The sequence below is a fragment of the Chamaea fasciata genome, unplaced genomic scaffold, assembly GCF_029207755.1.
Source record: "Chamaea fasciata isolate MVZ Bird 193981 ecotype frontalis unplaced genomic scaffold, bChaFas1.0.hap1 SCAF_2, whole genome shotgun sequence".
In the NCBI taxonomy this organism is placed as follows: Eukaryota; Metazoa; Chordata; class Aves; order Passeriformes; family Sylviidae; genus Chamaea; species Chamaea fasciata.
Window position 1 is genome coordinate 15,670,083 of NW_027094087.1, and position 144,179 is coordinate 15,814,261.

At 41.2% G+C, this 144,179-nt stretch overlaps 2 protein-coding genes across 16 annotated transcripts; one reads left to right on the forward strand and one right to left on the reverse strand.

The window, feature by feature from the left end:
• Positions 1-21,488: 21,488 nt before the first annotated feature.
• THAP12 (THAP domain containing 12) lies at positions 21,489-40,945 on the reverse strand. 2 transcript variants are annotated; one of them, XM_066208773.1, is made up of 5 exons: positions 40,736-40,945; positions 27,158-27,278; positions 25,582-25,689; positions 24,607-24,643; positions 21,489-24,344 (listed from the first exon to the last, which is right to left on the reverse strand). In XM_066208773.1, the coding sequence occupies exons 1-5, from the start codon at positions 40,822-40,824 to the stop codon at positions 22,399-22,401; spliced, it is 2,301 nt and encodes a 766-aa protein (XP_066064870.1). In that variant the 5' UTR covers positions 40,825-40,945; the 3' UTR covers positions 21,489-22,398. The 2 variants fall into 2 exon arrangements, with proteins under 2 accessions (XP_066064870.1, XP_066064860.1); XM_066208763.1 differs by lacking the exon at positions 40,736-40,945 and adding an exon at positions 34,657-34,810.
• Positions 40,946-61,048: 20,103 nt separating this feature from the next.
• On the forward strand, positions 61,049-102,380 carry EMSY (EMSY transcriptional repressor, BRCA2 interacting). Of its 14 annotated transcripts, none has more exons than XM_066208783.1 (21): positions 61,049-61,159; positions 62,083-62,191; positions 65,610-65,709; positions 66,344-66,418; positions 68,566-68,741; positions 69,992-70,144; positions 74,260-74,519; positions 78,958-79,222; positions 81,251-81,520; positions 83,666-83,815; positions 85,550-85,723; positions 88,073-88,209; positions 89,729-89,902; positions 90,800-90,998; positions 92,348-92,512; positions 92,776-92,934; positions 94,611-94,670; positions 95,717-95,868; positions 97,315-97,878; positions 98,841-99,209; positions 100,754-102,380. In XM_066208783.1, exons 2-21 carry the CDS (start codon positions 62,122-62,124, stop codon positions 100,949-100,951), a joined length of 3,870 nt encoding a protein of 1,289 aa, XP_066064880.1. In that variant the 5' UTR covers positions 61,049-61,159; positions 62,083-62,121; the 3' UTR covers positions 100,952-102,380. The 14 variants fall into 14 exon arrangements, with proteins under 14 accessions (XP_066064880.1, XP_066064950.1, XP_066064904.1 ...); XM_066208853.1 differs by having other exon boundaries at positions 99,045-99,209; XM_066208807.1 differs by having other exon boundaries at positions 92,779-92,934.
• The last annotated feature ends 41,799 nt before the right edge of the window (positions 102,381-144,179 follow it).

Sequence of the window (144,179 nt, forward strand, 5' to 3'; positions counted from 1 at the left end):
TGAAGATAAGGCAGAGAAGCTCCCAGTCCTCACCGTTCTTTCCTTATCTCACCTTATCTCCCGCTGCTATTTGCCTTAACAATATTTCTCTACACTCCCCTTGGAGCAATCCTTTCCCAAAGCAACACCTTATTGCCCCCTCTGGGCGTCCACATCCTAAACTACCTCTGGGAGAATGTGCAAACCACCTCAACATTCTCCCAAAGGTCCCATTGGAGGTATTTTGGGATCAGCATCCCTATAGTCAAGACCCTTTTTCAACTTCCCTTTGTTGCCCACCCTGGGCATATCCTGCTACGTTCAACTCAAAGTTGCACTCATCGGTGAGAGTTGCTGGGATCCTTCCTGACTTTCCCTTAGTGCCTCCTCTGGGCAGCCACGTCCAGTGATTCTTCAGGGATCCCCCTGGTCCTCCTCTCATCAGTCTCCAGGAAGCTTGAGGGAGTATGGAAAAAGACAAGGAAATCATTTGAGGGCTAGAGAAATTATTCTTTGTTTAGTTTCTGAAGCAAATCCAGCTACATTGTGATGTGATTACAGTTCTGAAAGCATACAAGAACAAATGCCTGGAACTGGAATCCAGAGAATGTCCTCCACCATTGCAGGCAGAGTAAAAGAAACTCCATCCAGCCTGGCTGTTTTGGGGGCTATGGATTCAAAACAACAAGATTCAAAGGCAAAACCCCACAGGACATGAACATATAAGCTAGAAAATATCACTGAAGATAAATTTCATTTAGCATCACACAGATCAAAATGTTGAACAGTATGGTCATGGTCCAGAGGCACAATTATCTGTTAACATCAGGTCTATCGCCTTCCAAATTATATATATATATATTTTTTTTTTTCCTTTGAAAGAACCCTATTAAAGGAATATGCAAATTCCAGATGGCAACCATAGTTTCTAGTGGAATTGTGAAAGTTTTAATTTTGAAATTATGATGAAAACCTTTCAGACACCACGTATTAACTTTAAACGGTGACTAATATTTTTTTGGAAGGAACATTGTTTTGAGTATGGAGAAAACTAGTATTTGTTGCCTTTTTTGTGTGTGTGTGTGTGTGTGTGTTTATGTCAGTGCTGGAAATGATGCCTATTGAGTGACATCTAGTGGATGTGAAGATGCTTAGTGCCAGCTTTTCAGAGGTACAAAACCTTCTGAAATACATCAGAGTTGAAGTGCTCACACAGGGACTACATAATTAAAATGTTGTGCATTGTAGGTAACAAGCCAGAGAGACAGATTTCAGGTCTTCAAGGAAACAGAAACTTAACAAACCAAAAAGTGTCAGATTTCTCTTTTTTACATCCTTCCAATTATAACGTAAAGAAATATCCCCATACTATAGCCTGCTTGTTGTCCTGCTTCCAGTTGTACTTTATATATCTCTGTACAGAGACCATTTACCAGCACACTTCCTGAAAACCACAATCTGTCACACAGTAGCCCTGGTATGGTGGTCAGGGCCTTCTGATATGTTTTGGTTGAGGATTTATTTTTCCTTTTTCATTTCCTTTTCACATTTCACAGGTTATTATGTACTTATCCTTGAGGCTTACTGGCCACAGCAAGTCCAGAGTTACTTTTTAGTCAGTCAATGACAGAAAAATTGTAGTTTTTTATGAGAGATTATTGAAGAAGAATACCTGAATTGCTTACCTGCCTTAACTCTCTTTTTGGGAAAATGTGTTTCTGAGAAGACCACATTTCAGAAACTGACATACCGAGACTTCAAATTTTGAAGCTGAAGGGAAAAAATGTCAACAGAGAGCTTTTATATTCCAAGGGCATGATTCATCAGGTGTCTTACAGTACGCTTAAATTTATTGATCTCGAAGCATGTAATTGTGGACTCTGGATTTTTCACCTTGTCCACAGAACCTTCACAGGGCTCTGTAGGAACTATTAAGCTCCCACTTATTAACTTTGTTTCTCAAGTTCATGAATGTAAATTCTTTTTTTCTTTCATTTTTATCAGATACAATTTAAACAAGCCCCTGGATACAAAGAACTCCACTGATATTCTATTGATAAGCTAAATCCCAAAATCTGCCCAGAGCAGAGCCAGAAGGGCTCAGCCTTGCAGCAGGTGGTTTGCAAAGCTGCAGCCACCTGGAAGCAACATTTCCAATGGCTGCTCCCAATTGCCAGTTCTGAGTGTGTCATTCTGCTTCATTCAGAAAGGCCTGCTGGGCTGGGGAAATCAATACCACACTCCCAGAACAACTGGAGGAGGGAACTCCAGGCCACAAGGAGGGATTTAGAAGTGGTTCACATTTTAATGCTCTTCATTCTGCTCCTCATCCACCCCCTCCCCAGAAGAACTGCAGTGGCAGTTGGTTTTTTAAATGGCTTTTATTTGATTTACTTCTGTCTTTCCACATAACCTGCACTATATTTGCATGCAGATACAGCTTTTCATAATACCTGCTTGTCTTTCTGTGACATCGTATACTTTAGTGTAAGTCTGAGCTATGCTTTTAAATTTAGAAGAAATAACATTTTTAAGATTCAAAACTGCTTTCTCTTTCATTGTATATTATGTTCAGTTCACTAAATAACTAAATTCAGGCAATAAAGAATAATTTAAATTGGAAAATTCTTCTAAAATCATCAACAACATTTGACCAGTTGGCAGCTAGACCACAGCACCTCCAGCCCCTCCTTGTGCACTGACGTGGGTGTATGCAGAGCTGTTCCTCTCATGTGTTCTCATCCTGCTCTTCTCTGGCCACAATTCCATCTGATGAACGCAGCAACTTTTTTCTTCTCTTTAGATCTATTATCACAGAAGCATTCCCACCATTCCAGCTGGGCATAGCCTCGGCCAGCAGCACTCCCATCTTTGGAGCCATCAGGGATTGGCTCTGCTGGAAATGGAGGAAGGTTTTGGCAGCTTCTCACAGAAGACACCAATACAGCCCCATCGCTACCAAAACCTGCCGTGCAAAGCCTCCTGGTTCCTGTTGCTGCTGCAGCTGAAATGCTTCTGCAGCCTTTTAATGAAATAAACCTGGGAGAACCAATTGAGCCTTTCAACTCAACTACATGGTATGTGCCTCTCAGATTACTGGGAATTATAGGCAATTTCATTCATTCTTTCTTTCTCTTTCTCTTTCTCTTTTTTCCATCCCAACCCTGGTCTCTGGTCTGAGAACTGACAGATGTGTGGAGACATTTCTGCACATCTGGAGATGTGCTTGGAGTTTGCTGAGCCCTTGGGGGCAGGTATGGAGCAGCACTGAGCTCTGCAGAGCTGAGGGCGGCTGTGACCTGCAGGGCTGTTGGCTCAAGGGTTTCAAATCAGTGCTGCTGCTGATTCCAAATCACTGCTTAGCTGCAAGCTGAGTTATTGCACACAAACTCTGCATGAACAGTGGGGTCCTACCGAGGCATTAAAAAAGTGCTGATAAAAATGTTGCTGCCATGAGCCAGGGCTGCCAGATGCCAACAGCTCCTCTTGAGTTTTATAGCCTGAGAACATGGAGCGTGGTCTGAGGCACAAAATGCAGCTGAAAGGTAAAGGACACCAGCTTAGGGCTTGAGCACAGGTTTGTGGGCTGGAACTGATTCCCAGCTGGAGAACACAGAGTGTGCAGCACTGCTCAGAGCTGCTGTCAGCGTGAAAACATCTCCTTACTGCTCGCATCAAGTGCATGCCACCAAATTAACAGTATTTAGTTCCCAGGAACTAGGGTTGATAAGATTCCCAGAGAAAGGGTTGATACTCCAGCCTGAGTGAGATTTCCTGGAGGTTTGGGATTTTTGTTTATTTGCTGTTGTTGCTGTTTTAGTAGCCAGTCTGGACACTGACTGTATATTTTTTAACATTTTTCCTTATCAAATTGATCTGACCTGGACCACAAAGTCCAGGAACTACTCCTGAGGTTGTACACTTTTTCTCCAGTCATGGATGCTGTTGTCCTCTGAAAGGAAAAGTGAGAGAAATCCTTTTCCATAGCAATTGTATAGAAAGGACTTTTTTTGTTATCAGTTTTCTAAGTGTGACATTGTTAACTTTGCAAATACTGTTGAAGTTTAAAATGGTTGGGAATTTGAATTTATTTCTTTCTTTTGGAGAATCAATCTCTCATCTACTTCAAATACTGTTAGACTCATAGTTGTCAAAAAACTTTCCCCTCCAAATCTATTTTTTTCTCTGCATGTATGTAAAAAATTTCTACTTTCAGCTATTCAGAGTAATTTTTTTTTTTTCTAACTGCTACTAAGCCTGAAAAACCTGTGGTTTTAAGTGCTTTCTCAAATAGTGTACATGAATCAGTAGCCCGATTCTCAATATCCCAGGTTTGTAATGGGAAGAAGACTGTTAATGTTACAAATTCCAGTTTTCAGAATGGGAATAATGAATGATGAGTTTGGGAAATAGAAATAGATGTGCTATAAAATAATTTCCTCAAAGTTTTTTCTTTTTTTTCCCTTTGGTCAGAAAACTATGATCCTATAAAAGATGCATTGCAGAAGAATTCCCCTTGCTGTGCCAGATCCTGCTATCATTAAAACCAGACAATCATCAAGGTGTTTGCCACCCTTTTTCAATTTTAGCAAACCTACCTTTAGCTGCCAATGCTTTGTTAAAAGCAACTTTGCTAAAGCTCAGGAACCCCTTGGCATTGCTGTGCTGGGCTTTGTGGATATCCAAGCACACACAGAAGGGCCCCACTGAGAAAAATATTGCCCACCAAAAATGCCCTGGGGTAGCTGATGCAGGGTTTGATTGTTCTGCAGTGCTGCTTTCTTTATTAACATAATCTTGAGCCACATCCACCATTTCAACAAATCACCTAGAGGAAGGGGTTGCTCTTGAAAACCTGACTAATCCCTTGTTTGGTGTCAAACACCTCCTCTCCATCACTCTCAGTGACTGGGAGGATTCTAATCTTGTAAAGGATGGAGAGTTCTTGGAGAAGTTTGATACCTAAAGCCAAGCAAAAGCCACACTTAACCAGCACAAAGGAATATTTTAAAAAGCATTAATATTATTCTCCCCGTGAAAGTCAGAAACATTTTCGTTATTAGTCAATGAAAGGTATCTTCTAGTGAATACATTTATGTTTTATGGTACATTTTGTCTTTCAGTGGTCACCAGAGTGAAATCTTCCCATTTAACTATGTTTTACAATAATCTAGTGGCCATTTTTATTTAGCAAAGGTACGTGTAAAGCAAGACAGGCCTGTAAGACCTGCAAATGAGACAGATAGAAGTTAGCAATGCTTATTTTCTTTGGTACAAAAGCTTTGGAGAATGCTTCTTTCTTTCATTTCAATATACTTCATAAGGTCATAATTCAAATACCCCCCAAAAAAGAAAGCTGGACTTTTTTGTTTTGTTTTGTTTGTTTGTAGACCCCTTGCCCTCTTTCAAAATTATATCAGAACTGCATTTCAGGCAGGCTCAGACCCTCAGCTTTCTCAATTATTAATATAAATAGTTTGCAAATCTTTAAAAATGCATGCCATATGGAAAAGTAGAATTAGAAACTTTTGAGCTGAGCGCAGTCAAACTGGTCCCAGGTGGCACAGCCTTGTGCACGTGAATTTACTTACATGATTTACTTGTGTGGGCACAGCTGCTCACAGAGAAAGAGCATTTGCACTTCTGGAGCCATAGTTCTTCCCTGCAGAGGGAAATAGAAAAAGGTTGGTAACTGTAACTGCAGTAGATGTAGTGCATAAATTCGCATATAAAATATTGTACATGATAAATTTGAAATTGTCACTGTAAGTTTGGATACCCAAAAGCTGCTCAAGGCGTCTCCAAAATTCCAAGGCCCATTGCACAACTGTGAAATGGCAGAATTTGCAACAGAAATGGCAAGGCTGAGTGGGAGATGGCCCATTCATCACGGGTGGACCTCCACTTCACGGTTGATCAACATCTGATATCAATCTTGGTGGAGGACATCTGGAGATTGATCAGATCAGCACCCCAATGCAAGATTCCCGGAACGCCTTTCAGGAAAGGAAATTCTTTCAAAACCCAACACTGAAATAAAGAAATATATGACTATGCGGACTCTCAATAGACATTGCCTCCAGGCAGAAAAACTGTGTAAAATCCGTGCGCCAAAAACCAGCATTTGTTGGCAAGGTTGGACAGCACCATTGCTGCTGCTCCTCTGTCCACCCAGCACTCGATCGATGTCGTCCAATTTTATTGTGGCTGTTTTTAAATTGATTTTAGAAATTGCTAAATAAATTCTTTGATATTGGACTGGCTATTGATCATTTATAACAGTAACTGTGTGTCTTTTTTGGAGTGCAGCTACGGCCTTTCTGTACCCCGGTCAGCCTCTCTGTAGAGAAACTGCTTGAGAAGCATTCAGGCACCAATTCAAGCTCACACAACCACACACACTACCAGCCAGCTCAGCAAGAGAGGCAGAAGGCTCCCAGCCCCAAATCGATTTCCAGCAAGTGTTTATTCCAATGTGCCAGAGGTGAATCCAGAGCCAAAGAGAGCGACCATGTGGTTTTCCTCTGTTATATAGGGTCTTAGATTCGTGGGTGGTACAAAAGGGGGCAGGGCAGGGGGAAGGTGACCATAGGGAAGAGAGGAACTGGACACTAGGCCCCATAGCCAATGGGGATTCAGAGAAAGGGGACATCATGGGAGGAGTGATGGACTTGCGAAACCCAAAGAGAAGATTGCACAATATTTGCCAGAAGTCTTGGGGGAGAAGCCTTCTTTACACCTGGGGTATCTTTAATCTTCGCTTTTCCAGGGCAGGGCAGTTGGAGGTAACTTTAGCTATGGCTATATAAAGTGCCAAAAGCAAAAATGTGTTCTTTGCACTCTGATCAATGATAATGATAATAAATCATCACAAGAAAATCAATTCCTTCTTTGAATCAGTGTTAAGAGTAGCTAGGAGTACTTGCAAAAGTGCCACAAGCAGGCAAGAAATACCAGTAGCATAAGCAGATGAACAAATTAACATCAACTACTGTAACATCAGTAAAAAAAAGTTAAAAAAAAAAAAAAGCAGTAGGCCCCAAGGGAGCAGAGCCTGAGGCCACAGGATAAACAACTGCAACTGCATGTCGTTTTATTCCAAACCACAAAACTGCACTTGCTATCAGGCAAAGCTATTTACTCCTGTGCAATTGGAAGGAAACAGGTGGGAGTTGCAATGTTTCACAGCTTTGTTTAAATGAGGCTTTTTCTGAGTTACCTAGGGACTCCGAGCAAAACAGAGTTTTCACAAACAAGTACAGAAATGGTTTTTTACCAAAAAAAAAAAAAAGAAAAGGAAAAAAAAAAAAAAAGAAAAAAAAAGGCATGTAGCAAGGAAAGAGTAAAAATCAATGGCTTGACTTTGCTATAATTCCTTTGTCACTACACTGCAAGGTTGGGAAGAACAGTTAACAATGTGAAAATCATGTAAAAATAATTATCAATTGAGCCCAAGTCTGAGATGAAGGAAATAACTGAGTGAAAACTCTTTCCAGTGCAGCAGCTGTTCATTGCATTCATCAGTCCAGTGAATGTTAGGGAAAATTAAATGACCTCCTGTCCAATGACTCTTTGAAGAATTTCTTTCTTCCATTCTCATTCATTGTGCTGTTCCTGGTGCCTGAGCTGAAATTACATGTTTGGTTCAGGCTCTGAGTCTTTAATATTTTAAAGCACTACTTTTTGGACCTGCATAATTTTTTCACCACTTCTTTCTGCAGGATTTGTGACAAGAGAAATTCAATCCAGCACTAAGGCTGGATTGTGTCTCTTAAAATCAATGCCTCATCCCTGAGAACAGAGAGAGTGCTCCAGGAGCTGAGGCCAACACAACTCACAGAGTCTCTGTGCTGGTGCTGAAGGAAATAACTCAATCCCATACCTTTCTGTATTCAGATGGAGGCAGCACAGAGGAGACACACAGATAATATAACAAATGTCGAGAGACAGTGAGGTTTTGTAGCAAGCCCCATTCCCCAGATGCCATTACCTTTTTCTTCAAAAAACCATTTTCCCTCAGCAAAATTCCTCTATTGTTGTTTCTGATGTGCGGTTCCCATACAAAGGTTTTCTTTCTTTTTTTCCCCCCCCCTTATTTCCTATTTATCTTTAATCTTTGTGGCATGAGGACTTTATAATCTTATAATCAGCACAGAGGTGAAGCCATTCAAACCCAGAATAAGAGAATCTGAAACCCTGTCTTCAGTGACTGCCACAAGGCTTCTATCAAGACAAGACAGCTACCACCACCTGGGGGCCCTGAATTCCACCAGGATGTTCCCTGTGCAAGGGATGGACCCAGACATCCCAGCTCTCCTGGCCAGGTGACAACAGCAGGCACACACAGACAAGCTCTTCCCAGCTCCAGACACCAGAGAGGGAAGACACTTCCCAAAAGAATTGCAGATGTGATTTCTCAGGACAGCCTTCTTTCCCACCTCCCACCTCCTTTGGAGAAGTGTGGCATAGCCACACTGTGTGAGAGAAGAATTTGACAGGGGAAAGCATCTCAGACCAGAGAGACTTCTTCATCTGTGCTTATCTTAGGTAGTTGTTTCTAATCTTAAAGGCTGTAATAGCAGAGCATCAAATTTCCTGTTGTTTTCAGAGCAGTCAGAGAGGAGAAAAATTAATCACAAATTCAAACATAGAACTGTCCCTAAAAGCTTTAAGAGGAAGGACATCAGCCTCTAAATTACCTCAAAACCTACAATAATTACACAAAAGGGATCAGAATATGATGAAAACCTGAATTGTCTTCTTAAGAACTACAAAATTGATTATAAAGGAGATACAGTCAAAAGGAATACTCTGTTAAAAGGTAAGTCTTTCTTTTGAAAGGCAACAGGTTGGTGAGCACAAAATCAAAGCAGCTTTTAAGGAGCACCCTGAAACTCTTACCCTGCTGAGCCTTGTACAAAGGCAACAGAGATCCATGCAATAAGGAGTGCTTGATTCTAGCTAAAGTATTCAAAGGACAGTTCTAAAATTTAGATTTACAGATGATTTCATTAGTTGCTCACTGAGCAAGGTATCTATTCTGCCTTGGCTAGATACATCTGTGAATCCACCCTTTGCACTGGAGATTAAATAAACTCCCTGGACAGCTGAGAGGAATTAAAGTATGACCTGATAGTTTCTCTGCTTGACAATAATATTGTCTGTCAGTTTGTGCTGTATCCAAGATACTGTTCTCTAGTCCATGATCAGAAAACAGATATTGGTGGGTTTAGCTGATGAACATCTCTATATCATTTGGCCTTTCAGTCTCAAAATACATTTTACAAGATGTTGCAGCAGGTGTTTTCTAGACTATGCACAGTGGTGCTAAATGCAAATATTTCCATGTATCCCCTCGCTAAAGCCTTGAAACTTTTTTTCTGTCTTAAATAAACAGCAGTGCTGTCAAGTTTGGCCACTGGAGCCCAACATTTTGGCTGAGACAGGGTTTGCACCTTGTAAGAAGATCTGGGAAGGCTGTCTGACCATTCCAAGCCTCTCTCACAGGACACAACATCAGCCTCTAGCTGGTCTAAATGCAGATATGCTGATACCCCAGTAATTTTGGATAAGACATCTGGACAGGTAATAACAAAGGGAAGGAACCCTTTGCTACATGCTTTGAAGCATATTGATGCTTCTTAAAAATAACCATGGTCCTACCTGTCACCCAAGTGGAATACCCAAATTTAATTTAGTGTTCATCAAGTTGTGAGAAGGGAGAGGCTGTGAGCGTCCCTTTGGAAAAGGATAGAGGAAGGCTGGACACGGGGTTGCTCATGGGCTACAGCCTGCTCCTTGCCCTGAGATGCCTATGAGAAAATGTTTGCTCACACATTGTTTATTTAGAAAAACCTTCAGATCTTTCATTTATTTAAGCTTTACACCAAAATCATAGGGAATTTCTTTAAAAACCAGTATTTTGTCAGTAAGTGAAAGGAGGTAACTGTGATGTGTCCCACAGGAACCATCACTCACCTCCAAGACTGGTGAGGAAACAAGGGGGATGCAGTTTTGGGGAAACCAAGCAGCTTCTGAGGAGAGATCACAGATGGATTCAACATCCATCACCTTTCTTATCATAATCAGGTGGCCCAATCCCAAAAGTAAGGGAGTGCATCAGTTTTCAGAATTAGGATCTGTGTGCCAAAAGTAAAATTCACACTTCCCATGAAAAAAAAAACTAGTGATAGCATCCTCAGAGACTTCCCCTCCTCAACCAGTTTATGGAAAATGGATGGAAATTCTAGGAAATAGGATATAGGCAGCAGGAATAGTTAACTCCCTCCAGACCTCTGGATGGAGCGGAGCTGAAAAGCTGAGCATCAGCCACTGATAACAACTCAGACTCGCCCTGCAGGAACTGAGGATGAAAGGCACAGCCATGAAATGCCCAGGTCCTGCACTGAACACAGGACAGCTGGGGAGTGATTTGGGCACTGCTGAGATCCCTCCCAACAGCAGTACTTGGCCCCAGACCTCCAGAGAGAGCTAGGGCAGAGGGTGAGGGAGGAGGTAGCTATGGTGTTCTGGCTCCTGCTTGTTTTCAGTTTATGACCAGGATGTTCCAGCTTCCTGGAGCCTGCTGTGCCATGCAGATGGAACCTGCATGGAAAGCAGTGACAAGAGGATAAAGTAGCCACAAAGTGTGTGGTGGCATAACAGAGAGGATGAAATATCATCATGGTTGCATAAAAATGGTATATGTTCTAGTAGGTATGACAGTGGATTTAGGCTGGAATGAAAATACATAAATTCTCCTCTTTTTAATTTTTTTAAAATTTTATTTTCATTAACTTCTGCTGGCTTGGGAACCATTCCTGTACACACTTCCAAATGCCATAAAGTCATTCATGCACCACTGGCAATTATTTTAGATATTCAGGCCCATGTTACTACAGACTGCAAATTGATGACCAAACTGTAGCTTTGGAATCCAATTTCAATTGGCCATTTTAGCACAAAGCTACACACTTCTGTTATTGCAAATGGATAGAGGAATTGTTCTCCATTGTAAAACAAATTGTATTTTGTTTATCTAGCATTTAAATCTCCAGTGTTAAGGGAATAAAGAAAAACAGCAAAAAAACACCCCTGAGATAACAAATTAAGTAACAACATAGATTGGTATTTTCCTCCAGTGTTATCATTTTATAGCACTTTTTTTCCCTCCATTTTCAGACACATTCTAACCTTTCATTGCAAACTGCTCATATTTGAATTGATCTTTCTTAGCTATGGCTGATGAAAACTGAAGACAGTATTGCAGATGAGGTCTAAGTAGTACCCGGTTAAATGGCATGAACTCTCCCTCATCCTTACTGACAGTAACCTGTCAGAGGCATTTTTGGATTGCCATTGCCTTTTCACAGCAATGTTGGCTCTCAGTTGTGCCATGGCCAATACCCCCAGATCCTTCTCAGCATCAGTCACCCCTGACTAATGAGCCCCCACTAGAGAGCAAAAGTGATCATTGTCCCCCAGCCCATTTGCCCTCTGTACTATGGTGTGGGGAGACGGAGACAGTGCTGAAGGCAATCTTGCCTCGATATAGTACAGCTGTGTTAATTACCAAAGAGTGGGAACAGCCCTGCCCTCCCAGCTCTGGGGATGATAAAAGAGTGAGCTGGGAGGGAGTCACTTGGAGTTTGCTGGTCCTGCTGTGAGAAGGAAGGGACAGGAGGTTGTGCTGGGGGTAGGAAGGAGTGAGCTGGAACTGCAGAAGGAAGAAAGAAGAAGGAGAGAAAGAGTCAGAGCTGTGTGGAGCTGCCCATGGGAGGCTACATAGAAAATGTATGAAGGACTTTTAGATAACATGGTGTTGATGCTTGAAGCCTTCTGAAGCACTTTGAGTGCTGCATCAAGGGAAATACAGGTTGACTATTAGGAAAAAGATTTTCATGGAAAGAGTGATAAATGGAATGGTCTGCTCGGGGAGATGGTGGAGTCACCATCCCTGGATGTGTTTAAAAAGAAGACTGGATGTGGCACTTCATACCATGATCTAGTTGAGGTGTTAGGGCATGGGCTGGACACGATGATCTTGAAGGTCTCTTTTAAACTAGAAATTCTGTGATTCTGTGGGTGCTGTGGCCATCTCAACTATGACATTGTATTATGAAATTTAATTCCACTTCTATTACTTTTTCCCCTGAAGATGTGCAGTTCTCCCTCCTGTGGCAGCCTGATGCACTTTACACTGGTGCCTCCTCCTGGTGTCATCAGTGAACTTCATTTGTGCCCTTTGTGGTGGTCATCCTCATGCCAATGCCCCTGAAATCAATATTGAAATAAATATTACATATATATATATTAAATAAAACCAGACCTGCTCTCCATTGCACTGCTTTATTAACAGCGCCAAAACCAAAGTGAGTCCATTCCTTTAACAAGGATGTTGAAGAAGAAAAGAGCTGAGCCAAGTACAGACATCCCTACAAGCCCACCCCCCCCCCCCCCCCCCCGCCATTCCAGATCCAACCAGGGAAATATCACCAGTTCTGGGAGGGCCCAGCAGCATCAATGCCACCTGGCTGCCAAGAGCAGGGCCAGCCCCCAGCAGCCACAGGGCACATGGGAGGAATCAGAGAAGGAACCAGAGGAAGGGCATAGGTCCTCCAGGGGGTGAACACAACAGTTGTCTCAGTTTTTCATCCGGATGATCTTCAACTCATCTTGCCCCTGGCTTGAAATACCCACATGCAGGCGAAACATCTTCATCCCCAGCTTTCTCCCTGGTCGTGTAATACACACACTTGAATCTGAAGGAAGCCCAATTAAGTGAAACTCTTATGGCCTTGGCTTTCATTCTGAGCCCCCCATGCAGGTTTTCTGAGAAAGGACCGTTATAAAGATTTCTCCTAGAAATTGGGGTCACCTGCTGCAGTGAACTGAACAGAATTGGGAAATACTGTAGATCTGGTCTGTTTGGAAATGCATTGCGTGTGGATATGGCTGGGTCAGTTTGATGTGTGCTTCTGGCTTCCCAGGCTATTTTTAAGAGCTATAAATGGAGCAGGTCCTGTCCCCTTCCTTCTACCCTCTCCTCCTACTTACTGATTTCTCATTTTAAATTGAATTGGGTACAAACAATTTTCTCTCTACATTAGAAGAAGATAGGCATAGACAGAAATTCAGAAAACACACATCATGTAGCATCTTTACAAGATAAGATCTGCACTATGGCTTTCTGTCACAGGGTTTGCCTTTAAAAATTGTAATCATCAGCTTGGAATGTTTATCATCCTGTGAGAGGGATACTTGTACCTCTGCCTATGAAGAGAGATGTCTGTTATAAAAGATTGTCTTGATGTTTATCAGAATCTTTTAATTGCTCACAGCAGGTAATCCTTGAGGATCTAAACGGTGGTCCTTACAAGCATTTACACCAAGAAAGAAAGATGTCACTCTCATTTGAGAATATGTACATGTTAAAAAGGATGCATTTCCTCCAACCTAACTTTAAAAGTGGAACTAAGAGGCTGCTGGCTTCCCCAGCTTGCTTTGTCCTCATAGGAGAGAGGAGCCAGAAAGTAAATATCCCTGCCCTGCTGGCTTTTGCTATTTTCTGCTTTTTGCACTACTGAGGCAGGTGCAGTAGTGCTGGTTTGTTGGATCAGGAGACTGATGACAGCAGAGCAGACAACCCTCTTGTCTCCTCCAGCCTTTCACAAGTGTCAGCCCCAAAACAATTGGCAGAAGCTGACCGTTCCACTTGCTGATTTAGCCCAAACTCAAGTCTTTCTAACTTGTGCCAGATATTGCCTGTTTTGCAGAGCCAGATGCCAGCTGGAAATGGGATGTCCCAAACTCCACAAGTAAATATTCTCCTTGTGCCATTTCAAACAGAAAAAAAGCACTGCACGGAAGATCTTCCTTTGAGATGCAGAGAGTGCCCCAGGTGCCTTTAGAGCACAGGTTGAGGTGGTTGGATATTATTGCTGTAAATCAGACCTTCCAAGCAGCTGCCATTTCTTTATAGCTCTCCCCTGAATTCTTGGCTCTTTTTCTTCCATTTATCACAGGTCTCAGGACCATTTCCTTGCTAGGTCCAAGTGGTCAAGCAAAAGATTCAGGATGAAACAGATTACAGTCTGTTTCATGCAGGAGAAGAAATTAATGAGGGCATCAGATAACTTGGAGATAACCGTGCACCTTCTCAAGGAAAGGTCAAGTCCCCTTTTCTACCACTTTAGGGGAATTGAAAAATGTACACTCAAATCTTTCTGAAAGGGCCTCCCAGGGCCTTCCCTTGGGCCAGACTGACTTTACACACCTGGGCAGTGCTGGTGCAATAATCACTGACTGCCTATGGTGTCTGTTTGTCACCTAAACACTCCAGCTCTCTCCAGAACTGAAATGTGAGTCCACTCTTCTAGCCAGTGGGGTTCCAGTTGCACACATCTCTGGACTGAACAGGAATGAGGCTCCTTCCTGGCCTTTGGAGATGGCCATGAACCCAGCTGCCTGCTTTAGGGTGCTCTAGAACTTATTGCAGCCAAAGACAAGGATTTTTCCCACCATTTTGACCCAATCTGCATCAATGCCTGTGGTGCATGTCCCCCAAAGCCTAGTGGATGGCAATCCCTGGCTCTGTAACTTGCAGCCAGCTTGCAAGACACAATTTAGCAGCTGGGCTGTCTACTTCCTAAAAAATGTAGTCTGATCCCAGGTAACAGGGAGACCATTCTGGATCTAAACCATTTATCTGCTGCTTTCCTGAGGAATAACTGAACAATTTGAATTCAATACAAAGGTTCTTGGCAGCTTTTACTGCGTTCAGCTCCGCAAAATACAGGTGCAACTACAGCAGATGGTGGCATATCCCAGCAAGCTTCATCTAACAGAGGCAACTTTAAGGGCACCTACTTCAGGAAAAGCAGATTTTTGCTCAAGAGATAGAATATGAAAGGGTCTAGATCCCAAGGGTTATGAATCCAGCAATAACATAGCTCTGCTGATAATGACAATGTTTTGAATAATTTTTATTTGAATGGATCTGCCTGCATTACCAATATCTGTGGCATTGCTTGCTAACTATTTCCTGATACAAGGAGACTGAAAAACACTTTTTCCAAACTAAATTACAATTCTGCTATTAAATTTCACATTGTAGTGGTTTCAGTCTGTCCTCTGTATGGCTGTCTAGCCACAGCAATACTCCCTCATTTTTTATATTATCCACTATTTAAAAAAAAATTCTTTCCTTTCCAAAAGGTGGCAAGTGAGGTTACAAGCAAATATTTCATACTCCTCCCTTGGAAATATGTTGATATTTTAGGAAGAGTTGGTAAAACTGCAAAGTGAGAATACAGGTGATCTCAGCTGCAAGTTGCATAATTCAGGATAAGCTTCAAAATTCAAGTAGAAAGCATTTCTAAATTATCAGTGGATGGAAATAAGATTTTCACATAAAATAGTAAAGCAATTGATATTAAATTCTTGCATGGAAAATAGGTGAATATGTTTAAATATTGGTATATTCTCTGTATTTATTTTGCTGGTGGTGTTGTGCCAGCATTCACTTATTTTCCAAATGCTGCATTGTGTGGTCATGAAGATAAAGGAAAATAACAGTAGTAATAATAATAATAACAAATGTAGCACTGTTGATAGGATCATAATTCCATAATGCATAAAACACCACAATGCTCTACTAAATTACTTGTTAATATTTACCTCAGAAAATTAAAAACGTCCTTAAAAAGAGGAAGAACAAACCCCACTATGCTGCAGTTTTAAAAGTGTATCCGCTGATAGCCTCATGTTGCAAATTTTAGTTACAAAGTCATTCCTTCCCGATTTTCTGAGGGTTAACAGTCACTTCTGCCTTCTCTGTTAATGAGGACGGCACCACAGAAGGTAGTAGGATGCCTGTAAATGTCAGGGCCTTGTTGGTTTGTGTGTACTTCTGTGACTGAAGGAATGGAGCAGTTGTGCGAGATGACCCCTAATATCTCTTCTGCTCTCTGACAATGCCAGATTGTGCAGGGAGCTGTGCTTGAAAATTCAATTCCCACCTCCCCAAATACATGTGCAGTGACTTTCTGAAATGTGATTTTCACACCAAGTACCCACACCTTGTTCACTTGCTTTCTCAATGGCCTCTTTTGACTGAAGGCTTGAAACTGGCAGTTCAGAGCTGTAGAAGGTCAGAAGAAAGCAAAGAACATTTGTTTAACAGCTACTGGTAGTAACAAAATTTTAGCTTTAAGGGGGTCCCTTCTAACCCAAACTAGTCTGGGATTCAATGATTCAGCTGCAGGTTCCTGGTTTCCAGTCTCCTTGGACCATGAGCTGAGCACAGGGTGAAGTGCCCACAAAGACCAGAGAACTTTATGACATCAAAGCAGGCCATGCTCAGCAAGATTTACCATTCACACAGAATAGTAGGGAGAGGCACATAATGATACAAATCTACATTTTAAAAGCTGAGGGCCAAAGCAGAGAAGATAAAGAGACATGTCAGTGTAAGGCATAGAACATTTTTTCATCATTTTGAGATGTATAAGGTCACCTTTTCCCCAGAGTGTGGCTCCCTGCACAGGCAAGGTTGCAGGAGGAAAGCACAAATCTTTATTTAATATTTGAAGAATATTGGTGTTTGAAGAGAAATGAAGAGGAACTTGCCACTTATCTGCATTTGGGTTCCGTAAAAGCATCATTTTAGGATGAGGGGAAAACCAGAATGCTAGGTGAGAAAAATTATGGGTTTGTTTATTTGAACAGTAGATCTAACCCAACATATCTTGCAAATATATCCTGGTCCGAACAGAAAAAGTGTTGTAAAGATCAGATGCAATGACTGATCAACATGTGAACTGAAACTGAGTAACAAAGGTTACTTTGTAGACAAACAAAATGGAGGACTGTTGGCCTGAATTTGGGAAGTGGGAATGAAAAGGTGTAAAGTAGGAAAAAAACCAGCATGTGTAATATTTAATAGCTGAAATGTAGTACAGTCTGATTTTTCTATTCTCCAAACCACCATTAAAATAAGTGGCTATATCAAAAAGGCAAGTTCTGAAATTGTTTAGAGAGATTAAAGTTTCCCAGTATCTACAGAAAGCCACCTGGGGAATGAAATGAAATACCAAGGTAACTAAACAAGGACAGCTCAACTGCTGTATTGAGATGCTGAATTTTGTTCCTGAGTGGAGATTTTCAAAGTTTGTGCTTTTTCCTGCCTTTGACTGTGCATGCCCAGCTTGACACCACTTTCAAACTCCTTTCCACAGAGAGGGGGTAGTGCTAAACTATTTCTAAAACCCACAGCCTTTCAATACGTCTCCAAATGGGAAAAGTAAACCACAGGCAACCAAGAACACTGACCTTCAAAACATGACCTTAGAGGGAAGCAAATTGGACACAGAACTATGATGCACGCAGGCAGAGAAAAATAGCACCTAGATCTGGAAAAAGACTTGTCCTCCTTGCAGCTCTTCATATATCGGTCAGTTCTGGAAGAAAGGAAGACCACTGAGACTTGAAGGACCATAGCAGCAAGGTGTTCAGGAGCTTATGCATACCTTGGAGAAGCAAATAGGAAAGAAAATTGCTGTGTCTGCATTTTCAGCACTTTTTTTTCCCTTGAAGTTTCCCAGGAGGAATGTTGTACTCTCAGATAGGAAACTGCATCCTGGTTCTACTGTATTGTCCTGCCTGAAGGGCGCAAAGAATCAGGACTGACACCACTGCAGGTGGAGATGGAGAAGACCAGGATTCCATTTGGGTTTAGTTCTGATGCAAAATTTACACAGCTGCCAGCATCACACTACCAATGAAATGGTGCCCTTGATCTCTCTCACGTATCTCCCCACCCCTCTCCCACTTCCCTAATGCCCCAAATCCATTTTCAATAGTTCCCAAGTATCTTTCCTTCACCATGACAGCAAGTGCTTATTGTACAGAAGTGTCTGTGTACACTACGAGCTTCCAGGAAACGCTTCACTAGGAAACAGCTATGAAGACTGAAGTGGTGTTCCAGGAGTAAGACAGAACAAAAAAACCCAAGGTTCTGGTGAGTTCTTCTCCTCAATCTCCGTGTCCTGGTGACAATAGATGCTGGAGATGTCTGGCTGCCAGAATCTACTTGCTAAGAAATCACCCTGAGGTTTGGGGGCCATGCAAAAGGTATTCTCTTGCTGATCTCCTAGAGGTTCTTCCAGGAGCAAGGAAAGACACTCCTCTGCCAAGATTCTCAGACGTTTGCTGCCTGAAGAGGTGACAAGCTGAATTTTCACTCTAACAGAGGTGTGTGTGGTACCAGCTCCAACTGTAGACTGCCACAGATGATGAGACACTCAGCAGTCCTCTCTCAGTGAAAGATAACCATAAGACACCTGAAACTATTAGCAGATATGCTGAGCTGCCTCCAGCACTGGCTTTCACAGGGATCTCAATTTTTAAATGTAAAATCAGTGTTTCTTAGTACGTTTTAATAAAGGTGGAGCTGCCACAGGCCCCTCTCTTGGTTGCTCTAAGGGAAGCTTGGGCTTTAGTTGGGACTCCATGTGCCAAGCTCAGAGCATGGTATTGTAGCAAGAAGGCACTCAAGGAGGTGCCTATATAAAACAACTATTTTTTAAAAAGCACCTTTTTATTATAGTGCTGCTCTTTGGAGCCTGTGGCAATGAGGGCTTGAGGAAGGTCTGTAGATTACTTGGGTGGCCTTTGGGGATGGCAGCAGCCATCATCTACTCTGCACCTCAAATTCTACAACTAGAAAACAAACTTCTTCCAAGGTATTTATGTCAGCTAATGTGCGGGGGGGGGGGGGGGGGGGGCTGCTTTTGGGAGCCTTATGCAACACAGGAGTATCCTTTACTCTAAGATCACATGAGCAGTCACATTGCCAGTTTACTCACTGATATATTTAACTTTGGGACACTACAAAACAGAGGAATAGGGGATTACAGGGACGTATGTGCTGTCATTTCTGCTTCTCAACCTCCCTAGTACTGCACTAGCAGTCACATTGACTGCAAAGACACTTCCAGGGATAACTCTTTCCAGCTAAAACAGAAGACCCACAGGCATGGTTTTAAGAAAAAAGCAAGCTTGCTGCAGGAAAATAAATAATTAGAAGCACTGCACAATATGGCAATAATAAAATGAATTATTACTGTGTTATGGAACATGCACATTGAATTCTATTTGATTAACAGTGTTATTCTTCAAAGTAAAGAACACTTAAAAAGAATATGCACATGTTTTGAAACTGCTGTAAATGTTTAAAACTTCCAACTCCATTTTTTTTTGCTGATGTCTCACTAATTACATTTAGGCAGATGTTGGGATATTCCTATTCCTTGTTGGAACTGTTTTCCTTAGGGAAAGCAGGGAGCACTACACATCTGGAAATGACAGAATGTTAAGTTTCTTTGGGATAACACCTATTGTTATTCTAGGTTAGTGGCTGTTTCTTGAAATAGATACAATAAAGATATTTATTTTGCCTCTGCTTAACAGCAATTGAGATGTTTCTAGCTACTCTGAGATTTTACACTATTGCACAGAAAGTGAGTATGCAAGACAGAATTGCTGCACCTAGAATCCTTAAGTGGTTCTGCTCCTCCACTTCTTTACAGCCTAACTTTGGTACCCAAACAAGTGGATACAGGATTTCTGAAGACGACAGAAATAACACTACAAGAGATAAAATGATACATGCTCCTTTTCCAAGTATCAATACTGGTTTCTAGCAGGAATTCTCTGCACGGGAACAGGAAATACACTTTGCGTATTAAAACAAGCATTGCGTTCGAGAGCATGATAGGCTGAGCAGTTATGGAAATCTACCTTCACTAAAAATGATATCTGAGTAGCAATACTTACACAAATTTTAACAGACCAATTACTTCATTACATAGAATGTGGCAAAATGCCAGGTCAAACCAAGGTAAATACCTCACATATACCTTGGAAATACACGCTGTCCTGAATTGACAGAATATTTAAAAACTGTAATTCTCTGTCTCCAGAATCTGTTCAACAAAACAGAATCCAAGTTTATCTTCAGTGATGGTTTCATCTTTAGACACATTTATATCTGTCTCAGACCTGCTCTAGCAGAATTGTATAACTGGATTACACTACAGTTGCATTCTTTCTGTGCACCCCTAGAAATCAAATGGGAAACGTTGTAGTCTTTTTCCTGTGGAGGAAAACAGTCAATTGTTCTCCTCCACAAAAACCTCTCTTGTTGAAGAGGCATCTTTCATTGCAGCCTGCCCACTGTCATGGGCAGGGACGCCTTCCACTAGACCAGATTGCTCCAAGCCATGTCCAGCCTGGCCTTGGACACTTCCAGGGATAGGGCAGCCATAGCTTCTCTGGGCAACCTGTGCCAGTATTTCACCACCTGCACAGACAAGAATTTTGCCCAGCATCTAATCTTAATCTCCCTTCTTTAAGTTTTCACTATACTACCAAATCATCGCTATTCAGACTAACTCCTATAGGTGTAAAAAAATCAAGAGATTCCCCACCAACAGGACAAATTGTAGGAGCTCCTGATTTGTTTGACAAGCTAAATATCTCCGTGAAAGGCAGTGCAAAACCAAAAGATTGAGCCAGCTAATTAGCAACACTTACCACAAGTGTGTGTCTTCAGCTGAGCTCCAGCAGAAACTTAGTAACTTAAGCAGAGTTTTACTGCACTTCCCTTCTTCTATTTCTCTCAGTACATTGGCTAGAAAGACCCCATTTAAACAGTCAGCACTCTTCAGCTCCTTTGGCCAATTCTGTGGTACTGGATATCAATTTTCCTTTTCTGATTGTACCTGTAAGTCCAGGCTCATCCAACCTGACTTTACTGATGCAGGACTCATGACCTCTAAGGTCACGGGCACCACGTTGCTGTATTTAGCAGGGGAACTCACAGAACACAAGATGGGAAACTCTGCATCAGGAGCTGTAGTGAAAGGACAACAGGGAATGGCTTTTACCTAAAAGAGGGGAAAATTACATTAGAGATGCAGAGGAAATCCTTGGCTTTGAGGGTGGTGAGGCCCTGGCATAAGTTGCCCAAAGAAGCTGTGGCTGCCCCATTCCTGGAAGTGCTCAGTGCCAGGCTGCACGAGGCTTAGAGCAACCTGGTCTAGTAGAATGTGTCCCTGCCCATGGTAGGGAGTGGAACTGTATGAGCTTTAAGGTTCCTTCTAACCCAAACCATTCGATTTTTGATGTTGAATTTGATAAATAAGTTATAAAATTGTCATGCATCAGGATAGCTGCAAAACTTTAGTTTTGAACCATTTCAAATTTAATCTTTCTGCCCAATTGTCAGAACTTCCATCAGTAAAAGCACTGTAGTTAGTGCTATCTCAAAATACTTTAAAACCTTGCAGAACATGCAAATCAGCAGTACTACAGCAGTTTCTTCTGTCTTCAGAAAATGCCGCTCACTAGAATTGCAAAAACAATGAAGAAAAAATTGCTAAAATAAAAGGCACCTTTACAGAACACAGTCCCAAAGACACAGCTTTACTAAGAAATCCAATGCTATGTAAAAAGCAATTAATATTTTATTTTAAATTTCCATAAACTGTACAAAAATGTTTCATTCTTGCCAAAAATAACAGCAATATTTTCAGTCTTACTTCTAGACAAACAGCAAACTCTTATTTTAATCTTTCCAGAGTGAGTTTACAAATAAACATACTATAAGATGCATGGGTTTGCGTCAGAGTCTGGGCAGAACAAACAGACTTAAATGTTGTGCAGTAAAGTTTAAGTTTTTAGTGTCATTTAGGAATTTAAATACTCCTACCATGCCTGTTAAACCTAAAGAAAACAAGTTTTGTGTCTGACACAAAGGAATGTAAACAGTCATCAAGAGATTAAAGAGGCTGACTCTTCCAACAAAACCATAAAAGTACCCCTATATCACTGACATTCACTTTACACCAAGACCTGTCCACAGCACCAGGATCGGGCAATAGCTGAATCCACTCTCCAAAATGCCACTTAAATATACATCAAAGACTTTCTTCAAAGTTTGGGTTTAAAAAAAAATCCTAAGTAACAGAACTGAAACAGATTATATTCTTTTTAATAGTTTGAGTTTCTTTCTTATCCTAATTAATCAGTGAATATGTAACAGCCCCATCAGATCTACAATCATAATGTACTTTTTCCATGATGCAATAAAGGAGCACCTAGTTAAACCAATCAGATGTAGAAAGCACCTCTGTCAAGAGCATGGGCTTGTGTCAGGCTTGATTTTGTTTGCCAAACACATTTAGTATGGACTAACAACACATAATTTAAGTCACTGACCACAACTTGTTCAGTCCAAGGCCTACAATGGAAACACAGCTGCAATGATTTTTTTAAGATTTCAAAAGTTTTTCCTACCCAGCTTTGAAACTTAATTAAGAACAAGCTGTGTCAACAGATTGGTAAGAACTTAAAAAGTTAGGCATCATCTGTTACTTCAGCATTGTTAGAACGAATACAGTCTTGAAATTCCACTTTATCTGGATAGAGTTTAATGTAAGTGTCCACCATCAAATCCAAGTCATGTTTTATGTCAAAATTTATGTTCAGCAAAGCAAGGTTGCTTGACCTTTGCCCCGTCAAGGTGTTTTTCAGGTATGCCCTTAAGCGCTTTCGTCCTATTCCGTATTTTTCATTCTCCACCTTCATCACTGGAAGTAAGCACAAGACTTTAAGCAATGCATAAACATTGGGGAAAAACTTTATGTCGGGCAAGTGAAGTGCTTCATAAATAGTAGCTGGAAGTTCAATATCTTTTCCTCTGTGCTTCCACTTGATTCTCCAACAATGAAGCTCAGCAGAAAGTGTGTCTGGATTGGGCAAGTCATTTTTGAACATGTCAGCATGATGCTCCTCAGACGTATTAAATTTCAGCTGTCCCATGACTGAGGGCACTAACGATAAACATTTAAGAGCTTTTAAATGTTGTTCTGAGAAAATATCTTTTAATTCTTGAATAATATGCTCTACTGTTGGGACACTTAGGATTTCTTTGTAGTAATTTTCTGATGTCATTTCAGGGTTGAAGTTCCCCTGTTGTGCCCTGCGAAATTTTCCTGGGAGTTTAATTTGTACATCCAGTTTTGTAGCCAAATTTGTGGCTTCCTCAAACCAAAATTCATGGTAAACTTCAATATTCTCCATCACTTCATTTAGAGAGTGCAATACTGCTGTTAAGCTGCCAGCTGCAAAGAACACATCTGATGTTTGTCCCTGGAGATTTTTTCCAAATGCTCTTGTAAAAGACAGAACATTTTTCATAATTACAATAGTGACAATGAAATCAAAATCTGTTAATGCACTTGAAAGTACAAATGCTCGACCAACAATGAAGTTGTTCCACCTGACAGACAAGTCACTGCTCACAGCATCCAAGCACAGTACCAGTGCTTGCAGGAGGTCCACTAAAACCTCGAAAGCATCATGCCTGCCTGTCCACTGAGAACGGCAGATCTTCTTCAACTCATTACCCTTCTTATCGTTGTCCTGAAAAAGAGCAGAAATTGTATTGTCCAGTTCTACTAGTAATTGTGGAGACTGGTTAAAAAGACAGCAAACTTCTTCAATTGTTCCTAATGCAATGGAAACACCAACAACAGGAACAGATTTTGCCAGCCAAACATTTAAGGCACATGAGGAACACAGCGTATACACAGCTTGTGGATACTTTTCCAAGAGTCTTGTAGCCACAACTTTCATTTTAGAAGCAAATCCACTGGAGACAATGTAGGCTTGACCTCGACAGTACTCCATGTTTAGACCCCACTTTTCAGTAATAGTTGCATGGAACTTAACAGCTAAAATTTCAGGATCAGCCTCATATGGTAAAAACCCTATGAATTCTTCTCTTAGATTGTGAGAATCATCAACGAACCTCACCAACACTGGCAAATGTTCCTCTCCTGCTATGTCTACTACTTCATCAGTGACAATTGAAAAGAAGTGTGAGTCTCTTACTTCCCTCAGTGTCTCCTCTCTAACACAATTTTCACAGATTTCAAGCATTTGTTTCTGCTGAGTTTTTGAACAATACTCAAGGTTGACTGCAGTCATCTCAAATCGTTTCCTCAGAACTTCATCGCCACCATTTATTCTATATTCCAGTAGAGCCTGAAAGTTATCTGAAGTAAAAATACCTTCTGGAAGTTCATCAACATTATGGCCATCCAATGGAATATTTTGTTTACCCATTAGGATCAAAATTTCAAATAATGATTTAAGGTAATCCTTGTTTTCTCTTTCTTCCAGTGTTAAGGGGACAGCTTTTTCCTCTTGCTCTTCCCCTCCTTCCTCTGAGGCAGTATTTTGTTCATTGTTTTCATTCAGTTCTTGGGTTGCCTGTTTCCGTTCAAAAGCTTCATCAACTACAAAATGAAAAATAGTGTAAGTGTCAAAAATAAAACATAACACTTACTTGCCCATTACCTTTAAGTTACCAGAGTCCAGAGAAGAATGTTTCCAGTTTAAAAGTGAATGAGTATTTTGGAAACAATTTAGACTGGCTGGGTGAATCAAGAAGGAACTCAATTATCCTCCATCTATATATAAACTAATAGCTATGAGTCCTGCATTACCTTGTCAGCCGTAGCAAATAAAGTTATTATCTCAATTACTTTGACCACTTACTCTTTTGCTGCTTCAATGTTCTTATTTCATCTTCACTCTTAAAAAAACAAACAAAAAGAACTTATATTGACAACAATGTCTAACAAGTGACCTTAAAATATTAACACATCAAGATCAGACACAAATACTATAGATGAGACCAGTTAACATTTGCCAAACAGTGCTAGAAATTCTAAGACTAGGAGGTTTCTTGAGGTAGTTTATTACTGCCATGACATGTATCTACTAACTATAAGAGAAGAGTTGTATTAGGAGGTTCTTCAATATGTATAACTATTACTAAATAGATTCTATTGCAATTTGATAATGTACTACCAGTAGATAGAACTATCTTGGACTCCATTTTCAGTCAACAAATGCAACCAAACTCACAAAGAAGTATTTAGAAATTGTCTGTAATTTTTCAAGTGTAAACAGAGATTAGGAGTGGAATTCCTCTTAATTGTCAGTATAATTATAACCACAGAGACACTTTCTCCCTAAATGACACACAAGACACAATCCCACAAAAAAATTTCTCAATCTTCATTTTATCCACAGATCATTTTTTTTAGAACAATAAGCTAAAACAAGCATGTCTGGATTAATTAAGATTTCAGAAGTTAAATGGGCGAACCAAAGATCACAGTCAATATGCAGCAAGAATTTTGGGATATCATGCTTCAGTTGTGTTCAGCTGGCACAGTAGTAACAAGGAAAAGAAAACTATACATTTGATTTGGATGAAAGAATCAGCTCTGGATCAACACATTTAATTTTCCAGATTATTTCTTGAAGACTTCCTTGGTAGACAAAATCCTTATCATGCATTTAACCTATAATCAACAAAAAAGGTACAGGAGTAGGCAGCAAAGAAAATACAAACACTCAAGTGCTAAATATTTCTATTTGACATTTATGTGTAACAATTTCACATTAACTTACTTGACTGTTTTTCTTCTAAGAATAAACCAAAAATTTTACATAAAAACTTACCAGCTCTTTTATCCTTTTCCTATGTCTGCTGTGGGGATTGTTCAGGTGACTTGTAAGATCAAATATAGTTGGCACAGCATTATCTCGTAAAACTGTTCTGTATGGGCTCTGTAAGAAAACAGACATGTAGACCAGGGAAAATTTGAGAAATTTCAGACACTGTACCCTTTTTTTCTCTCCTTTTTTGTTTATGTTTTTATTCTAAAGTACTTTGACTTTTTGATGTTACCAAAGAGAAAGCTAAGCTATGCAATTTACATCTCAGGGATATCAGAAGAACACTGAAAATATGAAGATACATACTACAGGAAACTCCAATCCAAACTGCAAATCCAGTTTTTGGCCCCATTATCTTCATAGCAAAGTTCATGGATGCAATAATTTTAATTTACTGCAATATTATAGTTTTTTAAAGAATAAACATTCTGGATAAAAAGACACTTATGCATCAGAAAGGAAACATTTTGTTACTGTTGTGTTTTGGGTTTTACCATTTATTTCAAAATTCTAGAAACATTTAATTGTGAAAATGTTCAATTCCTTCTTTTTGTAGAAGTATGAAGTCTACCAAGCACTACAGTGAAAGATTATATTGGGGGGTGGGGGGGGAAATAAAGAAAAGATTTCTAGATAATCACATAAGTGCTCCTAGTTAAAAAAAAAATAGTAAAATTGTATACTTGGATACACCATAAACCTGTGTTGTCTATACTGGCCAATTTCCACTAAGTACAAAATTGTAACTGATGGCATCTGTCATTTGACTGAAATACATTTCAAACAAATGCAGTTTCATAGTTTCATTTCAGAGTCATAATTATTTCCAATTTTCATTTGTTTCTGGGATGCTGGCTAATTAGAGACCTCATGGGTAACACCATCAGGATTTCAGTTTGACCTGTATTTCAATTATCCTTCATAGCTAAAAGATTGGTTTTGCTTATGTACCAGAGTGAAATTCAGTCTGGAAATTAAAACCAGATGCAAAGTCTCAAGTCCACCCTTTCCTATTCTTATGCAAGCTGTTAAAATCATATTGTTGACAAAAAGAACTGAAAGCCATTACTTCATTAACAGAAAACAGTACCTTGATTATAGCTGGATGAAAATCTAAGAGGAAATAAAAGCTTGACAGATGTAAAGAGTATTTAAATCTTGTGGCCATAACAGAGTGTAATTTAACCAAATCACACCATGTAAACATTTCAGAAACAGGACATTAATAAGTTTAAATAATTAGATATATGCAAATGTACGCTAAATAAACTTATATAATATTTTAATCTCTAGTGAATCAAAATAAGCAGGAGGAAAGCACTGCAGTGAGGGCCAGTGTTCAACAAACACATTAAATTGGCAGGAGCACCCCTTTTTCTATCTCCTCTGACTGTTCATTTTCAAAGGCTGTGAGCCTGTGTGGAGCCCTAGACAATGCAGTGATCCCAATTAAGACTAAGAAATTAATTTTCCTAGGGACCAGTTACCCAGGAGCTGAAAGATTAAAAGGCAGAATTCTGGTGAAAAATGTCAGTCACATTTTGCAAGATGCAGAAAACAAATGCTTGCTTTTACTTACACTTCTGCATATCATAGAAGTCTCAAAATGTTTAGCACACAATCTATAATGCTTGTTGAGTTGATCAGGAGTTTTATCTTCTAAATCTGCCCTTCGACAGTTCTCTACCCATCTCTGACATCTGCATGTAAGGAGAAGAATTAGATAGTTTTAGGATCAAACAAAATCCCTTATAATTTCAAGCCATACTCAAAATTGGAGTGCAAGGGAGTACAAGTGACCTTGATGGAAGGATCAGGAAAGTTCTGTACAACTTCCTTTGGAACATCCCATCAAATCTTTGTAAAAACTACTTTTTCTGCTTTTGCTCACCATGCAACATCATCCCAGCAAATCCCGGAGTCTTTTCCCTTAATTTATACATTCTTGCCCTTGTCATACACGCACACAGAGAGCAGATTGTAGCACAGTTGCTCATAAAACCTTACTATTTAATTCTAAAGAATTCGCTCTTAAAAAGAAAAATTAAAAAACAATGAGATGTGCATGTAGTCTAAAGTCATAATATTTTCTAGGCCGCTTTTAAGATAGTTATCTTCTCCACCTCCCTTCAAAATATAGTATTCTTCTTATTTATTGTGGTTACTGGGGAGTTTAGAGTAGATTTATGAAAGTGAAATAATAACAATAGAAAAGCAACTATTCTATAGACAGTGCTTCCACGCTCAAAGAAAGTTCTCCTTAGATATGTATTTTTACATGTATTTACTTCTGTTCTGGATTACTTCTCCAAGATACACCACAAAGATAAGGAAATATTTCCCTTACAGATAGGACTCCATTTAGGTATGCAAGGGACTGTTTCCTCTGGCGAGCAGACCACTTGCAGTAATTGATGCAAATGCAGTAGTCAGCTTTGACTTCTGCTAATGGGGTGTATGCCATCACTCTCTGAGCAACAAAATCACTTGTTGTGTTGCTAGAAGTTAGGAGAAAGCAATTTCACTATTACTTTTGACTGCAAACATGAAATTATTGTTTATGGCAGTAAGGAGGGAGAAAAACTAGTGATTACTCAACAATAGAGGAACAAAGGCTGCTTTGTCAGATGTTTTGGTGTACAGGTCAGATGAGGAAATCACAGGTCTGAGTGGATTCACCTCTGTTTTAGCTCAGAAAAGGGCAATTGTGCACAGGAAAGAGGGGAATATTTGATTCTGATCTCTGCTGGCTGAACCATTTGCAAATCTCCATTTTTTGCTCAGGCAAAATATCAAAACAACAGTGACAGCAAATGCCTCAAGTCAGGAATCATTTCTAATACTGATGTCAGAGATCCATACAGCGTATGCTTAGTAACTACTTAAAATAAGGAAAGAAAAACAATGTTTTAAAAAAATCAGGGTTTTTTGCACAACAAACCTTGCACTGTTATCTGGGCACTGCAATCACCCCAAAAAGAGAACAGAGGAACTTTCTTCACTTAATCAAATTATATAAACACTCTTTTAAAGTGGGAGACCTGTAGCATGTAAATTATATTGACTCTAGCTCTCAGACTTTCTCAGTGGGTGTCGACTACTAAACAACTCATTAAATGTGATCACAAAGGCTGATCAGCCTCCTCTATAGTTAGTGGGGAGGGTTTCAGTCCAGAGAATGGGCCTGACTCCATGGTCTCTATCTGCTTCCCAGTGATTCAGGGAAGCTGACAAACACAGAGAGCAAAGCCAGAGCTCCTTATGTTAACTCCCCTGAATCACCTCCAGACAATCACAGGGAGATAAATTGGTGGCAGGAATGGTGCATTCAGAACAGGCACACAGTTGTCAAGGGTAGGCAAATATCAGCCTGAATTCCTTGCCCTCTGTAGTGGTTTCATGTTCACCTGTTTCTGTTTACCAAATTTAGTGTAGTGGTCTTAGTGTTTACTCTCTTCCCCTCCCCCCCTCCCCCCACCTCCCCCCCCATGAGATAGGATCAGGAGAAGCAAAGCAGGCCTAAGCTTAAAAGTAAACAGTTTCATTTACACACACAAAGAAGAAGAAAAGAATGAAATGAAACTTTCAAAACACTCTTCCTTCCCCCCACAAACTGTTCACTTTCCCACAAACAAGATAAAGAGACAAAACCTGTGATTTCCAGTCAGTTTCACCATCTGAATATAATCTTTCATCAATTCTTTAGGAGAGGAGTCTCTCTTAGTTTACTATGGAATTTTCCCCCACTGACAACCTAGAACAGTTCTCTTGTGGGTCTGAACTCTTACAAAAACAGCCGCCCAGGGAAAACCCACTTCTGTGAAGTCGCCTCCCATTAGCAGTTTCCCAGGCTGCACATGGGTCACTCAGGCATTTGGGGTGTCACCTTTTAAAGATGAACAACTCCAAAGGCAAAGGATTCTTCATCTCAGGGAACAGAGATGTCTTCTCACTTCTTCATTGGCACAGGGGCTTCTCATCTCTCTCTGTTCAAGCATCTCATATAATCACAAGATCACAGCTACTAATTCAATTCACTCAGTCAATCACAGATACCTTCGCTCAAATCTACAAATCTAAACAATTACCTCCCCAAATGCATATGTTTTCCACGATTTAAAGGGAATACCAATATATTACAGTTCATTACCATAGCTCATAAGAGGAGTCCAGTCTAAAATGACAACTCCTCAATCCTTTCTCCCAATTAGCCTTTTCGCTCTCCCTTCACTGACTCCATGCTGTGTCTCCTTATAGTTCAACCACTTTGTCTGTTCTCACTCAGGGAAGGGCCAGAGCTTTGAAGTTCCATCTAGTATTAGGAAAGAGTTAAATCTTGCTCAGGTCTACAGAGGGCATGATGATGTATGCTCACCCTCTCCCCAGGCTTGGGGAATCACTGGGCCAGGCGGGCCTCCTGTGAAAAAAACCGGGCCCGGGCAGGCTGGGCTGGCCAGGCCTCCCTGCAAGGAGAGAGCAGGGACTGCCTTATCTCCTCTGGGGACAGAAGGAAAAGGGCAAAGTCTCAGCTTTATTTGGGTATTACAAAAAGTTGCACTCAGCCTTCTCAGTGGTCAAACCATTTGCCAGTAGCTAAGAACTGGCTTCTGATAGGTCCCTGTCCTTTCCAAAACAATTCCAAGGTCCTGAGAGGGCAATATTTCATATTCCTCTTTAACTAAAAATTAAACTGTGTAAACCCATAACACCCTCCCCCATGTTAATGCCAACCAGAGAACCTAAGTAGGTACTAGTAATAGTCAAGGATCAGCTCAATGAGTGACAGCAAGAGATACCACCAGCTCTTCAAAGGGGGCTTACTCAAAAATGAGTCTCACAGAGATTTCAATAACTACCCAATACTCCCTTCCTAATGCCTTAAGCTTTTTGCTTTCATATTATCCAGATTCTGTACTGCATTTGTATATAATTCTCAACTTCATATAAAGTGTTAGCAAGTTCTCCTCATAGTTTAGTAAGACAAACCAATCCTTTTCCAGCCCGAGAACCAAGGACACCGTTTGCAGCTTCAGGCCCAAAAAGTATAAACAACAATGAATTGAGGAGAGCAATCTGGGATGACAGGACTTCATAACCTGGAGCTGTAATTGGATAATTAACCCTAAGATGCAAATGGACCAAAACTTCTAAAAGTGTGAAAAAATGTGACCCATTGTCCATCTTGCGTGTAGCCTCAGCCAGGCTCTTGTACTGCCTAAGGTGTATTCTTTGAAGGACTTTATAATAAACACCTAGTTTATTCCTTAAGACTGTCTAGCCTCTGTTCTAGGTAGCCTCTCAAGGCATCATTCCCTTATGAAGTTCTTTGACAGTTACACAAAAACTGGCTGCGGTTGCTGCCTTTTGTCCTAAAGTAAACACCGCCTTTGATCCCAAATGATTTTTGCCTTTTTTCTTTTATATATTCCCTGTATTCTTACACATATATTTGTAGCTTTGTAGCCTATTGCTGCATCTGACTTGTTTTCCCAGTACTTTACCCTACCTTTTCCCTAGGCAGAAAAACAAAACACATTCCCAGGCCCCCTATCCTATCTTGGCTCTGTCCGGAAACCAAGGTCAGAAAACAGCTCTTCAAGATACATTTTCACAAACAACGTCTAGTTCCCATCTAAGTGGGGGGGACGATTCAGAGAAGGTTGAACAAGGGGAAATGGCATCACCTCTTATGTCTCTAATTGGTGATTTTTGTCAATTATGCTAATTTGTAAACTTTTAAAACTGCATTCACCCCATGGGGGGTGGGCATTTTGTGGACATTTTTCTGTATCTGCCCTGGAGGCCTCCAACGAAGACCAGCCTTCGTGTTACCTCTGATACTAACATTATCTCAGGAGTATGTTATTTCTAGGTTCTTCAAGGCATCCCCCTAAGCACATAATCCAAAAGAAGTCCTTGGTGTCCAGAGCTCCAGCGTGAGGATCCTAACCACACAATCCTAGAGCGGTTTGTGTTGGAAAGCACCTTACAGCCCATCTCGTTCCAGGCCCTGCCATAGGCAGGGACACCTTCCACTAGACCTGGCTGCTCCAAGCCCCGTCCAGCCTGGCCTTGAACACTTCCAGGGATGGGACAGCCACAGCTTCTCTGGACAACCTGTGCAAGGGCTTCACCATCCTCACAGCCAAGAATTTCTTCCCAATACCTAATCTAAATTTGCTCTTTTTCATATCATGGATCAGACATGGGCACCAAGCTTCTCAACCCACTGGAACAGCAGATCAGCAACCAGAGTTCTAGAAATTTAGGAAGCTCTACTGGCAAAGGACGAAATGTTGACATTTTCTCAGGTAGCTATAGAACTAAAAGGAAATGCCAGGTTATATGACTGAGCTCAAACCTGAAAACTCCATCTGAGCCTGAATTCAGCCCTTCAGTCTCACTGTGAGTTTGGTTCCAAATAGAACATTCTCTGAGGAATGGAATAATAAAGAAAAAGGAAGTCAGACCCCTGAGATCTCCCACTATCTCGCTCTGCATGGTATTATCCAAGCAGCAACTAGAAAGATCTTAGAATAAAATAAAGTTTTAACTTTTATCAAATCTTTCAGTATTCAACTAATGCATACCATATACTGTTACACAAGCCCTTCAGTTGAAATGTTTTTGGCACAAATTAAAAGCTATCTCAATGCAAGATATTACACCACTGTTGTTGAGGAATACACCTAATGCAAGTAGCTTTAGTGTTTGCAGGCTGTGAAGTGGCACTGACCTTGTGCCTAACCAAGTCCTAGAAGTAGTGTGGCACTGGCTGGCTGGGGGTGGCTGGTCCTGCCTCGAGTCACCACAACCCTACACAGAGGTACAGGCTTAGAGCAGAGTGGCTGAAAAGCTGCCTGTTAGAAAGGCCCTGGAGGTACTGGTCAACAGTGGCTGAACACGAGCTCAGGTGTGCCCAGATGAACAAGAAGGCCAATGGCACCTGGCCTGTACCAGCAATGGTGTGGCCACGGGTGACTGTCTCTCTGTGCTGGGCACTGGTGAGGCACCTCCAATCCTGGGGTCAGTTTTGGGGTCCTGGAAACCTTGATATAGGTGTACAGAGAAGGGAATGGAGCTGGGGAAGGGTTTGGAGCACCAGGAGCAGCTGAGGGAGCTGCAGGGGCTCAACCTGGAGAAAAGGAGGTTCAGGGGGGACCTTTTCACTCTCCACAACTCCCTAACAAGAGGGTACAGCCAGGTGGGGGTCAGGTTCTGCTCCCAGAGAACAAGGGACAGGACAAGAGGAAACAGCCTCAAGTTGTGCCAGAGGAGGTTTAGGTTGGCTGAATTTCCTCACTGAAAGGCGGTCAGGTACTGGAACAGGCTGCCTACAAAAGTGGTGGAATCACCATACCTGGTAGTCCTCAAAAGGCATGTGGATGTGGCAACAGAGGACATGGTTCAGTGGTGAACATAGTGGTGCTGGCTTAAGAGAAGGACTTGATGATTTTAGAGGGCTTTTCTAACCTTAAAGACTCTGTGACTCTATTCTATTACTTTATTTTGTGAATATTGGAGGATAATTTAAAGGCTTAGCTAAAACTGGTTCAGAAAGCAAGACTGATGGCAAAGTTGTTTATATTAAAAAAATCCTCAAAAACCAAAATGCAACAACCTAAACTCTTACAGTAATGATTCATGCCACTACATGCACATTTCAAAGATTATGTGGGAAATCATTAAAAATCATTATACATAGCATTTTAACATATGGTGATTTTTTCAAGATATTTTAACCTAAGAGTTCATTTACTATCTTTTTTTAGTTGTAAAAGTGTTTTCTTCTTTTGCAAGTAAATAGGCAATTGGTTTGCAAACAAAACATTTCTGGAGAACACAGAAAACACCATCTGAAGTAATTGCTCACTCTGATGAATTTATGTGCCTATGGATTCCCTTCAAAAAGGGAGATTCAGAGAGATCTGCTTGTAGAGGATAGCTCATCTTCAAAATATGTGCTATTTGTGTCCTTTTTTTATGGAAAAGTTATCCTTTTTGTGAATTCAGATTTAGTTGTAGCTATTTGGATGGATTATCAGGGTGTCAATCTGATACACCCTGCTAAAAGCAGGTTCTGCAGCAGGGGCACATCAGGTAAAACACTGATTTTTGTACAAAAATTGTATTTTCTGTGGACTAGTACTTGCTTATAATGGTAATAATTTTGTGTATGGTCTTAAAGCACATTTTTTAACTTAGACACATTTATTATTTTAGACATGTACATTTATATAGGTAGAGGATGGTAAATTACTTTCTCTAGAATAAAGAGAACTGCTGTTGTCTCAAGAAGATATGGTGTTTTTCATAAATGGCAAGAATCACCTGTGACCCAGTTTAGCAGCACAGTCACAGAAGCATGAAATCTTTCTAATTTTCAAAACAATGTTATTTATATTAACTTATAGAACGCAGTTTCATTTTCATCCAGGACAAAGATTTGTACCGGGACCTGTCTGAGCAGGAAACTGGGGGTTTGTTGCCTAAGACTTTATATTGCCTCTTTAGCAAAAAGAAAAAAACTTCAGTTAATTAAAAAAAAAAAAAAAAAAAAAAAAAAAAAAAAAAAAAAAGTAGATGTAAGAAAATGCTTTTAAAGTTCTGTTATGGTCTTCAGGAGGTAGAGGATTAGTTCCATTAAACATGCAGAGAATTTTGACACCTACTGCAATGCAATAAAGTATAAAACTACCATGTGAATTGATACCTGTAGAATATGTAGATGATTTGTTACTTGCCAGCGAGGCATATGAAGATTGAAAGATACTACTTGTCTGTGCACTGCTTTAGCAGGAAAAGGCCACTGTACATCTCTTTTTAAGCTTCATCTGTGTTCTCAGGAAATAAAATATTTAGGATTTATATTAACAAAGGGACAAAGATTAGCAGACCCAGAAAAAGTCGAGGCTATGGTAACCAGGCTGTGGTTCCTCAACCAGTAACAAAAAAAAAAAAAAAAAAAACACCTATTGCAAGGATTTCTTTGAGATAGAAAGATATGGCAGACTGGATATACCAGGGGTAAAGCAGTTCAGTAAATCATTTGCAGAGGGTACTGTTAAGGAAACTTACCTGTTGGGCCACCCAGGAGCCACTCTGGCAGTAGCATTTGCACCACTTGAGGCCCCTTGGCACCTCCATGCTCCACCCTCCAACAGTCAGACAGGATTTCCTTAGTGGCTTGACGCCAGGTTTCTCATAGCACAGTCCCAGTCATATCAATCCTTAAAATAACTGTAAGCACAGTGCAGTAACAAAATCACAGCTCAAGATGGTGCCTCCAAGGAAGAAACCCAAAAAAGTGTAAGTCTTCTCACTGGTCAAAGTATAGGAAAGTTGGGTGTTGTCAGCTCCTGCAGTGTCCATGTGCCCAGCTGTGCCACAGGTCCCTGTGCCCTTTTGTTGTGCAAAGGGTAGGCAGTTGCCTCTTGCAACCGGAGCTCCATCTACAGCTGGCACTGCAGTTTTCCTTGAGCTGCCAGTACTGAATGGATTCCTTAACACTACCAAGACAGAGGATGTGGAGCCTGTGCAGTGGGGTCCAGAAACAGAAAAAGCTTTCCAAGCTATAAAAGGAGTTTAAGCTTTGGCTCTGGCATTGGGATTGCCAGATCACTCCAAGGCCTTTTGAATTATTTCTGCATGAGACGACCAGCTTATGGAGCTTGTGAAGTCCTTATGCAAAACCTACATCCACAAGACTGCCCTGAGTCTTACTACTTAACTCAACTGGATGCTGTAGCAGCAAGGAATAATTTCCATGTTAAAAGCAATAGGAACAACAGCAATTGCCATGAAAAGGAGCAGACTTAGGTCTGAGTCACCCAACAACAATGTATACATCAAGTGGACACAATTCTTAAAATATGCTTCACAAGTATCATCCCCACAAAGAGCATACAGTTGTGAATAAATTATTTTAAATACACGTACTTGTGGTGGTGTGTTTTTCTGCACTATATGTTTTAAGTGGTTTGTTCCAGTTTCCCCCCATGCTGCTAGGTTCTTCCCAGTTACTCCTCCCTTCCCCAGTTGTCTGTCACTCCCCAAACCCTGCCCCTTGTTCCAGAATGTCCCATGAAACCACCTATCTGGTTGGCAATCTGTGTTTGTCCCTGCCTTTAGGTCTGGAAAGTTCTGTAGTGTTTAAAGCACCACTGATTTGCTCAAACTGTATCCTCCCATTATGTTCCACCATTAGTCATTGTTCTGTAAGTCCCTCATTGAGCTCCTCCCCTGTTTGTCTCTGATTGGTTTCTGTATTGCACCCTCCCCTTGTTCCACCCCTGCTTAACAGTCAGTGTAAGGGCTGTAAATTGGCTCATCCAAGGCTGTGGGGAACAGAAGCAGCCTGTCCCATACAGTCACCTGGACTCCTTGTGGTCTGGGGGTGGCCGCTCATGGCACTGACCAGAGCAAGGGGCTAGCCAGGGATTTCCCCAGTCACATCACACATTATTTTGAGATTTTTTTTTAATCCAGAACTTTATTTTCTGTTCCCTTCAACAGTGAGCTGCATGATGATGTGCTCAGGTAGTGTCTCACTCTAGCCACCTATAGGGATATATGTATGATCTCTAGAGAACTTGGATCTAATCTCATTCTCCAATGGATCTTCATTCCTGAATGGAAGATGAAACACAGGCTACACAGGAATGAGAAACCTAGAGGTACTTGAAGCAGAACCTCTATAACCCTTGGTGAATGCCAAAGGGACTCAATTAACTTGCATTAGGAAGAGCAGCCTGGTGGGCATGTAATTAGTGACTATACTAATTCTAATTATGTTTTTGGAGAGTGCCATATGTCTATGCTACAGAAAGAACCATCGTTTTTTACATCAGCAGAAAAGAACACGGAACTGAAATATAAGTGTTGCTGAAGCTACCAAGCTTAGAAGAGAAGTTGCTTTAGTACACTGTCCAACACATACCAAAGGCTCCTGTGAAACAAAGATATAATAAAACTGCTCAAACTTGTAGTGAAGTAGATTTAAAATGGCCTGGAGTTTGGGCGTAGTACTGTGGGATTGCAAGATATTGGAAATAACTCTCACCAACCTCTAGAGTGCCCATCAACAGAAGTGTTTGGCAGAGAATTATATACAGAACCAGCCTCTTAGAAAATAAATGGTTGGAGACCACACAACATAATAAATGATAAATAAAACAAAATACAGCCACATGACATACAACTGGAGATGAAGGATTAATTAAGGTATTTTCAGTAAAATCCAAATTGGAAGTTAAATAGGAAGGACCATATACTGCAAATATACTATTTGCTGTAAGTTTAAGGTAAGGAAACTGGATGCACCATTCTCATATCAAATGAGTAGTGGATGGTAAACCAGTTGATTGTGATTTTTTTATTGGTAATTGTTTAATTATTTGTGCACAGGAATCTATAATGTTGTACTCTACCCTATGATAATCCTGTTAGCTTTTTTACATTTGTACTTGGAATAATGCTGTACATAAGGCAGCAGTTACAGAATGGGTGCATCAATTGTAACCATATAAAAGCCCAGGGTTTTCTTGGTTCAGAGTCAATCCCCAGAGGCATCAGCTCAAATTTTTATCACATGATGATTAAAGTGCTGAAAGGTACCAGATACCTGAGACTGCTACAGAAAACCCAGAAGGTCAAGGCTGAAAGGGAAACTTGTCTGCCACCATGAGTGTAGCATGTCCAAGGAGTCAAATGGCACTCTTTCTTTCACTGGAGCCACCTGCCCTAGAGGGGCTTTGGTCACAGCAATTAAAGTCTCGGGTCATGCAAAATAAGACTCCCAGCACGGCTCCTGAATGGTCAGGCAGCAAAATTTCCTTAATACTGCATTAGGCATTGCTCATTAGCTTTTAAGGTTTTCTTCAGTCACAAACTTTACATTTTCAGAGATCTGCTGACATCTCATGGAAGTTGAAACGGCATTTTATTGAGATGCACCTAGAGTATGTATTACCTCAGTACTGGTCAACTGCAGTAGAACAGCATCTCTTTGCTTAAGAAGTATTTTCTTTTAAACACTCACACCTCAACTCCAACTCGAGCCACCACGATGAACAGAGCCACAATCACAGATGAGAGTTAAACATATCTTACTGTGAGGATCACTGCCTAAACTGCATAAAACTATAAAATACACAACCTTATGGAGGTAACAGAGGCTACTTACACTAGTGTGATATGAAAACACAACATGCCACCCATTAATGGGTTCTTCTCCAAAGGCTAATCTCTGAACCCTTTATCTTCTCAAGTGGCCAAAATGAAAGAAGGTAGTCTCAACAAGTAAGCTCTCACTGACTTCCTAATACCTGAAAGATCAGATGTGGAATGTGTAACAGAAACTGCTTAGCATTGAACAGGGAAAATATTAAAGGCAATAACCCAGCTATTATGGAAACACAGAAAGCAGTAAGGTAGTAGAAAAAATTTATCCCAGACTATCCATTTACCATCAATGATTTTTTTAAATTAATATTTTAAGACGTATTCTAACAACTTTATTTTCAACTTTTCCACTGTAAGCTACCAAGTACAAATAACATTTTGGCACAAAGTACTTTGCCCACCATCCCAGTCTGACCTACAAAAGGGACAGCAAGCAGTACAAGGAACATACTGTCATTTCCATCTACAGATTGCTATAGATCAACCCACAGAATAAACCAACACCCTCAAGTCTGAAAACCAAAAGGATGCACGGATTTATCAGTCTCTAAATGCTCTTGATAAAATAGAATATATGATCAACTTTGGACAGAAAGTTTTAAGATATTAAGGGGGGGAACTTCTAGAGAACTTAGAACATCATCTTTGTCACTGACCGTTTTTAAGAGCACAAAGATGCTATAAATAGTTTACGTATAGTTTCTCCTTCCTCTGGACAGAAGATTCTGGCCCTCTCGTGAGACCCCATCTGAAATACTGTGTACAGTAAGCCCCAATAAAAAGACATAGAAGTGTTGGACCAAGCCCAGAGGAGACCACAAAGTTGGTAAGAGGACTGGAGCACCTGCCATATGGAGACAGGATGAGAAAGTAGCGGCTGTTCAGCCTGGAGAAGAGAAGGCTGTGCAGAAAGAGACCTAACAGCACCTTCCAGTGTCTGACGGGGCCTTAGAGAGAAGTCGGAGAGGAACTCTGTATCAGGAACTGTAGTGATAGGATATGGGAAAATGGCTTCAAACTGTAAGAGGGGAAATTTAGGTTAGATATTTGAAGGAAAAATTTTACAGTGAAGGTTTGGAGGCCCTGGCATAGGCTGCCGAAAGAAGGTGAGGCTGCCCCATTCCTGGAAGTGTACCACAGCCAGGCTGAATGGGGCTGGGAGCAAGATGATCTAATGGAAGGTGTACCTGCCCATGGCTTAGAAAGAGATTAGCTTTAAGGTTCCTTCCAACTCAAACCATCCTAGAGTTTAAAAAATAGAGTTTTAAAAAAATTAATCTTTAAAATGTAATCATTTAGTTGCACACCTTTGACTGCATCTCCACACTGCTACCATGGAACAGACTTATTCAAAATGTCCTTTCATAGAAAAAATATAAACTGAAGAGGGTATTTTCTTCATACAGTGTCACCTATTGACGAATTCTATACAGCTTGATGTGACTCATATTTTACAGCATGGACCTCTTACAAATTAAGACTAAAGCTCAGACAGCACCAAGTTTCTTCAATTCCACACAAACTGCAGACATTCCTTTGTGTGACATCCTGAGGGTCTCAAAGGAGAAGGAAGAAAGAGACAACAGTAGGAACAAATCATAAAAATGAAAGAATAAGAGTAGGTAAGCAACAACTTTTGATTTCAGTTCTTATTAAAGCAAAAGCATATGGAATATGGATTGTACTGCAATAACTTGAATGTACTAGGCATCAAGAAGAGTTCTGGATAGCCAAGCAAGGCATTGCATTCGCCCAGGAGAACTTCATAACATCCAAAATCACAACTTTAGAGAGCAGCTACTACCTATACAAGTTTTTTGTATCTTCATTTGAAATTACTTGGAGGGTCTGTTTCTTTAGAAAATACTACATATGCATAATTCCCATGGGGTTTAGATTTTTCCAAAAATCAGGTCAAGCAGCTTCAAGGAAGGAAGCAAGTAAATATCATGTATAAATCATAAAAAAAAATCAGCCTTAACTATCTACTCTTAGAAAAGAAGTAACTGGTATTGATCTATGCCTATGCACCTTTCAATATTGTGAACATCAGGTTAAAGTCAAGTGATTTTAAGACTGTTACCTCGATTTAAGAGTGAACACTTACATGGGGGTTTCTATGTCTAAGTACATGATTTATTTTTCATGGTATTTTCCACTCTCCTCCATATTCTCTCACTCACACAATTTTTGCTCTACCAGTACACCACCCCTGCTTTTCACCCAAAGGGAATTTCTCCCATCACTTCCGCTGTTGCTCATGATTCTTTCCCACCATCCCAGCAATCCTTCCTCGCTGTCACAGGAGTGTCCCATTTGCCACGCACACACCTCATCGTCTAGCACCGCATCGCCTAATACACAGAGCAGGACTGAGACCTTCACTGCTTGAGCCAGTGCTGAGCCTGCGCGGGCCTCCCACAGTACAGAGCTCCGCTACCTCAGCCCATGGCTCCGGCAACCCTCCAGCTGCCCCTCCTCTCTCATAGCCATACATGTCATTGCAACGCCTCACACACAGCCCCCCACCCTGCTCACAGGCCGGCAGACGGCAGACCGCAGCCCCCACCCCCCTCTCGGCCAGGCACCCCCTCCCCGCCGAGTCCCGGAGCGGCGCCGCTCCCGTCCCCACCACTCCCCGAGGAGCGGCAGGCGCAACCGCTGCCGTCCCGGCGCAGGCGCAGCCGCAGGCCCGCCTCCCGCCGCCACAGCCCGGAGGGTCCCGCGGCCCCGCCCCACCGGCGCCAGAGCGAGAGCGGCCTTCGCAGGCACTAACGGAGGTCTGGGCGGCTGCCGGCCCCGCGGGAAAGGAGGCGCGGTGAGGGACGCGCGGAGGAAGCAAAGCGGGCAGGAGGGAGGCAGCTGGCTCCCCGGCACGGTGTCTCCTCAGGCAGGCAGCGCTGTGGGCCGGCAGGGCCTGAGGGGGAGAGTCGGGCGCCCCTCCCCCAGCCCGTCCCTCCCGAGGTGGTCTCACCTGGCCGGATCCCGGGGGAATCGGAAGAAGGCCAGGTCGGACTGGGTGCTCTTGCGGGTGCAGTTGGGCGCCGCGCAGAAGTTCGGCATGGCTCCCCCGGCCGGCGCCGCTGCCCCTTTAAATCCGCGGGCCGCCGGGAGGGGGGCGGGGGGGAGGGTGCGTGTGTGGGGTGGAGGAGGAGGAGGCGGCGGCGGTGGCGGCCGGAGGGGAGGTAGGGCGGGAAGCAGCTCCACAGTGCTGTGAGCGGCCGGGAGGATTCAGCGCCGCGCTCCGCCGGGCCGGGGCCGCCTCCTTCCCACACTACACCGCGCGCGCCCTCGGCAGGCACGGCCCTGCGCGTGCGCGCGGGGAGCGGGCACGGCGGGGGCGCGCGTGCGCGGAGGATCTGGGTCTTTGAATTTCACCGTGTGCATATTACGCTCTGTGTGTGTTTCACCGCGTGTATGTTATCCCGTGTGTGTGCGTGTGTGTGTTACGCTGTCTATGCATTACGCCGTGTGCGTGTTTCACCTTGTGTGTGTTACGGCATGTGCATTTGTGTTACACCTTGCATGTAACGCCGTGTGTGTTACAGCACGTGTGTGTGTTGCGCCGTGCATATGAGGCGCATGCACGTGTTACGGCGTGCGTGTGTTACACCACGTAACATCGTGTTCGGTATTTTGGCCACTCCAAAACCCAGTCAGTGTAGGAGGGAGATCATAACATTTTTTGTAGAGTCAAACACTTTCCTCTCCTACACAGCTCTTTTTTCTCCAGTCCAACTCATTCACATCAGTCTGGTCTTCCTGCTCTTTCCTGCCACATTATCCCTTTTTCTTCATTCATGTATTTACAGCCCTACATAGTTTTCTCATCTAATCCCGTCTCCAAGCACAGTACCTCCAGTTCCCCCATTAACTCCACTACTGGTTTCCCCCCTCTCTTTGCTCACAGCTGCTGGTCACCAGCTGCAGGTCTCCAGCTACCCAGCCTTATTGTTACAGTTCTGATCATTTGTGGATAAGTTTCCCTTAGTTTCCCTCATGTTCCCTCACTGAGGAAACTTACAGAGGGGTGAATGGAGCAGGGCAGGGCTGGTGTGCCTTCACCTGGAGCTGCTTCCCATCTGTATATATGCTACACTGTGTCTGCTTTAAAACCAGGCATAGGGTGGACATCGAGATCATAACATTGTTCTCTTGTCTTACTTTCTTTTATTTGGCTCTAGGAAGATGTTGTTACTCTTCAGTCTGATGGATAATCCCACACAGAATCACTGAATCAATTAGGTGTGAAAAGACCTCTGCAAGCATTGAGTCCAGCCTGTGACCAATCATAACCTTGTCAACTGGACCAGAGCACATCCAGGCTTTCCTTAAACATCTCCAGGGACAGTGACTCTACCACCTCCCTTGGCAGACCCTTCCAATATCTAATCACCCTTTCTGTGAAAAATTCCTGCTGATATACAACCTAAACCTTCCCTGGCACAGCTTAAGACCATGTCTTCTCATCCTGTCACTGGTTGCCTGGGAGAAGAGGCTGATCCCCACTTGGCTAAAACCTCCTTTCACGTAGTTAAAGAAGTAATGGTAAAAGCCACAAGCTTTTTAAGTAATGAAATAATTAGATAGAGGTTGTACTGGTCAGAAGCCATTATTAGGTAAAAATAAAATAAAGCTTAGGAAAAAAAAAAACAGTATACAGAAAACTGGATGATAGGAAGTAGGTAAGGGCTCCCTCACCAAATACGTCCTGTTTAAAAGTAGGTAGAGCACCTGTGAAATTATAAATGCTGGTGGCAAGTGATGATTGTTTCAGATGTAATACTGCTGTAGTTTTAAGAATTCAGCTGTGATACATCCTTCATGTATCTTCACATAAAAAGTCCTCCTGTCCTGGAGATGTGCTTGGCTTTAGGAACGATAATCCAAAGACATGAAATGGTCAAAAGTATTAGTTTTCAAAAGAGTGCATAAAGGAAAAATAACAAAACCCCCCTACTTATTTGATTCCTTTTGAGATTAAAATATTTTAAGCTTTTTTTGTTTAGGATGAGCAAGATTAAAACTCTTTTACATGAGGAAGTCTTGTCATCAAGTGCTCTTGACCAATTATAACAACATCAGTTTATTTGGTGTTAATTGTTTGCCTGAATTCTGCCTTGGGTATGTAGCCAAAATAGCTTTGAGTAGTCATTTAAGCTAATGCTAAAGATAACTGTAGCTGTACCTCATTGGTTTGACTTTACTCAGCAGTCACCAACATTCATGGACAGTGAACTGTATAAATGAGTTAATCAGATAAGTAATATTTTTAAAAATAAACTCAGGTTAGATTTGGTCCAGATAGCTGCCATCTGATCTGTGGTGCAGGTTGCATACATGCTGATACAAGGAAACACAAAAAGAGAGCAGGATTATTTTCAATTGTAGTGATACTATAGGAGCACAATTGCATAATGTTAGAGTGAATATTAAAACACTTAAAATCTATTTCAGTAGAAAAAAATTACTTTTTCTCACAAAACTAGTAAGAAAATTGTATGTTCTGCCCAATATTGAAAGACCTTTTCTCCTCCAAATTGCTTCACCAAACAGAAATACTGGCATGCTAAACTCCTTTCTGGAGCTCTGAGCAAGCCAGACCAGAATGCTACCATGGCAGTATTAAAATTAAATCAGCCATTTAACATATTTCTGAGCTGCCACTTCTGACCAAAGTCTCAGTTGATACTGGTTGTATCATTTGAAGCACTATAGAAGTATGTTATGGCTGTTACCTTCCAGATGGGTATATATTTGCATAGGAGCTATCCTAATGAAATGAAATTAAATGAAGGCAAGGACTTGTTTATAAAGTGGACTTCCTGTGGTCTGGTGGATGGTGGGTTTTATGTGGAGACTTATTCTTAAGTGCTTTCTATGTAATGGAAAGAAAATGGACTTAATAGTTTTCAAAATCCAATAGTAATGCTAGAAGCACTTTATTTAAAAATAAAAACTAGTTTACATTACTGCTTAGTTGGAAATTTCAAAAATTATCTTCTGTTGTAGAGTGCAGAAATCCCTGAAACCATTCTTCCTGCACAGTAGCCTCTGAAGTGTACATACATATTTTAAATAATCCTCTTGATTATTCAAGTCTTATTTACGGTATGTTTCCAAGTATGTCTATAGAACATTTACCAGGGATTATATACTGTGTTAGTGTTGAACATATAGTCTGTATTCTTATAAATTATTCTTAAACGAATTTTGTGTGTTCATGTTGCTTTTCCCCCCATGTCTTCAAAGGTCTGCTGTATCTTAAATGCAGGACTTTCTTTCACATAATAATGGATATAAAATAACTTTATCTGTGTGCTTCTGGAAATGGACTGTATGTCTCTTTTCCAAGGTGAAAGTTGGTATGCCTCAATTTTCTGAGAGTACTGTTAGTGTGACAGTGTATTCCTGCAGGTTTCCTGCTATGAAAAATTTATTTTCAAGAGAATATTTAAAGTCTGAAATGCTTCCATGATTCTTTTTACTACTACATTTCTCTTCCAAGCCTTACAGTTCCGTTGTTGGGATAACCTGAGTATAAGACCTAAATGAACATCAGGTTAGTCCCACAGAGCTGGTTTTATAGATTTGTATCCAGAAGTATCTATTCCCCATAACTCAGTGAACCCCAAGATACTTCTGTCCCGTTCACAGAATCACTAGGTTGGAAGAGACCTTCAAGATCAAGTCCAACCCATGCTCCGGCCATCCTGTCGAGCGGACACTTCGCTTGCTAGCTGAGATGCTACTCATTGCTACCAGGGTCCTGCTTGCTGTAGCTGCGGGCAGGTGGAGTTTGCCAGCTGGGGAGCAAGAAAGCCCACTGGCCAGCCACTTTGGGTGCACCTCAGTGCTGCTGGACAATACTGCTGCGAGCTGCCTGCTGCCCCCAGTGCCCACCATGGCTGGCAGCACGGAGACCATGGCTCCAGGCATGAGTCCCACCGTGACTCCAGGTGCAGAGGCTACCCACTGCCCCCTGTGCCCATGCAGGGTGGCCCTGTGGGAAGTAGCAGTGGGTGCAGCCTCCAGCCACAGGCTGAGAAGGAAGGAGGGCTCAGCCCCTTTCCCGCCCAGAACCTGATGGACCTCAGCTCTATGGGTGAGGGCATGTGCCCAAGCCCACCCTGCCATGGTGCAGTGGCCGATGGCTGTTCCGTAAGTTTTTACTGAAATATTTAAGGATATAATAGGAAAGCCTTCCCGGTCTAGGTCTTAGCCCTGGCCAGGCTATGGCCTTAACTTGAGAAAGTATAACATCAAAACCAAGTGTTTCTGTGTTAAAATTGGAAGCAAGTCAGTTTGACTAGCTAATTTGGCTTTGCAGAAGCTGGATCACTTTCCTTTGAGACAGATATGAGAGCCTTATCTGGAGAAGGCTCTCCAAGTCCTGTGAAAAGAAGGCTCCTTGGCAAACCCTGGATGATAGCAAAGCATATAAGAGGTTGTAAATTTCACCTTGTCAACTTCATTCACAATTAAATTATGTTCCTGTTAAGTTACTACTGCTCACACCAGAAAGAAGGCCTGTGATGCTATCTGATATTAGCTCACCTGTTTTGCCACTCTGGGCCTTCCAGAAACCATCAGAATGGACAGTGAACCTGCCTGCACCTCAGAGCAAGTCTGTAACTTCTTGCAGCAATGGGGAGTGTCTCACAAAAGGGGCATTTCCCACTCTCTCACAGGGCAAGCTATTGTTGAGCGTGCCCACAGAACTTTAAAGACCATGCTTGAAAAACAAAAAGAGGGGGAGTTGGGGTGCCCTCATGACAAATTGGTTAAAGCCCTATATGTGCTCAATTTTTAAATCAAGATGAGATGGGACAGACTGCATGCGAGAGACAGTGCATTCCATCACTGGAGTGTGCGACCTTTTGTCACACCATCCTGATGTAGTTGCTATGTTATAGGCACGTTACAGTTTTTGAAAAGTTGTTATGGTCATTATTTTTACTGTTATTAAAAAGAAGGGGGGAGATACGGGGTTGTGCTTGTTAAAGTTATTAATGGTTATGTTTAACAGAAAGCCCTGTGGCAGGGCACAGCAGCAGGCTGTGCAATCAGAGGTCAGCTGTGGGGTGAGAGGCGGTTGTGGGGAGAGACGTGGAGCATTGTGAACGGGAAGCTGATTGCATGGTGAGACACATGGACAGCAGACTGCAGCTGAGCAGCCAATGGGAGCTCTTCTGTTAAGTTTTGGTTACATCTGGTGGAAACTAAAGGTAAATAAGAAAGGTGTTTTCTACAATAAAGTCATTTCCTTCACATGCACAAGGGGGTCCATGTCTTTGTTCCCCATGTCTTTGTTCCCCATTGCTACAGTCCCCAGCCTATAACATTGCAGGGGGTTATTGTGGCCAAAATGCAGGCCTCGGCACTTGGACTTATTAAACTTCATCTTATTGGACTCTGCCCATCCATCCAACCATTCCAAATCTGTCTGCAGAGCCCTCCAACAGATCAACACACGCTCCCAACTTAGTGTCATCCACAAATTTACTAATAAAAGACTCAATACCCTCATCCATGTCGTCAATAAAAATATTGAACAGAACAGGCCCCAGCACAGACTCCTGAGGGACACCACCAGTGCCTGGCCACCAGCTGGATGCAGCACCGTTCTCTGGGCCCAGCCATGCAGCCAGTTCTTAACCCAGCAAAGAGTGCTCCTGTCTAAGTCATGGGCTATCAGCTTTTCCAGGAGTATGCTGTGGGAGACAGTGTCAAAGGCCTTGCTAAAGTCCAAAAAAAACCCAAAAAACATCCACAGCCTTTCCTGCATTCACCAGGTGGGTCACCTGGTGATAAAGGGAGATCAGGTTGATCAAACACAACCTATCCCTCCTAAATCCCTGCTGGCTGGGTCTGATACCCTGGCCATCCCCTATGTGCTGCATGACAACACTCATAAACTGTTCCATTACCTTACCAGGTACTGAGGTCAGGCTAACTGGCCTATAATTACCAGGATGCTCCCAGCCTTTCTTGTAGATGGGTGTCAAATTGGCCAGCTTCCAGTCATCTGGAATCTCACCAGTGAGCTAGGGCTGTTGGTAAATGATAGAGAGCAGTTTGCGAGCTCATCTGCCAGCTCCCTCGTCACCCTGGGATGGATCCCATCTGGGCCCATAGATTTATGAACATCCATATGGCTCAGCAGTTCTCTGCCTTCTCCTGGCTAATGGGGCGACCATTCTGCTCCCTAGCACCATCTAGCAATCCAGGAGGACAGCTGTCCTGAGGACAAGCCATCTTCCCACTTAAGACTGAGGCAACGAAGGCATTAAGCACTTCCACCTTTTCCTCATCTGCAGTTACTAAGTTTCCTCCTGCATCCAGTAGAGAACAAAGGCTGGTCTTACCCTTCCTTTTGCTGTTAATATATTTGTAAAAACATTTTTTATTACCCTTTACAAAAATTTCCAAATATAAACTGAGCTTTGGCCCCCCTAATTTTTTTCCTACATGCCCTAGCACCCCTCTTAAGTACTTCTTGAGAGACCTGACCCTCCTTCCAAAGATGATACATCCTCTTTTTATTCCTAAGTGCCTGCTGTTCTGAATAACTGGGAGGCAAATGTGGGGTCTTGCAAGCGGTGTGTGTCAGTCCTCTGGGGACAGGTGAATTCAGGCTGAGAAAGCAATACTAGTGACCATCATGCAACTTAACTCCCACCCTAAGTTACAGTAATGCAGCATCCCAGCTCCTCCCCTGAGGTTAGCTTTTTACAAAGTAAAGTTAACAATGTCTGTAATGATATGAAAAGGTTATCAGACCAAATTTCCATTGCATTTTCCCTATTTCAATGGGATCTTTTTTCTTTTTATGGTTCTGATTCCAAGAATGGTGATTTTCATAGGTGTTCTATCAGATCTTCAATATGAGGAAACCCAGAGGGCCATTGTCTTTGCAGCACTGGACTTTGATGTGTGGATCTGCCCAAACCCCATCGTTTTGTGCACAGGCTATCTGTATTCTTACCTGCTCTACTTCTTACTCTTTTTACTCAGTATCTTGGTTTGGGAAGACAGGTATCTGCCAGGTAATAAAAAAAAAAAAAAAAAAAAAAAAAAAAAAAAAAAAAAAAAAACCTGCAGTTTCCTTTGGGATGGAGAGTGTAAACCCCCCGCCGCCCTCCACCCCCTTTTTTTCTTTTTCATTTATAAATTACAATCAGAGGCTCTTAGGCAAAGATTTGGGAAATAGGAATAGCAGTTCTTTACTAGTATGTATTACAAAGCAAACAAACACAAAACAAAAAACAAACAAAAAAAACCACCAAACAACTACAGCATTAATAACAAACGAAAACAGTACCAAGAACTTTGAGGGCTTTGTTTCACAAAACCCAGGGCAGTTTGGTTTCAGTGTCCCTGCAGGATCTTCAGAGCACCAAGCTGAAACAGTGGAAAAGTCCTCGGCTGGTAGCTGGGATGGCAGGGTGTCTCGGAAGGCAGGGGCAGGATGTCCCGGCAGCGCAGGGGGTGCAGGGTCACACTGTAGCAAGAGGAGCAGTGCTGAAGAAGCCGAAGGCGAGGCAGAACCGGGCCAGTTCCCGCGGGTGGCAGAGAAAACTCAGGATTCAGGCCGAATTAGTGATAGTAGATTTCCTAGGACTGGATCCCTTTGGCCACAGTGAAACTCTTCCAGCCAGCTACAGCCATTCTCTCTCTCTCCCCGAACGCCGGAAAAAGAAGAGCCCGCAGGTGCCTCAAGCTCTGTCTTTTACCTGTGTTGGGGGTTAGGTTTGTTCCTTCTTTCTCTAAAGAATTTTTTCCCCATAAGTTACCAAGGAGACCAAGTGTTGGATACTTGAGAGTACTTAACCAAAACAAAGAGGTGGACAAAGGTGGAAGGGGGAGATAATGCAGGTAAAAGACAGAGCTTGAGGCAGCTGTAGGCTCTTCTTTTTCTGGCGTTCAGGGAGAGAGAGAATGGCTGTAGCTGGCTGGAAGAGTTTCACTGTGGACAAAGGGATCCAGTCCGAGGAAATCTACTATCACCGATTCGGCCTGAATCCTGAGTTTTCTCTGCCACCCGCGGAAACTGGGCCGGTTCTGCCTCGCCTTCGGCTTCTTCAGCACTGCTCCTCTTGCTACAGTGTGACCCTGCACCCCCTGCGCTGCCGGGACATCCTGCCCCTGCCTTCCGAGACACCCTGCCATCCCAGCTACCAGCCCGGGACTTTTCCACTGTTTCAGCTTGGCGCTCTGAAGATCCTGCAGGGACACCGAAACCAAACTGCCCTGGGTTTTGTGAAACAAAGCCCTCAAGGTTCTTGGTACTGTTTTCGTTTGTTATTAATGCTGTAGTTGTTTGGTGGGGGTTTTTTTTTGGTTTTGTTTGCTTTGTAATACATACTAGTAAAGAACTGCTATTCCTATTTCCCAAATCTTTGCCTAAGAGCCTCTGATTGTAATTTATAATTGAAAAAGAAAAAAAAGGGGGAAGGAGGGGGGGGTTTACACTCTCCATCCCAAAGGAAACTGCAGTTGATTTTTTTATTACCTGGCAGATACCTGTCTTCCCAAACCAAGACAGATTTTGGCGCCCAACGTGGGGCTTGAGGGCACTGAGAAAAGAAAAGGGAAGAGAAATAGTGGTTCTTAACTAACCTAGTACTTTCTTTTGTGTGCGTTGGATATAAAAACCTCATTAGGCTGCATCATGTGGTCTAACTTACCCTGGTTTGGATGGCATGTGGTTGTGGCTGTATTCTTTCCATTTGCAGGCCCTTATCTAAATTTGGGCCCTATAACTAAGGCTACTGTAACTGTCATTCAGTTTATTTTATGGCTTAATAAGGTGAAGAACTCATGGATTTTTAATTTCCTCTGGAAAGGAGGCACATGGATTCAGGGCTATTGTACACTAACTGTGTGTTTTTAGAGTTACTTTAACAATGGTACCTACTGTGAGGAAATTACACCGGGGGAGTTTTTTTCCCAACCCTTTACCCACCTCTTGGCTCTGCCCCACCAGTTTTTGAAGGGTTTAAATCCTCTCTGAATGCTAATGATATCATACAATGGCTGGTGCTGCTAATAGGTGTATTCTATTTAGCATTCAGAGATAAGGGAAGATTGACCTGGATAACCACCCTGATGCCTACCCCACAGAATAGGGATGATACCCCAGAGCCTGACTCTGCCCCACAGCCTGCCTCAGAAAGGACCCACCCGGATTGGGTTGAGGTTCTGGTAAAAGAGATACATGAGATGGGCCAGATGCTGAGGGAGTACATTTCCCCAGCTCATGAAAAACCCTCCCCCTGCCCCGAGAAGGCAGAGACTGATGGTGCAGCAGTGGAACCCACAGATGTTACAACTGTCCAGGTTCCAGCTGAACCACAAGGGCAGCCACAGCCAGCAGCAGTCGCCCCTGTGGAAACAAGGAAGTCTAAAGTGAAATTGTCAGATCCTAATATTAAAGATAAAAAAGGAAAGCCCTCACAATCCACAGAAGAGCCACAGGTTGAGATCATCACTGAGTCCCTGACGTATGAAAGTCTACGTAATCTGCAAAAAGATATTGTACGACGAGGACATGAGGCTTATACAGCCTGGCTACTTCAAGTCTGGGACCTTATGGGTACAGGCGTACAACTGGATAGTGCTGAAGCAAGGAATTTGAGACCCTTGACCCAGGACTCAGGTATAAATCAGGTATTTGTAAGAGAGCAAAGGCCCCTTTCCCTTTGGGAACGACTTCTAATGAATGTGAGAGAGAGATTTGTCCACAGAGACAGAATGCAAGAGCACAACAATAGAATGCGCTGGAAGACCCTTGAGGAAGGAATCCAACAGTTGAGAGAAGTGGCAGTATTGGAAGTACTTTTTGGGAGGACCGGACAGCATGATAATGACCCCGACAAGGTTAGATGCACAGGGCACATGTTGTGGAATCTGGCAACTCATGGACCATCTCAATACGCCACATTCATCGCAACAATTAATGCCGAGGATAACCGAGAGACAGTGGGTTCTGTTGCCAACAAGCTCAGAAATTACGAAAGTATGATCAGTGGCCCAATGCAGGTTCATGTCTCTGCGGTGGTAAAAGAACTCAAAGAGGAGATGAGGGAAATGAGAGAAAAAATGAGAAAGAACAGTTCCCATGTAGCACCGGTGCAAGTCACAGGCCCCAGAATCAGAGCCCAACATCCCCCAGCGAGAGAGAGAGGGTACACCCCTCGAGCTGACCTGTGGTTTTATCTGTGGGACCATGGGGAGGACATGGGAGCGTGGCATGGGAAACCCACTTCTGTTCTGGCAGCACAGGTATGTGAGCTCAAGGAGAGAAACGCTAACAGAGGGAGTTTCACTAGAATGAAGGTAGCCTCAGCCTCCCATGAGCAAGCTGCCAGGTATTACGGAGGTGAGAATGCTGTGTCAGATTCCCTCGAAGGAACCTCTACCATGTATGTCCAAGAAGAGAATAATAACCAGTGCTAGAGAGGCCCTGCCTCTAGCCAGGAAGAGGCACGGGAAAATCAGGTTTTTTGGACTGTGTAGATTCAATGACCTGGCACATAAAAGCCACAAAAATATGAAGCTTTGGTAGATACTAGGTCACAGTGTACTCTAATGCCATCGGGACATGTGGGGGCAGAACCGATTTCCATTGCTGGGGTGATGGGAGGATCACAAGAATTGACTCTAGTTGAAGCCGAGGTGAGCCTGACCGGGAAGGACTCGCAGAAACATCTGATTGTGACCGGCCCAGAGGCTCCGTGTATTCTAGGCATAGACTTCCTCAGGAATGGCTATTATAAAGATCCTAAAGGACTCAGATGGGCTTTTGGAATAACTGCTGTAGAGACAGAGAACATTAAGCAGTTGAACACCTTGCCGGGACTATCAGAGAACCCATGTGCAGTGGGACTCCTGAAAGTAGAAGAACAACAAGTACCTGTTGCCACCTCGACAGTGCACTGTCGGCAGTATCGGACAAATCGAGATGCCATGATCCCCATCCACAAGATGATCCGTAAGCTAGAGAGCCAAAGGGTGGTCAGCAAAACCCACTCACCCTTCAACAGCCCCATCTAGCCTGTGCGCAAGTCTAATGGAGAATGGAGACTGACTGTGGACTATTGTGCATTGAATGAAGTGACTCCATCGTTAAGCGCTGCTGTGCCGGACATGCTGAAACTTCAGTACGAGCTGGAGTCCAAGGCAGCGAGGTGGTATGCCACTATTGACACTGCCAATGCATTTTTCTCCATTCCTCTGGCTGCAGAATGCAGGCCTCAGTTTGCTTTCACCTGGAGGGGCGTGCAGTACACCTGGAACCGACTGCCCCAGGAGTGGAAACACAGCCCCACCATCGGCCATGGGCTGATCCAGGCTGCACTGGAGAAGGGTGAGGCTCCGGAACATCTACAGTACATCGACGACATCATTGTGTGAGGGAAGACTTCAGCTGAAGTGTTCGAGAAAGAGAGAAGATCATCCAGATTCTGCTGAAAGCCGGGTTTGCCATCAAGAAGAGCAAAGTCAAAGGACCTGCCAGAGAGATCCAATTCCTGGGAGTAAAGTGGCAAGATAGATGGCGGCAGATCCCCACTGAAGTCATTGATAAGATCACAGCAATATCTCCACCGACCAGCAAAAAAGAAACACAAACTTTCCTAGGGGCCATAGGTTTTTGGCGGATGCGCATTCCTGAGTACAGTCAGATCGTAAGCCCTCTCTACCTGGTCACCCGCAAGAAGAACAATTTCCACTGGGGCCCTGAACAGCAACACGCCTTTGCCTTTGTTCAGATCAAGCAAGAGATTGCTCATGCAGTAGCCCTTGGCCCAGTCAGGACGGGACCAGATGTGAAGAATGTGCTTTACTCCGCAGCCGGGAACAACAGTTTGTCCTAGAGCCATTGGCAGAAGGTGCCTGGGGAGACCTGAGGCCTACCACTGGGATTCTGGAGTCGAAGTTACGGAAGATCTGAAGCCAACTACACTCCCACAGAGAATGAGATCTTGGCCGCCTATGAAGAAGTTCAAGCCGCCTCAGAAGTGATTAGCACAGAAGCACAACTCCTTTTGGCACCCCGACTACCAGTGCTGGGGTGGATGTTTAAAAAAAAGCTCCCTCCACCCACCATGCCACTGATGCCACATGGAGCAAATGGACTGCCCTCATCACACAGCGTGCCCATATTAGAAACCCAAATCGCCCTGGGATTTTGGAAGTAATGACCAACTGGTCAAAAAGAGAAAACTTTGGTCTCACGAACGAAGAGGAGCAAGAACAAGTGACAAGAGCTGAAGAAGCTCCTCCGTACAACCAACTGCCAGCAGAAGAAACACACTACGCTCTTTTAACTGACGATTCCTGTCGCATCATGGGAATGAACTGTAAGTGGAAAGCAGCCGTATGGAGCCCCACACGACAGGTTGCAGAAACCACTGAAGGAGAAGGGGGATCAAGTCAACTTGCTGAACTCAAAGCTGTTCAATTAGCCCTTGACATTGCTGAAAGAGAGAAGTGGCCAAAGCTCTACCTCTACACTGATTCGTGGATGGTAGCCAATGCTCTGTGGGGCTGGCTAGAAAGGTAAAAAAAAGGTCAACTGGCAGTGTAGGGGAAAAACAGTCTGGGCTGCTGATGAATAGAAAGATGTTGCCACTCGTGTAGAGAAACTGCCTGTGAAAGTCCGCCATGTAGATGCCCATGTTCCCAAGAGTCGGGCTAATAAAGAACACTGAAACAACAAGCAAGTAGATCAGGCTGCCAAGATAGAAGTGTCAAAGATAGATTTAGATTGGCAACACAAGGGAGAGTTGTTCCTAACTCAATGGGCCCATGATGCCTCGGGTCATCAGGGCAGAGATGCCACCTATAAGTGGGCCTGAGACCGAGGGGTGGATTTAACCATGGACAGTATTTCTCAGGTTATCCATGACCGTGAGACATGTGCTGCAATCAAGCAAGCCAAGCGAGTGAAGCCCTTATAGTATGGTGGGCGGTGGTCCAAATATAAATATGAGGAAGCCTGGCAGATTGACTACATCACCCTTCCCCAAACCCGCCAGGGCAAGTGCTATGTGCTAACCATAGTGAAAGCCACCACTGGATGGTTGAAAACCTACCCTGTGCCTCATGCTACTGCCCGGAACACCATCCTGGGCCTAGAAAAACAAGTCCTGTGGAGACATAGCACCCCTGAGAGAATCGAGTCGGACAATAAGACCCATTTCAAGAATAGTCTTATAAGCACCTAAGCTAGAGAACATGGCATTGAGTGAGTATACCATATTCCTTATCATGCACCAGCGGCCGAGAAAGTTGAACAGTGCAATGGCCTGCTTAAAACTACTTTGAAGGCACTGAGTGAGAGAAACTTCAAGAATTAGAATATTAATTTAGCAAAGGCCACCTAGTTGGTGAACACTCGAGCTTCCACCAACCGACCAAGTCCTGCCCAATCTGAGCCCTTGCAAACGACAAAAGAAAATAAAGTTCCAGTGGTACACATGAGAGGTATGCTGGGAAAAACTGTTTAGATTAATCCTGCCTCCAGCAAAGACAATCCCATCCCTGGTGGTGGGGTTTTCTTCGCTCAGAGACCAGGTTGCACCTGGTGAGTGATGCAAAAGAATGGAGAGACCCGATGCATACCTCAAGGGGACCTTGTTTTGGAGTAAACTACCCATGACAATGTGGCTGTATCCATATTTGCATGTATATATATTTTAACAGTTAAAACTCAATGTAATATGTTGGTATGAGAAAAAAATTCAGAGTGGATAATGTTAAGGGTTAAGTTTGTTCCTTCTTTCTCTAAAGAATTTTTTCCCCATAAGTTACCAAGGAGACCAAGTGTTAGATACTTGAGAGTACTTAACCGAAACAAAAAGGTGGACAAAAGTGGAAGAGAAAGATAATGCAAGTAAAAGACAGAGGGTGAGGCAGCTGTAGGCTCTTCTTTTTCCAGCGTTCAGGGAGAGAGAGAACGGCTGTTGCTGGCTGGAAGAGTTTCACTGTAGCCAAAGGGATCCAGTCCTCGGAAATCTACTATCACTGATTCGGCCTGAATCCTGAGTTTTCTCTGCCACCTGCGGAAACTGGGCCGGTTCTGCCTCGCCTTCGGCTTCTTCGGCGCTGCTCCTCTTGCTACAGTGTGACCCTGCACCCCCTGCGCTGCCGGGACATCCTGCCCCTGCCTTCCGAGACACCCTGCCATCCCAGCTACCAGCCCGGGACTTTTCCACTGTTTCAGCTTGGCGCTCTGAAGATCCTGCAAGGACACCGAAACCAAACTGCCCTGGGTTTTGTGAAACAAAGCCCTCAAGGTTCTTGGTACTGTTTTCGTTTGTTATTAATGCTGTAGTTGTTTGGTGGGGGGGGGTTTTTTTGGTTTTGTTTGCTTTGTAATACATACTAGTAAAGAACTGCTATTCCTATTTCCCAAATCTTTGCCTAAGAGCCTCTGATTGTAAATTTATAATTGAAAAAGAAAAAAAAGAGGGAAAGAGAAGGGGGAGGTTTACACTCTCCATCCCAAAGGAAACTGCAGATTTTTTTTTATTACCTGGCAGATACCTGTCTTCCCAAACCAAGACAACCTGCATTATCTCCCCCTTCCAACTTTGTCCACCTCTTTGTTTCAGTTAAGTACTCTCAAGTATCCAACACTTGGTCTCCTTGGTAACTTATGGGGAAAAAATTCTTTAGAGAAAGAAGGAACAAACCTAACCCCCAACACTCAGGTGTGTATGCTGGCCTACAGCTACTTCCCTGCTGCAGAGGGAAGCAGCTGTCTAAATTCCAAGTAACTGTTCTTAGTCTGGGCTTTTACCTGAGCTGCTGCAATTTCTGGAATTCCAGCCAGCGCAAGATCACAGCCTCCCCACCCCGTGCTGTGCTGCAGGTACACAGTTACACCACCATGAAGGAGCTAGGAGTGAGAGTCTGACTCCTCTTTTCCCTATTTGCCTTGCCCCTGCTTAGGGTTGTCTTTGTCTGCATATGCCTTGCTAATCCCCAGTGTTAACATCAACCTCTTAAAGCACATGAACTTTGCCCAAAGTTTCACTGAAAACTGCACAGTGAAAATAATGCTAGTTTCTGATTTGCAAATGCAGCACCAGCTTGCACTGTTGTCACTCTACGACAATACTGTAAGTTTAAACTTTCATTTGCAAGGTGTTCCAGGATCAATATAATTTCTAATACTTATATTAGGATTATATAATCTTTAATATTAAATTCTTTCCTCAGTATTTATAGCATACCCAGCCTTGTAAAAATAATTAGTCAAAATTAGGAGCAAGTAATTTGTTGTTGAGTTGATTTGAACTTTAAAGCAATAGACGGTCTGTTGATGGGTTAAAAATGCAACTTGAAAGAGAAAGTGCAAGCTTCCCTAAATTACAATGCAAATTTGGTCCCAGTGTGACTGAATTCTGCTAATTGCTGATCTGGGATATGTGTTCTTTGAATAGCAGAAGCTTGTTAAAGATACCCAGCATTTGTATAATACATATGTGGCCATAGATAAGGACTCAAGTGGCTCAGTGGAGCAATGACTTCAATACTTTGCCTTATTCCTTAGCTTTCTGTTCTGAGCAAGCAAGTTTATATGTTCTTTGCCAATACAACAAGCCACAGAGGATGAAGGTTTTCATCTACCTCTCAAGATTGCAGAGGGTACCAGGTTTAATTCCTTCTTTGATATGTTGCAGAATGACACAAGTGATTTTCTTCATTAGCTGAGGTTATGTAGTTGAGTTTTTGCCTCAGTGTAGCAAAGTGTTTAAATAGATGCTCAACGTATTGAGTCACTGAATAACCTGTTAGGAGAAGTGAAAACTCCATTGGTTAAGCCACTTGGAAACAAAAAAGGCCAAGAAATAATTTAACTTCTGTTAGAATCTAGGTTATTTCTCTCCTATGCAAGACATGGAAGATATTTTAAACTCTCCTCAAATCCCCAAAAATTTGAAATGATCTACAGTGTTGCATTCATCTTAGTATCAAAAGGATTGTGGATATTTTACTACTTTCTCAATTGCTGGCAGACTGAAACAAATACATTTTTTTCCCTTGATTTTCCAGTTATTCTTTTAAAATTACTACTGTAAGTCTCTTGGAAGCTGGAAATTCACCATTTACCTCATAAAAGCAGCAGCTCCAAGTAGCTGTGCCTGGTTCCCATATAGTACCAAGCTGAAGCACCTCTCTTCTACCAATGAAAGACCACTCTGAAGAAAAGGGATTATTGCAGAGCCTGTATCAACCAGGTTGTAGTGATGCGAGGGGAGATGCAGTTAATAACCCAGCAAGAACTACAGCGAGGCTGCTCCACTCATTTCCTATGAGCTCCTAAAGAGCTCAGAAATACAGCTTTGTCCTGGTGACCCGAGCTGCATACAAATCACCTCTCTGAGAAAATCATAGCTCTTCCTTGGGCCATCACTGCTGAGCCTTCCAAGCTTACCTCCTTCTCTCTTCCATTGTCTTTGAGGATAAAAATAAGTATGGTGAGACAGAATATTCTGTTAGCACCCAGAAAGTGTGGTTAATTAGACTAGTGTGCGTTATTGAAGAGATTCATATTACTTAAGCCAATGGAGAATCTGAAATTCTTGGGTTGTAGAGAACATAACAAAAAGTAGTAGAAATTGATGGTCATTTCTTTCCCTTTCTGAAAGGAGGAACAGATTTTGTTTAAATGCATATAACTGAGCAAATTCTTAAAAAGAATACTCAGCAGCATGGTTTTATAAAATTAATCATAGAATCCCAGAGTGGTTTTGGTTGGAAGGGTCCTAGAATATCTCCTGCTTACAGCCCCCAACCATGGACAGGGGCACCTTCCACTAGACCAGGTTGCTACAAGCCCCACCCAACTTGGCCTTGAACACTTCCAGCCAGTGGGATGGGGCAACCACAGCTACTCTGGGCAACCTTTGCCAGGGCTTCACCACCCTACATATAATGCCTATCTGGTATATATCATTGTCTGTCATTAGTTTTTAAAATGCATTATAAAAGTGGGAAATGGAGGCACAAGAGAAATCACAACAACTTGTAGAGTGTTGCTCATCAGGTCACCATCAGATTTGATCATTTGAGTTCTTAGCTCCACTTGACCAACAAATTAATTTCATCTTCTGGGATTTTTACATGTTGAGCTTTGCTTCCTTCAGAAAGATAACAAAATGCTGCTGTCAACAAGTTTGTATCTTGTTTTACTTTCTAGACACTAGAAAGTGCTCTGTAATTTTGGGCTTCCTTAAATGATGACTCAGAGAGCAAGGATGTAGGTAATGAGAACTGAAAAAATTATTAGTATCTGTGAGGCATCTAAGGCTAGAAAAAATGATGGCATTTTCACAATGCATTTTCTTCCTTTACTACAATGACCTCATTTATTTTATATGAGTTTACTGATAGAATGTGGGACATTTAGCCATGTTTCTGTATTAATGAAGTATTAATGAAGTAAGCCTAAACCATATTGTCTTTTTTCTTTTCTTTTTTTAGTCTATAACTGGAACTCTTGATATTTTGGTCATCAGACATAAAGAAATCCTGTCTAGTCTCAGTCTCCTTGGATTAGGCTACGAGATCTGAGCTGTCTGCATGCAGTCATTCTGAGTTCAGACAACCCTAGTTCAGTGTTACAGAAAGATCCGTGCTGTTCTTGGACTAGTTAAGACTCTACAGCAGCATAGTGATTTCTATGTGATGTGGGATTTGACTAGAGAAGACCCTCCTGCCCAGACCTTGCTGGGCTTGGGGGTAGTTCTCGTGCATCTGCTCAGAAAATCTTGGTTATTGATCCAAGCCGATCAACCACTGCAGGGCTCTGGCTTTTTTATGCTTTTCAGGACTCATTATTTATGTGCTTTGGGCATTTTTTTTACTTTGTCCATGCTATCTCAGCCCTCCCATTTTTCTGGGTAATGGAGAATTGATTGTAGGCTAGTCTGAAGTAAATGGTAACACAATGCCTTTAACTACAAGGAAAATTTGGCTTTCGGGCTTTCTGAACCTCTCATACATCTCCAAGTCTGGGTCTTCATCCTTAATAAAAAGTAATATTCTTGGAAGTCATCTTAGGACATCTGTAGAAATGCAGAAATCACAGCTTTAGACATTTCATACATACATAACTGACTAATTTTTTACGTCGCTTTTCTGTTCTGTGCGCTGAAAGAAATGAAGCAAATACCATTTTCTTGAATACATACATATGAACATATGTGTCAGTGTGTGTCTGACACCTTACACTCAATAACTTTCGATTCTCTTGGCTACTTTCATCCATGTTGAAAAAAATATTAAAGATCTAAAATGAATACAAAATAGATCTAATTACTTCTAATGAATTTAGCTACCAAGCAGGTCTGAAAAAAGTATTTCTGCTCCTGTGCTGCATCATTAGCAGTGATTTCACTCTGAGAACAGAGCTCTTTCATAAACACACAAACTCAAAACATAACATGCAGCTAAAATCTAGATCTTAGTAGATAAGTTTTCTTTAAGAAGACAGGTTTGATAGTTTCTGCTCATGGAATAATTTATTCTACAAATATCGGGGCTGGCTGTCAAACATCTTGGGTGCAATAAAACTCATACTCTGCTAGAGCATCATAATTACAAATTCTGAATAAACCCCAAAAAGGTTATATTCTGGTAAGTGGAGAGACTGTCCTTGCCTATTCCTGTTGACTGGAGTAGTCTGACTATAAGATACATTTTGAGCCACCTGGTCCAGTAGAAGGTGTTACTGCCCATGGTAGGAGTTTGGAACTGGATGAGCTTTAAGGTCCTTTCCAGCCCAAACCATGCTGGGATTCTGTGATTTCCAGATTTGGAATTTGTGTTTTCCTTTCCAGTGAAGTCTCTGACCTAGAAAGGAAAACTTCAACTTCTGGCACAAACCTACATCTTCCCATTTGTGCAAATCTTAGGACATTTATTAGGCAATATTATGCAAAGATGATGCTACTTGCCTTCAGCTCATTCTTGTTTAGGAAGGCATTAAAAGGAGAAAAAAAATTCTAGCTGTCTTGTTCTGTTCAGCATAATTGTTTTCAAGTACTTGAGATTTACACCGCTGTGAAAAATAATAGGAAACTGCAAGTCAGAAAAAATTCATCAAAGATAACAGGGAAGAAAGATTTCTATCTGTAGGGAGGTGGAAAAAACAACCCTTGCAGATCTGCTGGAAATAGGTGTTACAATTCAGTGCACACCATCCATCCTCCTCAGCAAAGCTGTTCCTGGCATTCTGAAAGCAAACTGTAGCACATGATTTTCTGGGAGAGCAGAACGAGGAGGCCTTCGTTCCCCTTCACCAAACTGCCTGGTCCCAAGCACCCGTGTCCAGAACGCGTCCAAGACGGGAAGCGTGCTAAACAAGTGCCCGCAGCAAAAACAGAGCCCTGTGCGACAGAGAGCCAGGAGCAACCCTTATCCTGAAGTGGGTTGGGTGTGATTTTTGAGCGATTTCCTTGCTGGCAGTCTTATGGATCAGATTCTTTTATTCTTTCGCGCTGCAACGTGCAGCCACAATTGGATGTATTGCTTTTCAGCTGCACCCCAGAGACATTTTATTTTCTATTTCTAATTTGATCCGAGGATTTTCAAACAGATAAAATTTACTGCTTTTCATGGAAATCTTCAGGCAAACAAGTTATAATCGCTGTAATATCCAAAACAGCGGCCCGGCCCGGGGCTCTGACAATGGCACTCGCAGTGTTGGGGTGCAGGTGGCCGCTGTACTCGGGGGAGCAGAAACACCCCGGAGCGGCTGTGAGGGGCCTCTAAGTGCGGAATTTATTCCCTTATTGTTCCCTACAGGCGGTTCGTTACAGTCCCGCACGTCCGTTTTAAGTTAGAAAACTGCAAACGGCCACATGGTGTCGGGGTGATGTTCTCCCCTGCCCGATTTCGTTCCAGGAGTGGCGGCCAGCCGTTAATTCCCAGAGCTCGTGGGTACGCGGCTGCGTTCGAACCGCGCAGCGCGCCCCAGCCCGGGCAGAGAACGCGCAACGTATTTTGTCCCCTCCGGTTGCCCGTACCCGCCCGCCTAGCCATGGCGGGAAGGTGGGCGCCGTTCCCCACGCGCCGAGAAACACCGAGAGAACTACCATTCCCGACATTCTCCTTGTCACCGCGCGTGCGTAGTGTTTACTGGAACGCTCATCTTGGCACCCACTTCTTCCAGCTCCTCACGGTCGAGGGGCGGCAGAGACTACAATTCCTAGCGTACATCGCGGCGCCCGCGCATGCGTAGTGCTCTTGTCCGCCATCTTGACCCGAGTAAACGCCTTCGCCGCCGCCACTAAACAAACCCGAGCGCGGCATTGGCGAACGGTGTGTGGGGGGGTGCGGCTGCTGCGGAGCCTTCGATGTACTGGGCACGGCCGGGCAGGTGGGTCCTGCTCCCCGCCCTACCCGGGGCGGTCCGCCTCGGGGAGAGGGGCAGCTCTGTTTCCGGGACGGCGGGGGTCCGTCGCCCCCTTACGGGCCCAGGGCAGCGCCCCGGCCCCCGTCCGCCGGCGCGCGTCGCTGGCTCTGGCCGGTCCCCCGCGCCCAGGGCCTAGGAAGGGCGGGCGGGGAGTGCCCGGGTGGCGGCTGCCTTCGGGCGCCCTTGTAGGAGATCCTCCCCTCCTCCAGCCCCCCGCTGGAAGCTGCGATAGCGCTTTTGTTCCCGGTGCCCCCCACCCCCCACTGTCGTGCTGTTCCCTGCCCAGCCTAAGCCCCACTTGCCTAGCTCGTCTCCGGCTGCTCTTTTTCCTTTGTTATCCTCGTCGCATTGGGGAAATGCGCCCTCTCTCCCCGCCATCTCCGGAATCTCGTTTCGTTGGGATCGAGGTGTTCCTGTGTTTGGCTTATTTTGCGGGGTAGGGGGCTGGTGTTGGTATGTGGAGAGCGAATTTTCACACACGATGTTTTTGCCATCCTATCATATAATATGGGCTGGCGCAAAATGCATTTTCTGGGGGAAGGGCAGCGTGCGGTTCACTGGAAGAATTCTTTTGATAGGTACTCCGCATAAAGAGAGGGAGGAGACTTGAACATCAATTCGAAGAGCGTTTCAGCGTGAAAAAGAAAAAGGCTTGAGAAGGAGATAGGAAACTCTGTAAAAAGGCTTAGGTGATGCATTTGAGCTAGAGAGTATAGGAAGTCCATGCCCTTGTGAAGCTGCCGAATTCCTTCATGCCACTACAAAGATTGGGGCAGCGATGGGAGCGAATCTGTCGGTGGACTTGTGAGCAGGTTGAGAGGAGTTTACATTAATCGGCTTGGGAAACCAATAAATTATGGGCTTGAGCGTTTATATTCCTTTTCCAGCAAGACTGAGCTCTGTGGGAGCACAGACGCAAGGGAAGGATGCCGGTGGTGTGGCCAACTCTTCTGGACCTCAGTAGGGATGAATGCAAGAGGATCCTTCGCAAACTGGGTACAGTAAAATATAATTTGTGGGTCTGTATTTTGCCCTTTTAAGATTTGCCTTTATGCTGCTTGCATGAAATATTTTAATATGTCTGCAGGGAACTTGCAAGTAATTTCCTGTGTTTTCCTTGTGTCATTGGTTTGACAGCCCTGGCTTAAAGTTATGTTTGGCTGACACTCAGCTCTAGCAAAATGAATAGAAAATAATTGTTTTGATTTGGTTGGATCTCTCTTGGATGTCCTAGCTGCTGTGTTGCAGGGCTGGGTTTTTCTGTCACTATTAACATGCAACAAAATTTTCTCTGAAAGGAGAACCTTTGGGGTTGGGTTTTTTTGGGTTTGCTTGTTTGTTTTGTGTGTGTGGTTTTTGGTTGTTTTTTTTTCCCCCACAGTTCTGTATTAGACACCTTTTTGTACCCCCCGAAAAAACTAGGGAGTCCTGGTTTAACTGGTACTGTAGGAATTAATTCAAGTAATGAAGTTATTATTGTGAAGTAAAACAGGATTTTAAAAAGTGCTGTTTGCGGTTTGCAGTTACACAGGGAAGTGGGAAAATGATGTCCTCGCTCAGCTGCCATAACCACGGGAGCCTTTTTCATTGTTTCAAATGTAGCTCAGTAATTGAGGCCTCTGCCCAAGAGATAGACACTGGGAGATATTTCTGTGCTCTGTCCTTGTAGATCTAAGTGTATGAGGAGAGATGCTTCTGTGTTTTGGAAAGTAATAAAAACATTTGCTTTTTCCTCATGTATCTGCTTTTGGCTACTGCAGGGGAGAGAATCCTTTGTTAGACCTTTGATCTGAGCCGGCATAATTGGTTTAAAGTTCTTATAGCTGAATTTGTGTAATTAAGGGTTTGGGGTTTTGCCAGTTAAATGATACTAGATGGGGGAAAAAAAAAAAAGCCTTAGATTTTTCAGAGTTTCTTCTGAGGACCATAATCTAGGAGATGATGTCAAGAAGAGAGCTGAGGTTACCTCTAACTTCCTGTGACTGTCACGTGACAACTTTTCTTGTTCTCATTTTGCTTGACTACTAAGAGATGGTGTGCTGTATTTCTTAACTGTGCCAAGATTCTCATACATTGTGAAGCCATCCTCTTTCTTCTTTGAGAGTTGGGAATTTATTTTCCATCCCTTTGCTCTTTTTATTTCATTTCTTGGGAATATGGATTTTTTGTGCTGTTGAAACAGTGATGAGATGTTGCACACAACATTGCAACAAGCTGTTAAGGTGACAGTCCTAATTCTTTTGCAAGGCTCAAGAAGTACAAAAACTAGGAGAAAGTGCGGAGTGCCAAAGCTTTTGACCAGATCCGTGCTACTAAGTTTTATTAATGTAGCTGTGCTGGCTGGAAGCATGAAAAAACTCTTCCGCCCGAGCTGACAGCGGAGTGCTGGTGCAGCTGAGCCAAACAGAACTGCAGCTACACCTCCTTCAGTGACATAATCTAGGCTGACAGGAAGGGAGAAAATTCGAAACAGTCGTTTTTGTTTTGCTGGCATGAGCTGTGTCCCCACAAGGGGGCCCTGCCAACAGCATGAGGCTGAGGCACTGTCTCTGTGAGCTGAAAGGAGACACGCCATGGGACTGGGGGGTGAAGGAGCACAGGCAGCAGGAGCAATAGCTGTGTGACAGTCACATTCAGCAATAGCCATCTACTTTAGAGGGTCCTGCTTTTCCAGCTCACAGCCCGACATCTAATTTAGCTAATGGTACAGCTGTAGTGAGAGTTCAGAGTAAGGAGTCAGGGAGGGATGTAGGTGAGGCTGAAATGAATCTCCGAGGTATGCAGGACCTAGTGTTGGTCGTGGTTTATTACTGAACGCGGTGATGATGGTAGCACCTAACACTAGCAATAATGGTATTTACTTGCCAAACCCATTTTAGCTATTTCATGTGTTTTATGTTGGAAAGAGAGCGCACCAGTTAGTGATTGCTGCATAAACACAGAGGGAAGGAAGTTACAGATGTTCTGTAATCCTTACTAGTTTCCAAAAGACCAGAATGTGCATTTTTACAGCTCTAGTGTAGAGGATCTTTATTTGTAATGCATAAAGAAAGTGTACCCTTGATAAATAATTATATGGTTGCATCTGAGAATTACTTTAAGTTCTTAACAGAGGAAAATAATTAGTATTATAAATATTGTAATGTGGTTGTCTAAATAAATGTTGATATTAGTAATAACCGTTGCATTAATTAGTGAATGTTTTATAACTGAAGCTGTAAATGCTTCTATAGGTCACTCAGCATCCCTGTGCAGGCTGCATAGTTAACCAAAATGACTCTGCTTTTTGTTTTATCTGCTTAATTGGGACAGGAGAGCAGAATTTCTTTTCAGCATAATTCCTTGATTTCTTGTGTAAATTAGCTCTTTGGAATCCTAAACTGAAAGCTTTTCAGAATAGCATGAGCCTTTTCTTTTGCAGCAAACTTTGGCAATGTTAGGTTTTGGCCTGCACCTTTTATTCTTGGTTTTGGTTAACTGGGATCTATTGTGGGGTTGTTTGGGTTGGCTGCTGAAATTTCAAATGAAAGGCACCTATGTAAAGATCAAAAGAATTTTTGTTTCTGGTTTCCCTAAACCATGTGAAGCTGAGAATAGTAAGTCATTCTTTGCCAAATTATCTTTATTTGAAGCCAGTTAGGCTTTATTATTTGCACTAGGTGTGTCTTCACCCTGTTTAGTAGGACAAAATTCAAAAATATCAGTAGCCTTTTATAGTTCCATTTTTTAAATTGCTGATGGCATGACATCAGTGTCACCTGGAATTATACATTCCTGGTAAATCAGAATTGCATTCTTGTGAGTTAGTCTTTGTGGTAGCTCTATGTTTAAGAACATCTGGATTGTTTCTTTTGTGTTGAGAGGGTTTAATTGTGTTGCATTTCTATCAGATTCAAGCAGTTGTACCATATCAAGTAAATAGGCATAAAAGATTATGATGGTCATATTTAACAAACGAGAGCTGTTGTCCTCCATGCTAATTAAGGAAAGGCATTCCAAAAAAACCAGTTGCTCTTTTGAAAGTATATTTATTTTCTAAGCCAAGCTTTTCCATAGAAGTCTTAATAATGATACATGCTAAGAGAATTCTGAACCACTTTCCAAACACTTTCTTCAAGCTTTTTGCCAGAATTGTCAGGTTAGAGAGAGCTTGACACATTCATCTGGGATTATAAACTAGATAATCCTCTGTGATGAGACAGTTTTTCATAGGAATGTTTTATGCTGCAGAGTAATTGACTGAGAGAATTCCAAATCATCACTCTCTTTAAAAAAGCACTAAATAATTGAAACACATGTTCTTCTTAATGATTTTGAAAGCTATTAGAATACTGTCAGTAATATGGAAAACAACTTTTTTCCCCCCCTTTGCTGTGAGCATTAAATAGAAATATTATTCGCTCTAATTCTTCAGAACTGGAGGCCTATGCAGGTGTCATCAGTGCCTTACGTGCACAGGGAGACCTTACAAAAGAGAAGAAGGATCTTCTTGGAGAACTCTCTAAAGTGCTTAGGTAACCCTGATCTTTTTAAACTAAGAACCATGACCTGTTTTCTTTTAAGGTGTTACATGCTTTTTCTTTCACCGGGATCACTATGTAAATCTGAATTTAGGGAAGTAATTCTCCATGTTGTCGAGGTTTCATTCCTGTTCTCCTTGGAGTTTTTAAAAAGGAAAACAGCCATCCTTCAGTGGTAGAAGCCTTGCTGGTTTGTTGGTGCTTTATGGGATACTGAGTGTTAAAAGGGTTACAGCCCGGTCATGAATGTACACTGGCTTGTGGTTTTGTCAAGGTAGAACTCCAAAGTCTTTGAGCCCAAGGTACCTCAGGAAAGAATGCTGCATGTCCTGTGTGAATTTTTCTGCTATATTCTTTAAATGTATTGCTCTCATTAGAAGGTTGGATTCTAGCTGTTTTTCAAGGATACCCTGTGAACAGTAATGTTCTTTTCTTTCTTCAGTAATATTTTTGAGCAATAAGATTCATTTTCTCTCTAATAGGAAGGGTTAAGTGACAATCTCTTAAATGAAGTCCTGTTCCCTTTCTTCTCTTAGATTATTCATAAGTTTAGTTTTAGCTGGAATTTTTAGATGAATGTTCATGTCTTCCTCTGATTAAAATATATTGCTTTATTTTTTTTTAATAGTATTTCAACAGAGCGACATCGTGCTGAAGTTCGGAGAGCAGTTAATGATGAACGACTAACAACTATTGCACACAAGTAAGTTCCACATCATTTTGTCGCTGATTTCCAAAAGTACCTTTTGGGAAATTCATTATGCTTTAACTGAATGGTAGAATTTTGAAGATTGATGATGGTTTAAAGAACCAGTAGTTAAAACACTATATGGATGAAGGAATTACTTTATCAGATCTGCAGGGACCTAGAAACAGTTATTTAGTACCACTACACTTTGGATCCAAGGCCATCCCATTCACTGTACAAGTACAATGTAAGAAACAGTTTTTTGGCATGGAGACCTTTCTGTAAGATAAACCAGAATAAACAGAGAATGGAGAAAATAGAGAAGCTCTTAAGTAGGATGGACATGTTTGCTTTTATTTGTTTGTTTTGCTTTCAGTTTTATTTTAATCAGTTTGGAAAGGCTGTATTAAGAGGAAAGAGAAAGCTACATAGGAAAGACAAAGAGAGGGAAAGTGGTGGCAGGTTAGTGAAAAACAGTGTATCAGCATAGAAAAGAAAAAGTGGTCAGAGTAGAAAAAGCTGCAGCAAGCTGATGACATCAGTGTCCACCACTCTTTACGATGCAGCTGCTGTGCTGGCATTAGCTGGGTTGGTGCCTCCTTGGATTTGCTTTTACAAATGCCATGTGGTTTTGAGAGGTGGGAGAGCAATAGATCAAGTGGTTGTGTATGTTTGATAATTAATAGTCTTACTGTTGAGAAATGTCTTTTAACAGAGCTGCATTGTAAGTATCTATATTTTTTTTTTCTGTGCTACAACTGTTGACGTTTTTAAGTTTGACTGTTGTAGCTTAGGTGTTGTGAGGAGGAAAGAAAGGAAATAATATGAATAGCAGGATGCTTGGAGTTAGCAATTGTTTGATCCAAGTCTAGTCAAAATCAGCATGCTTGTTTAGAGCTGTAGAAGGACTTCTAAGTTTTAATTTTCGAGTTTAAAGATTTAAAAGTATGCTGTTGACCAAACAAAACCCACAGACGTCCTTACACCGCTTTAAAGAAATAAGGGGGAATATTGAAAAGCATATTGTTGTCAAATCAGGATTCTTTTCCTGAATCAAGTTTTCCTTTTAAATAGTACTTCTGGTCTTAACATTTTGCAGAACATGAATAGTTTGTCCTGAGGTGTTGCACTTCAATGAAATATTATAATCCAGATAAGGTGTAATTTTGAATTGCTGCTTTTCTTTATTTTTCCTGTGGTGGTTTCTTATGAGTGATGGTTGGTGGTACAGTATTTGACTTACGTAATTCTCTTAACTCATTAGGAAAGCTTACTTAGCTTATGTAGCTCTCTTTATATGATGTGCATATGTATGAGGAATGCTGAAGCATATCAAGATTTAATAGCAGAGCAGATACTCTGCATTTTACAAACTACTTTGTAGTATCTCTTGCTGCAACTTGCTTGAAATATTTCATGTGAGAAGTTATTTTTTAGAATATGTTAATACATTGAAAGGGTTGATTGGCTTAAAAATGTTACAGCATTGAAAAACAATTTGCCATTTTGGTTTTGCGTATTTGACAAATGACTCATGTAGAACAGTCAAAAATATTTCTCCATCTAGATAAGAGCAGTGTTTTTTATGAAACATTTTAGTGTGGGTGTAAGTACCAAGGTTAAGAGTAAATTAGAGCAGAAGACTGCTTTCTGTTTATTAAATAATCTCATGTTCTGTCACCTTGTTTGGGACTACTTTAATAAGCATCAGAAACTCTTCTGTTCAGGTAAAACAAAATTTGCCTTAGAAGCTGTGAGTTTTTTCCCTGTAACGTAATCCATTTCAATAGTCTTTTATGATATCTGTTTGGTTTCTTGGTATTTTTGTAATCCAGAAGTAGAGAGTATACCAAGTGTACCTGAACAGTAATAAACCTAATGTTGGGGGTTTGAGTATGGCATTCACACACCTCTGGCCCATTAACAGCTCTGCTAAAACAAAACAACAAAAAAAGAGTCTACTCTTCAATTTAATATGTTTTTGGGTTTTTTTTTATCAGATGACAAAAATGCAGGGGCTTTCATGTAATAAAGAAAGTTGAGTATTTGTGCTCTAATACTGCCTTTCAGACTTGCACTACTGGAAAAAAAATGTACTTAAATAAGGTACCGAGTATTTGGAAACTTGTCAAAATACTTACAGAACATGCGTTTCTGTTTAGTATGTCTGGACCAAACAGCTCTTCTGAGTGGTCCATAGAAGGTCGTCGACTGGTGCCACTGATGCCACGACTTGTTCCACAAACAGCTTTTACTGTTACTGCAAATGCTGTTGCCAATGCAGCCATTCAGCACAACGCATCTCTTCCAGTTCCTGCAGAAACTGGAAACAAAGAAGGTAAGAGAAAGATGGGATTCTGCTGCACTCTATGGGAATGTGAAAACAATGTCACAGTAGAAATTGGTGTCTTAGATTTTAAGTGTTAAATATTAAAGATATTTTTTTGAGGCCAGGTTGGGTGGGGCTTGGAGCAACCCAGTCTAGTGGAACGTGCCCCCCGTCTGATGGCAGGGATTTGGAACTGGGTGAACTTTAAAGTTCCTTCCAACCCAAGCTATTCAATGAACCTATGAAAAAAATCCAAATCTTTCTTATCAAACAATATTCACAGAAATATAAAACACCCATTTTTTTAAAGATGCCTTTGTGGTATCTGCAGCATTAATCTGACTGCTTTGTGTTATTGACACTCTAGCAACTGAAGTATAAAAACAACCCAATTTGTCAGGAAATGACATTCACTGATAAACTTCTTCAGCTCTGTAAACTTTAAAAACTTGGGCTAATGGCTGGATTCTGTAAAGTTCTGTAAGTGATGAAAGCTGTTTCAGAATGTTTTATTTTAAGAATGCAAGTAGGTTTTGGTGAAAGTCAAGAAAATACTGCTTTGGGTTTTTCCCTTCAGATTATATGTTCTATCGTAACAAGTAAAAAGGTTGCTTTCTGCTTTCCCTATGCTTTTTAAATAATGGTAGTATGCATTCCAACTAGCTTGGCTCAGCAGGCTTGAATTAGGCTTCATACAACTGTGAGAATGTGGAACACTTCTTGAAACAAACTGTTTCATCCTGGTTTTGTGAGAAATACTGTATCATTTTGCTATTACTTAAAAGCAGTGGTTTCAAAAAGCTGATTAGCACAATCAGTTCTTCACTACTGAAGGAATATTTTGGTTTTTTTCAACTGATGTACTGTTGAGGCAATAACACTTTTCTATCAGATGCTAGTCTAGATCTGATCACTGACAGAAAAGCAAAAAGATTCACATATTAATGCTAAAATTAAAAATAACAAATTATAAAAGTTAAACAAAGATTAATACAAAAAAAAAATCTCACATTGGTAGCACAGATTTTTGGGTGTGGGAGGATGAGAGTTTAGATTTTTGTGTTGTCTTTGAAGACCACTAATTCCGTGGCCATTCTTGGCTAAAACTGGGGAATATTCCACAGTAACAGAAATGCAGCGGCAAATACACAGATAATTACCCAGTAAGTCTTTGGCTTCCATTTCAGTTGTAAAAATAGTGATAGAATAATGGGATTCTGCACTTCAGTTATATGGAAGGTGTCTTTTCTCCTCTTCAGTGGTGGTTTGCTATTCCTACACAAGTACCACTTCAACCCCAACATCTACCCCTGTTCCAAGTGGCAGTGTAGCAACAGTGAAGTCCCCCAGACCTGCCAGTCCAGCCTCCAGTGTAGTCGTCTTGCCAAGTGGAAGTACTGTTTACGTCAAAAGTAAGTGATACTAGCAACTGATTAACAAAAGGGAAAGAAAGGGAGGACGTGGCTGAAGCATAGACCAAGTTAAACGCTCCAGCATTGGGCAAGTCATTTAAGGCCTTTGTACCTTCATTTAGTCTGGAGATTGAATTTATTGCTTCCCTTTTTCAGGTAGTGTTCAGGATAAATTCACTCACTGCAAAATGCTGCAAGGACCATTAAAGCTACAAGGACAACAAATGAAAAATATTTTGAAAATTAAATATAGAAATTTCTGGATATCAGTGAATTTCTGATCCAGCTTGTTGAGAACTAATGCATAGTAGTCACTTTCCTGAACTAGAAAAGGTCCCTCTTCCACTTTCACAGTTGACATAGAATTTTTTTATTTTTGGATGCAGTTTGGCAAGGGTTTGTGTTTACATACTATGTCTGGCCATTTTGTGATTTACCTGGAAGTCAGTATTAGTGAGGCTTATGTTCCTTGGCAGCTGCAAAAACTTCATACAAATTCCTACCAGAGACCCATCTTCATGTATTTAAATCTGGAAATGCAGGACATGCAATCTAGAAGCAGTCTTTTTTCTTGAGTGTGTATGTGTCCCCATCTTTGTTTGGCTAATAAGTCAGCTACGTCTAAAAGCAGATTATATTCTCATATATATGCGCTCATCATGGGTAGCTTTATTTTACTCTTAAAATGTTTCCTTCAGTTCTTATTTGATTCTGTTAAAACAACAAATAAAGATTAATAGTGAAATAGATAAATGCTAATTTTATGCTTGCTCTGTATACCTTTAATATCTTTAAAATTATTTAACTACTATTTTATTATTAAAATTTACTATTTTTATGCTATATGTATACATTTGTGTAAGCTTCTAGCTAATCAGAAATGCCACATAGTAGATAAATATGTTACTTACAAAACGCCATCATTTATGGCTCTGTCAACCCATTAAACCTGTTACATTAGGGTTTTTCATTTTTCTGATCTATGCACTAATCACTTGGCATTAGTTTGAAGATTCAGGGGAAAATGTTCTTAACATCTTAAAACTTTAGTGTAGACTTTATTGAATTATTACATGATAATGAGTATCAAATAAGTCTAGACACATGATACAGGGATGGTAATTTTTTTGTCTGTCCCTAGATTTAATTTCTTCTCTATGTCACGTGCTTCATTTTGTTGCTGTTGTTTTTATTGACTTTTTTTTAAGGAGTTGTGGTTTTTTTCAGAGTATGTTACATCAGTCACATTGATTTTAACAAATCTGCTTAGGAGCAGATTCAGGAGATCTAAGTTACAGTCAGGACTTTGCCACTGGTGTGTGGTGTAACCCCTTCCAAGTCACAGTCTGATTGAGCCATTAACCTTTCCATGGCTCTGCTTCCTTACTTATTAAGTGTGAGTTACAGTCAAAGCTGTATTACCTTTTAATTAAATGTGTGTGGAAAACTTTGTACAGCAATTTCTAACATGAAATGATAGGAATAATATTCTTGTGAAACCTCAGCAGTGAAAACAGGTGTTATGAGCTGTACTTTACATAAAATAATGCTCTGCTTGTTTAATGTTACTTTCTTATGTCTTGAGTGATTGGTTGGTGGATTTTTTTTGTAGACAGGGACCACAAAGAAAGTTTTCTTTGTTTCTCGGTGCCCCACCAAAATAACAACAATAGCAACTAACATGCTAGTTGCATGTGGATTTTGCATTTAAATGAATTCTGAAATTTTTAAATTACTGCGTGTGTTCAATATGATTAGTGCACTCACAGTTACAAGTTGCTGTAGTGCACTCACAGTAATACCTAGAAGCCTGTCCATAATAAACCTTAAAGTTATGTAATCAAACCTCTGCTTTATAGAGGGAGATTGCCACGAGGCTTATTCAGGGGCATAAAGTAAATTATTGGTTAGAGCTTTGAAATTTGGTTTTGTAGATCCACACTTCACTTGTACTTCTATAGCCAACTAAAGCTACATTTTTGAAGTCTGCTTCTCTTTCCTAGTTAGTTTCCAAACTTTGATAAAACTGTCAGCCTTTGGATGCATACCTGCAAATGAGCTACTACTCCTGCTGAGAGAGAATACCATTTTTCAGAAATGTGACACTGGGCAGTTTCTTGTCCGTGTCTTGCAACTTCACTTTTTGAATGCCAGGATATTTAGTAATTTTAATTAGAGATTGGCCATAATTAGATCTTGGCCCTAATTAGAGACTGACCACCACCTGAGTTTGCTTTGATTATCAGCAAGACTGCTTTTTGCTGTGATAGTGTTCTTTGTCATTAAGCTCCAGGCACATGGAACACGATTTTCAATCATCTTTTGCATAAGCAGGATTGTATCTGTTCAGCTTCTCTCTGATTCTTTTGCTTTTTAAATGGTTTGACACAGGTCAACATGGTAAGCATAAATAACAGGATTGCAGATTTGTCAGGGTTGGAAGAGACCTTCAAGATCATTTAGTCCAACTATCAACCTGCACCATCATAGTCACCTCTAAACTACGTCCCCAAGTGTCTCATTCAGATACCTTCTGAACACTTCCAGACTGTCATTTCCCTGGGCAACTTATTCCAATGCCTGACTACTCTTCCAGTGACGTTTCTTTTCTAATATCCAATCTGCACCTCCTGTGGCACAATTTGAAGCTATTTCCTCTTGTCACCTGGGAGAAGAACACAGCCCCCATCTGGCTACACCCTCCTGTCAGGAAGTTGGTGAGAGCCAGAATGTCCCCCCATAACCTCCTTTTCTCCTGTCTGAGCTCCCCCTGCTTCCTCAGCTGCTCCTGGTGCTCTAGACCCTTCCCCAGCTCTGCTCCCTTATCTGCGTGTGCTCCAGCACCTCAATGTCTCTCTTGTCAGGAAGTGCCCAAAAGTGACCCCAGGACTGTAGGTACTTCAGCAGTGCCCAGCACAGGGAATGGTCACTGCCCTGGTCCTGCTGCTGCACCAGTGCTGGGCCAGGACAGGTGCCATTGTCCTTGCCCACCTGGGCACACCTGGCTCATATCCAGCCAGCTATTGGCCAGTATCCCCAAGTCCCTTCCTGCTGGGCCACTCTTAAGCCACTCTGCCCCAGCCTGTAGCTGTGCATGGAGTGGTTGTGATCCAAGGGCAAGTCCTGGCACTTGGCCTTGTTGAACCTCAGCCCATGGATCCAGCATGTTCAGATCCTTCCTGCCTTCAGTGCTACCGAGTAGCTCTCAGATGTTTGCAAGGTTATTAACCTGTGTCTTTCTGTAATCTAGACCTGTGTCTTTCTGTACTTTATGAATCTGTTGCCTACTCTGGCAAGTTTCATTTGGATTTAAGATCCATTAATCATGCTGTTATCCTTTGCTGAGCTGACTATTGCAGCAGAGTTTTTTTTTTTTTTTATGTGTGCAGTATATGATTGTGAGGAAGAAAGAACTCCTTTGAGCCCGGACTTTTGTTTTTCATGATTGTGTGTTGGGTGCCATTTTATATCTGTAGCACAAAATTCACCAAAGAAGGCAAAAACTGATGAAGTGAGGATTGACTTTCACAGTTAGACTATATAATAAAAAAAAAATTACATCTCAAGATGCTGTATTGAGATGAAAAGCAGAAGGGTACTGCAAGGATAAACATGACATGGAAGTAGGTGCCAAGGCTGAAGTCTAAGGAGACTGTAGGGGAATAAACTTTGATAGTCCAGTTGCTGTAAACAAAACCACCACCAAAAAAACCCAAAGTAGTGTAAATTTTTAAATTGTGTGGAGCATGATCCCAATCCCCTTGTGTGTGTAGTCTCACTAGTCAAACTTCCGTAGACAGAATGAAAACCCTGTACTGGCTCTTACATTCTTTTAATCTCTCAAACTGAACGAAGTAACCCAGTAACTGAGTAGATTGGGTTTGGGGTGATTTTTTCTCTGATTCATGGCACTGTGAGGGTGGTCCTTGTCAAGAACCAAGAGCATCTGAGGTGTGATGCAGCTTGTTTGTGACCATAAGATGTAATTTGTCCTTTATTTCTTTTTATCTTACCTGAAAGAGGGTGTAAGACTCAAAAAAGGATGTAGTGTTTCAGAAAGCACTGAGATCTGCAGACAGGGGAAACATAATTTAGTAAAAGTATTTCTTTTCCAGGTGTCAGCTGCTCGGATGATGATGAAAAGCCCCGCAAAAGACGGCGAACTAATTCTTCTAGTTCTTCCCCTGTTCTCCTGAAAGAAGTCCCGAAGGCAGTGACTCCCGTCACTAAAACTATCACAGTGCCTGTAAGTGGGAGCCCCAAAATGAGTAATATAATGCAGAGCATTGCCAACTCCTTACCACCACACATGTCGCCTGTGAAAATAACCTTCACTAAGCCCTCAACACAGACAACAAATACCACAACACAGAAGGTATGTGGGGGAAGCTGCCAACTGTTACTGTATTCTGGTTTTATCAATGAATAAGATGTGATGTTTGACTCTTCCTTTCTATGATCTGACTAGCTGTTTTTTAAGGATTACACTTGGGATAAAGTAATCCCTCTTTAAAACAGTCAAAGGGAAAACCAAACTCTTGTATGAATTTAGTTCACCTGTGTGTGAAAGGACCTGGATTGACAGCTGTGGAGACTGAAGCCCTCTTTTTATCCACAGAACAGGTACAGCACAGGCAGCGGGAGTGCAAGCTTCCCCCAGACTGCCCCACCAATGTGCCTCAACCCTGACCTGAAGGGACCACTTCTAGGGATGAGAGGGGATTCAGTCTCCATGCTCATTAAATTCTTGGCCTCTCTGGTGAGACTGCCAACAAGGTTACCAGTTAGTACCATTTGTGGTGTTGGGTTTTGTGATATGGACACTAGTCCACTGAAAACTGGATCATATAGGCCACTGAACAGCCTTCAGATGGTAACAACTGTTGGTCAAAGGTAATCTTTCTTATTTCTATTTTCATTATGTATAATTATTCTTTGCAGTAGTAGAATTCCAGGAGAGGTGGCATGGACTTTCCCTTGCAAAGCCTTTTATCTAGAGACTAATTTTTTGGGGACTGTAATGCTTATTCTTGGAGCTGGTCAAAGTCTGGGGGGCTTTATTTTTCCTTTCAATGCTAGTGTGCTATTTCTCATTCTACATTAACAGTGTTACAGTGGTCAAAATCAGTTGCGTTATTTCTGCTGAGTGTGCCTAGCTTTCACCACAATGCAGTGTGCAGAAAAGGTTTTCCTTGTTTAAATTTTGTACTGGACTTAGATTTTTAAGTGCCTAATCTATGGCATGACTACATTACCATTCTTTAGGAGGCATTTCAGCTGTGTCTGTTCTTCTGTTCTTAAGATTTAAAAAAAGATGAATGGTTCAGACCAAATTCATTCTTGGTACAGTTATTAATTACAGTAGACTTCAGGAAGAGGTAGGGTATCTGTGGAATTAATTTTACCTTGATACCAATAGACTTATGGTAGGCTGGCCACTAACAAGCCTTTTTTTCCAACTGTGAGAGTTTGACTGTTGAGCTCAAGCCTTTGCATGTATTTGTCCTACTAGTCTTCTTTATTGCTTTATGGCTCTTTTTGGATTAGCAGAGTTCCTGTGTCTTGATTTTTGGAGACTTTAAAACCAAGTAAGATTAACTGAAGTAATGTGCAATAATGGTATTGCTTTCTGACCTCTTCCCACTCCAGGGAAGATGCTTTCATTTGATTCACTGTTCATTAACAGTGTCCATAATCAAATTTCATCTCTGAATATGAGTGTATAAGAGCGAGTGAGCATAAACCATCAAATTGAATTCAGTGCATCAACTCCACAGCTACTACAGGGCTTAACTTCTCCATCCTGTTGCATCTTAGGGTTATAATTTGTGCAGTAAGAATTTTTTGCCTTAAACTTATGTAAGGTTGTGTTAAGTATGGGTGTTGCAAATCGTGGAAGTTAAAGATGGAGTGTACTAAATCTCCAGAAGAGTGGACTGTTGATAGGACTTTTCCTGCAGTTATGCCTCTCCACTTGTTCTGACATGGAAATTTTAGAGTTCGCTTTGCATTGTATTATTTGACTGTTGCACTAATATGCAATGACAGAAAAATCAGTGCTTGTTTTGTTAGGCAGCCAGAGTAGCATTTGTATCTGAAGTTGTCACAGTGCCCTCTTGTGTTGGATTTAGAAATGCCAAAATATATAACGGGATTATTTTAGTGGGAGAAATCCGCTTTAGTAGTTTTACATTAAAAGTCAGTCTTGTTCATTCGTATGCATATTTCCAGTTTGAGTGTAAGTTGTTAGATATTAATTAAATTCTTTGTTTCCACTTGCCAGCTCTTTGAATTGTTTTGACATTTTAATAGGTTGGAGGAAGATTTGTCGTAACAACTAATAATGTCACAGCTCCAGTTTCTGGATTTTCTTGTAATAAAGTCACCTGTGTAGGACACGGAAGGAGTCGAGCTAGTGAAGTTTCTGGCAGTTACAATAACCTTATTTTTTCAGGGACTAAGTTTTGACATCTCTCAAAATAGAGCTGACAGGACTAAATTCAGTACATGCTGGGAATTAGATTTTACTGTAGCGATTAAAACCAACAACAAAATTACCAACTTGATTTGTGTGTGTGTGTGCATGTTTAAAGACAGGCAGTTTCTCTGCTGTAGAACATGGCATGCAGTTTTGGTGCCCTTGATGAGGTTATTTGGATCACTTCAACATACATGACAAAATAGTATTTCAGAAATACAGTGGTTGTGATCTGAACTTTAATACTTAATTTTTTACCTGAATTTTATGATTTCTGGATATACTTCATACATGAAGATTCCTGAACTTTGCTCTGCTCTGTTAATTTTGAAAGATGAGATAGATTAGGCAGACACAAACCTGCTTAGTCATAGTATAGCAGCCACTGTTGAACGGTAAGGTTTTACAGGCTTTTTCCTTCTTTGATTAAATAAAGTATTTTTAAGTGATACACTTGGATTTGAGGAAGTGCAATGGTCTACAGGAGTTGTGATTATGCCCAGATTCATTCTACATATCTGTATTTAGTTGCGATGCTGAACTTGCCCTGTCATCGTATAGTTTATATTCACACTAACCTATAATCTGCCTTTTTAAACTGCAAGTTGTCCTTTGACTGTGTTCCTAAATTAGTTGTCCTGGGTGGAATGGAGCTGACGGTAGACTTCAGACAGTTAGAAGTATTTCTAGTGTTAACTGACAGTTTAAAAAACAGGATAAAACTCCAGAGGATTATCACAGAATCCTTTCACTTCCAATTCTCAGACTAGAACAAGAACAAGCTGTGTTATGTTCAGCTCATCTGCATGGTTGTAGCCTAAGAGCAATTTGAGAAAGGTGTTTTGATTAAATCAAGAATAGGCAGAATGCAAAAATAACACTGATGCAGAAAAAATGTTCTCACTGGAGAATGCAGTCAAGTAGAAAAGCAGCAGAATGTGGAAACCTTGTCCTTCAGACACGGGTTAGTTGTGGTCAACCTGCTGTAGCTTGTGGGGTAGTAAGGTTTTGATTTTCCTCAGATCAAGAAGTTAAAGGTTTGTCTGAGCAGCAGAGACCATCAAACTAAGAACTGAGGCAAAAGAGGCAGAACCAGCCATGGTGGTGAAATTTGCTGCTTTGTTCCATCCATGTGGCTATTTCTCTCTTTTTTTTTTTTTTTTTTTTTTTCATTTTTCTTTAAGCAAATTATAAACTCGTAATCTCTTGCTGCTTGATTTGTTGCTTAAGTCTATTTCTGGTGCCATTATCATATTATTTCTTTATCAGGCAAGGTTTCAGTAGTGCTTGGCTAGCAGTGTGAGACTTTCTGTGTGAGCTGACACAGGTTTTCTTTGCCCCTTTTGTACCTTATTTTTCTAACGGCTTTTGTTTCATTGAATCATCAATAAGTTAAAATTCTCAAGGTTTTAATAAAATTTTTGTTGAGACAACAGCATTATTAAAATACTTTCTCAATATTCTTGCATGATAAACTGAAAATGTTGTATTTTTATGCTTCTTTTTCTATTTTAACTATTTAAGTACAAGAAGGGACATATAAGTTGAATAAAAGGAGTTTCTTTCGTCAACAGTCCCCATATTCAATACTTAATAAATGTTTAGTTTTCTAGGCCAGTTGCATAAGGACAGACATCTTTCAATGCTGTCATGAATTCTGTGTTTTCCTATGTCAGATCAGATTCATGAAGTTGTAGTTGTAACTTGCACTGGAGTGATGTTTATTCTCTTCAGACAAATGGATTTCGGACAAATCAGAAAGAATTTCTCATTACTGAGAGCACTAAAAGCAGTATTTGCTTCAAACCTAAACCATTTTTCTTTCACTGATGAAATACTGTTTACAGACTTGTAGATCAAAAGCATTTCCCGATACTGACTCAGCAAGTGCTTGTTAATTGTTAAAGAAAAAAAAATCTGTTTTCTCTTGTTGCTGGTTCTTGATATTTTTGCAAAGCTTTGGAAGAATGGCACTTAAAACTTGCTGGAAATCCATTCAGTTTCTCTTAAAATGGGTTTCAAGCTTCCTGGTGCAGTTTAACGAAGTCAGGTTCATTCCTGTCTGTTTGCCTTCAGACATGAGATAATTCTACTTTAATTGGATAGTAATTGTTTTTCTTAAAAATCCTAATTTTAATGAAGTGTTAATCACCACTTCTTCAAAATAGTTGAAACTTTCTTGTGAGAAAATTTGATTGACAGTCTTAAAAGCTCTTAATAAACACATATCCCTAAAACTAAGTACACAGATAGAAGTGTTACTGAAATTTCTATGCTTCTAAATAGAAGCAAGGGACAAATGAATTTCTTCTTGTTTTTTTTTTTTCTTCTTTAGGTCATAATAGTAACCACCTCTCCAAGCTCAACTTTTGTACCCAACATCCTTTCCAAGTCCCACAATTATGCTGCAGTTACAAAACTTGTCCCGACATCAGTCATTGCCTCAACTACTCAAAAGCAGCCCGTGGTTATCACTGCTTCCCAGTCCTCTGTGGGCAGCAGCAGCACCTACTCCACTCCCTCCTGCACTGCAAATACTATTGCTGTGACTGCTGTAGTGTCATCCACACCATCAGTGGTTATGTCAACAGTAGCACAAGGTATGGCAATTATCTTACAAAGGCTCTTGCATTGAGGAATTGGACTTTGCATTGAAAATAGCACTGAAGAGATGCACTTTTTGTTTAAATATGAGTAAAGCACAGGATATGTGAAAGAAATCAGCTGATGAAACTAATCCAAGGGACTCCACAAAAGTTCTTGAACTGTTTTTCTCTGTATGTCAACAGTTAATGTACAGATCCTCCTTTTAAAGATGATGTGGTGGGGTGGTGTGACCTAGTTCTAAAACAATATAACCTCAAAATGACTGGCTTTAAGAACTTTGTCTGATGCATAGAAAAATGTGCATTTTCAATATCTGAAGGTGATTGCATCTCTAAAAGACCAATTTACGAAAACATGCAAAGTTAGCATCAAGTAGATACAACTTATTAACACACCTAGATGACAATTCTGAAAGGTAGAGAAGTGTTTACACCTTTTTATTTGTGTATTCTATCAGCGTGTCAGTTTTAAAGTCGTTTATAATTAAGACTTGAGTGGGCCTGATTAAAAAGCTTATGTTTCTGATTTCAAATTCCAACTGTGTATGCTAGATTGACTGTTTCAGCTTCACAGCCACCAGCTAGCATTTGAAAGGGAAGCTGTGAATTAATGAATGAATGGGCCTTAATGAGCAGCACTCGAAAGAAAAACTGCCTGACAATGGCAAGTGTCACATCGCAATTTTTCCCGATCTGTATTTTCCATTCTTGTTCCATTCCACAAAACATTGGATAGCCATATGAAGGAGGTATTTTCCTTCCCTATTGCTTGTATTAATATAATCAGATATTAATCTATGGAGCAGAAGGGCTCACAGCAGGCTTTCGTATTGTTTGAATTATTGATTTTTAGTTGGGTTTGATCATGGAGGAGACTTTAATTCTAAAGTACATTGGGTGGAGTATCTCTCCAGCGTTTTTTTTTCCAAGACTGTCAGTGTCATTGCAGAAGATGCTGGTGAAAAGTTTTGTGCTATGAACTGTTAATATATTCAAATGTAAAATTAAACTCATGAATGAAAAGACCTGCCCAAGGAAGTGGTGTAATCATCTTAAATGATGCAGTAAAAAAGAGCTGCTTTTCCAGAATTGTACCTTTACTATGATTTCTGTCATCATCACTTCAATCTGTTTCTGTTTTCCGCTACAACTGGGATTTAGTTGAAAAATTACTTCATAAGATATGGACTTTGTTTGTCTGTTTTGGTGCTTATGGATATGTAGTTTAGAATTATATACAAAGCTAGATTTTGCTGTAAATGTTGTGACAGCTATGTAAGGGAATGACAGAGATAAGAAATAAGATTTATTTGGGAACATTGTCTTTCCATCTTACGGCAGACTTCTTTTAATCACTTTTACTTATAAGATCACCTAACCTAACAGCACAAAACAGGTGACCCACAGTTTATAACTTACATACTTGATTTTTTTAAAATGCCAACTGACTCTTTTGCTAACAGATAACTCCCTTCTGGCATTGACGGGTTTGATATTTGACATCATCCTGTCACCACTTTTTGTCATTGTGATTTTGGAATCATTGAATCACAGGATGTTTTGGGTTGAAAGGGAATCTTAGACATCTACTTCCAGCCCCCCTGCTAGGGGCAGAACCCCTTTGACTAAACTAGGTTGTTATAAGTATTTATAAATATCTATCTATCTATCTGTCTATATATATATATTTAAAATATTTTCACTATAGGTGGTTTGCTGTCTCAGAGGTTAGAGATGAGTCTATGAAAATACTATTGAATTATTTGTATTACAAAAGGTGCAGAAGTAGACTGGGTTTGTGGTCTTTCCATTAGCTGCTGTTCTGCTGCCACACTGAAAATCTGTATAAAGCTCCGTTACCTCCTAGCAGAGCACTTCTGCTGAATGGGAGCTTTATTTCCTCACACATATCAATGTGTTTTTCAGTTGTAAAGATAATTGAAATATAAGATTATTTTAGAAATTACAGTATTTTTCTTTCTCATTGCACTGTTGAATCTTAAACCCTTTACTCTTTCACAGGTGTATCTACATCAGCAGTTAAAGTTGCCTCTACCAGACTACCTTCCCCAAAAGGTTTGGTTGGGAATCCAACTCAGATCTTAGCACAGTTTCCCAAACAGCATCAGCAATCTCCCAAACAGCAGCTGCACCAAGTCCAACAGGCCCAACAGCAGCAGCAGCAACCACAGCAGCAGCAGCTGGTGCCATGTTCTGTAGCCCAGCAACAGCCACAGCAATCTCAGTTGCCAGCTGGTATCAAGCCCACCATTCAGATCAAACAGGAATCAGGTAGTTGGAGTTGATCTTGGGTCACATTGATGAGGTCTGACTGCAACTCAGGAAAGTAGGGCAGAATTCTGTGCCAAAATGTGCATGGGGGAGTGGTCATGAAGGCATCATTTCTTGAGTACAGGATTTGGCTTCAAGCATGACTATAAGTAGATAGTGAAGGATGTTTTAATGTTTTCAAGTAACAGTAATTAAAGAATTTGGTTCTTTCAGTCTTCTTGTTTGGTTCAGGTATTACAGATCATGCTTTTGGTATATATGTTTTTATCTTAGAGGTTGAGAGGTATGTTAATAACTTCAAAAGTAGTGTGATTGGCAGCGTGAAACACACCAGTTTTCTGAAGATCCAAGAGTTGTGCAACTATATCACCTGGGAAAAGAAGTTACTCCATGTTTTAATTATTTTCTTTGGTCCAGAAATCAAAATGTACTTTTGAGGTACTTGTCAAAACAAATACTGTTAGATCTGGAAGTTAGACTGGATTCTTTTTGTGACATTGATTCACTCAGCTGACTTTGGGCAAGTCATGTAATCTTTATTTCTTGGCTTTTCTCTGCTGTAGCACACAGGTTTTATCTCAACAAGAAGTAGTAAGAAATAAAGTTTGCAAAGTTATCTGGTTCTCAAATAAGTGCTATAAAAGTGCAAAGTATTTTTATGTGTATTAATATAAAGTCAGTATTTTATTTTAATCCTGCCAGTGAAATTATTATTTTATATCATACTATTTAGATCAAAAAATTAAAATAGACCATGAAATGAAAAAATAAACAGCCCTACTCCTGTCCTTTGATAAAACTACCTTTTGGATTATAGGACCATTGCTTAAGAAAAATAATAGCTACTAATTAAGACATAAAAAAGGCTTCCAGCCATTGATCAATATCAATATGAGTTTCGTTTCCTTGTCTTCTACAATGAATTTAGGCTTATTGTGCTTTTTATTTAAAAGTTTCTTTGGAAATATCATCTGATACTAATTCTTTCTGGAAGATGTGAATCAGTTTTCATGGAGACTTTACTTTTTATCCAGTTTTGTGTCTGGATGATGCAGAGACTTCAATTTCTCTTTCAGTTTGGAGCTTACTTGCTCTGTACTGCTTTTATAGTCAGTGTAGAGGGAAGAAAACATCTCTGGAGGATGTTCCATATCTCAAGTGGACAAAATTTTTCACCTAGGAATACTTATGTGCAAACGTAAGTGCTTCATCTAGATGGGATTCATCCAGGCTGTGTGTTCCATGGTATTTGGCCGCCACAGTGCAATGCGTTTATGTCATCATGGAACAGATCATAAGATGCACATCTCCTGGGTGCACTTTTGAACAGATGTTGTGAATCTGCTGGTTTGCAGCTGAGAAGTGAATTTCACAGAGGTACCATTCCCCAACACAAAATGGAGAGAGATGGAACAGAATCCTGGAGGTACTAAGGTGCCCTCATCCTTCATTCTTACTGATTCTACTCATAGTTTAGGCCAAATTTCTTTGTGGCTTTAAGATAACCAGTAAATCAAGGGGAAAGAGAGCAGTTTACTTAAAGCAACCTTCCCCAGCCAGTGTCGCAGTTGCTTCTTTACAGTCACCAATACTCCTTGTGCAGAAATGTTTTTTAATTTATTCAGGATGGTAAAGTTGGTCTAGCCTTATGACACATTAGGATTTACAGACTGAATTGATAAAGAGTTACTTTGCTTCTAGGTGGTTCATTGTATGTGAACCAATTTAGTCTTCGTTGTGACCTCTTGGCTCCTGGGAAAGTTCTGGATTTTTGTATCATGGATCAGGAAAAATAAAAAATTATGTCAAGAAATCAGTGATGGAATGGACAGTGGAAGTAGCTAGGTACTGAAACAGGCACATGAAAGGCAAAGATAATGACTTTTCTTGGTATTTGCAAAACAAGCAAAAAACCCAACCAAAACTAAGCAAAAAAAAAAAAAAAACCAAACCCAAACCAACACCCCAAAAACAAACAAAAAACTCCCTCAAAAATTAAATAATTTTTTTCTTGATCAAAGAATACGTGGGCTCAGAATTGAAGCCTTGTGGGGCTACTTGCCCACTAGGCCTTGGTCTGAGAAAGCATTTCAGAAAGTAACTTATCGTGCCTGTATTTTAACAGTAACCTTTCTCCTTTCCTAGGTGTTAAAATAATCACTCAACAGGTGCAGCCCAGTAAAATCCTTCCCAAACCAGTTACAGCGACCTTGCCCAGCAGTAGCAATTCACCCATTATGGTGGTTAGCAGTAATGGGACTATCATGACAACTAAACTGGTCACTACTCCCACTGGTAAGTTATGGCTCTGAGAAGGGAAGGGAGGGTAAACCCAGACATACAGGTGATCAAACATGGTTTCTTAGGGTTAACAAAAAAGCACTTGCCTCTTCTGAGCAGTGGGCACAACGGCACATTCACAATCCTGTTGTTATTTATTCTAGATCAGGAGTTTTGCACTGAGTGCTCTTTTATTCCTCTGTTTGAATTGGTACACAAAAATACCATTATTCCTTCCCCACTAGGTTTATTATAAGGAAGTTTTTATGCAACCTATACAGCTACTTTGCACTTCTGTAGTACCTTATATTACATGATTTATACTGACTTAACTCAAGCAGACAGGTCAGCACCATTCCTGTTTTGCATAGATGGACTTCAGAAGACATGTGACTTGCTCATAGTCCTGCAGTGAATTTATAAAAAGACCAGTAAATTGAAATTTAAGCTCCCAGTGTTTTTCTGGGCATCTGATTGTATTTGTGTTTCTAATATATAATAATGCAGACTGTTCTGATTCTAAACTTGCCTGAAGAAAACTTGAAAGTTAAGCTTTATCCCAGTTTTCAGAAAACTCTTCATTTCTTGATTTTTTTCTGTGCATGGGCTGGGAATATTAGAACCATAAAATTGTTATGGTTGAAAAAGCCCTCTAAGATCATCAAGTCTGACCACTAATCCAGCACCACGATGTTCACCACTAAAATCCTTGTCCCAGGTGCCACATCCACATGGCTTTTCAATGCTTTCAGGGATGTTGGTTCCACCACTTTCCTGGGCACCTTGTTCCAATGTCTGACCACCCTTCCCATGAGCAATTTTTTCATAATATCCTACCTGAACCTCCCCAGGCGCAACTTGAGGCCATTTCCTCATGTCCTTAGTGTAAACTAATGGTTAATATTCTGTTTGTAACTTTTAAAGTACTTCACGTTTTTAAGTACGTTGGAAAAAACGGAAGTTTTGCAGTTCATTTATTGGTAAAATCTGTACTGTGCTCTTTTGGATGTGAACACACCGTTCTTGATGAAACAAACTGCTTTGTTCTGTGACCTTGTGTAATTAAGGGCACTACCTGCAGCAGTACAAGCAGAATGGAATTTCAGTGTTTGTGTAGCTGTTGCTATTTTTGAACAAGTTTCTTTTGTGGACTCAGTTCAATTTCCATTCAGAAAAGGACTAGTTCTAAAAAAACAGCATTTATACTATGTTGAGAAATTTCTTCTGTGCTGCTGTATGCTAAGTCCATAAAATAGCATCATCGTTGTAAATTACATTTTTTTCTAAGGGTGTAACTTAAACCAGTCATTGGTAGTTCTCCTCATAAGCAGTCTGTCATATAGGAGAAGGGTAATTCCGGAGAGGAAGGGATGAGTTCTGATCATGTCATCAGATGCCTGCCTGAGTCCTGGACATCTAAGGGAGCAAAAGGCAAACCTACAGGCAGAATCTGCACATCTATTGAAAATTATGATTTTATGTACAAGGACATGAATTAAAATAAGGCAGTCATGGAACATTTGTTAAAACACTCAGAAGACTGTTACATCAATTTAAATTTAGTGTATAATTGAATATTGCTCTGTGGATTTAAAAGTTACTAGGAGAATTTTAAGGGTGGTAATAGATTGCAGGGTAGGATATTTTTGAATAAATCTGACACACTTTTCCTAAACTAACATATTTTTCCACAAATATTAATAGAGGATTGTGTTGTAACTGAACTTTTTTTCTCTCTCTTTAAAACAGGAACTCAAGCAACATATACACGGCCAACAGTGAGTCCCTCTCTGGGAGCTCGGATGGCTGGAACTCCAGGGGCTGCTACTTATGTGAAAACTACAAGTGGTAGCATCATTACTGTAGTACCAAAATCACTGGCTACTCTAGGAGGGAAGATCATCAGCAGTAATATTGTTTCTGGTAGGCATATGAGTAGTTTTGTTACTGTTAAGACTTTTATTTCAAAGGTAACTTTGGGCTTGCTTTAATTGTTCAGGGCTTTTCTGTGGGTTACATGCTCAAATAGTTATTAGGACCTTTACTGAAGAATTCAGAAGAAAAATAGCTGAGCATGTAGAAGAAGGTAAAAGGTAGAAGTTTGAAGGTAAAGTGTCCTTAAGGATTGTGGTAGTTCTTGTGTTTAAGAAGGTGACAGAAAATGTGAAAGAAAACTGTGAGGAAAGAGAAATGTGTGGTGGGGACTAATATGTTGTACAGAGAGCAGAAAGATCAGAAAACACTATTGGCCCATATTTAAAACATTTTATAATCTCAATGCTGCCCTTCTCTGTTCCACTGCGTGTCCAAAGAACCAGAATAAAAATGGACTGTGTATGTTAAATTCAGCTATGCAGTCTGCACCTTATTTTAAAATTTTATCAGTGTCAGCCTGTCTTTCCTTTGGCCCATGTTCAGCCTTAAGTTTTCCCTCCCAGCTTTATGCTGTATTTTAACATGCTGCTTATCTTTGTTAGTCTGCTGACTAGCCCTGGTTCTGCCTGCTGATTATGTACTGGCACGGGTTGTCCAGAGAAGCTGTGGGTGCCCCAACCCTGGAAGTGTTCAAGGGCAGGTTGAATGGGGCTGGGAGCAACCTGGTCTTGCAGAAAAGATGCCCTTGCCATTGACAGGGGTGGAACTGGATGAGCTTCAAGGTCCCTTCCAACCCAAAACATTCAGTGGTTCTGTCATCTGTAATGATAAGGTCTCTTTGGGACTGGAACCAAGCACACTGATACCAGAAACAATTTCTTAGTATATGTTTAGGACTTGAACTTTGTTTAGCAAAGACCTGACATGGCACTAGCCAGCTCCAGTCACCATAAGGTGCTGCACAAGCTATCCAGTAAATGCACTGTTGGGCTGTAATCTCATAGAGCAGTTTTACAGGTTTTGATTTCCACAAAATTATATTTAGTGATGATACAACATCTTCTTTGGCAACAAGTAACTTTTTTTAACCTGTTGTGGATATGGTTAAGACAATTTCTAGGTCCTGTAATGAATTATACACAAATGGAAGTATTCTCCTGAGCAGTAGCTAATGTGGGGAAACCTGTGAGTGATCCTGATGAGATTAATAACGATTGTCTTGGAAAAACACAAGTTTGGAAATCATGCCTGCCTTTTTCCTTTTGTTTGCTTAATTGTTTTTGCCAAGGGAGCAGTCTTTAGATGCCTTTGAAGTCAGTAGGATGAAATGAATCATAATCTTGTTTCAGCATTTCTTCCCTTGCCCAGAATTAGTTGAATTGTTAATCTGAAATAGGTTGTGTAGTACCTACAGGCATGACTAATGGGTAGAAGGTAGTAAAGGAAATCATTTGGCTTGCAGCTCTGTTGTGACTGAATGGAGCTTTCCTCTGTAGAAAGGAGAAATTGTTGATAAAAAGGTGTCTGAGGAGCTACTGCAATGGCAGTCTGATAGCACTGATGATTCATTTCAGTGTATGTACTTTTGTAGACTGTGGAAGGCTGAGCAGAATCACCTGTCACTATAGGGAACTAAAAATCTGATAAAGGGAATGGAGCTGATTGAATAGTAACATAGGCAGAGAGATAGCCAAGACAACTCTTAAAGCAAGAACAAAACAAAAAACCCAGAAAAACAAAGCCAACCAAATAAAAGCCCCCCCCCAAAACAAAACAAAACAAAAAAATCACCAAAAAACTCAGCCCAAAACCAAAAAACTACCACACTTCTAAACTTAGCTTTTATGGACTGGTTGTGAAACAATAGCATGTTTTTCTTTTTTTCCTTCTTTCAATCCACTATTCATCACTTACATTACAACAGAAAGAGCTGGTTTTTCTCTTGACTGGAGATACATCTTTGGTACGTAGATTCTTCTACAGAGGTCGTCTGTAGAAGAGTATTTGTCTGTGCAAATAGGACCTTAAGTTGAGTATTAGTGATGTCATTATCCCACCCTAACTCCAGCCTTTGAAAAGTTCTACATGTTTGCCTGAGAAAGCTGTGTTAGTCTGCTCTGTAACTGGTGAAAAGGAGTTTCCTATCCTAATATAGAATACATTATGTTCCCTGGGCACACCTGTTTTTACTGTAGGTGAAAGATTTGTCAAGTTGGCATGTAATCTTTCCATGTTGAGTTGGGTGACATGAATTCCCATTCCAGATGCTGCTGGTTTCTTGATGTGCTGTCAGATTTAAATACAATGATTCCTCTATAGCTTACCAACTTCTATGGTGAAGGGAAATAAACAAAATGTGATAAACTTTACATTATTTCTTTTCCCACAAAAATTTAGGAACTACAACCAAAATCACTACAATTCCAATGACATCGAAACCTAATGTGATTGTTGTGCAAAAAACTACTGGAAAAGGAACTACAATTCAAGGGCTTCCAGGCAAAAATGTTGTTACAACACTGTTGAATGCTGGGGTAAGTAATTGTTTCAAGTCTCAAATGGAGAGCCTAGTGACAGGCTGTGTTGTGGCTGCTGCATTCATTCTGCTAAAGGCTCAAAAGCAAACTGTGCAGGAACTCCTGAACAGATCCAGCATGTCTTGATGTCAGGGATGTTTGAAAATTGACTGTGGTTTGCAGAATATGATTAAAGCAAACTGGGAATGTTTTCAGAGGTAAAGGAAAACATAAACTTTAGAACTTTGTTTTTTTTTCCATGGATAATGATTTTGTATTCCTGAATTGAATTAATTTAAATAGATTAAAATTACTAGAATCTTACCCTGTTTGCTCCAGTGAGAACTGGCGTCCTGTGTTAATAACTTGCATCTCCAGCCGTTTGTCTTTTGGGTATAAAGGGCAGAAATGAACTGTGTCTTCACAGTAGGGAAATCATTTTCAGTTAATGTGGTGTGTTAACATTGTGACATCCTGTTCCCTGGGTATTGCATAGTGGTGAATTATTTTTTGGATAACCTGAGGTATACCTAAGAAAAAAATCAAGTTTCTGGCATCAAGTGAGCTTCTGTTAGTACTTGTAAATAAAAATGATCAATGTTCCTAGGTAAAACTGAGATTGAATGCCTTAGTCCTGTAAAATTTAAAAGGCTGCTTGAGTAGCAGAACTACTGAAGGGTTTTTTAAAATCTTTTTTGATTTAAAATTGATATTTTTAAAATATTTTATTTTTTTAAGGTTTTGAACTTCCCTGGTTTTAGAATTAAAGGTGTATTTGCAGACAAGTGGAAATCTTAGGATGTTTACACAATAGTAGCTACCAAAATGGAATGGTATTTTTGGAACAAGTATGTTTTGGAGGATTTCCAGCTATTTCATGGATATTGGTAGGAAGTGGATACTAATGTTGTTACTCACTTGGTTTATTGCTGTGCAGAGCTTAAAAAAAGCATGCTCAATGTCTTTGCTCTTCTTAAGCTATCAGGAGTCTAGTTATATGTAAACACTATTTTGTAGTCAAATGATTTCTGTAAAACCACTGTGAATCTGCATTTTTTGATGAAGTGAACTTTTAGTTGGAAAGAAGTCCCTACATAATTAATGTCCTGGTCCCGAAGACAATGCCAAAATATATATTTAAATAATTTTTTTAGAATCTCAGTTCAAGTTTTGTAGACGTCTTGCCAAAGTTAGTGTTAGTAGAAATTGATGGTCTTAAAAAAACATTTGTGAAGGATTTGTAGAAAGTTCCAATTTAAAAAACTTTATGTCTTTTAGTTACTTCTTTTTATTCACCCCTTCAGAGCTGCTCAAAAGGTAAGGTAATGGAAAACTGGATTTTGGTAGCTTTTTCCATTCAAAACTGTAGGTTCTTTTGTTCTTGGCCATCTAATGTATTTTATATCAGATAAGTGTAGTTGTAGCAGCAGATTTATTTCATGGTACACACATTCACGTATAATTGTATTTTTTTGGAAAATTTGGTCTCACTGAACAATTCCATTAAGTTAACCTGTAAACTTTGACTTCTCTGCAGGGGGAGAAAACTATTCAGGCAGTGCCGGCAGGAGCAAAACCTGCTATCATCACTGCCACAAGACCCATCACAAAAATGATTGTTACACAGCCAAAAGGAATAGGGTCCACGGTCCAACCAGCCACCAAAATCATCCCAACTAAAATTGTTTATGGTCAGCAAGGGAAAACACAGGTACAGTGAGGACCCCTTTCTGTCTTGGAATGTACCCCTAAATTTTAATGGGAAGTAAATAATTTTTCAATGTGTTTCCTCATTTGTTCCAGGTTTAGTATATATCTGTGGGGAATGAGACTTAGTGCTGTAATGAGGTGGGCTCGATCCTAATTTCTCAAGCACAATATCCGCATTTGTTAGCTTTTTCTGAAGGCCTAGAGCAAGCCAAAAGGATTTACTAAGCCTTTTCTGTAGCTGAAACTGTCTGGCCATGGCTCCAGATACTTGTTTACATCTTACAGCTAATGGTTAGACCATTAGAAATAAAGATGCAGAGTCTGGGCAGAGGTCATTCATCAAATCTGAGGTTTTATTGAAGTTTATTTTCTGCTTAATACCTGTTCTGGCTGTCCCTGCAACTTTGTGTAGTTGGTGGGGCTGTATACAGAGAATCCGGCTTATTTCTGGGTGCTTTCAGTTTCAGCTTTTTCTCCGGCTGCACGTAGTATTTGAAAGAACCGAACTTTTATCAGATGTGACATTTTGTGTGTTTTGTTTGTTCAAGACTGTATTTATTGTGGAAGTGCTTGTTCTTATCAGTGGCAGTGCATGTTCCAGCTCACTTGCGTAGCTTTCTCTTATCACACTAGTTTTATCTAGTCCTGAAAAATAACGGTTTAGTGGTTTATTGTGTTAAACACTTCAAATTACTGAGTGAGAAGTACATTCTTGTGCATTGCCATTTACTTGGACTTTGTGGTTTAATAATCAAAGCTGCTGAATTTAGAGGTAGACTTTCTAAGTAGAATATTATGTAGGTGATGTACATAGATCTGAGAGGCACCCTGTACTCTGATTGCTCTGATCTGTTTCTTGAGTGCTTTTACTATAAACAAAATTTACCTTTCTATTTAGGTCCTCATAAAACCAAAGCCAGTGACATTTCAAGCAACAGTTGTGAGTGAACAAACCAGACAGCTGGTGACTGAAACGTTACAGCAGGCTTCAAGGGTAGCAGAGACAGGAAACTCATCTCTCCCAGAAGTGAAAGAAGAACCACAAACCTACACTGACAGTAGCTCTTCTTCTACAGAGTCTTCCCAGAGCTCTCAAGGTCTGTGTTGGTGTCACATAATGTATGAGTGGACTGTCTTCCAAGCATGCCAGCTTGTCCCAGAGAGCTGTGTGTCTCCTTTTAGCACAGGTTTCACCCCATCTGTTTTCAGTGAAGCACCATTGTTCCCTTATTTTTATATTTTTCTTTCTTTTGAGATACTTACTTTGTTTCATTAATTCTTAATATTTTAAATTAATAATTCTTTCATTAATCCTTACTTACTTGCTTTCATTAGTCATGAAAAGTGGTGATAAAGGTGTCTTGCTGAGCTCCATCTTGCTGTTACAATGCAACCTATTCTCTCTTCCTGGAGAGTCTGCCAGAAGTAGACAGGGTAGCAAGTTTTGGAGGTTATTTTGGCAGTCCATGCACTGCCACTGTCTTTCCAGAGCGTATCGAAGCATCTCTCTGCTGCATGTCTGAAAGCTGTCATGGGACCAACACAAATCTCGGTCCTTTTATAGACATGCATGTGCATCAGGACGTATCCCAGACATGCAATCCTGATGGGAATTCTACCCTGGCTTCAAGCCATGATACAGAGGCAGCTCTTTGTGTGTAAAAGGAGCATAAATAATAGGGCATAAACAAAATCCAACCTGTGTTCAGGAGTGACCATGATAACATATCACTGCAGCAAGTAAAAGTAAGTGTCTCAGTGAAACCTTGGTACCTTTTCTATATAATTTTGTAACTGTTGGTCTATATGGCCATTTAAGTAAGTTTTTAAAAAGTTCTGAAGGTTCAACCAACTTATCAAAATTTAGGTGCTGTTAGTTCAGAATGCTGAATACATGGTGATCACCTGACCTGCTAAAACCTTCAGGGAAAAAAGTTCAATCCAAGACAAATTCAACATACAAAGAAACCTGCTGAACTTTGATTTTTTCAAACAAAATCTTTTACAAAAAACTAAGATACAGAACTTCAGTTTTTTTCTGGAAACTGTTCATAACATCAACAGTGTTTTTACTTCAAGAATCAATTGAAAGTGTTGCAGAATGAGAATATGCATCCTTGGCAATGTTCAAAGCTAATAAATAATGAGTAATTAGGTGTAATTTTGAACTATTACCCTGCTTTAAAGCAAGAAGTTGGATGAGAGCCCTCCAACCCTAAATGGTTCTATGATGACTTGAACTGGCACAGGCTGCCCAGAGAAGCTGTGGCTGCCCCATCCCTGGAAGTGTCCAAGGCCAGGTCAGATGGGGCTTAGAGCAACCTGGTCTAGCGGAAGGTGTCCCTGCCATTGGCAGGGGGTTGGAATGAGATGAGCTTTAAGGTTTCGTCCAACCCAAACCATTCCATGATTCTATGATGTGCCTTTGTTTTTTTTTTGCAAACAGATTCTCAGCCTGTAGTCCATGTGATTGCTTCAAGAAGTCAAGATTGGTCAGAACATGAAATTGCTGTGGACACAAACCCTACAATAATTTACCAGGATGTATCCAGTGAATCTCAGTCAGCGACTTCCACAATAAAAGCTTTGCTGGAACTTCAGCAGACAACAGGTCTGAAAACCCATGAAATTGTTTAGGATAACTTCAGAGGTTATTTTTTGCTTAAGTAGGCTTTTGTAATAAATTTTGAAATTGAAAAGCACTTAACTTGAATCAACTTGATTTCTTCCTTTTTATCCTGTATCAGTTTGTTTGCATCTATTCTATAGTGTTCACTATATTTAATTAAACTGGTACATTTATATTGTAAGTTTATTTTATTATGAAGGTTTATATATTAGAGGTTGATTTTATGCTTTGCTTTTCTTTTAAAGCAGTGAAGGAAAAGTTGGAATCAAAGCCAAGGCAACCTACCATTGACTTGAGCCAAATGGCTGTTCCAATCCAGATGACTCAAGAAAAGAGGCATTCTCCAGAAAGTCCTTCAATTGCAGTTGTAGAGTCAGAACTAGTGGCTGAATATATCACAACTGGTAAGTGGCTAAGGTAGTGTTAGGGTGGCTTTGCAGTTGAACTCAGAGGGCTTGATTTTGGAGTTTTCTTACAATAGGTTTCACTTTTGTGTTTTTGCTGTAATTTTCTGTAGAGGAAATGAGTCTTTTCTTCCACCCCTGAGTCCCTGTGCAGTGGATGGAGATTGCATCTGCCTTGCTGTGGCATAAGGCAAAATGGTTCTAACTGAAACGAAGGGTGGTTGCTTCAGGATAGCCAGCTTGAGTAGATTTTCTGTTCCCTGGATGTAGAAGAGACTGTCCCACCACCCTTAAAGGAAAACGTCCAGTAAGGAGAAAGTGGAAAAGCTACAGGAACTGTAGCCTAGTTTTTGTACATACTGAAAGGAGTCAGACATTGAGTTTGTTAAAATCCATATAGTCCCAAGTTAAAGCCAGGTGTGCATTTAGCATGCTAATGTAGCCCCAGTTTCTTCATTTACTACAAAGCTTTGAAGTAATAAACATGAACTTTTAAAATATATAAGTTACTCAAATTAATCTCTTTAAATTCTTGACTCCTCCTATTTGGGCATTCATTTTGTGTAAGTCCTTTCTCTTGTCTCTCTAATGTTCCCTATTACTCCAGAATACTAGGTATGAGCCACTTCCCACACATACATGAAAGGATCAGATTAACTATTTTCCATTTTAATTTCTTAAACCCACATTGTTATTTGGAAAATGAAAGCAAAAATGTGTTGAAAGTCTACGTTGGAAAAGAGAAATAAAACGTAATTGTATTAAACTGTATTACTGTATATCTGTAGCTCCAGTGATTTTAGTGCTAAATGCCTAATTTGATATTTTCATTTTGTTCTGTACTTCCTCCCCTTGCTTCTATCCCTTGAATGGCCTGAATTTAAGTTGTGTGAAATTGGAGCTGGGGGGATGTTATTGTTTTTCTTTCAAATAGCACTTACTGTATCTGGCTTCAATTTCAAATGTTTGAATCATGCTGCCTTGGATCTCCTTTAAAACAAACTCTGAAGTATAATAAATGTTGTTAAAGTGCTTTCCAATTAGCAGTCTGATATCTTCACTGACACAGATGTTGTGCTTTGAGCTTCTCTTCAAGGTTCCAATTTTTGATGGTCTTGCTGTGAAAGTTGATGTAAAAGAGGGCCTTTTGCAGGGAGGATGGAAAATTACAGTCAGTGTCTTTGTAGACTTCAGTACTTTTTGCAGCTTAGAAGCCATACGAAGTACAATGGCTAAAAATTTCCAGGAGATATGGAAATACTATTTTAAGTATTAGGATTTCTGTAAACATTGATTTGAAATGTGGGAATCTACCAGAGAAGTGCAGACTCCTGTGGGTTGGTGGCTGCAGGGTCTGCTGCAGCACTAAACTGGTTATTTTGCACTTGGATTTTTGTCCCTTCCCCCAGTTTCTCTGAACATTGCCAAGGAACGCAAGTAATTGAGTTTCTTTTTGGTTTAATTTGTGCTTCTCTGAATTTATCAGTAACCCACATTTTCTGCTAAAAATTCAGTAGTAAGATACTAAAGAATCTATAGTCTGTTATGAAATGTCCTGCATGGCCTAGACCAGAGGATATTAGGTGTATGGGAGCTGGGATTCAGCATGTGTTTCCTCATGAGATGGAGGGAGCAATTCACGCATCTTAGTGTCACCATTTTTTGTCTGTCTGCAGACTCAGGAAGACAACACTGTATTGGTTCACATTCGGAAGAATATCTACACAACCATATAGGTTAGAAACTTTATTTTTAAATTAAGTTTTCAATTGTGTAGGAATTGTTGGGTGATATCCAGGATAAATCTGGCACAGCATGCAAGCCAGTATAAACCAACTTTCTCAGAGTGAGAAAGTAAAATTACCATATTAATTCAAAATTTGACCTTTCTTGGGACATTCGGGAAGGTCACAAAAACATTTTAATTTAATGTTATGTTACAACTGAGTTTAAACTTCGCTTGTTCTATTTCAGTGATTAAATATTTTGTAACAAAGAAATTAGATTACAGAAATATTTGCATATTAGTATGGACAGACATAAAGTGATTTGGATTCGTATCTTATCAGTGACTGGAATATAGAATGGTTTTTTGGTTTTTTTCTCAGCAGCACGTGATTTTCTGTCCATCCACTGTTTAATTACAGGCCTATCACTTTAGCTCTGTAACTCAAACTAGATCTGTTCTCAAAAGTGACATAGACACATAACAAGGTCTCAATTTTTTTGATCTATCATTTCTGATCAGCCTCACTTGCTTTCATAATACCCAAACATTTTCTGTCTGCTAATCTTTCAAATTTAGCTTATGTTCTGGGGAGAATTGTGTGCAGTTTATCAGTGATAGAAACCTGGAGAGCAAGGCTTGCTGTTCTTAATTGCAGTCAATTGTGGAGGTGCTTTTAACAGTGTAAAAACCACAGAATAACTTGTGTTCTACAGCAATATTCTAGTGCTGTATAAAGAACTCAGGTAAACATCAAGTATAAACTCTGCTTGCAAAATTGGTGTATTGGGAAAGGGTGGCCAGAGGAGGTTTGAACCGAGTGTGGTTACTTAGGAAACAGAGACAAAAAGCAAAACCCCCTGAGTTGCTGCTTTAAAAGGTTTCTCAGAATAGATCTATCCATTAAGGTTGACACTAGCACACAGTGAAAGACATTTTCCATACTTAGATCTTTTTCACTCATGTGTGCTTTCAGTTGAAGCTTAACTGCAAAACAAACAGTTGAAGTTCCTGCAGTTAGTTCTGGAGAAGTGCCACTGACCTCTTTACTTTCAGTCAGTCATCGGTCCCAGCCCCACCAGTCATCTCAGCCCCAGAGGACTCTGCTGCAGCACGTGGCTCAGTCGCAGACAGCAACGCAGACTTCGGTTGTGGTGAAATCTATTCCTGCATCCTCCACTGGTGCCATTACTCATATAATGCAGCAGGTTGGATCCTTTCTTTTCCCAGCAATCTATAAACAGCAGTAGGTCATACAAATTACATAGGACCAGGGCTTATTCTGAATGCATATATCGTAGTGCTGCCACCAAAAATGCTTGGCGTACCAGCAAATTAATGATTTAAATATTGCCTCAATAGCCAAAGGAGAGGAGGTTTAGATTTAATATTATAAATAAATATTAGGAATAAATTCTTTACTGTAGAGGGTAGTGAGGCACTGGCACGGGTTGCTTAGGGAAGTTGTGGATGCTGCATCCCTGGAAGCATTCAGGGCCAGGTTGCACAGGACTTGGAGCAGCCTGGTCTAGTAGAAGGTGTCCCTGCCCATGGCAGAGGTGTTGGACTAGATGGTCCTTTAGGTCTTTTCCAACTCAAACCATTCTGTGATTGTGTTTTGATGATGAGGGTGATTGTAGTATTGCGGTGGCCTGACCTCTTTAGGTTATGTTGGTGGTAATGTAGGGGGAAGAGGGCTGAAATGGAATCTGGTCAGTACACAGAGCACACAGTATTTTTTCCATTTGATGTCTTTAGTTTGTGAATAAGAAAACTTCCGTGAATCAAAAACTCAGATCATATTTAGATCAGGACTATGGGGATTACAAGAAATTCAAACATGCAGTGCAGCTTGTAGTGAAATCTTGCTGAAGCCACTTGAATGACTGATCAGGACCTGCTTATCTCTGCAGTGCTTTAACTTGGGATCTGAGTTCTTGAAGTGGGAGCTTCAGCTGCAATACAGAACAGTACTGCATTAGAGTTATAAACTCATGTTAGGCAGTATATTTTTACAGGTGTTGGATTAGGCTGTTTGATCTTGCTAACACCGTTTGTCAGTACATTTATACATTTTGGTTTACAAAGCATAGGTTGCTCGTTCCCTCAAAAAGTCAAATGTTTGTGTAAGGCCCAAGAAAAATTGCAATGCAGTTTTGAGAAAGGAAGAAGAGAGGATCTCTGCTGAAATAGGACAGCCTGTAGTTACATGGGACCCTGCCAAAGAAACCCTAGAGAAGATGGTTAGGCTTTCAAGAGGCAGAAGAAAAATTTATTATGTGGAGAGACTCTGGCTTGAGTGAGGAGCTACTGGCTCAGCCACCTGCTACTCTCTGCTGCTTCATATCCAACTGCCAGGCAGCCTTAGGGAGCTTTGAGTCTCAGTCTGACACAAGCAAGATCTACATAATCCCACTGAGGGTTAGTTGTGAAGCTCATGTTCTCACATAGAGATGTACCACAGTTTAACATGATAATAACAGATCTTGATTGCTTATGTATTGTGAAATACCCACATAAGAGTATCTTTTTATACATGAATTGGGAGTCTGTAATGGTAAAAAAGTAGTACATTTGAAACATTAAAAATTATTTCTAGATTGTGTATTCATATATTTCTCTTTACTAACTTGCTCTAAATTCCTCTTCTTAAGGCCTTAAGCAGTCACACTGCATTTACCAAACACAGTGAACAACTTGGAACTGAGGAAGGAGAAGTGGAAGAGATGGACACCTTAGATCCTCAGACTGGCCTGTTTTACAGATCTGCCCTCACACAATCGCAGGCACAAAAGCAGCAAAAATTGAGTCAGCCGCAGCTGGAACAGACTCAACTGCAAGTAAAAACTCTACAGTGTTTCCAGACTAAGCAGAAGCAGACAATCCACCTGCAGGCTGATCAAATCCAGCACAAACTCCCACAAATGCCCCAACTTTCCATAAGGCATCAAAAGCTAACCCCCCTGCAGCAAGAGCAAGCACAGACCAAACCAGATGCACAGCACCCCCCACACCATATGATGGCCAAAGAAAGGCAACTCCCTACCTTAGTGGCACAGCCACAGCAAACTGTAGTACAGGTGCTTGCAGTAAAAACCACGCAGCAGCTGCCCAAACTGCAACAGGCACCAACGGCACAAAAAATCTACGTGCAACCCCAGCCCCCCCAGAGTCAAATGCAGCTACCTGCCTCTTCAGAGAAACAGCCAGCAAGCCAGGTAACGGAATATTGATAGCATGCGAAATACACGTCGCTGTTCAAGGAAAAAAAAAAAAAAAACACCAACCCTGTCACTGTAGCAGTGTTTTGTCCTGGCAACAGAGAATCCCTCATTCTGCTGGTAGTAATTACCCCAGCAGAAGGTTGACACTAGGAGGGAGAAGCACATGTTATAGGGGAAAAATCCGTAGAGCTCACAAATGTGTTTTGTTGGACAGTTTTTGTTAATTTCAGCCACCACTGGTGCATAGAATTTGTCCCTAGTTATTTTCTTTTAATTTTTAGATAATGACACATTAATAATTTCCATTCCCGTAGCACTTTTTATTTCTGTAGAAATAAAGATGAATACACTGCAGTCTCCTAATGCTCTCCATTGTTCCTCTCCCTTTACATCTTCCTGAAGTTATATGGCTTTCATGTAGAGGAGTAATTTGAGTTTCCTTGGGAGGGGAAAAGGCAGAGACTGAGGAAGATGGGAAAAAATGTATTTTAACTAATTCCAGAAGAGTACAAATTTTTTTGGCCCTTTCAGAAATAGATGTGAAAACTAACCAACATTCCAGGGGGCTGTAAATTCCAAAGGAAAATTAGGCTACTGCTATAATCCTTATCTAGCAGCCTAAAAAGCTGCTTTTCCCCAGGCTTCAATTAACTGTTGCCCTATCATTGCTAATTCCTTTGTTAAAACACTGAGTTTCAATTGTCTTCCTAATAGCAAGTATGTTGTTTGTGCCATTCTGTCCTTGGAAATATTGATGAGGATTTCTATAAAAAAATACTAACTGTAATATGCAGAACAAAAATTTGATTTTCAGGTGCAACATCTAACTGTAATGCAAGGATCCACTGTTAGAGATAAATGTTGAGGGGCATGAGCCTCCTTTTGTTTCAAAGGTAGCAGGTGGCAGCTCTGTGCCCAAACTGGCATTGCTGGTTACCAGCCTATTTCCCATGCAGGCATCCACGGAGACATCAGTAGCAGATATATTGAGAGTGTCTGTGGTGGAAGCTCAGATTGATGCAAACATAGAACATACGATAGTGGATCCCCCAAACAAGGCCACGTCCACTAGTAAACCTGCTAGTGAAGCAGAGTCGTCACCTTGTATCCAGGGCTCGAGGGTGGCTGCAGTAGGAATGACGGCACCTTCCATCCCCCAGCAACAGACACATACAGAATCCAGCTCAAGTCCTCCTGCTGTTGGTCCTACTTTACCAGAGAGGAAAGTCGATGCACGAGGAATACCTACAACAAACCAGTTTATACACATTCGGAATATATCACAAAAGAAAGCTGAAGAGAGCTCATCAGAAATTGTTGTCCAGGTAAGAGAAGACTGAGCGAATAAGTCAAAGACTGAGCAAACCAAACACGTCTGATACAATGATAGTCACTGAATGATGTTCATGTACTTGTGAGTTTATTCCCCAGGTTTTGGTTCTGTTTCTGCTCTTAGCTGGTAATCACTTGCTAGGTTGAAGTGTAATTCTTCTTAATTTGGCTCAGGTTTCTCTAGTAGTGTATCATTCACTCTGTCCTCAGTGTGTTCCTTCTTCTGTTAAGAAAACAAACTCATTTCATTTTGCAAAGTACTTTGATTTGCAATGCTTAAAACTGCTTCAACATTTAGTATGGAGTTATGTTCTAGGATCTTTCATATTATCTATTAGTGTTGCTTCTGAGTATAAAATAAGGACGTAGTAGGGTTGTGCTTACTAGAAAAGTTCAGCTAATAAGGTCTGAAATCAGAAGAAAGCTTTTTAACTTCACTTAGGATAAGATCACTTCTAAGTTAGCCTAAATGCTTTGAACATTATTTAACCACTATGCTTGATATTTTCATTGATTCTGCTGTCTTAAATGTGATGTATGTTGCAATAAGTTGTCAGAATGTCAACTAAGGAGATATTTAAGGCTTTCAAGTGGTCTAATGTGAATCTTTGTAGACAAGTTGGCATGGCATATTTTCACACAAATGATAGTGTGGTTTGAAATTGTTTTAATATGTATCATACTAGTGTTACAGTGAAAATACTTCTGATGTGGGAAACTATTTGTGTACAGAGGTTTCAAATTTTTCATGCTATTTTGTGGAGTCTTTACTGGGGCTCACTTCTCTTTTGTAGAAATTACCAGTTATGTATTCATTTTTAGTTGTCCTTGAACAGACAAGGGTAGATTTCTGTTTTACTTGAAACCTGTATCTCTTGAGAATTGGTACCATTTATCATTGTGGCATGCTACAAGCTGTTTCAAAAGTCAAATAATGCCCAGAATTTCATATAAAGTCGGAGATTTAGCTTCTAACCTATGGAAGTAAAAATAAATAATATAATAACCATAATAATAGTAATTTTGGAAATCAATAGCTATTGTGTTTTCTCAGCCTCTGAGCAGGGCCAGAGCTGGAACTCTGTTGTATGCAAAACATAGTCCTCCTGGAGTGCTTGGACAGTGCACTGCCTGGTGGGATTCTTGCTGTACTCCTGTGCAGGGCCAGAAACTGGACTCAATGGTCCTTGTGAGTCATTTTAACTCAGGTTATTCTTTGATCAGCATGTCTTGTGTGTAAAAGATCAAGGTGAAGAAGATATTATCTCTGCTTTGGATTTGCAGAATGGTGGATGATGGGCATTGGTTATGCTGTCACAGACCTTTAGGGAAGATCAAAGGCCAAGATCACTGCCTGGGGAGCAAGATTATTCAAATTTTACCTTTCACAACCCAATCCAGTGAAAGAGTGCTTTGAAGCTTTAGTTATGGAAAATTGCCCTTGGAAACCAAATAATCCCTTTTCCACAAATCTCTGTGCTTGCACAGATGCCTTTACCTTCAAAATTGTTCATTAAACTTAAATATTTTTTTTCAGACTATCCCTCACTATTCCATCCCTTCATGTCACTCCAGCTCTAATGTGGTGGTGGAACCCAGCGGGCTCCTGGAGCTCAACAACTTCACCAGTCAGCGCCTTGATGATGAGGAGACAGCAATGGAGCAAGATGTGGACAGTAGCACTGAGGATGGCACTGAGCCCAGCCCCTCTCAAAGTTCTGCTGAACAATCCTAAGGAATAGGGCCACTGGGAGTGCACTTTATAATATCTTGGGATTTTGAGCATCCAAGATGCCCTTCTGTTGTGATGTCTTAGAGCACTTTGCCTATTAGAATTGTTCATTGGACTCTTGAAGCATCAGTATGTTTTAACAAGACAGCATTGCAAAAGCTGCATCTTAAAAATTGTTTTGGAAAAAAAAAAGAAGATGCAGGTTCCAAGATTTAGTAAACCTGTGACAGTGGATTGTACTCCTGTTCAAAAACAAATCTGCAATGAATTCTACAGCTTGTGCTATTGAAGCCCTTGCCCAGATACTGAAACAGCTTTAAGTGAAAAGGGATCATTATTTTGCTGTGTCTTTTTAGCTGTTGAGCAAAACACCATAAAAAAAAAGGAAAACATTTAATAATTTTTTTTTTTTCCAAATAGCATGTGAGAGAAAAAATGTCTCGGACAGTGCTGGAAAAGCCCCAGGAATTTTGGAATTGGTTAGCTTTCTTGCACTTATGCTCACTTAAATTTTTTTTTAGAAGCTTATTTTTTTTTTTTTTTTAAGTTCTTGTTGGTGAATGTTTGGAAGTAAGCAAAACTGCTAACTGGTAGCAAAGTGGATTTGCTAATGGAGTTTTGCTTTCATGCTTTACAGGAAGTAGGGTAATGGTAGATGAGGCATTTCTTTGTGCCATAAGCATGCAAAATGCTCATCTACTCTAGTTAACCTTTGATTATTTATTTAAATATAAAATTTAAAGTGAGAAAAGTTGTTGAAAGAGTTCCTGTGAAACAGGCAGTTGTATTAATTCTAGTACAAACGACGGAGAAGGAGGTGTATTTTGCTATTAATCAGTTTTTCAAAATTGGGGATAAACAGTTCAACATCTTTCCAAGTTGAACTTGAGAATTTAGAAGTGAGCTAAGACTTTTAAAAATCTATATTTTACTCTTACATGCTGTTTTTAAAATTGATCATTTGGGGAGTTTAAAAGCTTAAATGGGTATACAATGGTAGGTTTCCAAAATTAGCCTCATGCCTTGACTTGTTGAAGCAATACATTGGGGTTTTGTGATAGTTACAAGTCACAGAGAGCGGTTTGGGTTCAGATGGGACAAGAGAACCAGTTTTAATGCATTCTGGTAATCAAGACAATACATTTTTTCCCAAAATGTATATAAAACCATGTTTTTAACTATTTTGTATAGATTTCATTATAAATAACTAAGCATTTTATGACTTTGACATATCATTTAATTGTATATAAATGTATAAGCCTAACTGCCCACGTTTTGGTGCTGAAGTACTGTAAGTAGATTTCATCCAAAGTCTAATACAGCTTTTTGTGTCAGTCTTTTTCTTAAGCTGTCATTTTACTGTTGATATTGTAGTTAAGGTAAAATTCCAATTGGAGTAACTCAAACTGAAAAATACAAACCTTAAAAACCATTTATCTTACCTGTCCTGAGTATCCACCTATGCTAGGACTTATAGTAACCCCTAGAGGGGGCTCTTGGTTTTCTCTAATTCAGTTATCCTATAAACTAAGTCACTAAGACCTTCATATACTTCTTTTTTCCTTCTGTTTTCTTTTTCCATCAACATTAGTTCCAAAATAATGTAGTTCATAATTGTGGAGAAATGTCCAAATTTTATTTGACATGCAAATACTGGAATAGTGGGTTATGGAACTACTGATTTTTGTGTTTACCTTTGTATTGAAATAAGTATTAGTTTGGGTTCTGCTGTCCATAGTGCTCAGGGTTGAAGAGAATAGTGTGTTATAAATTAAGCATTCCACATTTCTTTCTTTAGTTAAATAATAACCCTGCCATTATGTCATTGTAGGTAGTTAAGGTTTTGATCGGGAAATTTGACTCTTGTTTTACGGAAATCACAGCAGTCAGCAAAAGTGAAGAAGTTATGCTCTAAGTTGTGAAAGTCCCACATTGCTACCGAATGACAAAAAGTGGCTTAATACTGATGTTATCAGCAGTGGACAGTCTGTTGTGGTTTGCATAAGTGAGCATAAGGAATGGTCTGTATTTCCATACGCAGTTTTGAAGGGCCCAAAGCAGGTGACACACACAGTTCTTCTGGCTTGTATCAAATTTTCATTGTCCCTTGGGCTCTTGCAGTGCTTTGAGTGTCCCTGGCATATCTAGGACTGGAAGGCCATGAGAATATAAGAGAGCAAGGTTTTTCTTAAGCATTTGTGACTGAGAATATTGCCCTAAGTTACAGTTTCAGTTTTAGGTTGAAGGTATATGCTCTCCCCAGCCAAAAACAGGTACCAAGAAATGGCCTAAGGTGAATTCCGCACCTAATGCATTCACTATATTGTTGACTTCTGGTCCAATTTATTCTGATGTTTTATGTAAGACTTTATTTGTCTCTTTAGTGATGATTGAAGCAAAGGTATGGACAACTACAGTGGACTATTTGGCAGCTCTTTGAAGACAGCAGATTGTTTAACACCTCAAAGCTTTTCCTCTTTCTATGAGAAGTGATTGAATTAAGGTTGACAAGTTGAAGCACATGGTGGGGATGTCTAAGGGTGATGTAAGAAATTTAGAAGAAGGGACTTAGGTAATCAGTGTGTTCATTCTTGACACTCTTCTCTTGCTGCTTTCCCAAATTTCAACTTGTTTTTCTTCAGATTCTTTTATTGAATTTGTCTGTTTCAGCATTTCATCATATGAATACCTTTACAATTAAGAAATAGACAAGATAAGCTAAAATGTAGGGTAGCTACGTTGGGGGTTTTTTTAACGTGATTTTTGATAATGACAGTAAGACAAGGTGCTTAGAGCATTTGGCCCTTTCTCCTTTGCATGAACTCCAGGCATCACTGCCTGTTCTTTTGCCCTCCTTGGCAGATGTGCAGCTTTTTCCTACCAGCCCTAGGGATACTTCATCCCCCTGCAGCCATGTATCCACTTCTCACAGCCCTATGAATACCAGCAAACTGCTAAAAATAAAACATCGGTATGTAAAATAATATTTCCATATCCCATGTCCCTCATAAGCTGCATCTTCATTCCTGAAATTAATTTCATGTCCCTTCTTGGAACAGAAGAAAGAGTAGCTATGGTGGTGATAATTTTTGGTACTGGGGATTCACAGGCAATAGGCTTGTATCTTATCAGAAAGCTGTGGATAAATTGTAGAGCAAGTGAAATGGCATTAATGAGTCGCTTTGAATTCAGCAGTTTAATGAACATGCTCTGGTACTGCAGTAACACATGAATTTTCAAAAAAGGATGCTAAGAAAGTGAACTGAAGTTAGAGGAAGTACTGAAACTAGGGGGAATTTATGTGTGCTTTAAAGATGCAGGGAATCACAGAGGACTGCATGTTTTCTGGAGAGATTAAAGCATTGCAGTGACTGTATTTTCAGTCTCAGTATTTGTCCCACTGACAAATCAAGCTCTTGAAATTTCAGGACAAAAGAGAAAAAGGGCCCTTAGGGCCCTTTGAACAGAACACATGACTTAATCAGTGGGATTTTAAAAAAACCAAACCAAACAAACCAACCAAAAAAACACACCTATCTAAAACCTTCTAAAAAAATTTTGAATTAAGAATATATGCTTTTGTTTCTAATGCAGAAATAGTTCCTGAAGTCTAATGATTTCACAGGTGAAGGTGGTTGTGCATCCCCACAGGAGCACACAAAGGCAGATGATTTCAGCTTGGCAACATTCAATCCAGAGAAGACTGATCATAATTTGGGATAATGAACTAGAAAAATAGTGCTTTGGGGTTTGCCTGTATTGGAAAAAAGGTATGTTTAGCACCTGTGTGTCTATGCTCAGCTCCTTTCCCTAAGTTTTGAAGTAAACCACAAAGAATGTTTGCTAACAGCCTGTGCATGGTTTCCTTCCACACTGTGGGACAGAGTTTTTCCCATAGTCAAAGTCTGTCCTGAGAATCTTTGAATCTGTTTTCTTCCAGTAGAAAAGAAACACTTAACCTTATGATAAATTTAGAGCTTAACATAGCTTATCAAAGAGAAAGTTAGGGTGTATTACACCTTTAGGTGTATTTGTGGGTTCCTTGCACGAAGAACTTGTTGTTGAGGCATTTCAGTCTGGTATAGAGGCAGAGTATCATCATCAGATGATTTGTGTTGGAATGGCCCTTAAAACTCATCCAGTTCAACCCTCCAGCCGTGGGCATGGACACCTTCCATTAGACCAGGTTGCTCCAAGTCCTGTCCAACCTGGCCTTCAACACTTCCACAGATGGGGCAGCCACACCTTCTCTGGGCAACCTGTGCCAGGACCTTGATACTCTGACAGGAAAAAAAAAACAAAAAAAAAAAAAAACAAAAAAAAAAACCCAAAACAAAACAAAACAAAAAAAGGAAGATTGAGGATAATTAACTGGGATCTACAAGGGGTATAATATTTTTATCATTTGCAGTCTTTTCTCTCCAATCAGCACAGATGCTGCAGGTTGAAATCTAGTGGCCTTATATCTGATACTGGCAATGAATTGGTATGCTAAGGATTTAAACTGTTAAAGAAAAAGGACAACTTGGTGGTACCTTGAGACATTTGAAGCTATGAGTGGCATGCAGAGATGGTTAGTCATCTTGGATGGGTTTTGGGGAGGGGAGTGTTTTCACTCTGCTTTGGTGAAAAGTTGCTGAAGTGTTGAAACAGGAAAATCAGTACCTGTGATTAATTGCTCATTAATTCTAGAGAAAAAGGGTCTTTGAATTGTTTGGTACAGAAAAGATACTAAAAAGTTTTCAAGCACTGTGGACTGAAAAGTAATCAAATGGTCTTGTATCATTTTTGAAGCCCAGGACTGCCTTCACAGCAAGGGATTGAAACAGGATGATTTATAAGGTATTTTCCAGGTCAAACCATTCTGTGATTCTGTGATAACTGTTAGAAATGTCCAATACTCCAGATCTGGTCCTACTCAAAACTTCCTATGATTTTAGTTTTGCTCAATCCTTGGCCTCTTTTTTTTTTTTTAAAAAAAAAAAAAAGAAAAAAGGTGGGGGGGTTGATGTTTTTGTTATTTTGGTTTTTTGTTTGTTGGGTTTTTTGTGTGTTTGTTTGTTTGTGGGGTTTTTGGTTGGGGTTTTTCTTGGTGTTTTCATCAACTTTCCAGCTCAGTAAGGTTTTCAGCAGTTTTGAAATTTTCTGTGATCCTGGTGATCCTGTTTTCTGTAGCTGCCTTTATTAAATGGACTTAGAAAAGCTACTCTTGTCACCCAACTGGGAGTGGATGATTAGGGCTATGGGATTTTTGGCTATTATTGAACATTTCAGAGAGTGGTAGGCACATCAGGCAGTCTCTTATGGAGTACATATGGGGTTTAGACTCCACAGAATGGTTTGGCTTGGAAGGAACAAACCAAGATTATCTAATTCTGCCACTTGAATGTCCAAATTACCTAGCATGAATCCTTTTTGATGACGCTTTTACTAAAACTTGGTTAAGCCTTACTTGTAAGAGCCTAATTTATTTCTCATTAGAGCAAATATTCTTCAGAAATTGTCTTTTGTAGTAAAAAAAATCGGCTTGTCACAGCTCTTAGCCAGAGCTGTCCCAAAAGCTCATAGATCTCCAGTACTTTGTGACTTCCTTCATGTCAGGCTCTACAAGAAGCCAGCTAAAGGCTCTGGAAGTCTCTTTGCACAAGCTTCTTTTTGCTGTTAAGGATGCTACCCAAGACCTGCATCAGCAAAGGGCTGGGAACAGTTCTTTGTGCCCACACATCAGTGAGATTAGCAGGAACCTCTGGAGATCATCTGGTCCAACCCTCTTGCTCAAAGCAGGGTCAGACTGCTCAGGACCATGTCCAGCTGGGTTTTTGGAAACCTAGCATGATGAAAACTCAGCAACCTTTTCCGGTGACCACCTGCATTCTTTTTTCTTCTTTCCTAGTATGTGCTGTGTTTTCTGGTTTTTCTCTTGGTTTGTTTTGGATGTGAAATAGAAATACTATATGGAGAAGAGGCTCACAACGGCATGAGAACAAACCACCAGGAAGAAGCACAAATTTAGTGAGAGTGTTGTAGCTGCAGTGTTCCCAGAAACAGGGTTATTTGTTTTCCTCTCCAGACTTCAACTTGTTCAATTCTCTCTGCAGCCACTTCAGGACTGCAGAGACACAGGGTACTAACAAAACACTGTCATCAGATGTCACTTTGTAGTATTTCTTAATATTAAAAAGGTGTCCAGAGAAGGACAGGTAGGCTTAGAAATTTTTTTTCCAACTGCATCAATCAAAAGGTGGATGCAATAGCTGTTACTGAGCATTGTGCAGCCTTGGTTTTTTGCTTGAAAATAGGTATCTATAGGTGACCACAGCACAGTTTTACCCCTTGATTTTGTTCAAATCCACCATGTAAATGTGACACATGCAAGCCCAGAATGACTAATTTGAGAACTGGAGGGCTGCCTTCCCTGTGACGTGGGAATTTTGGTCAGGGTGGAGCCTTGCTAGAGCCATTCCTTGAGGATGCACATACTGCTTTGGTTGCAGATTGTGCTCCCCTTTGAGTTTGTCCTGAGGCATGCCTGAGTTCTCCTGCAATAAATAGAATTGGGAGACCAAAATCATGATAAATATCTGCCAAAGCATCTTAAGACAACCCAGGAAGATGCTACAAAGCAGAGCTTGCTAAGAAGAGAATACAATTGCCTCATCTGATCAGCCACTGTGAAAGGGCCATAGGGCTTGGGTTTACTTTTGGCTACATCTAGCACAGCTGCTTTATGGAAAGTTATTGTTTGGAAATAAAATAGGAACCTCAAGCTGAAACAAACAGGTTGAGGAACAGGGGTTGCAAACTTTAAACTTGTGGGTAAATGTAACCTGGATCCTTTAAATTCTTTCAATCAAGGTGCAGATGGCACAAGAACAACTCTGGTCCCATAGCTTTAGTCCCATTGCAAAAGTTGGGTAAGAAGAATTGATCGGGTAAATTGCCTGATTTGGATGTACGTGGTATGTACAGATGGAATGTGGGAAACAATGCTGTACAGATGCCAACAGGACAACTGGAGGGCAACTACCAAAATCCCCTACAGAGAGCTGCAGCTCCTGTTTCAGTGAGACAGCCATGGTTTGTGCCTAGATGGTTGATTTGTTAGTGGGACCTTGTTTGCAAAACTTACAAGAACTCAAAAGGTTACCAAGTTCCTGACTGAGGTGGACTATGACCCCCATTACCTCTTTTCTCCTTACCTTTCACCCCTAGAGAAAAAAGTGTAAGTTACCCAACCTCATTCTTAAAGTTACTTGAAATTACTTTTCCTGTCCAACAACTTTTTTTTATGGGAGTGAGGTTTGTTTTCATTACAAATCAATCTTGATCAGTCAGGCAGAAAGGGTGTCCCTTAAGTGATTTCCGAAGGACTTCATGATTTCCCTTTCCCTTCTTCTCTGTCTTTTTCTTCCTGGACTTTGTGGTCATAATGCAGTAATCTACAGCCTAGAAATCAGCAGGACAGCAGTAATGTAAGGAATGGAGGTTCTTAGACCAAATCTGAATTAGGTTCCCGTTGGAAATTGCCAAGAAATTCCTTAGTTGGTTAGGATGACTGTAAAAAAGCATGAGACAGCTTCCTCACCACAGGCCTTAGTAGATCTGGATTTCCATGCCATGGAGACTGCCTCACAGAACTGAGTTTTGCTGTGGGATGGGACACTGGAACAGGCTGCCCACAGAAATGGTGGAATCACCATCCCTGGAAGTGTCCAAAAGATGTGAACATGGCTTGGTGGTAAATATGGCAGTGCTGGGCTACCAATGCAACTCAGTAACCTTTTCCAACCTAAACAATTGTGTGGTTTATGATTTGGAGGAGGGTGTGTGGCACTCTGAATGCATGGCACATTGGGGCCATTCAGAGTTCACTGGGGCCATTGAGAAGCAGGAAGGAAGAAAGAGAATGCCTTCTGTAGCCTGGCAAGCTCAGCAGGTGAAATGACACATAGCTTGCAAACTTCAGGTTGTCAGTCACACCCCTGAGAGATGCGGTCACATCAACAATGCAATCATTACAACTCTCTCGTGGGATATGTAAAAAGTCCTGGATGTGATGAAATTAAGCAGTACAAAAGCAAAGACAGACATTATAATGACCCCCAAGGACCTGTGGAATCTCCTGTAAAGAAGCTAATGTGTTTTCATCCTTCCCCTTGTTTTTTGGCAGGGTGCTACACAGTTCTCCACAAATAAATGAGTCCACACTACAAAAACATTCCCCATTGCCGGACATCCCATTTGCTGCTGCATCCTATGACAATGTCCCTTAAAGCAATGACAGCTCTTGCATTAGTTTTTGAACTCCCTCATGAACCCTCGAATATAATAGGCAATGGAAACACAAGGATGCACTTGGACAGCTTGGATTTTATTCCTATGGAAAATGGTGATTGTTCCTCTTACAGACTGAAGAATCTGTTTCTAACTTAGGTTTCCGCTTTTTGGCTTGATATTTTATGAAAATTCAATGTCTTGTGATTTGAGCCCTCCTTTTGTTATATTCCACTCATCCTGCTGATCATAATATTTCTTGTAGAGTCCCAAATTTCCACCAAACTAGTGCAATAAGGTCAATGAAACAGAATAGTCTCACTCCTGAAATTCTGGTGTGTGTCTTTCTGGTGTGGCTTCTCCATCAGGCTTGTCTTCTGCTTCCCTTCTGTTATTACATGTTTTGTAATAGCAACTTAAAATAACGCTATTGCTGCTGTCGGAGTATGACAAAAAAATGTTGTTTGGTATTTAATTTCTGCATTTAATTTTGTGATACCAAAATTAATTTTCCAACTTGGGGGAGCTTAGTGTCGATATCTTCTGGTTTGACTTGGCAGGGACCCAGCCTACAGAGTTCCATAAAATGTTCCATGCTGTGCACAGTGTCTTGGCTACAGGCTTGTTCCTCTTAGTTTATGGCTGTAACATCCCCATTTTGCTATTGGGGGTGTTCAAATTTGTCCTGTTCTTTCACAAACATTTTGAAAAATTTCTTCTTAATGCTAGTGCCTTGTGTTTGTCCATCTTCTCCTCACCAGAGAGGAGTCACCTGGGGGACTGCTCAACCTCGCTCCTGCTTCCTTTTCCTTATAGTCTCATATTAGCACACAGATGTAGTTTTCTGTAACTATTATTTACTATTCAGGTAACACCAGTCCCTTCTGAACTATGTAGGATACTGCTTGTTTGTGTAATAAAAAAGCAAGAAAGCAAGGAGCCTCTGCAATTTCTAATGCACTAAGGACAAAAAGTAGTTCAGGGCCATGGGTAGTGTGGATAGGTTAAACCACAAAACTAAAGGCCAATTTCACTTTGGATTTCATAGAACCATAGAAAGGCTTGGGTTGCAAGGGACCTTTGAAATCACCTCATTCCAATCCCCCTGCCATGGGAAGAAATACATTCCACTAGACCAGGTTGCTCCAAGCCCCATCCAGCCTGGCCTTGAACACTTCAGGTATGGGACAGCCACAGCTTCTCTGGGCAACCTGTGCCAGGGCCTCACTACTCTCCGGGAAATGAGTTTCTAGTCTAAAATTCTCCTCTTTTAGTTTAAAACTTTTTTCCCTGATCCTCCCTTGATTTCCATGGCTTTCTCTGCCACAGCTTAAATTTATGTTTGTTTTCAGGTACAGCTACGCAGAATTCATTGTTTCATATGAAAAAAAGTAAATAGTTTTGCCAAAATAACTTGATTATAATGGACGTGAAGAAAGACTGCTGTTTGGAAAAGGCTGACTCTTTTAATTGGATGCTTCATTTTTGAAACATGAGCTCATGATGTCATATGATTCTGTCTTTCTTTTATGAATGATGAAGGATTTTGCTGGCAGAAAACATACCTGAGTTTTAAATTCAACATACGATTTCACTCTGTCCCCTCAAAAGCATACAATTATTGATGTAAAAGACAAATCAAAGGTCAGGTACCTTTATTGGATGCCACCTGCATGAAACTCTCTAGGAATATAGCCAGGCTTCTCCAACCCTGCTGTAAGCTCTCTCTTGTTTTCCAGTAGTGTAAACAATCCCATGCAGATATGTCACAGTAAACTTAAGCCAGAACAGCCCAAACTGCATCATGCTCTAAATGGTTTCCTGTGAAGAACAGTACCTAATCAATTTTTATGTTGCAGTTTGAGTCTGGCAGCAGGCTGGTCTCCTTTGTGATCTTTTGACAAAAGAAACAGCTCAAAAACATCAAGTTAATACCAGAAAATTCCCAAATTACTTAATTTGGTTATGCCACGTACCATGACACTATAAATACGAATTCTTCACTATGAGAATGAATTCTTCACTGTGGGGTTGGAAGTAGATGTTCTTTAAGGTCCCTTCCAACCCAAATCATTCTATGATTTTATGTGTCAAATGGAATAAAAAATTATCCTTCTGCATTTAATTTCTTATTCTGCTGTTCACACATCTCCCATATTCTGCTTTTCCAGGTGAACTTTTGTAGTAGAACTTCTAAGCACAAAAGGCTTGTGCTAAAGCAAGGAACACTCTGCTGTATCCGAATGATGGGAACATCATCTAGCAATGATCAGTTTTATATCGGTACTGAACTGCCAGTCTAAAAGCCACAAGGGAGTGTTGGTGTTTTGGGGAAAATCTGTTAACCTCACCAAACTGTTCAGATGTTGAGAAACACAGCTGGACCAGCTGTGGCTTCCAAGTTGAGAAGTACACAGGAGTCCTTTTCATCTAGCCTATGGAAAAAACCTACGTGAATGGCTGTAGTCGACCAATATCTTGCCTCTCATTGGGACCCATCCCACTGCTATGTCTCATGAGCAGACCCAACAGTCCGATGCAGTGCGAGCTCTGTCTCAGCTTGGCACACTTATAATAATGTATTTCTTTTTCCAGTGGAAAACTGTTACAGTAACAATGTGGTTGTCGCTTTGCGTGAGTGTGACACTTCTCCATGATATGGCAGCTGGGGACATGGTTAAGTGGTGAACACAGTGGTGCTGGTTTAATGAGTACTTGATAAACTTAGAGGGTTTTTTTCCAGCCTTAATGACTCCATGACTAGTGTTTCCCTTATCCTCGGGCCTTTTTTCAAATAAACACCAGTAGGTTGCTGATCAGTTCCTTCCTTTGGGGAAAGTGTGCCTTTGTGGTGAAGAGGCTTAACAAGGGCTTGCATCACCAGAATCTCTGTGACCCCAGGCTAATGATCACTTGCTTTGCTTTTCGCCTTGGCTCCCCAAGCCTTTGGCCCTCTACCTTCTCCACAGGGTAGTGCAAAGATAAAATCCATTTGTTGTTGAGTCACTTGAATACTGTTGGCACTTAGGGTGAAATTAGAAGTACATAAATAGAAAAATGCATCTTCTAGAGTCTGGTCTCCGATGCTCCTCATGTAATTAACCAACCACTGTGTCTTTCCTTGGGCTAGTTCGATATCCCAAGCTGCTGCTCATCTGGTGTCCTTGCTCAGCAGTTCTCTACAGGGACTTGCAACTTCTGTCCGCAGATAGCAACTTGTAATTGCCAAATCATCACTCTCTTCTAGCATAATTCCTCCCTTCCCTGCAATGTTCCCGGTGATGCCTAAAGAATAAGACCCAACTAACATCCTTTTCCAGGGTTTTCCCCATACTATCTGCTCCTCAGAGGAAGCAGTGCTCAATTTAGCCTCATTTTGCTATTAGATTATATGTTATTTATATAGAGAGAGATTCTCTGATTATCTGTCTGTAACCTTTATTGCTTAATTCAAGTCCAAGTTTATGAGTTAGACTAAAAAATCCACAGAAGTCATAGCTATGACTGTACAAATACAACCCTGCAGTGATGTCCAAGGTGTTTGTAGTTCTGATACGAGATAAAGTGTTTTACAGGGTTAGATTAAGATGATTTAGTTTGGTTCAAAGGGACTGTATATCAACCAGTCCATGCTCTAGGTAGTAGAGCTACACTGGTTGAAACCTGCTTATGAGCTTCAATTCATTAATTTTTAAATATTTTATACTGCCTTTTGCCCTATTCCCCAACGATCTTCCCACTACACAGGTCAGGAGGTACCAGTTTGGTGACTATAAAGTAACTGGAGGTCATTCTGGCTTCTTCTGAATTGTCAAAAGCCACTTTTATCTTTTGTTATTCCCTTTCTCCTGACACATGGTCTCAGTAGCCTAACTCCATGGGCTGCAACTCTCCCAGTAAGCCCAACAGGGTCAGAACATAGTATGTGGTTGTCAAGACCTTAACTGTTAACAGAGCAGTTCAAGCAAGGCGACCTGAAATGCTTATTCACAGATCTGAGGCACATGCTTCGGAGTAATTTCTGTCTGAGTAGAAGCCCTGAAGCAAAACTCAGCATTTTGCTAAAATGCAAAAAAATAATTTCATTATCCAACAAATCGAAATCTTGCTTGAAAGCTATAGAATCACAAAATGGTTTGGTTTTGAAGTGACCTTAGAGTTCATCCAATTCCACTCCATACCTTCCAGTACATCAGGTTCCTCCAAGCCCTGTCCAACCCAGCCTTGAACACTTCCAGGGATGGGGAAGCAACAGCTTCTCTGGGTAACCTGTGCCAGGGCCTCACCACCCTCAAACGGAAGGATTTCTTCCTCATATCCAATCTAAATCTATGTGCCTTCAGCTCAAAGCCTAATCCAAGTCTTCACATTGCTGGGTTCTTTGTTTTAGCCTTTAAACAGTTAACTTCACATCTTAGCTGATCTTCCTCATCTTATTATAGCTGATTATAAATACAGTGCAATGAATTCCATTTATTAGATAACATTTGTAGGATACCTTAGATGTGGACAGTATTTCATATATTGCATGTAAAACATACTCCTTGTTTAGGACACTTTGAAATCTAAAGTAGTCAAGTTTAACACTTGGCAGGGCATGAGAAAATATTTCATCACAAGGATTATGTAAGGTTGCCAGTGATTAGAAAACAGGAGTGCTGATTGGAGAGCTGAATTTTAGGCAGTGCTTTGAAGAAAAGAGGATGTTTTACAGATGAACACAGAGAAAAGGCAAAGGCACAAGGCCAAGCATGTGAAGAGATAAAAAAAGAAATTAGATGAGAAGATAGAGATAAGCCAGTGCACTGTGAAAAAATAATCTGGATCTTGGTCCTGGGTGGAAGAACCTCAGTTATGAAGGTTGTGGGGTAGTGTAGGTAGAAAAGAAGAGGTCTTAGGACAGATGTGTTTATAACTTCAACTGTGTGATTAAATACTGTGTGATTTCTTGGTCTCCAAGATGGAAGTGTGGACTTGGGAATGAAAGAAAAGCATGAGTGATGTGCTGCACCTAGGGCAGAAAAGGAGGAAAAAGAATCAGAGGTTTGTGGGTCAACACAAGGTGGAGAGGTGGGATGTGGAAGGAAAATGTGTTCACATCTGGGAACAAGAAGTGTGTTTGAAATGCAGGTCTTGATAATGAGAGTTCCCTGTGTCGAGGTAGAGGGGGAAAAGAGGTCAAAACCCAGTGCCAAGGTCCAGCATCATGGCTGGATGGCAGAAGTATGGACGAAATACTTCAGGAGGGAAGGTGGATAGAAGGAAACATGGAGGACCAAAATCATGATCCAGCTCAACACCAATACACAGAATAAGATTAGAGATAGAGGAGCCCAAGGAGAAAGGTTTATGGGAAAATGTTCAGGGACACCTTCTTCAAGTTTGTTCTGTCAGACATTGTTCCTTCTCTCTCCTCCAATGTAGAGAAGTCAACTGCTTCTGCCTGGATGTGGCCATGGTTGCTTATCATGGAATCATGGAATGAGTGGGGTTGGAAGGGGCATTAAAGATCATCTAGTCCAACTCCCTGCCATGGATGGGAACACCTTCATTAGATCACGTGTACTTCCAAAACCACAAGTCCGTGCTTTTCCATTCTGTGCCTTACTCTTGATAAAATTCCTCTTCAGGTAAATCTACACCTTGCAGAAATCTTGATGGCTTTTGTTGAGCATGGCTGTTGCTTCCCTGTGCTCCCTTGGCTGTGTTGACCTGTCTGCGCCTTGCTTTATTCTTTGACTGTGAGTCAAGTAGGCTCTCCAGCTGACCTTCAGGGTGCTTCAGTGATGCAGGAAAGCCATGTCTTGGTCTAGGTTTTCCACCCTGGCAGCTGATGCAGGATGGGTTATCATCCTTTTCTTGGCAGGACTGGTGGAGCTCTCTCCCTTGGGTATAGTAATATGTGTCAAAAAGAACACTCCACCTTTATGTTGCTAATTTGTACAAGAACCTGAGTTTAAAATTAGCATCATGATGTGGATCCAGGAGCTGGTTTGGGGCACCAAGCTGGACATAGGATCTGAGAAATCTTCTGGTTTAGCAGTATAAATGCAGAGAATGAGCTGTCTCTAGCAGCACCAGCGTAACAGAAGAGAGCTACCAGCAATTGATGAGTGGGGAGGTGGGTGGATTAAAGACAAAAATAAAGAAACGCATTTAAAAAAAAATCAGCAAGACAGCTCCTTTTTTTTCCATTTGGGTTTTTGTTGTTGGTTGTTTTGTTTGTTTTTTTTTTTTCTTTTTTTAATGCCTGTACTTGGTGCAACAATTCCTAGGCAAAAAAATGAGGGTAAAAAAACAACAGCCTTCACAAGCCAAAATTTGATTATTAGCAGAAAAACAAACTCCTCTAACAGCAGCTGCTGTTTTATATGTTGACCTTAAACGACATAATATTATGAAACTTGGAATAATATTTAGCAACTGCAGTAATCCAGTTAATTCTTTTAATAGACATTCACCTACATCCTGTTTATAAGATGTCCCTGGGCATCTGCAGTATTACAAAGATGTATTGTCATGACAAGGTGATTAGAGGAGATTGCTTGCTTGGGGTGGTGGTGATTAATTACAGCTTGATTTACAGTCTAGAAAGTAAATGAAGCATGTTAACACTTTGGTTGAGAGGTCTTCAGCTAGTCCAAACTGACCTCGGCCATTTGAAGACTAAACTCTGGTCTGCCTTTTTATTCTTGGTTTTAATCAAAATCAAGTCATTTTACAAGACCATATAGTTTGTTTACCTATTTGCACTATGGTTTTTGGCATTATTTATACTGTGTTTTATTTGATGATGTTACCCAAACCATGTAAATCATCTGGAATTGAACTTGAGTGTTTATGAAAAATCTGATATTCACCTAAAGTGCTTTTAACTCAGGAAGTCAGAATGGAATAGGGAATAAATAGGGGATGGCTGTGTAAGGATTCCAAGTTCAGTGCAAATTTATCAGGTTATAAAGTTTTCTTCAACAAACGTTCCCATGCAAGGATGTCCTAGAAGATATCTGCATGACTGAGGAATTCTATGCTGCTTGTGGAACTTGGAACTGGGGCCAAGTGCTTGCACAACTATGTGAGTGACTGCAGACCTACAACATAGGCATGAGGTGAAAGACTTTCTTACCAGCCTGAGCCCTGAGCATCTTCAGTGACATCTTCACTGACACTGGAGGCAGCAAGATGTAAGTCATCAAGTAGTTTAGCAAGATGGGCAAAGCTCACAGCCAGTTTATATGCTGGTATAGTTGATTTCATCACTTCTTGCAGCAAAGGAAGCAAAAGCAGAGCAACAGCAGAGCCTGTGTCTCATTTGACCATCTTGGTGGCTGCCTTTTGCCAGTGTAGTGTAGAGACAACCTGCATGGCCACAGTCTCTCCTCCACGCGTCCTGCAGACAAACAAGAGGATTATCTCTGAAGACCTATTTGGCAACTTCCAAAGGCTCCAACTTTTTTAGCAGAGAACAGGAGGGAGATGTGGGAGGTGTGGAAACTTCCACCCTGAGCAATTTGCACAGTAGTAGCAGGGAGTGTTTGTGATAGTAGCCAAACAACTTATTCTCCTGGAGTGCGAGAGTGTGCAGGAGCAAGTCCAAAATCAATAAGACACAGAAGCATAAGAACAATTAGCACACATATACAATTAAACCTCCCTGCCTAAAATATCAGCTAGGAGCACGTATTTACGTACTTCCTACTGAAAATAAACAGATTAAAATCACAAACCTACTGTGTGAGTAGGTGGGGGAGAAAACATTGCACGTGAAGCATAGCATGTGATATAAATTCCTTTTTGTCATGTGTTCAGGCTTCCTTCCCATCTCACCCTCCTTGCAGCAGTTTAGATTGAGTTGCTAGACAATTCTTGCCAACTAATACCAGGACAGTGGGTCGGCTTTGTGTCTATGTGGTTACCCATTATCCATAGCTTCTTCAGCCACATTTCTAGGCAAAAGTTACCAGAAATTCTTACCTTATTTTGGGGTGGCTTCTTTTGTTTATTTGGTTTTCTATTTTGTTTGTTTGTTTGTTTGTTTGCTGGAGACACCAGGTTAAAGACTCAGATGCCAAGTTTATTTTCTGGCTTTGCCACTGATTCACTGGCATTGTGGGGAACAGCCTGCACTCATGGCATGTGTTGAAAGTTAGTTTTGCTCCTTTTGTTTTCTTTCACTCAGGGAATTTTCTCCCACCTGTTGCTGAGACAATAATGACCAGTACTTAAGAGACAAAGAAGAGGCCACAGAGAAGGGGAAGAAGTGCAGCAGGCTGCACTATCATAGCTGAGAGGCATTCTCTTCGGAAGGGCAGAGATATCACCAGATTTTGGCTGCAGGGTGAGGGGCTAGGCTCAGCTCCTCTCAGCATCGGAGGACAGTCAAGCTGTTGCCTACTGGGAGGAGAATACGGTGCTGCCGCTGGAGCACACGGCCTCGTACCACTCCTCCTGGCATGGGTGAGCCTTTGCTCGTGAGAGCAGCCATTGATCTGGGACCTTATTGGCACCCTGCCTCACTGGAAAGAACTCTTGTGTTACAAATACACATTATAAAGTTGGCTTTTTGCAAAATATGTGCTATATAATTAATAACATTGTGGTAAGGATATAAGTTTTTACTTCTGCTATTAATAAAGAAAGTTAGACATAGAGGTAATAGTTAAACTGTCTGTTTGGCCGAGATAACATCCAGTGAACATGTAAAGATGACCCTGCTATTGAGATACCAACTATCAGCATCCACCATCTGAAGAAAGTATGGACCAAGGCCCAAACTGGAGGTGATAATGAAGACACAGCCAAGAAACACGCATGCTCTAAAAAAGCGGACCCGAAGAAAGACCATGCAGAACAGTTCCTGGAATATGGAAACTAGTTTATGGATAAATAGGAATATTCAACAGACTGACGCAGTAGAAAGGGTATTTAAAGAATGACTATGATATAGTGTGTGGACTTAGCTGAGTGCCAAGTCACCCGGCTGGCCGTACTTTGCTTTTTTTAATCTCTTTATTGTCTTATTATTTTATTAAATCTATTTCTTAAAATTTACATAAAAAGTGAACCTCGTTTTTCATACTTGCCATCTGTTTGGACGCCTCAGGCAGAAAGACCGGGACCCAAACCACCTCCCTCTTCCTAGAGCGCACATCTCCCTGGCTGGTGTGGCAGGTGCTGAGGAGGAGTCTGACTGCCACTGCCCAGCCTCACCGCTTTCTGCTGTTGCCTCAGGATGTTTTTTGCTACACTGCAGCCCTTCACCCCCTGCCTGCCGGGATGCCCCGCAGTTCCAGCTACAGCTGCGGAGTGTCTGCTGCCTCTTGTTTGCTGTCCTGGGTGAGCCCACCCTGCGTTCCAGCTTGCTGCTTCCTAGGCTCCTGCTACAGCTCTCTTTGCTACCCAGAGGGGGCACTGGATCGGCTGCCCTGGGGGTTTGTAAAGGAAGCCCCAACTCCATCCCTACTGCCAAGCCCTTCTGCCATTGTCCATATGCGCCACAGCGCCCCCTGCACCCACGGAGGAGTCATGGCTCCTGCCCTGCCTGGCCGGGAGCCAACAGCACCCCTGCCGGCTGTGACTGTAACTGCACTCAAGGGGTCATGCTTTGGCAGCTGGGAGAGAGAAGGCGGTTACTGGGTTTCTGGTTTTGGTTGCTGTTGTTGCTGTTTGTTTTCCTTGTTATATATGCTAGTAAAGAACTGTTATTCCTTTTCCTATATCTTTGCCTGAAAGCTCCTAAATTTTAAGGTTACAATAATTCAGAAGGAAAGGGGTCGTATTCTCCATTCCAAGGCCGGTTCCCACCTTCATTGGCAGACACCTGTCTTTCAAACCAAGACAGCATGTGAAACAAAATCAATCTGTGCACATGGAAGCTGCTCCTTTGGCTTTGTCACTGTCTGCTTTTGTGCAGCTGAGTCAGATTTCTGAAGTGGCAAAAAAAAGGGTGTTTGCCTGGCAAAAGCAAAGCATTAGGTTGCTGATAGGCCTTGTTGTGTGTATTCTGTTTGATCTAAGAAGCAACAAAGAAGAACTCTATTGCAACATCCATATTCCTCCCAGGTAGTAAAGCATGTTGGAATTTCTGTGATGGCGTTCTCTGAAGGCACAAGTATTGCTCCTTTTAGGCTCAGGAAATTAATTTTGAGCATCCCTTTCTTTTGGGTTGTAGTTGCCATGAGCTGTCCCATCAAAAAGCCCTAGTTATTTCTGTATCCTGAGTGTGTCTGGTATAATTAATTCTCTCTAAGGTTCTGTCTACATTAGCAAATTGGACTTGCCCATGGCTGCTCTTCAGCACTGAGACCAGCTGGCACTTGATATCCCTTTTCCACGATACTGAAATCTATTTGTCACCAAAACATGGTGTCTGAGCATCTTGTGCTATTTCTCAGACTATGCTTAGTGGCACTTGAGGATGGGGTTGGTTCAACGAGGACAGAGGCATCCCAGGGGAAGCTCAGCAGCGCTGACATTGACGCACAGTCTGAGTCCTCATGGTGTTTAGTTTACTGGAGTAGATGATACTCAAAAGACTATACTGGATATTAATTTTCACAAGGTATTTGCTTATCTTTTAGAGTTTTTTGATACTATACAATTTCTTCAGAAATTTGACAGTTCTTGCCCATTTCTGATTGTCTAGAAAAAAAAGGCTCCAAATTACTTTGGACCACAAACCTTCAAAATCCTTGAAACTTCATTAGGACCAAGCTGCATCTTCCCATCTTCCCATCTTCCTTTAAACTGAACATATTATGAAGAAGCTATCATTCCTAATATTCTATGCATCAGTGTATGTGGCTTTGCACACCATGTCTTGAGAAACAATGATACACGGCACATTCTCATGTAGGAGCAAAAGAATATGCTTTCCATCTTTGATTTTTTTCCTAATGAATCCTATTTTTGGTAAGGATAAGGTAAAGAACATGTCTATCATTGCTCTTCTTGTGATGGTGTCTGTACAATAACAACAGCAGCAAAAGGCTGACAAGCAAACTTGTGTGTTGCTCTAGAAGCTTTTACAGGTAGCATCTTTACTGAGAGAAATGAGACCCATAATTAGCTATTTCTTAGATTCCCAGCCTCTTTTGCAAGAAAGGGTCTTTTTTGAGGACTGGGGAAACATTTCTGGTGGAAAAGATCTTTATCTTCATCATGAGAATTTCTGGTGTGGAAAGTATTTAAATTTCCTCATCCTATCAGGAGAAGCATCAGTAAACCAGGTTGGATAGGGCTTTAAACAACCTGATGTGCTCCAAACTCTTCCCCAGCTCTGTTTCCATTCTCTGGACAAGCTCTGGCACCTCTGTGTCTTTCATGCATGTGCCCACATAGTGCTCTGCTTTGGCCCAATCACAGGGAATGAAGAGACCTTACTGCCTCTTTCTCCTCTGAGAGAACCCAAGTTAGAGGCTCAGCCTTCTGCTTCTTGGAAAAAAAAAAAAAAAGTGAAAATAACTTTGTAAGCATAATGTGGAGCATTCACCTGTTATCCTAAGTCACTGCCACTCTTTCTATGAGGTATCTGTTCTGCCAACAACCAGAAATTTCCAGCAGCAGCTTTGCAGATTGCTTGCCTACCATAATGATGCCAAAATGATTTTTGCTTTTATATATTCTTTATATATATATTCTTAGCTCTGTAGACTATTATTGTACAATTATATAGTTTCCTAACTCCAATACTTTTCCTATCAGACAAATTCCTGAAGGCCTGTTCTAATCTTGCTGCTTCTGGGAATCAAGACCAAGGCACCTTCCCAAGATAGTTTCTCATATATTAGATATAAACAACTATCAAGGAGGGGGGTTTCAGACGGAGTTGAATCAAGAGGGGGAATTACTTCATTACCTATATTTCTAATTCGGGATTCTTGTCAATTATGCTAATTTTCCAAACATAAAATTGTACTTGCCCTGTATCCCATGTGCATTTTTTATGCATTTTCAGCACGTGTTTCAGCATGTTGTGTACCTGGAGGGACCCTTCATTAAATGGTGACTGCATTTTTATCAACCTTAACCTTTTTTGGCTCTTGATTTTAGGGGTTTAAGGCAACAATACCAGAATGGCCAAACCCCCTTTACTTGAAAAAGTCTCATAATGCACCCTTCCTTTCAGTGAATACCCACATATTTCCAAAGTATTTTTTTGTTTGGGAGAGCAGTTTTGCTTCATTTAGCTGACAGTCAATTCCAGTGATGCTATTTTTCTGCAAGTTCTCAGAATCCTGTGAGACAGACAAAAAAAATTGGTTTTACAGCTTTGCAGTGTGAGAATTATTGTTCAAAATAATAGAAGAGAGAACAAAGTAAAAAATTACGAGATATAGTGGGACCAATAGTAATTTGGTTGAAGAGTTTCACATCTCAAAGTTTGTTATTTTTTCCTGTGTAAACAAAGTAAGCACACAGATATTAATTTCAAACATGTTTTTATGAGTAAACAGCACAAAATTATGTTTGAGATACTTAGAATCATAAAATCATAGTATGATTTGTGCTGGAAAACGCTTCAAAGACCATCTGATTCCAAACTCCCTGCCATGGGCAGGGACATCTTCTACTAGATCAGGTTGCTCCAAGCCCTGTCCAACCTGGCCTTGAACACTTCCAGGGATGGGGCAGCCATAGCTTCTCTGGGCAACTTGTGCCAGTGCCTCACCACCCTCATCCAGTCTAAGTGTTGAAGGCCTAAGATTTCTTACAGGATTCATAGTACTGTAGATGTGTTCCTCTGCCTGGTAGCTTGTGGTTGTCTTCTCCTAGGTTATTTTTTATTTGGAAAGTATGAGTTTAAGCTATCTAAAGAGCCTCAGAAAGCTGGTGGACAGCATTCCTGCCTCTCATGGTCATTCCCTGAATTCATCATATGATGCCTGAAGGTCTTTGCTATGATGGTCATGTAAAGAGGTTGAGGTTTGGGAAAGTCTGTGTTGTGTTGTGACTGCTGAAGGAAATCCAGATGAAACACTGTTTCAGTGAGAAAACAGAATATATGTAAAGAGATCAGGAATCTGGAACTCTTCCCTTCCTCCCAACTGAATCTTCTACACCAGAACCGGAGTCAAACCCTTCCTCAGCTCTCCTTTTGGCCTTGTCAATTCTAGGATGTGTAAGTGTTCTTTGCTGCATCTGGCTGGGAGAGGGGTCTGTGCTACTGTCCTTAGGCAGGCAGGCACGCAGGATGCGGGCAGGAAGCCTTGAGACCTACCTTGCACTGTATGCACACATCTCTTGGAAAGCTCCTGCTTCTGCCTCTTGTGTCATGGATGGGAGCAGTGTGTGCCTTCTCAGACACTGCTGGTTCAATGCATGGATAGCTTGAGCACTCAGATGGGTATTCCAAGATCCCCCAAGACAGTCTTCCCAAGGACCAAGCAATCCTAACATCTCTGGTATCACCCAAGCAACCCTCTGGTAGAACAGCAGTCATTGGTCTTAGTAGAAGCCAGACACAAAACCTGAGTAAGACACAGGTGTGTTGGGTACAGGCCAGTTGGAAGATGGGTACCCAAGTACAAGAAAGAAACCAAAAACCTCTTGTAAGTTCATCTGATGTTCTTGAAAAACTGAGGATATACATTTATTACAGAAACTTAATACGAAACTAAAGTTACATTAAATGCAGAGGATCCCTTACCGGATCTGATTGTCTACTGAAGTATCTAAACTTGCAGCCAACCATGTCAGCCAGAGCCCTGCTGGAAGACACTTTAACTACTTCCTCACACATGCATGCAGGTTTTCTTGCTGAGGAAACCAGCACAGGAAGAGTAGAGGAAGGGTTGCAGCTGGGTCTCCTTCCTACACACATTTAGGAGCAAGAAATGCTGCCTGTTCCTACTATGTTGCTGTTCCCCGATGCCCATCTCACACTCCAACCATTTCAGGATGCACTTAATAAGTAACCTTCTGCAAAAATCCCTTTTCCTTCCACACTCTTTTCCAGGTATAGATTTGGGGAACAAGCTTGGGCATCCAGGGATTAACTAACTCACATTTAGAAGTGTAAAATTCTGTTGGATCCCTGCTTCATTCAGGATGAAAATTGCTCTGCTTTTTGTCCCCAAGGAGATTATTAGAAACACTATCTTGGTGCACCCATACAACCTGCACAGGACAGCAGTTGGGTGAAAGGCCAAGTTGTGTAGCACAAATTGTTAGCCAGTGTCTCCTGGATGAAGGTTATGAGGGTTTTTACTTGCTTGGAATATTTCAAATATCTTGTGGTTGTTACATGCTCTTTTCTTGAGTGTCCCATACAGGACCACTGTTACATACATTTTTATCTGTATATGTATATATATATATATGTATGTATGTATATATAGATGAAGAGAAAAATTATTTGTGGCTTCTTTCACTAGCAACAAGAAAATAGGTAACAGATCTTTAAATTTAAAACTAAAATGAAAAATCCATCATGCAGCAAAGAGCTTTGAATAATATCTTTCAGATTAACTCCAAGAAAGGTGAACAGGTCCTCCAATTTTTAAGTGATTCACAGCTCTGAACATCTGTCCCAAAATATTCAGGCTCCAGGCTGCCAGCAAAAAAAGGACTGGAGGTTAAGGGCTTGACCTTCCTGAAGAAACTGTACTTGGCCAAAAACAACTTTGGTTCAAAGGCTCACTGGGGGATGAACAAAGTTTCAGCCCAGAGCAGAAACTGATGCCAGTGGTTTGCTCAGATCAACAATTTAACTGGAGATTTTTTTTTTGGGGGGGGGGGGGGGGGAGGGTGGTGGGTTTTTTTGTTTTTCTATTGCTTCTCTTTGCAAAGTTGAAACTTGTTCAGTAACACTCTTTCAGTCTTTCATATGGATTATCAGACACTTAAGAAAATCAAACAAACAAACAACATGAGTTCAGAGTCAGCAAGTTTGTAATGAGAGGTAACTGGTGACCTCTTGACAGAACTTCAGCTGAGATTTTGGCAGAACTAAAAATAAAGAGCTGTTTTCCTTATTTGCTGCCAGCATTTTTAAGTTTCCACCAGCCTTACTGGACACCAAACAGACACTAAATGTGGACAAAATAATTTCCAGCATCATGCATGGTGTATGATTCCCCTGACAAGGCTGTGTTTGTGGAAAGTATTGTACCTCGTGCTCTTTAACTAAACACAGGTGAAAATCACACAGGTGAGTTTATTCATAAAGTCTGGGTTTACTTCAGTTGTCACCATGGAACAGAAAGATAAATAGCACTAATAAAGTAATTAACCTTAAAAAATTCTCCCGAGACTTCAGCCCATCTATAAGTTGCACAGTAATTTAGCAGAAACTGCACTTGTAGGGGCGAGGAATATGGGGCTCCGAAGCCACTTATTTGGCTTCATAATAGGGTTGGCAGATGTCTCTCCATGTGTCTAAGTTAATGTCTATCTAAAGGCGCCATTAAGTCTGTCTGATAGCAAAAGAGAGTGTCATTGAGGGGTCAGGACCTCAAAGTTGCAGTGTCTGACTCTCTCCATAGTCTTAAGTTGTTTATTTAAACCCAGACTTTGTTTTCTGGTCCAGCTCAGATGTAACCAAGTGCAACCCACCCCTTTGACCTTGTGAAATTTCCATTATTTATATCCTGTGGGATTAACTTCAATATAGGACACAAAACTTTTTCCTAGGCTAAATCTTAGAAACTCCAAAATTTCTTTTATGCCTAGTCCACACCCATCTCTCACACCACCCTTGAATCTCACCCAAATTAAGGGAATGGGTTTCTTTATCCAAAAACCAAAAAGTCACCAATAGGACTCACAACATCTGTGATGATGTGTCTATGTGATTATACCAAGTTTATGTTCTTTCCTGTTTTACAGTAGTGGAGGGCATTTGCTCAGGGACTTCAGTCTTCAAAACACCCCAGCCAGCACCTCTAGTTTGCATTAGCATTCAGAGTGAAGGCCAAGGTGCTGAAGAATAATAGCAAGATGGTTCTTCCGTTAGTGTAGTGCTCTCAGAGGAATGTTGGGGAGGACAAAAGCTGCTTTGCCAGGGAACTAGCCGAGATTCACAGTCGGAGGGGATTGACTCATATATAGAAATTGAAGGGCTGAGTAAAGTCTAAAACTAAATCATAATAAAAGCCTTTTCTTTGAGGGGGGAAATTAATTTCTGCTCAGGCTGAGTGGAATAAGTGTGTTGGAATAATCCTAAAATGTGACTGTTGATTATATTAATCAGTGTATTCAGTCAGTCAGGAGATACCAGCTCTGCTTCAATGACATAAATTGGGGGGGGGGGGGAAATAGATTCAGGGTTCTTGTTAAGCAGCAGAGGGAGACAGTCAGTGATATATCATACCTTTATCCCTGCACACTAATGTAATTTGCTCAATGGGTAAGTAACTACGTAAAGTGAGTCCAGAGGAGGCCACAAGGATTCTCCAAGGACTGGAGCTCCTCTGCTCTGGAGACAGGCTGAGACCTGAGGGAGTTCAGCCTGGAGAAGAGAAGGCTTCAGGAAGACCTCAGAGCACCTGCCAGTTCCTAAAGGGCCCCCAAGACAGCTGAAGAGGGACTTTGGACAAGGACTGGAGGGACAGGACAAGGGGGAATGGCTTCCCACTGCCAGAGGGCAGGGTGAGATGGGATATTGGGCAGCAGTTCTTGGCTGTGAGGGTGCCAAGGCCCTGTCACAGATTGTCTAGGAAAGCTGTGGCTTTCCCATCCCTAGAAGTGTTCAAGGCCAGGTTGAATGTTTTTGGAACAACCTGGTCTAGTGGAAGGTGTCCCTGCCCATGGCAGGAAGTTTAGAACTAAAGATCTTTTAGGTCCCTTCCAACCCAAACCATTGTTATTCTATGATTAATATTTCTAATTCATGTCCAATCTCAGTGCTTTAGGTTTTTGTTTCTAGACCAGTGGTTGCTCTTTCCCTTTTTCTCCAGATTCATACCGGTACAGTCCATGGGAATCAAAGTTTTTCCTGAAGTAAACGTGGTGAAGCATCAAGGGAAACTGGTGCCGTTATTAGTCCTCCTGACTCAGTCTGTAAGAAATGCAATCAATATGGCACTGTCCTTCATGTTATCCAATGAGGATATGTGTATAGAAAGAACTACTAATGACTAAGCAGATTGGTTGCTTCCTCTGCTGCACCAGAAAACCAGCACAACACAAGGTTCATTGGCATTTACCAAAATCTTGGTTATCCTGGAGTTTTCCTTCCCAGTATATCCAGGTACTGTGAACAACACAGCCTTGTTGTGGCCATTAAAAGTTGGGCATTGGGTTCTTACTGAATTCCATACCTAACTGCCTCCCTCTCCACAATACAGACCAAAGTGCAGATTGCCTTTGCTCAAAAGATTACTCTTGACCTGTCTCTTTTCTTAGCACCATTTCTTTCGCTTTCTGCCTTATAAATGCTGCATGCATCTCACAGCAAATAACATAGGTATCTGTGTGCCCCATTACATACAGCACTGGCTTCTTTTCTCCAGCCCCTTAGTGCTATCTTACCATTGTAAAGTCTTACGACCTTCTTTTTCTCTCTCTTGCAGTGTTTGCTTTTGACCCGGAATAGCTGGGAAATTTCCACTTAAAAATTATTTATTAGGAAGCCTACACAGTGATTTGCAAGTATCAGTCTTTAAATCTGAAAGACAAATCTTATCTAGTGCGTGGGAATAATGTGTAGGGGTGGCTGGTCAACACATTTTTCTTTGTCCTTTCTCAAAGTCACTTCTGACTCCAGGGCTTTATGCAAAATGTTGAGTTTCATAGAATCATAAAATGGTTTGTGTTGGAAAAGACATTAAAGATCATCTAGTCCAACCCCCCTGCCATGGGCAGGGACACCAGGTCACCCAGCCCCATTCAGCCTGGCCTTGAGCACTTTCAGGAGTGGAGCAGCCACAGCTCCACTGGGCAGCCTGTGCCAGGGCCTCGCCACCCTCACAGGGAAGAATTTCATCATATAAGCTCCCCTTCAATTCCCTGTAAGAGCAAGAGGGAGGATCAGTGGGGGCCCAGAGGGATTTGACTGCCTCAAAATACATCAAAACAATATTGCTGGGGGGCAGGTGGGTGACATTAATTTGTACCTTTATTTACACAGCTGCTGGTGCCCTCATGCTGTGCTGCAGCTGAGTGCCTTGGCTGGCTGCTGAGCTGCTGAACTCTGTGGTGGTAATGTTATCAGAATTGTTTTTGCCTTTATATATTCTCTATATTCTTTACACATATATTTGTAGCTCTGTAGCCTATTATTGTATTCATAGCTAATCCCGGTACTTCTCCTTACCTTTTCCCTAGGCAGAAAAACACATTCCAGATCTCCAAGCCCCGGGGGGTACAAGGCCCCTGTGGTATCTTTGTTATTCCTGGGAACCAAGGTTGAAACCAGCTGTTTGAGACATATTTTCATGAAAAAAGTTTAGTTCTCATCTGAGGGGGAAGGATTTAGAAAGGGGCTGAACTGGGGAGGAATTGCCCTAATACTTGTGCTCCTAATTGGTGATCTTTGTCAATTATGCTAATTTGATAAACTTATAAAATTGTATTCACCCCAGGTGGGGGTGGCCATTTGGGCATTTAGGCATTTTCCATATCTGTCCCTTGGAGGCCTCCAGTAAAGACCAGTCTTTATATTACCTCCCAGACTATTATCTCGAAAGTGCATTTTTTCATTTCTAGGTTCTTTAAGGCATCAGTATCACCTCTCGTGATGGTTTCCAGGCTGTTAATGAGCAGGCACCCAAAAACAGCCTCTCAGGCACACCCTGGGGATGTCCCCACCTTGCACACATTGAGATCACACGTTGATGAAGTCTCTGTCTGGAGGTTGTGCAACTGTCCTTGCAGCAACATCTGGAGTCCAGTCTCATCTCATTCTCTTCTTGTGCAAGTCGATGGAGCCAGACAGTGATGAAGAAGTGTGATCATAACTGAGCCAAGCAGTGTCTCCAGGATGTATTCTTAGGTACCACTTCCCCCACGACACTTGTGACATCCATGGCATCACTCACTGCACTGCACTGTTGACTATTTTGATATTGGGTGATGTGTGAGCAAGAGTGCCCTGAAGCCTGGGAGAAGAGATGAAGTGGCAGAGCAAGGATTTGACAGAGGCTGGGCTTGAAATAAGCAAAAGTGATCAGTTCTGAAATCCTAATTCTATGTGATTTTCTAGTAGACTTTTTTGAGACAGCTTCTAAGCTTAATTTTGCATAATACTGGTACAAAAAAAGTAGAGGTCCTTTGCTGCTCATATTACCCCTGAACTCAGTTGTCTAAATCCAGTGTTTGGCTATATGTTCTGAGGTGAAATCCACATGTATTGCCTGACAGATACATGTTTTGGTAACCCAGATGTTTTTAGAGTTGTCTTAGCTGTAATTAGCTACTGAGGACTTGTGGCCTAAGAAGGTTTTAAACTATGTTAAGTTATCTTCCCCTAATTTGTGACAGTAATTTCTGAGAAGGGCAGGACATACTTGAAAACCCATTTCTGCCTTTGTGCGTGGGTAGAAGTTTGTATGAGTCTAAGCTGGTCTCAGTCATCGCAATCCCCCTGCCTGCAGGTCTGGAGGGTAAAAAGTCCCCCAAACCTGCTCGTGCCACCGCAAGTGATGCCACTCAGAGATATGTTGCAATGTTTCCTCCAGCAGCAAGGTCTCCATTGCATAGACTGCTTCCATTTCTTCATTTCCTCTGCCTTAGCCTGGCTTCATCTCCTGCTCTCACTCCTACCTAATGACCTTTGCATCCTCAAAGCGCTTTCATTTCAGTTACTTTTATCAGTACTTCCTTGTAATCCTGTTGTGAGAACATCTCATTCCTGTGTCTGGTGGAAACTGGGTCTTGTTCACAAAAACAGGGCTAAAGGGTAATATTGCAACATCATGTGAAATTAACTGCTTATGAAGCTCACAGATTTATAGGTCTGAAGGAAATAAACACTTAAACTCTTCATTCCCAAAACCTGTAAGGGATTTTGAAACCTTGAGCGTGGGATGGATTCACATTAAGCTTTGCAGAGAGGCCAGGTTTCTTAAGATGCTGTTCCAAATTTGGTAGAAACTGAACATAAACATCATTTCTATCTAGGAGTCATCTTATAGTCAGTGATAAACAGAACCTATCAGGCAGGAGCCTACAGAGCATTAAAAGGTTAAACAAAGGACACTGTGATGGCCTAAGCTGAGTTCTTCTGCCTCGGAGAGGTCTTCCGCTATTCAAACTGTGAGGGGACTGGAAATCTGGGATGTGTCTGCAGTAGGATGTGTCAGTGAGTGGTAGTTTCTTCCTAAGAATTTGTTGCTGTCAAGATAAATTATCTTGTGCAAATCTTTGGAATAATGAAAATAAAATTGTTCCTTCTTACTTCATTTCCCCAGGGTGTGCTCCCACCACAAGGCCAGAAGACAGCAAATCACCTAAGGAAGCCATTGACAATTTCACCTCAAATTGGCAAAGGCCAGACACATTTGTTGCAACAACTTGCCACAGGATTTTTGCCTGCTTTTTCCTCCTTTTAGGATTTCTTTTTCATATTTCGCACTCAGGCAGTTACAGCTCAATTTGTTACTTGCCATTTTGATGCCACTATAATTCCTTGGATGTACGTGTGATTTGTATGGCTGTTGGAGTGAAAACACTCTAATCTGCAGGGCCTGCTGCAGTGCCTGGTTTGATCCTAACTCTCTTTTCCTGCTGGAACCACACCGTACATTCTTATCTCGTGGTGATGGATAAGGATGTCAACAGTGTTTTGGGACAATACCTGGGTACAGGTCATTCCTGAGGGGAAGGGATGGGAGGGAGCCTCAGGACACATTATCTGACACAGTGATGTGTTCAATCATAGCAGATCACACTGCACGTGTCTGCAGTTGATACACAACTTAAGAGCTCTGTTTGGGTTTGCTCTGAGGAGCTGGAAGCTTTCAGACACCAGGAATGGATACCAGATGCCTTGGAGATGATGACCAGCAATTTTGACTCAGCTTGATGTGAGTAAGAGGAGCAGAGATAGGAGCTGTCTTCCGAAGCCCTTGTGAATGATGATGGGCTCTGGAATGTGCTATGCATCTTAGGATGACTAGGTGGCAAGCACAGTCTTTCCATCACCTCCAGCCCACTCTGGATGAGGCCCAGGATGTTATCATCATGGCTGTAGTGTGTGGCGTGGCCCCACTCTATACATGACTCTGTTACCAAGTAAGGTTTCTTTTAAGGATGTAGCCAATTGTGCAGCAAGACTGTGGAATTACAGGGAGGGGACAATGTAAGCTGGTTAATCAGTTTAAACCACACATTCCTCCCCCCACTTTTCTTTTGAGTTTAATTTTTAAAGTGGTCTGTAGGGTTTCTTGCCAAATACCAGTTCATCACTTTTTTTGGTGAAACTTTCACAGCTGGGGACTTTCCATGGTTATTTGGAAAAAGTGATGCAAATTGTAAATCATGTCTTAATTTGACTTAAAATATCTAAGCCTCAGACAGCATGTCATCATACTGAAGATAATACACATGCTCAGAAACTCAGCAGGTATCCTTTGAAAACTCTCACCTGCAATAGAAGACCCATTTATTTTTTTATAAAAAATAATTGAATTCTATAGCTGATCCTAAAATGAGATAATTAAATTTATGCATCAGATACATCTTTTTTCTCCTTCTTGACTGATAACAGGACCATACAAGAGAATAACTGGGGAGAAATAAATGACTGTTGAATAATTTTAATGGGATTCCAATAAGCAATAATGGTAAGTTAGCTATGTTTCTTTTGTTTTGTTGGTCCAATAGAGAAAAAGCATTGCCTGGAGTTCAAAACATATATCTCCAGCTAAATACAAAGTAATGGAGTCATAGAATGATTTAGTTTGCAAGAAACCTTAATGATCATCCAGTTCCAATGCCCTGCCTTGGGCAGGGACACCTTCCACTAGACCAGGTTGCTCCGAGAACTGTCCAACATGGCCTTGAACACTTCTAGGCATGGGACTGACACAGTTTTTCTGGGCAACCTGTGCCAGGGCCTAAACATCCTCATAGACAAGAATTTATGCCCAATATCCCGTCTAAACCTGCCCTCTGGCAGTGGGAAGCCATACCCCCTTGTCCTGTCCCTCCAGTCCCTTGTCCAGAGTCCCTCTCCAGCTCTTTTGGAGGCCCTTTATGCACTGGCAGGCGCTCTGAGGTCTCCCTGGAGCTTTCTCTTCTACAGGCTGAACACCCTCAGCTCTTCCAGTCTGTCTCCAGAGCAGAAGAGCTCCAGTCCTTGGAACACCCTTGTGGCCTCCTCTCTGCTGGAGCACTTGCCAGTGAAGACCAAGAAAAAACATCCTTTTGTGTCTTAACATTCTCCACATTCTGGGTAACCAAGTCTCCCATATCCTTATAAAGTGGCATACATTTTTCCTAGTCTTTCTTTTATCACCAAAATATTTTAGAAGCTTTCCTTGTTGCCCTTGGCAACCCTGGCCAGATTTAGTTCTACTAGGGCTTTAGCTTTCCTAACCTGATCCCTGGCTGCTCAGACAACTCTGCATTCCTCCCATGTTACCTTGCCTTGCTTGCATCCTCTGACGGCTTTTTTTTTTTGTGTGTGTTTAAGTTTGTCCAGGTACTCCTTGTTCATCCATGTAGGTCTGCTGGTGTTTGTGTCTGAATTCATCTTTGCTGGGCTGCTCTGCTCCTGGGCTTGGAAGAGATGATCCTTGAATATTTAACAGCTTTCTTAAGCCCCTCTTCCCTCTGGGGCTTTATTCCATGATACTCTTCCAAGCAGATCCCTGAAGACACCAAAGGCTGCTCTCTTAAAATCCATGACAGTGAATTTGCTGTGTAAAGACCTTCTCTCTGTAAGGGTCTTGAACTCCCTCCCATACTTCATGGTCACTGCAGCCCAGGCTGTTCTTGAGCTTCCAATTCCCCACCAGCTTCTCATTGTGGGTGAGAACCAGGTCCATCATAACACCTCTCATCCTTGGCATCTCTATCACTTGGAGAAGGAAGTTACCATCAACATTTTCTAGCAACCTCCTGGCTTTTGCCGTACTGTGATGTCCCTCCAACAGGTATTGGGGTGGTTGAAGTTCACCATGTGAACCAGGGCTTGAACATGTGGCTACTTCTATCTATAGATTATCTTATCCACTTGTTCTTCCTGCTCAGGTGGCCTGTAGCAGAGCCCCACTGAATGTCACCTGTCCCTTTCTCTCCTTTGATCCTGACCCGTGAGCTCATTTTCATCTTCCCCCAGGCAGAGCTCCATGCACTCCTGCAGGTCATTGACAACACCCACTGCTGTCTGTCCTTCCTAAAGAGCCTGTATCCCACCATCCTGACACTCCAGGCATAGTATCCATCCCACCACATCTCCATGGTCCTGATAAGTTTGCAGTGCTGCATGTGTGTGCAGGTCTCCTCTTGTATTCCCCATGCTGTGTGCATTTGCACAGAGGCATTTAAGCTGACTTAGTGGCTGGAGCAGCTTTGAACAGATGCTCTTCTGCTGACCTGTGATCCGTCTCCAGGTTCTGGGAATGTGTTGCTGGCCTTGGCATCAAACTAGTAGGAATGGGTTAGATTGAGTTTCTCTTTCCCCAGGAACTTCCTCCCCAGTTAACAGCCCTCCTCACCAGATTAGCCAGTTTATAACCAAAATTGCTTTTTCCCTTTTCTGACAGAAGGATCCCATCAGTCCCTAGCAGAGCAGGTTTCTCAAAGCAAGTCACACATTCTAAATATCTGAATCCCTGGCTGTGGCACTAGTCCTGTAAGGATCTGGACTCCCCAGATTCAACTGGACTTTTCAAACCCCTTCCCTTTGACCAGGAACATCCAGTAAGGCATTACTTGCACTCCCGAGTCTCTTACCACTGCACCCAGGGCTCTGCAATCCTTCTTGATACTCCTCATACTTCTCCTGGCTCCATCCCTGGTGCTCACATGAAATAATGGCCATGGATCACAGTCAGTTTGCTGTACAAGTTCTGGGTGACATCCCTGGTTCAACATGCTCCTACAACAGCAGTCATATGCTGCTGTTGAGGATAGGAGTAAAGTCTGAGAAATTCTTGTGGGTTTTTTTTCAAATCTCAGATCACCACATTGCTCTTCTGAGTATTTCCAACAAAAATACAGGACAGAGTGTTTAACTAAATTAAGAATCAAATGCATATCATTCAGTGGAAGTTTTTCTGATGTGTCAGTTAAATGACATCTTACCAAAACTGTGTTCTCTGCTTTTAAAATCTGACATAAGGCATGTGGCTATATTTGTGCAACTTTTTATTCTTGCTTTATTATACAAAAAAAGATAAAAGGATAGTCCTACTTTGCATCTTGAAGGGATTCGTAGGAGTTTATTCATGATAGATATTTCAAATAGTGATTTAAAATAATTTAAAATGAAATTTCCCCAAAATGCAATGGGACAACATAGATATTACATTAAACTTATTTTGAACAAATATCTTAAGTCTACTGAAAAACAACTTCTTGGTAAGCGAAATATTCAAATTTACAAGTATGTGATAGTGTATTGCACTAGAAATTTTATATTCTGTAGATATTCAAGGGAAGAAAAACCACAGAATTTTCTTTATTTTTAAACCATGTTCTCAAATTAGACCTATTTTTAGACTCTTCAAGGCAGATAATATTTCAAAGGTGCTGAGCACCTCTTCTTTCCATGGCCACAGAAAGCTTCTTGACACTCCTCTGAATGAGTTTGCATTTCTGAGAAAACCTAAATATGGTTACAGGAACCCAGTTCTGACTCATATGCCTGCAAATTTCACTCAGTAAAACTGTGTCTCTAAACTAAAGACAAACTAAACTGAACTCTAAAGCAAAGTACACCCCAATACTTCGGGGAGTTGTGAAAGATGTACATGGTACTTGTGATCCTTTTCAGGAAAATAAAGGTTTGCCAAGGGATTTGATCACAAAAGTTGTGGCAAAGGCACCTCCAGGAAAGATAACCAACAGTAACAAAGTTTATTAATTCTCCTCTCCCCAGAATATAGAGGCTGGCATTGAGTTCTTAGAAATTGTATCAAAAGGAATCAAGCAACACTTTAGCATTGCTTCCCATCCTGCTCTGAATCCAGCCAGGGCCACCCCTGCAAAGAGCAGAGCTCATCCCAGGATGAGGAAAAATCTTCCTGTTGGGTCTTTTCCACCTTATTACAGTGGAAGAAACCCTTCTGCCATTTCAAGTTTTCTTGTGGTTTCTATCTAGAGACATTGCAAAATTCCTTATCTCTTACAGCTCTCCATGCTGTCTGCTGGAACCATCTCCATGAAAAGGAGCTAAAGAAACCTGTACAGCTCCAAGCAGCCTTTTGCTAGTGCAAGGTGCCCTGGAGGAGTATCAGCTGGGTCATGATTTTTCTTATAGGCACCTGACCATTATTGAAATGCCATGAGACCACTGAATACATGCCAGTGGACCGTCTCCAGATGAAAATGTCCTCTTCTTACCACTGGCTTTCTCCTAAACCCACAGCTCATAGCAAAAGTAGGACCAGGTGGTGTTTGGGTTCCATCTCTGGAGCAGATTTTGTTTGTGTCAAGTCTCAAATCCATGAGGTATTTGTAAGATTCCTATTCCTTTTCCAGGAGGAAGCTGGAAGAGCAGTCTATATTCTCCATTGCTCTTTTGAACTCAGAAGTGCAGTAGTAACTTAGGGAACAAAAAGTAACACAAAACATACATTGTAGGATATTTGGGGTCAGGTTTTCCACTCATAGGATGTCAATTGCATCACCTGCATGCATCACATACAAAGCATGAGCCTGATTCCACACAGATTCCCCAGAGTCTTCACTGGCACTGGCAATACTATTGCAGCAGAAAGTTATTGCATTTCCTGTAGTCCACAATGTGTTGACTTCCTATTGCTACAGAGATGTAAGTATGATAAATAACAGGGTCTGAGTCAGATTAAAGCCATGGGACCTCAGACCAGATTACCAGTTGGAACTTTTAAAAATAAAATAAAATTAAATTAAATTAAATTAAATTAAATTAAATTAAATTTTGTTTTATCTTAAAGAAGAGCTTCTGACTTTGCTGCAATTGCTAAATGTCTGTCAGGTCCTGGGCAAGCCACAGATGTGATTCCTCACACATGACTTTAGATATTTTTGTTGACGTCTATACCTGATTAAGTCATCCATGACTACCCTTACAGTCAACAGAGAGAAGGAGACACTTTTAGGCTGTGATTCATCTGATTTCTTGTAGACACTGCCTTCCCAAGAAGGTGAATTGCACCCTAAGAGTGTCTTCCCTTGGGTTACAAGGAGAGTCTGGAGTGACTCAAACCAAAGGATGCTTTGGTCAGACTGATCCCAACCTTGTGTATGCCTCTGTTTCCCCTTTGTTAAAATGGGCTCACCTTCTCACTGGGATAATACTGGTTGATGTCAGTGGTCTTTGAATGCAGGGAGTAACTTGCACCTCACAACTGGTGGTTTCACTGTCAAGGCCCTGGTGTGGTCAGAAGTGGTATGGAATGTGTTAGACAAAGTTATTTATAAACTAATTAAGAAGCCAGAAGGATGAAATATGATGCTGTACAGTCTTATATCTAAGTGGTTCCAGTGCTATTGGAACTCTGATTTCATAGAAGCATAGAAGGATTTGGGGCAGAAAGGGCTTTAAACATCATCCAGTTCCAGTCCCCGACATAGGCACAGACACCTTCCACTAGACCAGGTTGCTCCAAGACTTATGCAACCTGGCCTGGAACACTTCCAGGGATGGGGCAGCCACAGCTGCTCTGGGCAACTTTTCCAGGGCCTCACCACCCTCACAGCAAAGAATGTCTTTCAAATATCCAATCTAATCCCACGCTTGGTCAGTTTGAAGCTGTTTCCACCTTAATCATTTCAAGTGGGAATGGAAAGACAGTTAAGAAGCCACATTTTCTATGTTACCTTCAATAAACATGTTCTCAGGTTTCCCCAGATAATCTGTTCTGCTGTGCTTTTATTTTTTGAGCAGCAAATATAGAAATTAAGACCAAATGTCAGGCACTGGACTATCTGCAGTTCAGTATTGATAACCTGTTTTCTGTAGTGTTTCCCAGGACAATTGGCTGTCTTCTTTTTGAACTATTTAAAGCCTTTCTTCCATGGAATAGGACATACTAAGGCTTGATAGCACTATTCATATTGGGCAAATTTCTCTGTCAAGCTGACAGATAAACATGTGGATTAACCATGGGTAAATCCTAAAGAGAGACTACAAGAAGGGTGGAGAGGGACTTCTGAGCTGGGCGTGTACTGACAGAGCAAGGCGGAATGGCTTGAAACTGAAAGACAGTGGATTTAAACTGGAAGAAATTTTTGGCTTTGAGGGTGGTGAGGTCCTGACACAGGTTGCCCAGAGAAGCTGTGGCTGCCCCATCCCTGGAAATGTTCAAGGCCAAGTTGGACAGGTCTTGGAGCAACTTGATCTAGTGGAAGGTATCCCTGCCCATGGCAGGAGGTGGAACTGGATGATCTTTGAGGTCCCTTCCAACCCAAACTATTCTGTGATTATTAAATCAAACTGACACCTGAGTCAGGAACCCATCTGGCTACAAGGTGATCGCTCCATCATGAGGTTTCAAACCATGTCCAACCACTTCCCACCCAAGGTAGGGGGCCTGGTGGTGGTGTGAAATATTATCCTTTTTTCTCTTTACAGCAAAAAGTCACCTCATCATGATACCAGAAAGGTAAAGTCAGTATAAGCTAAGTCCATGTGAAGTGCTGATGAGAATAAAATTATGACAAATCATTTGAAAAGTTTAGTTGATGCTGACTTGTAGAATGCTCATTAAATAAAAAAGAAAAAAAGTTGGAATATTGCTGTGCTAATTCACTCCCCAAGAATTTTCCTTCTTGTAGCACCAGATTAATGACTAATACTTCTTTCCCAACTTGTCTGTGCTGTAAGGGAGTAAATGAAAACAATCTTGACTGTTAGGGTGATAATTTTTTGCACTGGGTCTTTGTTGGTTTTTTTCCTGGAACATGAAAGTGATCAGATTATGAGCGGGAAAAAATTATGGAAGTAAATAAAGTACAAATACGCATAATCCCAAACTACCCCCAGGTTCAGAATTGCTAATTGTTCCTCTTGAAGATTTGGTGAGAGTATTAAAAGAACTAACACATCTGCAGTGTATCCAGTCTGCTGTTGGCAATACCTTCTTCTGTTGCTCAGGGGATCTAGATTTCTTTTAGAGAACTTCATAACAATGACCCTCTGGAGTTTCATGTTCTCTGCTCCAGCCCCATATGACAGGAAGGATAGGTGTCCAATATTTAATAAAGTTTTTCTAGAGTATAGTGTATATATATATACACTATATATATAGTTACCTATGTATTGTAATATACATCCTTTCAGTATTTCTGAAGGCATTTCTGCATCCAAATAACTAACTTCATTGGGAATTCCTCATTCATAATAGAATTTATTTTCCTAAAAATGTAATTTTTGCTGAGCTTCTGGTAGTGTCTGATGACTTCATCGCTGATTAGGGCTGTGTGAAATGTTCTACAAATATGGACTGAATGGCATAACGCGAGCAAGTAGTTAAAAATAGTGGGCAAAGATTTATTCTTCTGTATACTGTGTGGGAACGGAAGTACAGAGAAAAATCTCCCAAGTGGGACATAGCCAGGAACTAAAACATGCCATCCAGGTCCATGTATGATTCTCTTAGAGGTCTAGGACACAGGAAACACATCAACTATGGGTGAAATCCAAACTTTCAGACTGAAACCAAAAAAAGGTAGGATAAGCATAAAGAGGCCTGAGGTAAGAAAACCATCTGATTTTGATTATGACTCTGTCTTGGTTTGGGAAAACAGGTATTTGTCAGGTAATAAAAAAAAAAAAAACCAACTGCAGTTTTCTTTGGAATGGAGAGTGTAAACCTCCTCCCCCCCTCCACCCCTTTTTTCTTTCTTTTTCAATTGTAAATTACAATCAGAGGCTCTTAGGCAAAGATTTGGGAAATAGGAATAGCAGTTCTTTACTAGTATGTATTACAAAGCAAACAAACACAAAAAAAAACAAACAAAAAAAAAAAAACAAACCCACAAACCACCAAACAACTACAGCATTAATAACAAATGAAAACAGTACCAAGAACCTTGAGGGCTTTGTTTCACAAAACCCAGGGCAGTTTGGTTTCGGTGTCCTTGCAGGATCTTCAGAGCACCAAGCTGAAACAGTGGAAAAAGTCCCGGGCTGGTAGCTGGGATGGCAGGGTGTCCCGGCAGGCAGGGGCAGGATGTCCCAGCAGCGCAGGGGGTGCAGGGTCACACTGTAGCAAGAGGAGCAGCGCCAAAGAAGCCAAAGGCGAGGCAGAACCGGCCCATCTCCCACGGGTGGCAGAGAAAACTCAGGATTCAGGCCAAACCGGTGATAGTAGATTTCCTAGGACTGGATCCCTTTGTCCACAGTGAAACTCTTCCAGCCAGCAACAGCCGTTCTCTCTCTCCCCGAACACCGGAAAAAGAAGAGCCTGCAGCTGCCTTAAGCTCTGTCTTTTACCTGCATTATTTCCCCTTTCCAACCTTGTCCACCTCTTTGTTTCGGTTAAGTACTCTCAAGTATCCAACACTTGGTCTCTTTGGTAACTTATGGGGAAAAAATTCTTTAGAGAAAGAAGGAACAAACCTAACCCCCAACAGACTCAAAGAAAAAAAACAAAAGAAGCCTATGTTGATATATAAAGTTAGGAGAGATGGTTAAATTTATTTAGAGCTATTTTCTAAAAATCCTTATTTTGCACTTACCAAAACAAGAGTAGAGCAAGTTGCAATACCTGAAGCACCAAGATGTTGAAAATATCGTATCTGTTGGGCATGGCTGGGAGAACCCATAGCATGAATATATATAACTCAAAAAATGCGCAAAATTACGTATAGCCTAGATGGAAAAACTCAGAAAAACTTGGACGCTGAAGAAGACACTGTGGGAAGATAATGATATCTTCCAGGCTTCCAGGTCATCCTGACCTCATGTTTTTTACAGCCTTAAAAATCTCATTTGCATTTAACGAAATATAAGCATTTTATGTTTTTTGACCACAGTCCTGGTCTGGTGGGCAGATGCATGCTCTTGCACATGTGCATGCAGAACCTCAGACCAAGGTAGCCAGGTGGGTTGTGCTCACCACTGTGTGTTGGGTGCCATGTTCTGTACTGCCAGGTGCCCTTGGGACTTCTCTTTGTGTGTTTGTTCATGGCCTGCTCTCCTGAAGAGGATGGATGAAAAGGATTTTTTCCCCCAGGTGTTTTGAGACTTGCTGATGCAAAATGAAAGTCTCATATTTATGCTACAGCCTGGAGAGCAGATTGTAGGCATCTGTCTTCTTCCCTGCAAGCAGAATCAGACCACACAAGAGCAGTCTCTTACACGGACATCAGCTCCTTAACTAACTAAATTGCATCTTAATATGTGAGGCCCTGGCACAGGTTGCCCAGAGAAGCTGGGGCTGCCCCATCCCTGGAAGTGTTCAAGGCCAGGTTGGTCAGTGCTTGGAGCAACCAGGCCTAGTGGAAAGTGTCCCTGCCTCTGGCAGGGCATTGAAACTGGATAATCTTTAATGTTTCTTCCTACTCAAACCATTCTATGATTCTATGACTTTATGATTCCATAAATACAGATCCTGCACTACCTGAAGTGCCGTTTCCCTCAAACACAGGCACTGTCACTGGGGCAAGGCCTAGAAAAGTAAGCAGGAGTTAAGCGTGCTCACAAGTCACCTTTTTTTTTTTCTTTCTGAATTGCTTTGTGTCAGCAAGGAGGTTTGCTGTCTAATACAAAATATAAGGGTTTTTTGCATCATTGAAGCAAAATCTGTCATAGTGCTATCTTCAGACAAGAATCTTTGAATTCCTAGTATTCTGAGCACTTTATAGACCTCAGTGGTTACATTAGTAAAGAAATGGAGATGGAGCCAGCAACAAGAAATCTGACTCAGATTTGAGTTGAGGAAAATGCATCCAGATTGATATGACCATAATTCATCAGTCAACACTTGAGAGGACCCCCAGAAGGTTTTTCTCATTGAAGTCACCAGAATACTGAGTACGTGTTAAGTGTTTCAGATTTGTCAAAGTAGAGAGGCCCACACTAAATCCCTTGCACTTCAAATGGAATTTAAGCTCTGTGCTTACTAAAAATGGACACTTTGAACAGGATGTAATCTATAAGCCCTGGAGCAAATGATCAAAAAGTACATAAAATATTCTCTTCTGGCTTGAACTTCTCATTGAAAATCTCAGTGCATTTTTCCTAACGAGGTCATCACCCGGAGCACAGATTGCAAGGTCACGTTTCTAACTCTGCTAGAGAAAAGCCATTTTCTCTGGGCATCCTATGGGAACCATCCAGCACATCCAATGTACAATGGCAAGGCTCTTCCAAGAAGTTATTTCTCCAGTTATAAGACCCTTTGAAGAAAGTCAGTGCCCTCTCACCCTGACCAAGTATTCCAGAAGCTGCATCCCAGCAGCTGTCCATGGCATAAGCCAAATATTTAGCTAGAAGTCTGAAGTTTGAAATACAGAGAAGCAAAAAGGCATGCAGTTGTACTGAATTTTCCAAGTTCCCAGTAAACAAGTTGTGTAGACCACAGAGATGATGTGCATTCACTTCACAACATGTTGGGTTACCACTCCGAACATAAGAAAAATTTGGTGTGCGAGTGAATAAGCAAACATGGTCATCTTCTAGGAAGGAGATGTGAGGGTCCCATGTTCACCATGACACCAGATGCTGAAGGATATAAATTCTCAGTCCAAATGACCAGACAAATTTGGGTATTCTCAGTTCTTTTCCCAGGATGGGTGAAACAACCAGGCTGTGGATGGATCCTGGAAATTTTAGCCATCCTGAACTTTGGATATCAGGCCTGGGCTTGAAAATGAGCAGGAACAAGGGACTTGGATATGCTTTTGATATGGAAGGCTTCTGGGAGAAAAAAACTAGGTGTGAAAGCACTTGGAAAACTCTAACTACCTTGTCCTATACATTTCTCTCTAATTGCAGGAAATGGGGATTGTCAATATAATCCTATAATTTATCTCCCCAAATAATTCCAAATTCCACCTCCCTGATCATCCTGAGTAAAGAAAAGCTAATTTATCTTTAAGGATGAGCCAACTCCATAACTTTTCACCCTCCACTTCATACAGTCTTCCAGCACTGCCCAGGAAATCTTGCATGCACGTCCCTTCCAGGACACCCCTGTGTGCACCCAAAGACAGACACATCCTGGTCGACACAGTGTAAAACATCACCTGGGGTTGCAGTATGGAGTTGATGGATTCAAATGCTTTTCTGAGAAGACACAAGCACAAAGTACAAATATATATTGCCAACAGCTATGCACTGGAGACAGAAATAGGGTTCCCCATGGCCCCTGCCCTAAGGCTAGGCCTCTCTCCTCAGGATGAACACCTTTAGTAAAGTAGTTGTGACTTTTGATGCCTGTTAGAGATCAAGCAAATGCCCTTCTTAATCCTGAGACCCTCTTTCAATGACAGTTTCTGTAGAGGAAAGTTGAAACTGGCTAGTCCTATCCTTGGAGTAGGACATGGCTTTTATGCGATGTGATCATGTCTGCTTTGTCAGAAACCATGGGTTCATCAGAGTCAGCAATGGAAAAGGCAGAGCTGGGTTGTGGTCCACTAAATGGTAACTAAGGCATGTTTCATAAATTCTGACATTTGAGCAGTTGGGTGAAACCATGTATTTCTAACTGGAAAATGGCAGCAGAAGGAAGATCTGGGTAGAAATGTCTGTCTAGGAACATAAAGCATTTTCGTGCTGCTTGCACATTGCACACACTTTCAGCATCTGTTTATTATTTGGTGTTGCCATGGAATCTTTCTGCACACAAGATGCTTGAGATAAGTTCATCCCAAGTTATGTGAGTCAAGGCAGCTGCAAAACAGTAATTTTCTGTAGCAGGAGGGCATGGTGAAAAAGACCTTTGCAATGAATGATGCTCTTGCTGCAGAGTGAAAAGAATGCATGGAATGATTTTGCCAAGCTGTGTATAGCCCAAGGCTCTGTGCCAAGGAACGAGGAAAGATAGATCCCTTTTATAGCTTAGCCACACCCAGCTGAAAGACACAGGGCAAAGTGGCCAAAATAGCACAGATGGAAAATACCGAGAATTGTAGAGATCAAGAACAAGAAGCAGGGAGAGCATCTGAAACAGCACTTGTGAGGAGTTCTTCCAAGAGAAGGCAAAAGGTGCTTGGAATTGCCACGCAAACAAGTTGGGCAAGTAGGCGTAAGATTGGGAGTCCCCAAGACAGAAGCCTGCAGGTCATGAAGAGGCAGCATGCACACATAGTGCTTCAAAGTCTCTATTTCTGTAGAGACGTGAAGGGAGACATGAAGCTGTCTCCACTGGTAGCTGATCTTTGTTGCAGTTAGTTTAACCCTTGAGGGAAGGAGGGATTTGAAAAGGACTTGGTGGGAAGTCATTGAAAAGGCTATCATGATGCTTGCTCCTCATGGAAAAGCAGAAAATGCAACTCTGAACATGTTGACAGCCACCAGGGAAGTGACAAGAAGTTGTGTTAATATCTGTAGGACTGACAGGAGGTATTTAGATTAAAAACCAAATACTGTGGCTCTTTATATGGATACATTACCTAAAAGCTCAAGGTAGTGAAGAGCACATAAAGTCCAGGCTCCAGTTTTGGATGTACATTTCACTATCCAAAATGTTACGGTTCTGCAGATCTCTGTTTTCCTTCCTGGTTTGCTTGACCTTCTTTCTACCTATGGACCTCCTATGACCAACCCTTGCTTAATTTAGGGAATCTGTTGGTCCCTAAGCATCAACAAGTTCCCAGCCATTCTGTAGTCCCTTGGTGACCAGACTGCAGTGTTTCTGGCCCACTTACCTGTTCTGCAGACAGTGTGTGAGGTACCAGCCAATTCATGGCTTATAGCTGAAGCCCCAGAAGTAGTGACTTGTTCCATGTCTCAGAAAACTTTTTCTGTAATCTAATAGCACAAACCCCTGCTTGATTGAAATTCCCAGTATCATTGGTTAACTGAATGCATTTATTGGTGTACTTATGATTTATAAGTACACTTATAATAATATTATAATGATAATAAATTATTATTATTATTTATAATAATTATTTATTAGTGTACCTAAAATTTCTGTCTCACAACCTTTGTAATTAATAAACACCCAAAGAACTTGTTTTAAAGAAACTTAAAAAAAAAAAGGCTTTGAGGACCATGAATATGTTTTTTGTTTGTTGCAATTTCCGTTTGAAAGGGGGTAGGTTTTTTCCTCATGAGCAGGGACAAATTAGGTATGAAAAATACAGAAAAGTTCATGAAAAGGGAGAGCAAAAAGCACAACAAATGCGTTGATGTGGCTGAAGCACTTGACTGGAGGCCAAGGGGTCAGATTTTGATCCTAGCTCTGCCACAGTGTAGTCTGTAGTCTTAGCTAAAATGCTTTGCCAGATCTGGACTAAATACATTTAGTAATTAGTAGTCTGTTGTAGGAGAAGGGAATACAGGTGACCTAGTCCCTGATAAGTAATAGCTGTGTTAATTACCCAATTCAGCCTCACCCCTGGTGAGTCACAGCTATAGCCAATAAAGATAAGTGTGATAAAAGGCAGTAGGTTAGCTGGTGAAGGTATTATAAAGGAGGAGGAACAACTCTGAGGGGGAGGGAACAAGAGGATCATGAAGAAGAAGGATCCTGGCAAGAGAATCACTGCTGAGAGGTCTGTCTGGGTCTGCAGTTAGAACCTGTTGTTGAAACCTGCATTCATAGCCTAGCTGGGTAAAAGCCTGCATTCAGAGTCTGCAGGCTGATATATGTAGTCATAGTTTAGCAGGAAATGACCAGCAGTCAGAGGCTGCAAGGGAAACCTACAGCAGGAACTTGCTGCAGCCAGAGTCAGTGAATAGTTGGAGTCA

What these genes read in the sequence shown, in the direction of transcription:
- EMSY (XM_066208783.1), top strand. Translation starts at nt 62,122, where the DNA reads ATGCCGGTGGTGTGGCCAACTCTTCTGGACCTCAGTAGGGATGAATGC. An exon ending in GGAACTTCAGCAGACAACAG is followed by an intron (nt 92,513 to 92,775) that starts GTCTGAAAACCC and finishes TTTCTTTTAAAG; the next exon opens with CAGTGAAGGAAAAGTTGGAA. An exon ending in ATATCTACACAACCATATAG is followed by an intron (nt 94,671 to 95,716) that starts GTTAGAAACTTT and finishes CTTTACTTTCAG; the next exon opens with TCAGTCATCGGTCCCAGCCC.
- THAP12 (XM_066208773.1), bottom strand. Translation starts at nt 40,824, where the DNA reads ATGCCGAACTTCTGCGCGGCGCCCAACTGCACCCGCAAGAGCACCCAG. An exon ending in CTTCTATGATATGCAGAAGT is followed by an intron (nt 25,690 to 27,157) that starts GTAAGTAAAAGC and finishes GTTTTCTTACAG; the next exon opens with AGCCCATACAGAACAGTTTT. An exon ending in GGAAAAGGATAAAAGAGCTG is followed by an intron (nt 24,644 to 25,581) that starts GTAAGTTTTTAT and finishes TGTTTTTTTAAG; the next exon opens with AGTGAAGATGAAATAAGAAC.